Below are 144,179 nucleotides of genomic sequence, written 5' to 3' on the forward strand. Positions count from 1 at the left end.
TGCAGTTTTTTTTTTTTTTGGGGGGGGGGGGGGGTTTGCCTCAAAATGCCCCTGCCTTTAAACACCTATGTGTGCATGGACACAAGCAATGGCTAACATTGAGGAGTGTTTCGAGCAGTGGTGGCTGGTGCTGAAAAATTTGGGGGGTGCAAACAAAATGAAAAATTCTGAAAAATACTGAAAAAAAACATCAATTGCAACCACTGTGCCTATCAAATGCAGCCACTGTGCCCATCAAATGCAGCCTCTGTGCCCATCAAATGCAGCCACTGTACCCATCATATGCAGCCTCTGTGCCCATAAAATGCAGCCACTGTGCCCATCATATGCCACCTCTGTGCCCATAAAATACAGCCTCTATGCCCATAAAATACCCCCCCACCTGACCTGCACTTACCCCATCTTGGTGGCGGGTCAGACAGCAGGTGACGGCGGTGAGCTGTGGGTCATGCAGTGGGTCAGACGACGGCTCCTGTATCCTCCATGGTTCCCATGCTATGGCCATTAAACTCCGGTTGGTGTCACGTTTGGTTAATATAGCATAAGGCAGTGACGGCGAACCTTGGCACCCCAGATGTTTTGTAACTACATTTCCCATGATGCTCCTGCACTTTGCAGTGTAGTGGAGCATCATGGGAAATTTAGTTACAAAACATCCGGGGTGCCAAGGTTCCCCATCACTGGCATAAGGGGTTGGTGGAGTGGTGCCCAGGCAATCAGTCAAAGCCTCTTTGGTACCCTAGTCAAGAGAAGTAGAGGCAAAGACTAGACGGAGGGCCAACATGACTGGGTCAGAAGGGGTTTGAGACAACGTGGAGTAATTAATAGGTGGGGAATGTAAATGTGGGCACTTACCTGACTGGTGTAAGAGGAGAGCAGGAGAGACTTCAAGAATTGGTATGTGGTAAGGGTCTGGGAGGGGCTCAGTTGGAAGAGAGATCAGATGAGACATCTTCCCACTCTCCCTGCCTAAGGGTTATTAGGTTATTGGGTTATTGTATTTGTTTTGGTTTCTGTTTTCTTGCAGGTTTTGGAGCTGAGGCAACCTTGTCATAGCAGCTGGTGGGCACGAGGTCCTTGGATGGTGATAATTAGGGGCAAAAGGTACAGTTGTAGGGACCCGTCTCAGGTAGAGCTCCCATTATTCTGGCTGGTGGTACCTGTAATGTTGGGATTGTCTCCAAGCCAGTGCTTTCCGTGCCTAGAGGCCTAAAATGGTGGTTTCGCAGGTACTTGGAGTGTATGCCCACAAGGACCTCGGGGTCCTCTGGAATACTGTCTGATGTTTTATGTGTTAATGTGCTAATATGTGAATATGCTAATATAATATGTTATATTTGGTTAATAAAAAGGCTGCTATGGCCATTAAACTCCAGTTGGTGTCACGTTTGGTTAATATAGCATAAGGCGTTGGTGGAGTGGTGGCCAAGCAATGGATCAAAGCCTCTTTGGTACCCTAGTCATGTAGTATTTCAGAAATGTTTTCAAGCAAACTTACAGAGAGGTCCATTTTAAAGATCCAGTGTCACCAACAAACACAACACAAATAAGAGACACCGTTACACGTGAATGCAGTCATGTTTATTGCCATTGAAAATATACCAATACGTCATACCCGGACATATGGGTATACATACATAGTGTTTTTATGCCTGACTCCCCATTTTAGCACACGGTGCTCTGGATGTGGGACTCCTGAATTAACCCCTTGCCTTTCTACCAGAAGGTGCACTTTAGCAAATATGGCTCATGGAGGCAAGGGGCACGCATACATTTACTAGCCATGGGCTGCAGCAGACAAGCTAGCGTTGGCTCATCCTTGATATTCTCCTACTGACATCTCTCCTGGTGGTTTTAAAGGCAAGGGCTAGCTGTGTTCACTCTCAGCATATGTGCAATTTTTGTTTGATTGCTGACAAGGTGCAGTATAAACTGGTATATACAGTAGTGGCAAAATGTCACAATTTTGGTCCTTATAAAGTAAAAAAAAAAAAAAAAAAGACAGAAAGAAAGAGACGCCATAAAGGCTAAGCATTACTAATGAGACATCAGAGGAAGAATGGACAAAAAAACATACAAATTGCTAATAAGGTTGTAACACCTATAATATAGACTAGTCTGCTGTTTTACGAATGTCGCCCTCAATTATGATGTTGCCAAATAAAATCTTTAATTCAGATTTTTGCATTCTGTCATCTTAACTTGCCAAGCAAATGAATCCTCCATCACAGCAACAAGGTAACCAATCTGACAGCTCCGATCAAACCCCATTATAGGTATCTTATTTAATTCTCACCACTAGAGTAAATTTATCCCTGGCTTCAGCCCTGAGAAAGGGGGAGGCTTTTCCTCAGAAAAAGATTGGCTTATCTTAATTTGGACCACCAGGCCATTTCATGTGGCCCTCGCACCTCTCCTGCAGCTGCAACACCCCCCTCATCTTCGCCTCCCACCTTGTCCCAGCAGTCAGAAGCAGAAAGGAAGATAGAACTCCTCCCCCCAGATCCTGCGTTTCTCTGCGCAGCCATGGAGAAGCTTGTCTCTGCCCCACCGTCTCAGCAGTTGGCAACAGAGAGGTCAGAAATCCTTCTACAGATCCTGTGCCTCTCTGTGCAGCCGCAGCACCCCCTTGTCTCAGCTTCCCCTGGTTTTAGCATTCAACAGACTTTGGCAGTCTCCACTTCCCCTGGTGCTCCTCCAGACTCTGTACTTTATGCTTACCAGCTCTGCCCCATAGCTTCTTCCCGGCTGCAGCACAAGGTAAGAACTGTGATGTAAGGGAGGATGGGGGACTCTTGATTTCTGATGGTGGGGGAGGCTCTTGACATCTGAAGTAAGGAGGGTTAGGTGCACTGGACATTTGCTTAGAATTATTATGAGAATAAAACAATTTTATGCCAGTTGAAAAGGAGGGTTTGCACACCGCTGGTATCATAAATAGTAGATACATTTATATAGTCTTATAGAGACAACTGGCCCTTTGAGGGCAACCATGATGCTGATGAGGCCGACAATGTAATTTACTTTCACACCCCTGCTCTATACCCATAAACATTTGGACTAAAACTCCTGAAGTGGCATGAATGTTTTTTTCTGGGTGCTCCTCAATACCCTCCACATAGCATATAATCAATGGACTCTATCCAAAATGTTTTTTTGTTTTTGTACTGAGGGTATGTTAAGTGGACTGGGTGGATAAATAAATGAATAGCGGTCTTGTTATGACTGTAGACAAAAAGAGAAAGCAGGGGCGATGTAAACCTCAGATGAGCAGTGGACTGTGATGTTGAATCCTGTGGGATACCATCTAGAGTGGAGGCATGAACCACCATTATGAATGTCCCACACTTTGGGGGTCTATTTAAAAAAAATATGTGCAAATATCTCAAGCATTCGTACAGTTGTCACAAATAATTCCTTAATTAGTATAATATGTTTTTTTTACTTCCTATGATCATCAACACCATCTAGTGGGCATGATGCTGTATTTTTCTGATAGGGGTATTTCAGGATAATGCCCCGTACACGCGATCGGACTTTCCGACAACAAAACCATGGATTTTTGTTCGAAGGATGTTGGCTCCAACTTGACTTGCATACAGATGGTCACACAAATATTGGTCAACAATTACGAACGTAGTGACGTACAAGACGTACGTGATATCTCCATTACTAATGCTAGTTTTACAAGACCGAGTGCTTCCGGCTCGTACTTGATTCCGAGATTCCGAGGAAAGTCCGACAACAAAGTTTTGTTGGCAGAAAATTTGAGAACCTGCTAGCCAACATTTGATGGTGGAAAGTCCGCCAACAAATGTTCAATGGGGCATACACACGGTCGGACTTTCAGCCAACAAGCTCGCATCCAACATTTCCCTTCGTAAAATCCGACCGTGTGTATGCGGCATAATACCACATTATGGCCAAAAGATAAAGCTGCCAATCACAGTAAGTAAACAAATTAAGATGATTATCCTTGATGGCTGTGCGAATGCTTAAGACATTCCCATAGCATTTTCTTTATAAAATAAACACAATACTAGTCTTAATGACACACAAGAAATCCAAGCAGTATAATTTGGTCAAACTCAAACATTTAGAGTGAACACAGCTTAAGCCCAATTTATTTCCCCCAGTCTCAAAGAAAGGTTTGCTTTGGAGTTTACAATGGTAAGAAGACTGTTGGGAGTAAGATGGCGGTACCGTTATGGCTTCTTTGATGTCGGAGCAGCTCGAAAACCATTGCTCAGCAATGTACGACAGCCCCCAAATAACACTGACAGTGTAGAAATCCATTTTCAGTAAAGGGGGCATCCTGCACCCTCTGTAATAGCAACAACTACCATGGTCACCAGGTAGTGGGAAGAATTAAAAGTCTTAAACGACCCAACCCCACCCCTTGTATTTTAATATGACGTCCCTTGAACCCTCTCTTATTCCTGCTCATTCATTTCCATGTCTGACACCAGTATGTTCTTATCAGCTGATCCTCCCGGGCCGGTACTGGCGCGGCTGTATCTTGCACTTTCGAATGCTCCTTGTTCTGCCGCAAGTTTTCTGCGTCGGTACAGGTAGATGATTACAACCACTAAGATGCAAAGGGCAAAGGTAGAGAGGACCACTATTGCCACTGCCGTGCTGTGCGGTGGTAAAACTGTGGGAAAATAGATCAGTATACGAAATTAAGAGTGAAATTATCAAATATTAACATACAAATAAAGAGGAATCAGAATCAGAAATAAAAATATACAGTATCTCACATAAGTGAGTACACCCCTCACATTTTTGTAAATATTTTATTATATCTTTTCATGTGACAACACTGAAAAATGACACTTTGCTACAATGTAAAGTAGTGAGTGTACAGCTTGTATAACTGTGTAAATTTGCTGCACCCTCAAAATAACTCAACACACAGCCATTAATGTCTAAACTGCTTGCAACAAACGTGCGTACACCCCTAAGTGAAAATGTCCAAATTGGGTCCAAAGCGTTAATATTTTTTGTGACCACCATTATTTTCCAGCACTGCCTTAACTCTCTTGGGCATGGAGTTCACCAGAGCTTCACAGGTTGTCATTGGAGTCCTCTTCCACTCCTCCATGAGGACATCACGGAGATGGTGGATGTTAGAGACCTTGCGCTTCCCCACCTTCCATTTGAGAATGCCCCACAGATGCTCAATCGGATTTAGGCAGTGATGTAAGTAACTCAGTTAAAGTAAACAGAGTTACTTAACCCAGTTACTTTAGAGGGTAACGAGTAATCTAACTGATTGCTCTTCCCCTCATGGTAACTCAGTTCCCATTACTTGGGCGGCGTTACCACAATTACATCTACTGCCCGGGAGGCCCGCCGTGGCCGCGCTGCCTGGCCGTTCGTTCCACCGTGAGGAGGGGGGCTTTCGCCCGCTGAGCTGAGAAGAGGCTGAGACTCAGAGAGACTGTCTGGACCGCCCCATCCCGCCCCGCCTATCCAGAGAGAGAGAATGTAGGGAGGCGGGGCGGACACTAAAAAATGAAGTTAGCTGACACCAATCAAGTGAAGGGTAGGGCCTCTCTCTCTCCCCATGAGGAAAGTCATCCCTGGAAGCATTCAAGTAAGTGACTGTCTGACGATTCGAATTGCAGTGCAATCGATCCATCCCAAGTCCTCCGCCACCTCTGCTTCTTACTGATCCCATCCCTACCCACCCACCATCACTTCTACAACAGAAGTGATAGGGGGAAAAGATCAGTGGTGGTGAGGGGTGGGATCGGTAAGAGGCAGAGGTGGTGGTGGGAGAGGATGGCACCACCATCGCCGCCACCCCCCCAAGTACCACCGCTGCCTGCCACCCCTCCCAAGTACACCACTGCTGCCACCCCCCAAGTACCACCGCTGCCACCCCCCCAAGTACTGTACACCACCACCACTGCCACCCCCCCAAGTACGCCACCACCACTGCCACCCCCCCAAGTACCACCGCTGCCACCCCTGTCACAGTTACTTTGCTGAGTAACTAATTACCTTTCCAATGTAGTAACCGAGTTACTAACGCAATTACTTTTTGGGAGAAGTAATTTGTAACTTAACTAATTACTTTTTTTAAGTAAGATGACCAACACTGGATTTAGGTCTGGAGACATGCTTGGCCAGTCCATCACCTTTACCCTCAGCTTCTTTAGAAAGGCAGTGGTCGTCTTGGAGGTGTGTTAGGGGTTGTTATCATGATGGAATACTGCCCTGAGGCCCAGTCTCCGAAGGGAGGGGATCATGCTCTGCTTCAGTATGTCACAGTGCATGTTGGCATTCATGGTTCCCTCAATGAACTGTAGCTCCCCAGTTCCGGCAGCACTTATGCAGCCCCAAACCATGACATTCCCACCACCATGCTTCACTGTAGGCAAGACACACTTGTCTTTGTACTCCACATGCTTGACACCATCTGAACCAGATAAGTTTATCTTGGTCTCATCAGACCACAGGACATGGTTCCAGTAATCCATGTCCTTAGTCTGCCTGACTTCAGAAAACTCTTTGCAGGCTTTCTTGTGCATCATCTTTAGAAGAGGCATCCTTCTGGGACCACAGCCATGCAGACCAATTTGATGCAGGGTGCAGCATATGGTCCGAACACCGACAGGCTGACCCCCACCCCTTCAACCTCTGCAGCAATGCTGGCAGCACTCATACATCTATTTTCCAAAGACAACCTCTGAATATGACACTGAGCACGTGCTCTCAAGTTCTTTGGTCGACCATGGCAAGGCCTGTTCTGAGTCAAACCTGTCCTGGTAAACCACTGTATGGTCTCATCTTTATGTAGAGCAACAATTCTTTTTTTCAGAGTGAGAGCGATAACACCAAATTTAACACACCTGCTTCCCATTCACACCCGAGACCTTGTAACACTAATAAATCACATGACACCGAGGAGGGAAACTGGTCTATTGGGCCCAATTTGGACATGTACTCACTTGTTGCCAGCAGTTTAGACATTAATGGCTGTGTGTTGAGTTATTTTGAGGGGACAGCAAATTTACACTGTTATACAAGCTGTACACTCACTACTTTACATTGTAGCAAAGTGTAATTTCTTCAGTGTTGTCACATGAAAAGATATAATAAAATATTTACAAAAATGTGAGGGGTGTACTCACTTTTATGAGATACTGTATATAAAGTCCCACAATTGTAAAAGAGAGTGCCTATGCTCAAATTCCAAATGGACAGATTGGTGCTCCACTTCACTGGTTAGTGATCAGACCAGGTGCCCCACATGGATGTAAACTCAACCTAGATGTTGACTACCTATCTCTAGTGTGGTCACTTGCGCTTAGTGGAGAAGGAAACTCCTACACAGTGTCTTTAATGGCCGGCCACACTGCAGATACTCGTCTAATGGTAGGGAGAAAAAATGAGGGGGGAGCCCATAGTGTTAGACCGTTAAAAAAAAATTGCAATAAACGAACATAGGTACACTTACATGTTCTGATACCTATAGCCTGGCACCCGGTGTGTTCAGCATGTGTGTATCAAGTGAAATAATCTGACCTGCATCCACTGGATACCGCTTAGTTGCAGTTTTGGGTTGGTTTCCTGGATTGCTTCCTCGGGCGGATGTGATTTCGCTATAACTCGATCAAGCCTCAACGCGTTTCAGCCAATAGCAAAGGCCGTCATCAGTAAGCTCCTCAGAGCCAAAACCGAAACTGAGCACAAGTGAGTGTGGCTGGTCATTAAAAATACCATCTAGGAGTTTCCTTCCCCAGTAAGAGCAAGTGACCACACTAGAGATAGGTGGTCAACATCTAGGGGTGAGTTTACATCCATGTGGGGCACCTGGTCTGACCACTAAGCAGTGGAGCACCGATCTGTCCGTTTGATATTTGAGCGTGAGCACTCTCTTTCCCTATTGTTGTAACTGGCTGTAGTGATTTAGACGGTACAGAACAAGAGAGCGCTATCATTTGTCCTCTAGTGGATTTTCTATAGTAAAATCTACACAAACTACCTTACACTGCTGGCAAAGGTAGCTTAGTTGAAAAGCCAAGCTAAACACATCCCTGTTGGATGTGAGAAGAGACAACAGTAAAGACCAGAGGGAAACTTAACCCTGCCCACTTCACCCATAGCTTAGGAATATATCTTTCCTGGCACCAACATGGCAGCCAGAGGCATAACTAGAACCTTCAGGGCCCCGATACATAAAACCATAATGGGCCCCCCTGTCCCCCCTGTGCACCCCCCCCCATGGTGGCAGAATGCCAGGCCCCGGTCTCAGGTGGGGTATTTGCGACCCTGGTAGTTCCGCCACTGGTGTCAGTAATTTTATTTATTTTTTCCTTTATGCCATTTTATTTATTTATTTTTTTTACAATTTTATTTAAACAAATTTTAGGAGCCCCGGTGGGGAGGACTTTGGGCAAATATCAGTCTAAACAGACCTTTGATGTTTCACTTTTGAGACAGGGAAAAGAGGTGGAGGACACAGAGCTCTCAATTTCCTTCTCTGCCGCCTCCGCTGCACAGAATGAATAGACAAGAATAGCTCTGTAGAGAGCTTCCTGTGCATTCATAAACTGAAGCACAGTAAACACAGTTTACTATGCCGAAGCTATAAATGAACAGAGTCAGTGATCTGTACCAATCACTGACTCTATTCATTAAGATAAGGAAGGGGCCAATAAATGAGACACTTACCAGCCCCTTCCCCGCTCTCCATCCTGATAGATTCTCTGCAGCAGCCAGCAGGAGAGGGGAAGGACCCCCAACAGGCAGCACTGTGGGGTATGAGGGGGTTGGGCCAGGGGATTACACAGGGGCCTGATCACAGCAGGAGGTGGATAGGAGGGGTGGCAGGGCGACATGTAGAGGAACCAATCCCCTCCATTTCCATCGTGTAGCTACTGAAAGCCTGTAGGAGGAAAATTTAGAAAATGGTTACTTTTTATGCCGCCCCTCCTATCTAGGTGTACAGGGGGCAGCACAGGCCACCTGGAGCATGGGGCCAGGTTGCAATTGTGACTCCGGTACATATGCCCCTGATGTCACCATACTACCACATGTATGCTGCCATGAATTGATGCTAAAAAAGGAAAACGATGGTCAGTATTTGATACAATTTTCCACCTTTAGGGCTTGTTCACTCTAGCAGTTGACGGGCAGTAAAAATTGCAACGGAGCTGCGTTTTTACCACCCTCAATGGCTCTCCCTTTAACTGAAGAGGCATTACCTGGGACTGTACACATGCCATGACTGTGATGCTTTGCTTCATGGCCACAGCAGGAATTATATTGCGTGTCAATTTATTTTTAAAAGGCCCCCTCTCCCCCCTATTTTAAAGTATATCAAATATAGTGTATTTATAACCATAACTCATCTTTTGGGAGATTCAACTCTCTGTTTGACCAAGTACTATAAAATCCAAAATGTTAGTTATACAGAGTTTTTCAAATTTGCTCAAACTCATACTTACTAGATTTGGCAATCTTGTCTTCCTCCGCTAATAAAAAACAGGATTTTGGATAAAGAAGAGATAATTAGAACAAATTAGTTATGGATTGCAAAATAAGACATCAGTATGTGCAATAGAAAAGTTAAAGAGGGGTTCTGCCCAACCCCCTCCCCCCCCTAGCAAAAAATTAAAAGTCAGTAGCTATATATACTGTAGCTGCTGACTTTTAATATTAGGACACTTACCTGTCATCCAACGATGTCGGCGCCGCAGCTGATTTTTCCATCAGTTCTCGGGGGCTGCTGCTGCATCATTCGTAGTAAGGGAGCCCAGCAGTAAAGGCTTCTTGTTTCACATCTAGTTCCCTACTGCACATGCGCAAAGCGCGCTGCACTTTCTGAATGGCCCGGGAGAGGGTGAAGGAGGAGATATTGCCGCGGCAAGATCTCTCCGAGGAGGCGACAGGAACCTGTCAAAAACAGATACCTGCTCCCCCTTGAAAGGTGCCAAATGTGGCACCAGAGGGTGGACGTGCCAAATGTGGCATCACTTTTGGGTGGAATTCTGCTTTAAAGTGGAATTAAACTCTCTCAGTCATTGTTAACTATTTTTAATCCCCTATGCTGCTAGCGTTATAGTAAATAGATAGGAAGTTAGATTATATTTACTTATTTTAAACTTTTTTTTTTTCATTTCTTCTGTTGTCCCCTGGTTTCTGGCCTAGGCCAAGATGATGTTGTTCATCCCCAAAGTGTTCATAGGCATTTTTCCCTTTATAGGGAGCAGGAGTTTGCTCAGCTAAGCACACCCTCCTGTCTGCATTCCTGAGCTAAGGGCAGATGAATTCCAACAAGATCATCTGCCCTTACTTAGGGATGGCTGCAGCTAGAAATGCCGGGGGTGTGTTTTCCAAAGTGATTTCTCAATAAAAACAAGGCATTGAGACATAGAGGAATGGGTGGGTTTGCCTTCAATATTAAACATGAATTAATAGTGTTTTACAGTTTGTGATGATCAGATACAGTTAATTTCTATTTTCTAGCAGATATTACAATTACATATTAACACACAATTTTATAAGGATTCATCTACATTAAATCAGCAAAAGTAAAAAAAATCCCCAAAATCTACCATCTGCTGAGAGTAGGACACTACTTCCTCCAGTGCCTGGTCAAGTAACTGATGGAGTCACTTTGCATTGGTTACTTGGTTTCTATCAGTGGATCTAAAGCCCTGATGCCCAACCTTTAGTATATGATGTGTGGCCCTTGGACCTCAGCAGTCAGTAGTGGGAACATTGGTTAGGGTAATATCATTGATCTCTACTAACCACATGTTTCTAGATTGATATTATCTTTTCCAGCATATCCCCAGCCAAAAATGTAGTCCACACTGACCCTCATTTCCTCTATTAGATCTGAGGTTCCTGATAGTCCTCTCAAGAATTAGATATAGTGAACATTATGTGTAGCCCTTTCGTGATGACGGGGCTGCATTTGAGCTTTAGCTCATAAGTTGACAACTACTGATCTAGAGGGACTGATGTGCAAGCAATACTGACCCATCTCCCGATATCAGTCCTCTATTATCCTCTACATCAGCCTTTCTCAACCTTTTTACCCCTAATAAACCCATTCATTGGGGATCAGTGGGAACAATGCCCCTTACAGTGGTGGTAAGAATGGCCCTCTTACAGAGAGCTATAAAGATCATTGGTATCATACCACTGTCTCCTCCAAGTGGCATTGGCTCAGAATTATGTAGGCACCATCAAACAGGGGGTAAATCAGCCACAGCTCAAGGAACCCCTAGTCACATCTGGAGGATCCCTAGGGTTCCACGGAACCCTGGTTGAGAATGGCTGCTCTACACTGACACAGACCAGCATGTACTAACCACTTGCAGATCACACACCGTAGATATACTGCGACAGGGCAGCTTCTCTGCGCCAGATCACATACCTAGTATGTGATCCCACACCTCCATGTCTGGGGCGCACGCGCCTAGTATGTGATCCCACACCTCCAGGTCTGGGGCGCACCGATCAGCGGGAGCTGATCGGTGAGTACAGCGGAGGGAGAATCCCTCCTATGTAAACAAGGCAGATTGCCGTTCCGTCAGTACAGAAGGCATGGATCCTGCGTCTCTGCAAAGCAGGGGCACCAATCCATGCCTTCCCCTAGTACAAGCACATCTCCCACAGTAAGAAAACACCAGCTAGGCACACATTTAACCCTTTGGTCACCCCTACTGTTAACCCCTTCCCTGCCAGTGTCATTAGTACAGTGACAGTGCATATTTTTTAACACTGATCACTGTATTCGTGTCACTGGTCACTAAAAAGTGTCACAAGTGTCAGTTCATGTCCGATTTGTCCACCACAATATCGCAGTCTTGCTATAAGTCATAGATCGCCACCTTTACTAATAGAAAAATAAAAATATCCCTTGGTTTATAGACGCAATAACTTATTGCGCAAACCAATCAATATACGCTTATTGGGATTTTTTTACCAAAAATATGTAGCAGAATACATATTGGCCTAAATTGATTAAAAAATCAGATTTTTTCAATGTTTTTATTGGATATGTTTTATAGCAGCAAGTAAAGAAAATAGTTATTTTTTTCAAAATTGTCAGTGTTTTTTTATTTATAGCGTAAGAAATAAAAACCACAGCGGTGATTAAATATACACTAAAAGTAATCTCTATTTGTGGGGGGAAAAGGACATAAATTTTAGTTGGGTGCAGCGCAACTGCGCAATTGTCAGTTAAACGCAGTGCCGTATCGCAAAAAATGGCCTGGTCATGAAGCGGGGTAAATATTCTGGAGGGCAAGTGGTTAAAGAGAAAAAATGAATTTCCTTTATTATAGTTATTGCTACTCCTTTGGGGATTTTTTTTACTTTTCCTGGATATGAGGCGTGAACCATTTTAAAATAAGTTCCAATTATATGTTTTGTTTTAAAAAAAACAAAATTCAGGTTTAATACTTCCAGCCCAACCTCTGAAAGTGTGAAGGCACAGCTCACCTCTGTAGAGTTTGCATATAACTCCCTTTCTGATATTAGTACAAGACCCCAGACCCCAAACTCCATTGCTGCCTTCAATCCAGTAACAGGAATTTGGACTCAGCAAGCTGGGACCCGAATCTTGCTGACCCCAGTTTGAGTAATTGACTGGCGTGTTATCATTCCACAAAAGAGAGCCTTCTGCAAAACAAGAAGATGCTGGATGTTACATCATGTTACAATCTGACCATACAATCTCTCTACAATAAAATTTAGAGTTACCAAAACCATGCAATCTATGGACCCACCTAATCTATCCAATCAATATCAAACCAAGCAGGCCCTAAACCCAGGGCCATCTTTAAGGCAGGGCAAAAGGGGTAGCTGCCCAGGGCCCTGTCATTGTTGTGGGGCCCAAAGCAGCTGCCTCATACTTGCCAACTATCCCAGTTTACATTCCCTTGTCCATTGAAGTTTTAGTCCTGTGCTGCTACTGCCCAGCACTGCCCTATTGTTGTGTACAGATGACTCACCTGCAGACTTGTGTTTACATGTAAATACTGGCATTCATATGTAAATAGCAATGACATGCATATGTAAATAGCTGAGGCCAACTGCATTGATATGTAAATAGAGGCAGCATTCATAGGTATATCATGCCCCCCTGCAGTGAGGAGAAGATGTGCTGTAACCTATAGCAACCAGTGAGCAGTATTACTGTACAGCAATCTCTAGCAGCTAATCAACAAGCAGAAATGTGCTGTAACCTCTAGCAACTAATCAGTGAGCCTTAAGGAGTGCTGTAACCTCTAGCAACCAGTCAGTAAGCAGTAGTGATATGCGGTAACCTCTGGCAACCAATCGCTGGCTGGTCTGATACAGTAAACTGATTTTAAGTCTAACTGCTATTTATTGTATGTCTCAGAGAAGGTGGAGAGTGAAATTGCATGGGGGGAGGGGGGCCCTAAGAAAAGTTTTGCCCAGGGTCCAATCAATATTAAAGATGGCCCTGCCTAAACCTGTCAGTCACAGGTGATTGAAAAATCAGATTGGAATCTGTGACAATATTCTGTATTACCTCCTTTGATCTACCCACAACTACAGTATGTCCAATTGGATAAAAAACATATGAGTTGTTTAGAACTGTGCATATTACATAGTTTGGGCAAATCTCAAGGTGCAGAAATTGTACAATCACATATCAACACATATAGCCGGGTTTAGACATCAGATACCCTGTTTCCCCGAAAATAAGACCTAGCGTGATTGTCGTTGATGAGTGCAATATACGCCCTACCCCCCAAATAAGCCCTACTCTGTTTCCCTGAAAACAAGCCCTACCCTGAAAATAAGACCTACAAGGACTTTAACTAGGGCTTATTTGAGGGGTAGAGCTTATATTGCAGCCATCACCGACAATCACGTTAGGTCTTATTTTCGGGAAAACAGGGTATGAACATTCAATCATTTCAGTAACAGTTAGCAAGTAAATGAATTTACAAACAGCACATTAGCTTCAAACATCAAACATACACCATGCACTGTCCTCTAATTAGATTAATTACACCACAATTAAAGTCCTAGTTTGTATTGTTTTAAAGGGATGGTCTGCCAAAAATTGATGCAGTCATTTTGGTTAGGTGTCAGCAGGCTAAATCATCTGCAAACTATGGGAAGTTTTGAGTGCATATGGCTTGCAATGGCTTCCAATGCACTAACATAAGCAATTAAATTAATGATGGAAAAATACCAAGAAACAAAATTGGGAGTTTTGAGGTGCAAAAAAAATCTAATCAAATTGATAGTACAAATTTCATAATTTATTTAAAGTGGTTGTACACCCTATGCAACCACTTTTACCTACAGGTATGCCTATATTAAGGCTTACCTATAGGTGCTGGAAATATCTCCTAAACCTCCATGGTTTAGAAGATATTTACAATAAAGCTGTGCGCCGATGTCTATGGCGCATGCACACTTTAGAAAGGGCAGATCTGGCGTTTCTAAAGGGGGTCATGCTGGCGGCTCCTGTACGCATGCGCGGGAGTGACGTCACGCAACTCCGGCCAGTCACAGAGCCGAAGTTTGCAGCCCCGGAAGGAAGAGGGTTGAAGATGGATGCTCCCTGCTAGTGGGGAGAGCAGTGACATCGCAGGCTTCGGTTTCAGGTAAGTGCACATAATGGGCTACTATGTTATGCATAGTAGCCCATTATGCTTACCTTTGCAGGGAAATAAAGAGGAAGTAAAACTCATCAGGGTTTACTTCCTCTTTAACCGCTTCCCTACTCACCCATAGTCATTTCATGCCCACAGATGGGATCTCCCATCCTGGGTGGGCATCATATGACATTCTCCCATTCCCGGCCGCCTCGGGACCCGGTGTGTGTGCCGGCGGCCGCGATGTCCGCCGAGCACCAGCGATTGCCCAGGAGCACAGCGGGACCGTGGATCTGTGTATGTAAACACACAGATCCACGTCCTGTCAGAGGAGACCGATGGTGTGTTCCCAGTACAGAGGAACACCGATTGGTCTCGTCCCCTTGTGAGTCCCCTCCCCCCAGTTAGAATCACTTCCATAGGGAACATATTAACCCCTGCAGCGCCCCCTGGTGTTAACCCCTTCCCTGTCAGTCACATTTACACAGTAATCAGTGCAATTTTTTAGCACCGATCGCTGTGTAAATGCGAATGGTCCCAAAAATGTGTCTAAAGTGTCCGATATGTCCGTCACAATGTCGCAGTCACGAAAAAATTCGTAGATCGCCGCCATTACTAGTAAAAAAATAATAATAAAAATGCCATAAATATATCCCCTATTTTGTAGACGCTATAACTTTTGCGCAAACCAATCTATATACGCTTATTGCGATTTTTTTACCAAAAATATGTAGGGGAATATGTATCGGCCTAAACTGAGGGAAATTTTTATTTTTATTTTTTTAAATGGGATATTGTTTTTTTCTAAATTGTCGCTATTCTTTTGTTTATAGCGCAAAAAATAAAAGCCGCAGAGGCGATCAAATACCACCAAAAGAAAGCTCTATTTGTGGGGAAAAAATTACGTCAATTTTGTTTGGGTACAACGTCGCACGACCGTGCAATTGTCATTTAAATCGACGCTGTGCCGAATCGCAAAAAGTGCTCTGGTAAGGAAGGGGGTAAAATCGTCCGGGGGTCTGAAGTGGTTAAATATACATGGTTAAAAAATGGTAATTAATGATGACTACCTTTTATCACTTACTTCAAACAAAAATATCTTACCTTTGATACTAAAGGACATGCCAAGCCAGGCTCCTTTTGTTTGGCTTTCATATGTCTGCAGGTGTTCCCAGACAAAAAGGTTTTCTGTCTCATCTACAATGGTTAGAACATCACCACCATCTAAAACACAGTAATTAAAAGGAAAATATTGTACTATTTTATTTACAATTTTGTTTGAAAGTGCACAAGATAATCAATTGTGTGGGCTAATTTTACATTTCGGAGCTTAAAATATTTTTCTTATGAATGGATTGGCATCACTATAGCTTATTTTGGGAGTGTGCAAAGTTGAACCTAGCTCCACATTTAATGTCCCTTTATAGTTTGCTTTGGCAAGCTGACCTAGACAAGCTATTTACTGCACTAACAGTTGCACTTGTTGGGCAGGTACATACAGTTTACAGTGCTGTGTGCCTGCAGAAGGATGGGAACTTCCCCCTCCCAGAACAAAATTATGTGAATTAAAGCGGATTTCCACCCAGAAATTGAACTTCTGCTGATCGGAAAACTTTTTTGACTTGTCAGGTTTCTTTACCTGACATCTGCAGATCAAAGTTCATTCCTTTGATCTGCAGAGGAATGAACAGAATGATATAAAAGAAACAATATGTTACTTTTGTCTCTATCTGTAGCATATGAGCAAGTGTTAGGGCCAGTTCACACTGCGGGCGATGCGAGGCGACACCGACTTGCCTCGCCGCGACCTGCCGTGACCTCAGCGGCGATTTGCAAATGACTTCTGTATAGAAGTCAATGCAAGTCGCCCCGAGGTCGCCCAGAAGTAGTACAGGAACCTTTTTTCTGAGTCGGAGCGACTCGAGTCGCTCCTCTCAGAACGGTTCCATTGTACAGAACGGGGGCGACTTGTCAGATTGCGGCGAGGCAAGTCGTGTCGCCTCGCATCGCCCGCACTGTGAACCGGCCCTTATTTATAAATTGCCAACTGCCAGTTTTCTCTGTGTACACAATCATGAGGCTGGACATGCTACAAACAACCTGTGTACAACATGAGCTTATATTTGCATTTAATGTATTTTAGAAATTGTATTTATATGTTAAAACCTTTTGTAGACATCCAAACGGCTTGAGTCTGCTGCTGGGTGCTGCCATCTTGAATGTGATGTTAGCATCCCCAGAAGATTCAGAGCACTCATTCAAATGACATTCTATAGTATTCCTCTTTGTTTCACCCACAGCAGTTACATAAATGTTTATGAATGGCGGTAAGGGGAAAGGCCAGCATAGACTGTAATAGATGATCCCAGTAGGGAAGAGGGCATGACATGCAAGGAGGGAAGCGGAATTGTGGCGGAGCTTGAAAATCAATTATTCCTGGTCTACCTGTAAAGCAAGTTCAAAGGCATATTGCAATTGATTAAAAAAAGGGTCTCTTTAAAGAGAATAGCTGAATGAGAGTTGCACGCTGGTATCTGTTCATCATGGTACTTTTATTCTGCCATCAACAATATAGCTGTATCCATAATTTCTTCATCCAGAGACCACACCTCCTTAATATGTTTCACTACGAATGGCTTGATCACAAGATTCATTATCCTTATGATCAAGCCATTCATAGTCAAATGTGTTAAAAGGCGGTGGTCTGTTGGTGCAGACATTATCGATACAGCTATATCATTGCTAACTTAATAAAAGTACCTGGATGAGAAGATACTCATCATCTATTCTCTTTAATGCTTTGAGCTGGTACCCTGTCTGTCTGTAGACAAAAAGGAGGAGCAGGTCTGGAGCCACAGCGGTGCTGTGAGTTTGGGATGTTTCAACTACAGGTTCTCTTTAAGGTTTATTAGTAAATGGGTCAAAAACTTTGAGCTAAGCTTCAGATTTTGCTATCAGTGATTACCTTTCTGGCATGTTTTGGCAGCGTCCTTCTGGCTAATGTTGACCTCCATATGGAAGGAGTAGCAGTAGTCACGGAATGGTATCCAAGAGGAATCACCTATTGAATTCGGACAGCTGCTGTTAAAACTCCACTTATGAGTTTTGGTCGATTCTGTTTGGGAGAAGAGAAGAGGGGACATGTTACGGCATTGGGACATACGGGTACGTTGTTGCATAGAGCTGCATTTATTTGCGTATTTATCTGTCTGGAGTCCAGTTTTAAAAATGCCTATTTTTAACCAATGCATTCTTAAATCTAAACGTGTCAATGAAACCTTAATGATCAACTAAGAAATGGTTACATGGAAGCTTCCACGGTAGTGGGTGCCTATTTAGCCGTGCTTTGTGTTAGGCAGCAAATTGCATGCCGTGAAAAAACAAACAGTAAGATATTTATGCTATCCAGAAAACACTGTACCTGTTTTAAAATTAGTACATTTTCTGTAATCTCTTTGAATTAACTGCAGTTCTACTTTAGAAAGCACTTTTTGAGCTGGTTCACAACACACAGTAAAGCATAAGCCCTTGTACACATGGTCGGACATTCCGACAACAAAATCTGCCGGATTTTTTGAGACGGAATTTGTCAGAAACTGGTGTTGCATACACACGGTAGGACAAAGTTGTCGGAAAATCCGATCGTTCAGAACGTGATGACGTTGATTCGTTAATACGTGACTACATTCAGGCTAGTAGCCAATAGCTTTGGTCTCGTAATTTGATCTGAGCATGCGTGGTACTTTGTCCGATCAGAATTCTCTACAAACCATCGGACGAGGTCCGATTGGATCATGTTGTCGGAAAATTTTATAGCCAAGCTCTCCAACTTTGTCCGTCGGATATTCTGACGGAAACAGTCCGATGAAGCCCACACACTGTCGGATTATCCGACAACACAGTCCGATCGGACATTTGCCATCGGATTTTCCGACCGTGTGTACAAGGGCTAACACATAACGTGTGTGAACATTCGCTGCAATGCATTGTAATAACGCATTGCAGTGTTTGATTTTTTACTTCTTTTTTTTATCTTCTACAATAATTCTATGCAATGAAGTACGGTATATTGCGACGTACAACAATAAAATGATCCTTGCATACTTTTATCACAACGCAGACCAATGTACATGTTAGTGTAAACAGATTCTATACCAAGAAAAGCTTTTTGATTTGAATTTGTTTTGGAACAGCACTCGACATTACAACCCAATGCAGCCCAGTGGGACTGGTGAGAATGAACCCTAAAGAAACCCTGGAACTGTACATCCTAAAGCCTGCCCTGTGTAACTTAATATTTGTTCTTCATGCATCACCAATTACAATCAGTCTTCCATAGTAGGTACTTGTGAGAAACTTCTTAGCTGTAGTGGATGTTTTTCAGAATATTTCTCCTGCATTATCACTAGGAGTTCTCAGATCATCAGATTACCGATAAAAGGGATGGGGGAAGACTGGTAAACATGTGCAATGTCTGAATAAAAATGAATACTAAGTAAGGTAGGCTGTGTTTGTATGGATTTTAAGGCTTAATTTTCAAATGTGACTGGAGTGTCCCTTTAATATGTTTGATAAAGGGGTCTGGCGCTCTTAACTTGGATTTTAAGACCATTTTGTTTATTTAAAGTAACTCTTTTCTTTTTCTTTCACCATACATCTTACTTTTCTTACCTATGTATTGATTCCTGACTAATGTGAGACAACATATTTTGTCTTCTGTGCTGGTCATGGGGTATTGGAAAATGCTTACAGACCTGCAAGCATTTTTCCAATGTCTGTAGACACCTTACCAAATATTTCCATTTTTTTAAAATCCATTTTGGGTCTTAAAAAGGATTTCCAATCATAGAGGTTCTTAATGCGTTAAGCTCTTTCCACTTAAAGAGCTCTTCCACTCTTTCCAAGGGAGAGGCTGTTCAGAGATTTACTACCCTCATCTCATTAACTTCTAAAAGAGAGCTGAAGGTTGTTTGAAGTCTCAGCCTTTATATCTCAGCACTGCTGAGATGCATTGCATGTTCAGGGAGGTGCTGCCATAGTTAATCACAGAACTAAATAGGCATCTATGGCGGCACCTCCCCTAACAACCATCCGAGATTTTTGATAAGATTTGAGACTTCAAAAAAATCGTATTTTCTTTGAGTGTGTAAAATATCACTGAACAGCCTTTTTCTGCAAGTAGATACAGTAGTTTAAAGCTGGCCATACACCAATCTAAATGTGGCCGGTTCAGCAAGGTGTGGTCATTATGCTTTGATTGACTTCTGTCGAGAGGACATGCTAGAGAATGTTTGTCGATTAGCTCTACCCACCTTCCTTGCCCTCACTCACTGCCATGAAATACCCAGCGATTGCCTTTATGGAGTAATATATGACACCTCTTGCCTCCCAATAATGTAGTTTGGAGTGCTTGAGCAGCCAATTGCCAGTCCCGATGCTGTCACTTGTGAGAAAAGAGAGGCAAGCAGAGTCTGGTGCAGGTTTTGACTTTCAGAAAGTCGAAACTAGTATAGGGATGTTCAGGAACTCTGACTGTGAATCATGGAGACAGGGAGCATGGGGAAAGTGAGAAAAGCCTGTCTAAGATAGCCTGCTATATTTTATAGTATGGGCAAAGTTTGCGTTAAAAGATATATTCATAAACTGAGTGAAGTGGGGCAGGGCTTAAAATGGCTATAGGCTGATAGAAATTCATCTGGTTCGGCAGCAATTGGACAAATTTCAATAAGCATGTGGCTTAAACCTTGACAGAAGTTGATCAACTTCTGTCCAAGGGACATGCTGGAAATAATTTGTCGATCAATGGCTGCAATCACAGATTTGTGTATTCTGACAGCGGTGAGTCCCACTGTCAAAATACAATATTCCAGTTTGAGGGATTCCTTCATCGACCTCTTTTATGTAGATGGAGAAATCTGTTAATTTTTTTTCCTTCAGCCCTGTTGGACATGTCATGGTGAGCAAAAAAACATAATTGTGAGATATTATGAAGAAAAATCCTTCTCCAGCACACCGGATGAACTATTAAAGTAGCACATGTACAATATATATTGTGATGTGGAACAAATTATAAATCTTAATGTACATCTACACCCAATTTAGAAAATAAATACACAGTACTCTCAGTCTAACATGTTTTCGGGCACTGTAATGCCCCGTACACACGAGCGGATTTTCAGTCGGAAAAAAATAGGATGGTTTTTCCGACGGAATTCGATTCAAGCTTGGCTTGCATACACACGGTCACACAAAAATTCTCTGACCTTTTCGACCGTCAAGAACGTGGTGATGTACAACACTATGACAAGCCGAAAAAATTAAGTTCATTGTTTCCGAGCATGCGTAGGACTTTTGTGCGCCGGAATTGGTACAGACGATCGGAATTTCCGTTCTGACCTTTTTCGGTCCAAAAAATTGAGAACCTGCTCTTAATCTTTTGCTGGCTAGAATTCTGCCAGCAAAAGTCAGATGGAGCATACACGCGGTCGGAATTTCCGACCTAAAGCTCACATCAGACTTTTGCTGGCGGAATTTCCGATCGTGTGTACGAGGCATTAGACATCCATTGAGAAAGTGGAGAACATTGTTATCCCATCTGTTGTGTATTTTATAAAGACAATAAACCCTTTTGTAAAAGAGGGAGTGGAGAACAACTATGAAGACATATAATAAGAATGGAAAAATGAAAAAATAAAATGCTCACGAGTGTTGTAGCTGCAAATTGCACCAGGTAGTTTACTATCACAGTTTTCTGTGTTCCATGTTCCCTGGGCATCCATGTATACACAGCCACTCAGGCGTTGTGGCTCTCCATCCCTCCAGTTGATATATGAAGTCCCATCGTCTGTTAGCCAAGAGTAGGATCGCCCACCCTACAAAGTAAGGCAAATATTCCAATATAAATGGCAGTATTTTCTAAATTGGGATGTTTAGGATTTTCACTATGCACATTTTAGAAAACAGAAGCAGAGCTCATCTAAGAGTATTAGCAGATGGGCAAGGTAATTTGAAATCAATGTATGCAGCTCACCTTGATGAGTGGCCAAGAAAACACCAACATGTGTCCCAGCTGATAGGCTTAAAATAACCCATAGTATATTCCCAAAAGAGCTTTACAAACACATCCCAAGGCTGTGTGTACCGCACTCAACATCAGCGCTGCTAGGTATTGGGAGTCCAGGTGCTGAGTAAGGAGGTTAATTACAATAATAGATAAACAAAAGTCCCAAACTTATTAAAAACACTAAAACTCAAAATTTTCAAGCATGCATTGCTCTGAAAGGCACCGAGTTTTATTGATTTTAATAAAGTAGGGACTTTCATTTTTCTATCGTTATTATGATTCTTCTCATTACTCTGCACCTTGTGGACTCCCAATGTCCAGCAGTACTGATGTTGAGTGTGGTACACCCAAACTTGGGATGTGTTTTTAAAGATCTCTTGGGAATTTACTACTATTTAGGCCTATCAGCCGAGACACAAGTTGGTATTTTCTTGGTAACTTGTCACGTGTCTCTCCAACTACTGATACTTTATGATGTACATAACATTTGTTTTGCTTTCTAGTATATATTCCTTTGTGAAGATTTTCAGCCAGCTGCTCAAAAATGAAACATACAAAAACATGTATGCTGGAACACCAAGCCCCCCCATATTATTGTGGGGTATTTGACTTTGGAGTATGAACATTTTTTTTTGCATTTTTAGAAAGAATAGGGTACAGATCAGAGCATACCCTCCTACTATTGGAGTAGGAGCATTTTGACTAAAGCGCTGGTATTCCTTGCCATGTGAACCTCTATATGGATTAGATAGGCAAAGAACATTGCCCTGAGTGATGGAGGATGGGTATGACAGAGCTTCAAGTTTAAAATTGGAGGTAGTCATTAGAAATGAAAGACAAAAAAATTTGTGCAGATACATATTGTTAGTGTTTTGTACACTGCAAGCTTAGCCTAAAGTTTAGAGTGTATGTGTGTGGGCAAAAAAAAGTACATCTCTGCAATACTCACACAAATTGCCATATTTTATCACAAATACAAGTCGGGGAGTTTGTTTTTCACTGGTGACCTCGATGTTGGAATTCGACCGTGACTCTGATATATTGAGCATTTATGACCATTTATAATCTAATTGTCCAACTAATCTGGTAAGAGGCACATTTGACTATCTCACATGGTGGTGGATCTTCTCTGCATTGGATTGGAAGGAATTGGAAGGAATTTGTGAACATTTCAGATACTGGATCGCTTATCAGTGAAGGCTCTTTCATCGCTAAGACTTTCCTTATGGACACTTTTTACAATACATTTTTTTACATTTATTTTCACTTAGATTTTTATGTATTTATATTGTTTTAGTTAATATATTTGATATTTGATAACACTATTATTGGAACTAGCACTAATATTTTTTTGCATGCTATCTGTCTAACTGGTATCACAGTTTTAGGTGGCTTGTTTGGGAGTTCCACCCAGTGTAGCGTCTGCTCATTGTACTCCTCCCCCCTCTGGTCACATTTGCACCTTTCGGGGAGGGGGGACAGGATACCTGTCTTTTGCAGCTATCCTGTCCCCACTTCCGGGAGCCTCAGCCGCAGATATCTGCATAACAGCTTGGGCTTCTTCCTCTTCCCTCCTCCTTCCCCGGCCAGTGGGCCAATAGGAGAGAGGAATGGGGCCTCGCACATGCGCAGTAGGGTTCCCAGCATTAAGCCGCAAGGCTACACTGCTGGGTTCCCTTACTCGCAATGGAGGTGGCAGCACCCAACAGCTGATGGAAACATCAGCTGCGGTGCCGACATCACTGGACTCCAGGACAGGTAAGTGCCCCATTATTAAAAGCCAGCAGCTGCAATATTTGTAGCTAGACATGTGCAACAAACGATAACGAACATGCAGAATCCGAAAACCGAAAGATCTGACATAAACAAATGCTTTACTTTCATTTTCGTTGTGACAACAGTTCGATATAGATAGGAGATTCGACATGACACTGACAATAGCAATCTGTGTCCATCGAACCTGTGGTCAAATGTGCCTAACCTTAACTCTATTAGTTCAAGATTATTCTACATAAAGAGAAAAGATTTGACATTATAGAGACAATAGAAAAAGGTTGAATGTGCCTAACCTAACTCTATTAGTCCAAGATTATTCAAAATAGAGAGAAAAGATTTGATATGAAGATTTGACGAAGCAGTCACCGCGAGTGGACATTCATGGTCAAATGCTCCACCCATAGGCTATAGAAGAATTCTAATGTTGGTTGACTAGTAATAATAATTAATAAATATAATTATTACTAGTGTCATACAACATTAGAATTCTACTATAGCTTGTAGGCGGAACATTCGACCAGAAATGTATGATTGCAGCGTCGTACAGTTTAGCTGCTCCGTCGATTCTTCTTAGAACATTCGACAGATGCCATAAGCCTTCAATGACAGATTCGACCTTAATTATTTTGGGTTTTCAGATGAATGCATTTTTTAACTAAACAAAATAAATAAAAATGAATTTCGGGAGTAACTAAATAAATTTATTTTTTGTACGAAAACAAAATTCCCAAACAAAATATTTCAGTGTGCACATGTTTATTTGTAGCTGCTGGCTTTTGATTTTTGCAGCAGTGGGCGGACCTCTGCTTTAACTTGACCTATATATATTTATTTTATAATATATATATATATATATATATATATATATATATATATATATATATATATATATAATTTGGTGTTTGGTTATACAACACTGCTGCCTTGACTCCCACTGTGTGCAGAGGAAGGGCGTTTGGGACATGTAGTCCTGTGGGATGTGCATACTGTACATCAATAGGAACTCCTGTAGAGCACCCTGCTGATCCCCTCTTCCAGGAGCTGCCCCTGCAAGACTTATACACAGTTGGTGATGAGTAACAATAGCAGTTTCTTACTACAGACACAAGGTAAAAGAAAAAACAAATCCTGGAACATGATCCATGAATGAGAGGGAAGTTTGGGGTAAATTTGGGTCATCCAAGGAAATTACCGCTAAGGACAGGTTTATTTGCTGCTAAAAGGCAAGTTTTGTCTCATCCAAATGTACACATTTGTGCATTTTGCCTTCTTTATCATATTCATATCATATTCACAGCACTGGGAGAATGAAAGGACATTAAGAACATTTTTTAGGCCCATTAAATCATACCAATTATCAAAATAACTTGATATGTTTAAAGTAGCAATTCACATTGAATACTTTAACAGAAAACACAAAGTATGGCACCTCTTCATTCGACAGGCCAATCCAAAGAGAGGTCTTCTGCCCAGTTACTGCAAGGGTCAGATACGCCTGTTGGTAGGGGTCTGAGATGGTCGTTAAGGTGGCATTGCGAGTTTCGCACAGCAGGCGAGCTTCAGTCCAAGTCATTGGTTTTTGCAGAATGAGGTAGGAGCTGTTCCTGTACTGAAGTTTGCTGCTAGGTGGAAAAGGAAAAGGCTCGGATGCTGGACTCAAAGAGGGCACTGCCGAGAAAAGATTTTATAAAAACAATATAAACACAGAGACTTACTTCAACAAGAAATGCTAAGCAATGGTAATGAAATTACATAGCAAGCAACAATTTTAATAGATTAATTCTGATTGGCTGTTTTAGTGTCCTTCAGTTTTCAGATTTTCTTTGTTTTGTCATATTAGCAATCTAGACTAGAAATGTGGTCGCACACTCACAGCGCACCTTTGCTGATCTGGCAGATGTATCCATGCTTTTCTGTACATAGTTTGTCATCCCATCGCCCGGTGAACTGTGGTTGAGGTCCATGCCAGATCGCAGCACAACTAACCTGCAGATATCATAAAAAATGTTTTTTTTTTTTTTTTGAGAATGTTATATTCTGTTCTATATAATTATCATAAAGATTGTTATCTAGAAAAGTTCTAGAACTGATTAATGTAAATTGGCTCACCATCTTGCCATTGGAAGAGCTCTCTCTGGATGGTGCCCCTGGTGCCCAATTCACATATGCCAAAGGCTGACCCTCTTCCCATTGGAATCTCTGCTGTCTATTGTTCAGACCAATCCAGAGGTCAGAGGTGATGTTGGGAAGTATGGATGTAATAAAAGCTGAAGAAAGGGAAGTAGAAAGACAAGACTAAAAAGTAACATTTAGGCTAAAAAGTAATATTTACCCATTGGATGGAAGCCAACAGTTAAGCCTGGTACACACTACAGTTTATTTTCGTGCAACCCCAAGGGTTGCATGAAAAAAAAAATAACATCTAGTCAAGCGATCTCCCCCATTGAGCTGTTATGTTCTGACAGGGGGACACCACCCACCCCCCACCAGAACACTCAGATTAGCGCTCTATGCCATTGGTGGAGAGCACTGATTGGGAGTCAGTGGGATGCTGGTTTTCCAGCATGCACATCCAACAGTAGCCTGTCAGATAGACCGACATACACGCAAGCTGAATGTCGGCTGTTTTTTTTTGTACCGGCAAATGTCTCCCAACATTCTGCCGTGTGTATGGTCTTTAGGCTGGCCATACAACCAGTGGGTTCAACAAAAGAAAATTACTTGATTTGCCCACCCACACACATGATGTGGCTGGGGGAATCCCTCCTGCTGAACTATTGTATTCTGACAGTAGGGAGGCTTCCTCGTTATCGGAGTACATTGATCAGCATTGCTGGCTATAGCCAGTGGTGCTATCAAGAGAAAACTTTCCAACAGGAAATAAGATTGATAGATCAACTTGTGTACAACCGGCCTGCCCATACATGTATTGAAATTCAGCCGATCCCTTCTGAACTGGCCAAAATGGAATCCATGTATGCCTGGCTTTAGACCCATAGGCTTTTTGGTGATGAGATTTAGTAAAAGTCAACCGTAGTACCATGTCATGCCTAAATGCATTACCATTGCATTACCAACAACAGTGACATCACAATCCAATCCATTTTTTGTCAACATTTGTGCTGTCTCAACTAGAACAGCAAATATTCATGTACTGCAGAGGCTCAAAGCCGTTCCTAGGCCCATAAGGCCTATGCATTAATGGTTCTGTACAGTTTAAAGTGGCTTCTCTCTATCCTTTATATCTGTATTTCCATTCAGTTTTTTGCTTTCAAGACTCTGGTAGTCTTCTGGTAAATAACAAAATATGATATTTTACTACCTCGATGGCTAAACAACAACATTTTTATTTTTCCATATAAGATATAAGGAGAGGACTGATTTAACCTTTATAAAATGGCCATACAGTTTTTACAGATAGCTCTTGTGGATGTTACTTGCCAGCATCTCATTACTAGGGATGGGCTGTTTGAGTAGAACATGAACAATTTGGGGTGTTCGCAGCAAATTTCGAAAAGCCGCAGAACACCCTTTAAAAATCTATGGGAGAAATCTAAAGTACTAATTTTTAAGGTTAATATGCAAGTTATTGTCGTAAAAAGTGTTCCGGGACCCGGGTCCCCAACAGCCATTTTTTCGTGAGCAGTGATTTTAATAATGCTTAAAGTGAAACAATAAAAGTGAAATATTACTTTAAATTTCATACCTGAGGGGTGTTTATAGTATACCTGTAAAGTGGCGCATATTTCCTGTGTTTATAACAGTCCGAGAGAAACATTTAATTTCTAAAGGAAAAAAAAGTCATTTAAAAGTACTAGCGCTAGTGCCCGGCTATTAATGAATTGTCGGTCCCGACAATACACATAAAAGTCATTGAAAGTGACTGAAAATTAAAAAAAAAAAAATGTGTGGGGGTCCCCCAAAATTCCATTACTAGGCCCTTCGGGTCTGGTATGGATATTAAGGGGAACTCTGCGCCAAAATGTAATCACTTATCGGAATCTGGAAGCTGCCTTTAACAAGGGGACCCCCAGAATTCCACCCCCACCCCATGTGAATTGGTAAGAGGTACATTGTACCCCTACCATTTCACAAAAAAAAGTGTCAGAATATTAAAAAAACACACAAGAGATGGCTTGGGACAAGTCCTTTATTAAAAATAAAAAAATAAAAAATAAAAAAGATTCCAGCGATGTAATCCAATAAATCCATGCTCCTACTCCAGCGATGTAATATAATTATCGATCTCCAGCGATGGATGATCTCCAGCGACTCCAGCAAGGAACACGCACAGGATCCTGCCCCCATCGGAGGCACCCAGACAGGTCTTATGTAGCTGAGGGCGGGGCCACTCATCACGTGACCCCATCCCGCTCTGACAAGCGGAAACACAGGGATTCCCAGCGACGTGAACGGGTGACCTGCCCCCTCTGATGCAACGCAGGATTCCCATTGCATCAGAGGGGGTGGGGTCACCCGTACACGTCACTAGGAAACCCCAGTGTTTCCCCTTGTCAGAAGGGGATGGGGTCACGTGACGGGTGGCCCCGCCCTCAGCTACATAAGACCTGTCAAGCTAGCGCTGCGTCATTGGCTGGGTGCCTCCGATGGAGGCAGGATCCTATACGTGTCCCTCGCTGGAGTCGCTGGAGATCGAGAATTGGATCACATCGCTGGAGTAGGAGCATGGATTTATTGGATTACATTGCTTGAATCTCTTTTTTATTTTAAATGAAGTTCTTGTCCCAAGCCATCTCTCGTGGGGTTTTTTAACATTTTTACACTTTCTTTTTGTGAAATGGTAGGGTACCAATTCACACGGGGGGGCAGGATCTGGGTGTCCCCTTTGTTAAAGAAGGCTTCCAGATTCCGATAAGCCCCCCGCCCGCAGACCCCCACAACCACCGGGCATCCTCCCCATGTTGAGGGCATGTGGCCTGGTACGGCTCAGGAGAGGGGGCTCTCTCGTCCCCCCCTCTTTTCCTGCGGTCTGCCAGGTTGTGTGCTCAGATAAGGGTCTGGCGTGGATTTTTGGGGGAACCCATGCCATTTTTTTTTTTAATTTTGGCACGGAGTTCCCCTAAAAATGAGGTTGGTTATGGATTTTGGGGGGAACCTCACGCCATTTTTTTTTTCATTTTGGCGCGGAGTTCCCCTTAATATCCATACCAGACCTGAAGGGCCTGGTAATGGAATTTTGGGGGACCCCCACACATTTTTATTTTTTATTTTTCAATGACTTTTATGTGTATTGTTGGGAACGACAATTCATTAACAGAACAGCCGACACTAGAACTAATACTTTTAAATGACTTTTTTTACCTTTAGAAATGTAATTTTGCTGTGGGACTGTTATAAACACGGGAAACATGCGCCACTTTACAGGCATACTATAGACACCCCCCAGGTACAAAATTTAAAGGAATATTTCACTTTTATTGTTTCACTTTAAGCATTATTAAAATCACTGCTCCCAAAAAAACATCAGTTTTTTAAACTTTTTTTTGCATTGATACATGTCCCCTGGGGCAGGACCTGGGTCCCCAAACACTTTTTATGACAATACCATGCATATAAGCCTTTAAAATTAGCACTTTCTATTTTTCATGTTCATGTCCCATAGACTTTAACAGTGTTCACGTGGTCAAACAGGGAGGGTGATCGGCCCATCCCTACTCATTACTATTAAAACCCAATCAGTGTTCATGGTAGCACTTACCCTGTTCTAAGTAGTTGTCAATTGTGGCGATCTCTCCATTTAAGACTTTGCAAAACTCTCGAGCTTGTTGCCATGTCCTACTCTCGCCCTTACCATCTGCTCTCACACCAAAACACTGCATGGAGATAAAAGTTATCTTCAGTATTAAAGATAACAAATATTTGTAGGACTGAAGAAAAAACATTACATATTGCTGCATTGACCATTATTAATCTGGCCTTACACCTGTAGAATTTAGTTTGAGCATTTGGATGAGAAACTACAAAAAATGATTGTCCGACCATCGCTGGTGTCAAGATTTTCGCAGAATGAACATTCTACTTCCCGGATGAACTTTGACTAGTGCATGTGTATAAGACTAGTTAGGATTTTTTTTCTTATTGGGGAGAAAAATCAGTGTTTAGAAATTTGTTTGTTCCCATTAGATTTGTCCAACAATTTCCATCCTTGTCCTTCGATTCCTTTTGTTCTCACTGATCGAAACCAATTGTTGAATTGTTCGCTTTAACGCTTAAGTAATGAACATTCCAAAAATTACATCTTTCTGATTAAATTCTACATGTGTAAGGCCAGCTTTAGTTTAAAATTCGGCTGCAGTAATTTGCCCATAAAGATCCATCATAAATTGACATGTTTAGCTACACTTCTTTGTGTTCTGCAGTTTTAATTTTGTCAACGAAAACCTTATTTTAGTCGACTAAAATATGACTAAAATTAAAACAATCCAGATGACTAAAATATGACTAAGACCTCGTTCACATGTGGTGCGATGTGTCATGCAACTTGACAGCTGCAGCGCCGCACCGATTTACATAGGTAGTTCCTGCACTACTTTTGTCGATTTCAGCTGCGACTTTAATAGACATCTGTGCATTAAGCCACACAGATTTCTATCAAGTAGCACCTGAAATTGCACTGATCCGCTACTTTGAAATCGTACTGCTTCAAGTGAAGTAGCATGATTTCAAAGTAGCATCAATGTGAACCAGGGCTAAAACAAAATAAAATTTTAGACGAAAGCACATGCGCACTGAAGAGATGGCTCTTGCATGCCATTGCTTCCGCTGACGTGCCGTTACTGATGGCTCCCGTGCGCATGCGCGGGAGTGATGTCATCGTGGCTCCGGCCAATCACAGCGTTGGAGCCCACGATACCTGCAAATAACGCCGGGAGAGATGTTAAACATATTATTAGATTTTTACTCCAGGAGTATATAATGAGTTTGGCAATTCTAGAAAAATGCTTAAATAATGCATTACAATTTAACTAAACCCATTCGATTTTAGTCAGCCAAAATGTACTGGAGATTTTAGTCGACTAAATAGTACTGGAGATTTCAGTCTAACTAAAATAACGACGAAACGAAAACTAAAATGGCATTTTAGTCATAGGACTATGACTAAAACTACAGTAAATCAAAATTATTGATGTAAAAAATAACACTGGTGTTCTGACCTTGTTCATGAAAGGTAGCCAGGTCTTGGGGCAGCCACCCACACTGGGTGGAGAAAGCGGAGGTAAGGTGGGTGGTGGCACTGTGGTGTTGGTCCGTTTACATACATATGGCAGAGCAGTGATGCATTTCTGATCACCCCATTCTCCTGCAGACAAAAAGAGTACCATGTGTCACAATAATCAAAACGAAAATTTACAACGCTAGTAAAACAAAGACTTGGCCAAGTGACTCATTGTGGAACCAAAGACAAAAAACTGCTTCAGTATAAAACCATCAACTTCATTGAAATGACTGACTTTAAGTACAATATATATATATATATATATATATATATATATATATATATATATATATATATATATATATATATATATATACATACATATATATATATATACACACACACACATATATATATATATATATATATATATATATATACATATATATATATATATACACACACACACACATATATATATATATATATATATATATATATATATATACACTTCAAAGGACAAGTTCAGTAATTATGTAAAAAAAACACTAGTCCCCCAAACACACTAAGATGACCCCAAAACACACCAAGATGACCCTCACCCAAAGGAGCCTATTTATTTCATCTGATGGTGGCAGCCTTCCACTTTGTCTATTTCCTGGCCACTAAAAATATAGTGCCGGGCTGCCCGCACCATAAACCTAAATGAGCTGTACCTCTGACTGATCTAAGTGGCTCAGGGATATTATATGATATAAAGTCAAAAGAAAAGAAGTGTCCTTGCTAAAAAGATGGTTCAGTTGTATTCTGAGCCCAAATACGAAAGTACTACTTACCTCTAACCGCTGTCATATACACACATTTCTTCTCTCTGGAAATGCGGCCTATCCGTCCGGGAGCCCAGTTTACGAAATTAAGTACAGTCTTGTCTGACCATCTGCAAAAAGTGCAATTTACCATAAAGATGAAATAAAATCAGTATTTCATTTATTTCACCTAACAGCCAGCACTGCAGAACAAGCATAGACTCTGCCAGTCCCAACTAAACAGCGATTTATCCACTTCTGTTTTGCCTTAAATCCAGTTCTTTTTACCCAAAGGAGTTCAGTTTATTTTTCGGATTGTATCTACCTACCATTATGCAATGGGGTATATTTACTAAAGCTGGAGCTAGAGAGAGAAAAAGTCTAATTTCTACAGAAAAACCAATCAGCTTCTAACCTCAACTTGTTCAATGAAAGTGGCACAGAGGTGTAGTGGGTATCACTCTCACCTAGCAGTAAAAAGGGTCACTGGTTCAAATCCCAACCATGACACTACCTGCCTGGAGTTTGCCTGTTCTCCATGTGCCTGTGTGGGTTTCCTCCGGGTACTCTGCTGGTTTACTTCCACACTCCAAAGACATGCTGGTAGGTTAATTGGCTTCTGTCCAAAATTGGCCCTAGTATATGAATGTGAGTAGGGGACCTTGGATTTGTGGGCTCCTTGAGGGGAGAGACCACTGTGAGTGTGCGATGTACAGTATGTGTGGAGCGCTGTGTAAATTGATGGCGCCATATGGGTACCTTAAATAAATAATAATATAATAGATGAGCACCTTAATGAGACACAATGTACAGGAATAGGGACAATTGTAGACACACTTCCACACTCACTCAGACTGAACTGGATGGACAGATGTCTTTATTCAACCTTACTAACTATAGAACCACTTTTTACTGCAGACAAGCCTATAATTAGACTTACCTCTAGCTACACTGGATATCTCTTAAACCTGCACGGTTTAGGAGATATCCCTGTATTTGCATGTACACTTAAGCAAACTGAAGGAACGACACGTACGTGCCGTTGCTTGAGTTAGACTGTGCTGTTACCGGCAGCTCCCACGTGCGGGATGACACCATCGCGGCTCCGGCCAATCACAGCGCCGGAGCTGCGATACCCGGAAGTAACCCCTGGGAGCGATGTTGGCTGTGGGATCGGTGAGCGAGGACCGCTGTGGGGGCTTTGATCTCAGGTAAGTAATTCATAATGAGCTAGTATGCTATGCATTCTAGCTCATTATGGCTTTGCCTTGAAGGTTTCTTTTTGGGGGGGGGGGGGGGTTTAGGGTTTACAACCACTTTAAGCTTTGGCAATAAAACCTGAAAGGTGATTGGTTTCTATGCAGAAGTGAGACTGATTATGCACTCCCCAGCTTTAGTAAATATACCCCAATCTCTGTTGACAGCCTTTCCTTTCCTATCCAATGACATGCTGAATGGATAGGCTAACCAGTTTACAGGCAAAATGGCTGCATTTACTCTGGGGATGTAAAGAAATCTTATAACTTAATATCGTCAGCAATTGTAGAATGAAATGTTTACATACCGTGAATTTTTTAAACATAATATAAAACAGAAAGTACATAGAAAAAAGCAATTGTATAAACAAGAATTTACTCTTGAAATCTCCTATCTGCTTGGGAGTACTAATACAAAAATGGTCAAAACCAAGCAGCATTACCATTATTAGTTGTTGAGTAGAAGCCTTATACCATGTATCGCACATTATTATTTCACCCTTTGTAAGAATTTAGAAACGTATACACTATTTTACTAAAAGTATTGGGATGCCTGCCTTTATACACACACACACACATGAACTTTAATGGCATCCCAATCTTAGTCCGTAGGGTTCAATACTGAGTTGGCCACAAGGTTTAGGCATGTGTCTATGGGAATGTTTGATCATTCTTCCAAAAGTGAGGTCATCCCAAAGGTATTCTATTGGGTTGAGGTCAAGACTTTGTGCAGGCCAGTCAAGTTCCTCCACCCTAAACTCGCTCAGCCATGTCTTTATGAACCTTGCTTTGTGCACTGGTGTGCAGTCATGTTGGAACAGAAAGGAGCCATCCCCAAACTGTTCCCACAAAGAAAGCATGAAATCATCCAAAATATCTTGATATGCTGAAACCTTAAGAGTTCCCTTCACTGGATCTAAGGGGCCAAGCCCAACCGTTGAAAAGCAACCCCATGCCATAATCCCCTTGCCACCAAATGATTTGGACCAGTGCACAAAGCAAGGTCCACAAAGACATGGATGAGCGAGTTTAGGGTGGAGGAACTTGACTGTCCTGCACAGAGTCCTGACCTCAACCCAATAGGACACCTTTGAGATGATTTAGAGTGGAGACTGAGAGCCAGGCATTCTTGTTCACATCAGTGCCTGACCTCACAAATGCGCTTCTTGAAAAATGGTCAAACATTTCCATAGACACACTCCTAAACCTTGAGGAAAGCATTTCCCAATACTTTTGGTAATATAGTGTATGTCTAGATAACTGTATTTAAAGTGGTTGTAAGCCCTTACAGACCACGTTGTGCTAAAGACAAGCCTATAATAAGGCTTACCTGTAGCTACCCAGGATATCTCCTAAACCTGCACGGTTTAGGAGAGATCCTCTGTATTTGCATGTGCCAACGTCATAGGCACATGCGCACTGACACAAACTGAAGCAATGACATGTATGTGCCGTTGCTTCAGTGTGTGTGCCATCATCGTGGCTCCGGCCAATCACAGTGCCAGAGTCGCGATACCCAGAAGTAACTAACCACCGGGAGTGATGTCAGCTGCCAGAGCGGTGGGCTTCGATCTCAGGTGAGTATTACATAATGAGCTAGTATGCTATGCATACTAGCTCATTATGCCTTTGTCTTGCAGGTATTATTTTTTTTTTTGTTTTGTTTACACCCACTTTAAAGGTATTTCTGGCCTTCATTCACATACTGCAATTTATCTTTAGCATTGTATTGAAATCGGGAAGCCAACAGGTTGGTGCAGGTGTTACATGTGCACATATCAAATGTACATCTTTAATAAAAAATGTACATAGTGGAAGTCCGAAATTGACTTTCAACAATTTGTTAATGTTGGTGTCCAACTTACTTTCAAGTGCTGGCTTAGTACAATGTTGCATAGGTTACAAATAAAAAAAGGAAGTGATAATATTGTCATACATGGGGAGCACATGTTTTAGGGAAATCTATGGTCACAGTATACACTTTCATTTTTTAACATACAAACAATAGTTATATGTGACAATCCAGTATAAGATTACTTGAAAAATCTCTTTTCATGCGCTGCCTGTCTGTTGGCCATCTCTTTCAACAACTTTCTGGATGTCCTGCATGCTTTGAAGCTTTTCCTCTGCTGTTTACTTTCAATGTCTAATGACTACATATCCCATGGTATCTTGCTGCCTGAAAGCAGTGGTTCCTGGACTAATTCCATCTCCTGAGACTCCACCTGTCAGCACCTCTGTAGTACAGAAGGCAGGCTCTGGTAATTCTGTGACACATCAGTGCCCACTGTGATAGATTTACCCAGGACAAAGGCTTTTGGAGGGGACTTAATGCTAGCCTCTTGCGTACTGGCTATGGGCCCTGGCATTTGAGGGAGTAAAAAAATTTAAGAAGATATTCTGTTATGTAATGCAAAAGGACATTATTAAGGAGACCATGATGGTCTCTGCCAGCTTGGGACTCAGTGGACAGATGTATCTGAAAGGAATGCTGATTAATGAGATCTGGAAAGCCATTTAGTTTATTGTACTCATTAACACACCTTTGTCTTCGAGCAAACTATTGGGGGGGGGGGGGGGGGTTATACTAATGTGTATTGTAACTTGTGAATGAGGAGGTCATATCTAGTCACCTAGTCTGGGTAAATGATTAGATAACTAGGCTCATGATAATTAGGTTTCTGGTTACAGTTTGTATTGTCAGCCTGCTGTATATATTTGTGTGTTATTTCAAATAAATTAGTTCATGTTGAGCAACCAAACGAGTATTGCCTTGTTTTGTGGTTGACGGCAGTCGGCATATCAGATATCTATATTCACACTGGGAGGAAGTGCTATATGACGAAAGCACTCAAGCGGAGTGTGGGACGTTTCATTACACCTACTAACAGGTCATCGAAAATATGCGTCACAAAATTTAAGGAAGTAAATGTGTGGGGGTCTGCACAAAGTAAGTTTACACACTTCAAGATTGTTAAAATTAACAGAAGTAGGCTTGAAATAATTGAATAATGCAGTGTGGAATATGATTTTTTTTTTTTGTTGACCACAGATGCATTTTAAACCAAATTAGACACTATAACATAATAGTTATGCATCATTTATTTTGGAGTTAAATGCCAACTTGCTACAATCTTTTATTATTTTAACAAACACCACAGCAACTCACCTGAATCTCCCATCATTTTCATATGTGTGAAGTCCAATCCACCAGTGCTGCTCTTGTACCCGGAGAGACTTACAGGGGAATAAAGAACAGCATTAGATACATATGATAAAAAAGCAAATATAAAATAAAGTTCTCCACCTCCTAGTAAACCTTAAACATGTATGGAGAACTCTGTAGAGCTTTGCAAGGGACTTGCCCTTAGACAGTAGACATGTGCACACTGAAATATTTTGGTTTAGTTCGAAAAATACATTTATTTAATTACTCCCGAAATTAGTTTTTATTTATTTTGTTTCATTAAAAAATGCATTTGTACGAAAAATCTGAATTAAGGTTGAATCTGTCAATTGATTAGACGAAGCAGCTAAACTGTACGACGCAGCAATCGTACATTTTCGGTCGAATGCTCCGCCCACAAGCTATAGTAGAATTCTAATGTTGTTTGACTAGCAATAATTATAATTATTAATCATTATTACTAGTCAAACAACATTATCATTCTTCTATAGCCTATGGGCGGAGCATTTGAGCGTAAATGTCCGCTCGCAGTGACCGTTTGTTTTTAGCTGGTTCATTGAATCTTCATGTCGAAAGCAGCGTCCACTAACAGCTCTTTTACTATTGTCTCTATAATGTTGAATCTTTTCTCTCTATGTCGAATAATCTTGGACTAATAGAGTTAGGTTAGGCACATTCGACGGAAATATAATGGATACGAAAATAAAGCATTTTTTTTATTTCGGATCTTTCGGATTTCGGATTCTGTGCGTTCGTTGTTTTTTTAAAACAAACACGAAAATCCCAGAAATTCAGACGAAAATGCATTCGGACGATAACGAATGCACATGTCTATTAGATAGTTGGGTTGGGCAGAGGTTAAAAAACAGAAAAGCACAAGAAAACATCCAATGAAAAGGGAAGTACTGGAATTCTGGGGGAGGAGGTGTCTTCTGCCAAAATTCAGCTCTTTGGGCTTATGCTAGCAAATAAAAATATAGCTTTCAAAAATAACACGTAGCCCTACATTTGGCCCCAACATACCCATTCTCACTAATTTCCAGATGCCTTTCTTTTCAATACATTTATATTGAATATTTTGAACATACTGTATGTAGAGCAGACCCCTAACAGGTCCTGCTGCTTTGTCCCAGGTTCTCTTCCCGACCGGGTCCCCAGGCAGTTAGGCACACAAGACTCTCTCGCTCTCTCTCACACAATTACCAGTCAGTGGATGTCTTTTTATGCTTTTTTGCTGGTTAACCACAGGATTTACCTCCTTCCTGACAAGGCCTTTTTTTTGCGATATGGCACTGCGTTAATTAATGTGATAATTGCGTGGTTCTGTGACGCTGTACCCAAATAAAATTTATATAATTTTTTTCCCCACAAATAGAGCTTTCTTCTAGTGGTATTTGATCACCTCTGGGTTTTTTTTTTCTATAAATAAAAAAAGACTATCAATTTTGAAAAAACACAATATTGTTTATTTTCTGCTATAAAACATAAATTTTTCATAAAAATATAATTTCTTCATAAATTGAGGCCAATATGTATTCTGCTACAAAAAAAAACAATAAGCGTATATTGATTGGTTTGCGCAAAAGTTATAGCATGTACAAAATAGGGGATAGATTTATGGCATTCTTTTTTTTACTAGTAAAGGTGGTGATCAGTGATTTTTATCGGGACTGCGACATTGCAGCAGACAGATTGGACACCTAGCTGACATTTTTGGGAACCAGTGACATTATTACAGTGATCCGTGCTAAATATATGCACTGACATTGTACTAATGACATTGGCAGGGAAGGGGTTAACATCAGGGGCGCTCAAGAGATCAACTGTGTTCCCTCAGCGTGTTTCTAACTTTGTGGGGGGGGGGGGGGGGGTTAGGCTGTCTGGGACAACACACAGGATCCTGTGTCCTCTCCTGTCAGAATGGAGATCTGCCTTGTTTATTTCGGACAGATCCCCAATCTGTCTCTGCAGGGAATGATCGCAGGCAGCCGGTGGACATCGAGTAGGCTGGACACGCTGATTGGTTCCCTCACTCACCAAATGGCATGCACGAACCACCATACACCTACGGCGAGTCTCACAGCCGAGCCAGCTTGCCGAAGTATAACTGTAGCAGCTGGTCAGCAAGAGGTGGGGTGCAGGAAAACTTTGGGATACTCCAGAGTTTAGTGCACAAATTATTTGGAGGACACTCTCTATTCGGTCTTCAGAGCCACTCTCCTCCTTTGCAGAAGCTAGAAACATGAACACTTCTGGGACGCCCAGATGGCATATCCCACTTGAGCAACATTGACACAGTCACACAAGGGGTTAAACAGCAGACAGTCACTAGGATCCCACTTCCAAGCCTCTACTCAGTGTCTCCAGATACTTGCATACCTCCTGTCCAATACTGGATAGACACTATACCGTGAAGCTCCATGCCAGATCTTCAGTGCACCCCTTATACTTGGCTCTAAACTTCTTCCAGGAAATTAGCCCCCCCCCCCAGCTCCTACTGAGATGAGTTCTCTGTGAATTGTCTGCAACAAGAATCAGCTAATCTGCCCAAGGGGCAGCAGCCCTTAAGTCTGGCATCTTCTCCTCCTAGTCAAGAACCTGGCTGCTCTAGGCCTCAAACTATTTATGAGCTCTCTCTCCGCCTTCTGGGCACACCTCCCCAAGGATTGCCCAGAAACCCATACATATTCAAGCTCAGGGTCTGCCTCTTTGAGCCCACTACATTATAGAATCTGCTAGAAGGCAGGGGAAGAAGTAGTTGAACAGTTGTCATCAAAGCACGGGTCTCTCACCTCATGTTCTGGGGACAACTGTAACATTTTAGATCCCTAGACACTTTTGTCTCCATTGACAAATGTCAAAAGTGACAGCATTTGCAAACAGCAAACTGTTTTGGCTGGAGTTATACATTAAAAAAATATTAAAACATAGGAATTTTATGTGGCCACTCCTACTCTTTAACAAGTTATAGCTGAACAAGTCTGAACCAGGAAAACAAATGTGTTTTGTCCTTGTGATACGATGATCACATTTAGAGTTATTTTGTACCTTCTGTAGGTTCTGCACTAAGAAGTCTAGCTCTTCTGGACTATGAACAGACGTCAGCTCCGCCCCAAACCAAGTACAGATTCTCTGAGCCTGTTGCCATGTGGATCGATGCTCAAAAAATTTATACTCTGCATTCTCAAATCTGATCCACTCGGTGCTTCCTGAAAAAGAGCATAGTGAGACAATTGAGAAAAGGGTGATGGGCCAAATACAAAATAGATACTGTACATCTTCAAATAAAATTCACCAATGAATATGCAAACATTTTATGTGGGCCTAGCATCAGATATTGTATAGTTTCTCATGTTAAGGGCATGCATCCTAAGTAATATTTAACTGTAATGCCTCGTACAAATGATGAGAATATCAGACAAATGATCATTCATTTTTTTTTTCCCGCATGCTAATCTCTAATTGAAAATGAAGAGGTTACTAAAGTTACGACAATTCTTGTATGACAGAATACAACTTCGGAAATAATTTATTCTATTGTATTGTAATATATTATTTAGTTTCTTGATCACTCCATTTTTTTCGGACGAATACTGTACTGAAAGAAAATTGTTCATTCTGGTATCATACAAGAATTTTTTTTTTGCGATTATCTCTTCAGATGATTTAACATGAATGGTCATGATCGGCTCTTCAAAGCTGTGTACCAACATGCAGATTATCTTAAGATCGCTTTGACTCTGGTATTTTTGGTCTGATTTTTTTAATTCTGTGTACTAGGCCTAACTCTTACAAGTATTTATTACCACTCATGGAGGCCAGAGTACTCCCCCTGAAAATGCCTTCATCTGTTTTTCTCATCAGGACATCATCATTTTGCGTAGGTTTCATCTTGGTCAGTATCTGCTTCTTGGACTGCTATACTGGCTCAGAGTTGAGTTTGCAGTCATGCAAATCCCACATACCTACAGTATCTCACAAAAGTGAGTACACCGCTCACATTTTTGTAAATATTTTATCTTTTCATGTGACAAAACTGAAGAAATTACACTTTTCTACAATGTAAAGTAGTGAGTGCACAGCTTTTATAACAGTGTAAATTTGCTGTCCCCTCAAAATAACTCAACACACAGCCATTAATGTCTAAACCGCTGGCAACAAAAGTGAGTACACCCCTGTGAAAATGTAAAAATGTCCAAATTGGACCCAATTAGCCATTTTCTCTCCCCAATGTCATGTGACTCGTTAGTGTTACAAGGTCTCCGGTGCGAATGGGGAGCAGGTGTGTTAAATTTGGTGTTATCACTCTCACTCTCTCATACTGGTCAATAGAAGTTCAACATTGCACCTCAGGGCAAAGAACTCTCTTTGGATCTGAAAAAAAAACTTGTTGCTCTAACTAAAGATGGCCTAGGCTATAAGAAAATTGGCAAGACCCTGAAACTGAGCTGCAGCACAGTGGCCAAGACCATACAGCGCATTCCACTCAGAAAAGGCCTCGTCATGGTCGGCCAAAGGAGTTGAGTGCACATGCCCAGCGTCATATCCAGAAGTTGTCTTTGTCAAATAGATGTATGAGTGCTGCCAGCATTGCTGCAGAGCTTGAATGGGTGGGGGGGGCAGGCCTCAGGGCTCAGACCAGAAGGAAGCCCCTTCTAAAGATGATGCACAAGAAACCCTGCAAACAGTTTGCTGAAGACAAGTAGACTAAAGCCCCATACACACTATCAGTTTTTCTGATGAGTTTTTCCTTCAGATTTACCAAAACCATGTAGTAGAAGGGCCTGCCTGATTGCATACAAATTGAAACTCCTAAGGTTTGACCTCGTATTATATGGTTTTGGTAAATCTGAAGGAAAAACTCAGCAGAAAAACTGATAGTATGTATGGGGCTTAAGAGCATGGATTAGAGGAACCATGTCCTGTGGTCTTGTGAGACCAATATAAACTTATTTAGTTCAGATGGGTGTCAAGCGTGTGTGGCGGCAACCAGGTAAGGAGTACAAAGACAAGTGTGTCTTGCCTACAGTCAAGCATGGTGGTGGGAGTGTCATGGTCTGGGGGTGCATGAGTGCTGCCAGCACTGGGGAGCTACAGTTCATTGAGGGAACCATGAATGCCAACAAGTACTGTGACACACTGAAGCAGAGCATGATCACCTCGGTTTGGAGACTGGGCCACAGGGCAGTATTCCAACATGATAATGACCCCAAGCACACTTCCAAGATGACTGCTGCTTTGCTAAAGAAGTTGAGGGTAAAGGTGATGTCTCCAATAAGTCTCCAGACCTAAACCCTATTGAGCATCTGTGGGGCATTCTCAAATGGAAGGTGGAGGAGTGCAAGGTCTCTAACATCCACCAGCTCCGTGATGTCAATGACCTGTGAAGCTCTGGTGGCCACACAAAATATTGTCACTTTGTTCCCAATATGGACATTTTCACTTAGGGGTGTACTCACTTTTATTGCCAGTGGTTTAGACATTATTGGCTGTGTGTTGAGTTATTATGATGGGACAGCAAATTTACACTGTTATACAAGCTGCACACTCTCTACTTTACATTGTAGCATTGTGTCTTTTCTTCAGTGTTTTTGTCACATGAAAATATATAATAAAATATTTACAAAAATGTGAGGGGTGTGCTCTCTTTTGTGAGATACTGTATGCCTGCCACAGGTCAGCCGCTGCTGTAAGCCTTTGCTTTGTAACTTGCTGTATAGTTGCATTATCCCAGTTTGATTGATAGGAAGTTAAAGGAAGATATGTTGGTCAAGCACCAGATCAGTAGGTATTTTGATCTGTTGATATTTTAGTTAGGAGACTACTCTCTAAGATCTAAAGAGGATCTAATTGGCAGTAGTGAGTTTTTTTTTTTTTAGAGAGAACATAGTGCCAGAGGTATGGTTAAGAGTTGAACTGGATTCACTTCACTCCACCAAACTGATTATTAATGAGGGGAGGAAAGCTAGCCAAACATAGCAAAAGCAATAGATTCTTCCGTCCAGGGTAAATACTGTAGAGTGGATGGAGGAACCTGTACTGCCCACTATTGTATTCAACTAGTTACAGTTTATTGAATAGTGACTGCATTTGACTGGATGCAGTTGAACAGTGACTGCATCTGACTGTATGTAGATAATTTTTCACCCAACTAATTAGATTTTTAAGTGAAGGTTTGTCAGTCAGGTGATGCCAACATGGCCACCCACAGCTGAAATATTGGACAGTTCAGCAGGAATTGTCTAAAATTCAAGCTGCGTGTGACCTGCAGAAATGTCTTCTAATTGCAGCAGACTGGTGACATCTCCTTAGCCTAGGCAAAGTCACCTGACAGGAGATCAAGGATGGCCTTTTAAAAGGAAGGCTTATAGGCAAAATGCCACAGCCTGACTTGAAAAGATAATGAGAGGTCGACTTTCAGGTGCTGATCAAAAGGATTTTTTATCAACTGAAGGTAACATTTGAACACATAACTGATTTATTGCTCAATAGTCCCTTAGAATATCAACCAACATTTTGCTGCTTGTCTTTGCCCACTGTGGCAGATAACACTGCCCAAAAAGTGTTCTATAAATATCAAATATATTCTGTACAGATGATTTTTTTGAAAGTATTTACATGTATATAAAACATTCTTTGCATCCCAATACAAGGAACTAAAAATGTTACAAAAAACAACAAATCATTTGTTAGCTTTCATTTTCTTACCTTCACAGCAGAACTTAAATATGTAATCTTTTTGATTGTTATATGCAACGTGCTTCCATTGCTATGGCTAGGTGTAAGAGGCTTCCACAAGCTAAGGCATTACAATAAAGTACATCAAAACAGCATATAAAATATCTGAATAACTATGTATTGATACAGAGGATAAAAATCAAACTCACCCTTTGGAACTTCTGGTTCTTTGATGTCTGTTCCTGAACATTTAAAAGAAAAAAGAAAGTATTCCATCAAAAAGTAAACCAGGATACGTGATTCAAAGATGGAATATTGTAACCAGTGCTGAATTTGGACCTAAAGTAGAGCACCCACAAAAAACTTCCTTTTATTAAGTTAGGCCAGAAAATAGAACAACACTAAACACCTAAAATAAACTGTAACCCTTTCGCTCCCCAAGACCAAAAAAAGGGGGAGTGGAGTTCTACATTAATGCATGAAAATGGTCATACGCTCTGATCAGACATAACATTATGACTACCCACCATAACCCATCAGGGTATGGACTCCACTAGACCTCTGAAGGTATGCTGTGGTATCTGGCACCAAGCCATCAGTAGCACATCCTTTAAATCTTGTAAGTTATGAGTTGGGGCCTCCATGAACTTGTTTTCCAGCACATCCCACAGATGCTCATTTGGGTTAAGATCTGGAGAATTTAGAATCCAAGTCAACACCTTGAACTCGTGTTCCTGAAACCATGTTTAGAATTCATCAGACCAGGCCACCTTTTTTTTCATGGTGTTGCGTTCCAGTTCTTATGCTCACATGCCCATTGTAGCTGTTTTTTTGGCTGGGGACACAAGTCACCATAGGCACTCTGACTGGTCTGGGGCTACACAGCCCCATACACAAAATACTGCAATGCACTTTGTGATTGACACCTTTCTTTTTTCGGAACCAGCAAGAACTTTTTCAGCAATTTGAGCTACAGTAGCTCTTCTATTGGATCAGACTACACAGGGCAGCCTTCGCTCTCCATGTGTATCAGTAAAGCCTTGACCATCCATGACTCTGTCACTGATTCTCCAGTTTTTTTTTAGCTTGGACCAATTTTGGTAGGTCGTGACCACTGCAGACTGGGAAAATCCCTCAAAAGCTGCAGTTTGGAAGATGTTCTGATCCAGTTGTCTAGTCATTACAATTTTTGCCCTTGTCAAATTTGCTCAAATCCTTACCCTTGACCATTTTTTCTACTTTCAACACATCAACTTCAGGGAAAGCATGTTCACTTACTGCCTAATATATCCCACCCATTGTAATGAGATAATTAACATTATTCACTTTACCTGTCAGTGGTCATAATGTTATGGCTGATCGGTGTATATACAGTGAATCTGGAAAGTATTCAAAGAATTTCACTTTTCAACATTTTGTTATGTTACAGCCTTATTTCAAAAATTGATTAAATTCATTATTTTCCTCAAAATTCTACAAACAGTACCCCATAATGACAATGTGAAAGAAGCTTGTTTGAAATATTTGCAGATTTATTTGAAAAACAAAACAAAAAAAAAAACGTACATAAGTATTCACAGCCTTTGCTCAATACTTTATTGAAGCACCTTTGGCACCAATTACAGCCTTGTATTTTTTGAGTATGATGCTATAATCTTGTCACACCTATTTTCTGGGCAGCCACCACCTTGCTTCACCGTAGGGATGGTATTGGCCAGGTGATGAGCGTTGCCTGGTTTCCTCCAAACAAGACGACTGAATTTAATCTTTGTTTCATCAGACCAGAGAATTTTGGTCTGAGAGTCCTTCAGGTGCCTTTTGGCAAACTCCAGGTTGGCTGTCATGTGCCTTTTTACTGAGCAGTGGCTTCCCTCTGGCCACTCTACCATACAGGCCTGATTGGTGGAGTGCTACAGAGATGGTTGTTCTTCTAGAGGTTCTCCTCTCTCCGCAGAGAAACACTGGAGCTCTGTCAGAGTGACCATCGGGTCCTGGTCACCTCCCTGACTAAGGACCTTCTCCCCCAATCACTTAGTTTGGCCAGGTGGCCTGCTCTATGAAGAGTCCAGGTGGTTCCAAACTTCTTCAATTTACAGATGATGGAGGCCACTGTGCTCACTGTGATCTTCAATGCTGCAGAAATTTGTCTGTACCCTTCCCCAGATATGTGCCTTTATACAATCCTGTCTCAGAGGTCTACAGAAAATTCCTTGGACGTCATGACTTGTTTTTTGTTAACTGTGGGACCTTATATAGACAGGTGTGTGCCTTTCCAAATCATGTACAGTCAACTGAATTTACCACAGGTTAACTCCAATCATGTTGTTGAAACATCTCAAGGATGATCAGTGGAAACAGGATGCACCTGAGCTCAATATTGAGTGTCATATCAAAGGCTGGGAATACTTATGTACATGGGATTTTTTCCTTTTTTATTTTAAATACATTTGCAAAGATTTCAAACAAACTTCTTTCACGTTGTCATTATGAGGTAAATAATGAATTTAATTAATTTTGGAATAAGGCCGTAAGATAACAAAATGTTGAAATAGTGAAGTGTTGTGAATACTTTCCAGATGCATCATATAGCAATTATTAAAAATATTAGGAGACATTTTAGTTCATAGAGGCTTTCAGAAAAGAAAATGCTGCTATAAAAAGAGCAGTGAAAGATTTTTTTCAATAAAAAAATTACATTAAAAAATATTTAAAAAAAACAGTTAAGAGCCATGATTATAACATATAAAAGACATGAAGAAGGGGCCTGAAACAAGGAAAAGCTGTATGACCAGCACATTAAGAAAATAATTCATTGCTTTTGCCATGTTGTATTAAACAGACCAACTCAAACTTCTAGCAGCAGGATACTAAGCGATGTGTCCAAGGACAGAAGTTGGAAAGCAACATTCATCTCCAACCCAATTATTTACTGTAACTCCTTAGCAAAGGTTAACTGATCCAGCTATAGTTATTCTGAAATCAATATATATTCCAAGCCTAGGCTAAAGTGCACTGTTGGCTGGTGACATGAGCAAACTGTGGTGCTTGATTACACACCCACATAGTATTCCCATCAAGCTTCTAATGCTAAACTCCTGGCACCAATATTTGTAGTTGTTAGCTCCTTAACCCCTGCGTCTAGCATTTTTTTCTTCCAACAGAATCCAAATCTGACCTTTGGCTTTAAAAAACCCATATTGTGATGATGATGGGGGCATAATGACGCACGCACAGCTGCAGCGTGACAGCACTGGTATCAATCTTAGATGCAGCACTTTACGCCGACCATAGATGAAGCAATTTTTTTTTACTGCAACCAAGGATAAGGATAAGAAAATCAAAAATCGCTTGAATCCCTCCAACTGAGCCAGTGTGCTCTGCCAATGGATGGGGAAAGCCATCTTAGCTGGGAGAACACAACCATTATTGCTAGCAGCTATAATCGCATGTAAAATCCGACAGGCTGGTTGTACTGAAGGTGATTGATTAGCTTGGGTACATTAAGCTTACCCATACATGGTTTGAATCTGGGCCTGTTCCTGCTGAACCGGCCGAGATTCAAATCATCTATGGTCGACTTTAGTCAGCAGAAAACAGTAGCTCATCAGAAGTTGTACCAAAAGTCACAACTAAAAGCTGAATTTTAAAGGTACTAGACAAAAAGCAAAAATAATCTACACAGCCAATAGAACATCTAAACATAACAAAACCATGGTGCCCAGATTTAAAGTTTGATTGTGATTAATTTATTCAGCTTTATTTGATATACTGAAACAGTTGGAAGTCAGGGAGCTGTACCTTTAGGCAATTTGCATATCCAATCCATCTGAGAGTCACACTCAATAGCCACCCACTGTAAAGATGACAGGTCCAGCACCACACACCTTCTTATATCATCATTGTCTTGATAGCTGCGGTCAAAGTTGTGATAGGAATACTGAAATAAATAGGCGGCATTAATTGGATTTCCTGTGATTTCTTAGTAGAAACATTTACACCTCTTCCATTTGTAGACATTTTGAAGGCACCTCTACTACATGTAGAGATTGTGAAGGCACCTCTACTACGTGTAGAGATTGTGAAGGCACCTCTACTACGTGTAGAGATTGAGAAGGCACCTCTACTACGTGTAGAGATTGTGAAGGCACCTCTACTATGTGTAGAGATTGTGAAGGCACCTCTACTATGTGTAGACATTTTGAAGGCACCTCTACTACATGTAGACTTTTTGTATTAACTGATAACAAGCAGCCAGGGAAACATATCAATGCAATGTATATCATGTAATAGGTAGCCATAGGTAAGAGAAGACTCTTATGCCTATAGATGCCAGCATACTGTACCAGAAAACTCTAGGAAAAAATATTAACTAGATACAGTACGCTCAGCTGGCTTCTATTGTACTCCACAAGAAAACTCAGTTGGGAAGATGTCTAGCTATGCTCCTGCTTTTACTTGCAGTGTCATATATATGCACATTGTGTGTGTGTGGTCTGAGCATGTATGTTTATGTCACAATTTGCTGAATTTAAATTCATTTTAAAAATTCTTCCAGGTATTAGAACCCATCCACGTGTCTGAATACCTTCCACTATGTATATGCAATGTAAGGCTGCCAATAAATTGGAAGATCTCTTATGAACTGCTGCGTCAATAGAAAAAAAATTATTCCAGTCAATCAGGAAAAAGATGGTCGATGTCATTATATCAGGCCTGACTTTTTTTTATATAGGTATTGTAGTGAGCGTAAATGGATTTTTTAACAAGTAATATAATAGCATGTTTTGCACACTAAAGGGGATTATATTTAGAAGAGCACCATAGAACAATGGAATGGATTATAATTTCAGGTCTTTTATGACATGTACACATGACCGAATTGTCCGCCGGACCGCATTACGCCGGACAATTCGATCGTGTGTGGGCTCCAGCTGACTTTTTCATTGTAAAGTCCGGCGGACTTAGAAAGTAGTTTTGACTCAAAATTTGTCCGCCGGACTTTGCTTTCAGCGAACAATCCATTTGTCAGTGTGCTAGTTCGGCGGACTAAGAATGACGCATGCTCAGAAGCAAGTACGAGAAGGAAGCTATTGGCTACTGGCTATTGAACTTCCTTTTTCTAGTCCCGTCGTACGTGTTGTACATCACCGCTTTAGAAATCGCCGGACTTTTGGAGTGTCCGTGTGTGGCCAAGTCCGTTCGTTAGAAAGTCCGGCGGATTGTTTGCCGGACTAAGTCTGCCGGACAATTCGATCGTGTGTTATATAATTTGTGGACTGTTTTTTATTTTTTATTTTTTTTTTGCTGTGGACAATATATGATTCTTGCAATTTGGACGATTTATATGTCATTGCATTTTTTGAAGTGAAGATGTTTTTACTTACTGTTTTATATCATCACAATGCAATGTCTCAAAATTTCTATGTAGATATTACAAGTGGAGCGTGGCACCATTGATATATTTAAGTGGATGTTTACACTGCTGCTGTCTAGGGAGAGCAAGAGAGTTGTGACAGAATGAGCAATAAAGAGTTTAGAGTGGCATTCGAACTCTAGTGATGCTCAGCTCTGGATTACAGGTAGTGAAAGGATCTCTAATGCCGTGTACACACGGTCGGACTTTCGGGCAGAAAAGGTCCGACAGAATCATCCATATTCGGATCGTGTGTGGGCTTCATCAGATTTTTTCTTTCGAAAATTCTGACGAACCTAGAAATAGAACATCTTTCCAACGGAATCAATTTCTATCGAGAAAACCGTTCCTCTGTATGCTATTCTGGCGGACCAAAAACGTTGCAAGGGCAGCTATTGGCTACTGGCTATTGAACATCCTTTTTCTAGTCCCATCATACGTCATTGCGTTCTAAACGATCGGACTTTGATGTGATTGTGTGTAGGCAAGTCCGTTTCAGCAGAACTCCGTAGGAAAGACCGTCAGAGTTTATTTTGATGGGAAAAAAGGTTGTGTGTACGTGGCATTACTTTTATTGTGGCAAATGGTAATATTGTAATCACAAAGAAAATATTACACCGCTCCAAGTCCCAGGTGTATTTCTCCAGCCCCTTCCACACTGGATGCTGGCTGTGAGATCTTATCCCGCTTGGCAAAAAAACGAAGAACAAAGCCACATTCCCATAAAATCTCAACATGAAGTTTAATCAAAGCAGTTATCTTCCAACATATTCCCTGCCCTAAGCCACCCTCTAAGGCATTTAACCCTGATTGGGCTTATTAGTAGATGTCCTTGACCTTATAAATGTCTACAGATTAGCACAAACATGGAACAACGTATCACAGGGATGTGGCTTAGGGTAGGGAATATGTCAGAAGTCAATTGCTTTGAATAAATTTCATGGTCAGCCTTTATGGAAGTAAGGCTTTGTTCTTCGTTTTTTCTGTAAATGGGAACATAGATTTCAATGCTTGTGGGTGCTTATTAACGCTTATATGTTTACTGCTATACATTTATATATTGTGGTACATAATTGACTAACCCCCTGTCCATCACTCCAGACCCAACTCTGATCACCACTGGGATCTCTGCGGTTCAGACCAATCCAAAACCAGTGCTGCTCCTGACTTTCCGGTTCTGATTCACTGTGAGAAAATATAAAATCGTCAGTCTAGTTCAATCAGATGCAGGGGTTACAAAGGGAGAGTGTGTAGACGGTGATAACCAACCCAAATATTTTGTTCAGTAAATGAGCCACATAGTGTTCTTCTCCCACACTGGAGACACTGAGCAGCTGAGCCCCAATTTCTCGGCAGGACTGCTGAGCTGAAATCCAAGATTTTTTTTCTTGCAGCTTCTCCGAATGATAAACCTGAATTGGAGGACACAGAAAATAAGTCCAAAATTTGAACAGCATGACTAATAGCAATTCTGACATTAGAAAACAGCATTCTTATCTAGGCCAGGCAGTATGGCAGCCTATTGGTTTAAGCTTTTGTCTCCCAGAACTGTAGTGCTGTGTAGTGCAGGGGTCTCAAACTGGCAGTCCTACAGCTGTTGCAAAACCGCAAGTCCCATGAGGCATTGCAAGGCTGACAGTTATAAGCATGACTCCCACAGGCAGAGGCATGATGAGGCATGATGGGACTTGTAGTTTTGTAACCGCTCGAGGGCCGCCAGTTTGAGACCCCTGGTGTAGAGTATTCAAAGACATTGCCTCTGTTGGCTTTATCGGTTCTCTCTCCTGCTTAACGAGAACCTAGCATCAGATATAAGTTTTCATGTTAAGTGCATGCTGAATAAAGTGTAAGTGTGAACGTTACAGGTATTTATTACCAATCAAAGTATTACCCTGACAATGCTTTCATCAGCTTTTTTGTCACAAGGGCATAGACCTATTTATTCAAGCCCAATCCTTACTCACATGGAGTAAGTTACTTGCTCAGTGATGACACATTTATGTAAATCCTAATTCCTGGTCAGTTCTTGGCCGTGTTCACAAACATCTAACACAGTTCAGCCCTCTGGTGCAGCCTTTCACCTTGTGACTTTGTACAAGTTGCAATACAACAGTGTGATCACTGAAGAGAGGAAGGGGGCTGTAGAAATGCTCCCTCTTTCCCACAGCAAATTAATTACCTAATTTTAAATTAGGAAAAATTGACGTAACAAGATTATCTTTATATTTCTTCATTTTGACCGCTTCCTGACTGGCCGCCGTCATTGTACTGCGGCAAGATGGCTCGTTCCCGCAAATCGCCGTAGCTGTACGTCGGCATGGGAACTCTCTTTTGTGGGTGCACACGCTCCCATTGGCCAGTGGGGGAGCCAATAAGCAGGTCTGGCGGACTCGATGTCCGCCAACCACCCGCGATCATTCCAGTGACTGAACAGGGATCTGCCTGTGTAAACAAGGCAAATCTTTGTTCTGACAGGGGACATCACGCATATCCTATCTTTCTGCTATGCAGGAAGATGAATCTGTGTGTTTCCCCAGTCACACATTCCCCCATACAGTTAGAAAACACAAAACAGGGAACACATTTAATCCCTTGATCGCCCCTGATTTTTGGTTCCAAAAAAAGGGTAAAAAATGTCAGTTAGGTGTCCGATCTGTCCGCCCCAATGCCGCAGTCCTGTTAAAAATCACTGACCGCCATTACTAGTAAAATAAATAAATAAAAAAATAATAAAAATGCCATAAATCTATCACCTATTTTATAGACGCGATAACTTTTGCGCAAACCAATCAATATAAGCTTATTGCGCTTTTTTTTTTTTACCAAAAATATGTAGCAAAATACATATCTGCAGAAACTGATGAATTCAATTTGTTTTTTTACATTTTTTTATTGGAAATGTTTTATAGCAGAAATTGTTGCTTTCTTTTTGTTTATAGCGCAAAAATTAAAAAAACGCAGATTTGATCAAGTAAAGGCAAAAGAAAGCTCTATTTTTGGGGGGGAAAAATACATAAATTTTGTTTGGGTACATCGTCGCACTGCCACGCAGTGGCGTACCACAAAAAAATGGCCTGGTCAGAAAGAGGGTAAATCCTTCTGGGGCTGAAGTGGTTAAACTACTAAAACGTCTACTTTAACTGATTCGGTCTACTGCCACAGTCCAAGAAACGGCACTTGTAGGCTCACTTGTTTCTGTCAAATTTGGCCTTGGAATATATAGATGTCTGCATGTTTTAGTAGAATCATAGGGGCTCATTTACATGGGTGCTCTGGCCTGTACAATGTGAATGGATGCCTTTTTAATGTAGCTACAACCACCTGGACCACCTTGTTTCTCAATGGGGACGCAGTGGCTGTTCTGACATAGCCGCATAAACAACATGCTCGTTTACGCTGTACAGGCCACAGCACCAGTGTAAATGAAAACATATTGCTCTAAAACCAGGCATAGCTGTGTTTAAAGTTCTCTGGCTTTCTTGCAAAACATTCTTTTTAGCACTGTCAATTTTACCCATGTTTCTGTGCTCACCTTGTAGCAATGCCTTAGATTTGGTGCAGAGTTCCAGCCATCTGGGCAACTTCCGTTAAGGCTGGGTGTGGGCCGAGCTGCAGGTAACAGGGGGGTCATTGGGATCAGGCTCTGCATACAGATGTACTTTGCACTGAATGTAACGCAGTCCTTTACCTCCCAAAGACCAAGAGAGCGTCCTGTAGCCAACACAACACACCCCCCTTTATCATAGCCTGTGTAGGGAAAATAAAAAAATAAGAGCGTTATTGAAAATAGTAATAAATGGCATATGCAATATTACAAATCACAACACAAACATTACTGGAATTAATTAACATTTGCTGTGATTAAGTTTACAGTATACCGGTATGTGGAAAATAAACAGTTTAGTTGCGTCTCTTCCTCTTACGTTCAGAAGAGTTTTGCACACCTTACATTAAAGTGAATATTGAACTCTTATGCCCCGTACACACGATCGGACATTGATCAGACATTCTGACAACAAAATCCATGGATTTTTTCTGACGGATGTTGGCTCGAACTTGTCTTGCATACACACGGTCACACAAAGTTGGTCGGAAATTGCGAACATCAAGTACAACACATACGACAAGCCGAGTGCTGTTCTTCTGCATGGAACTTTGTGTGTCAAAATTGTGTACACACGTTCAGAATTTACAACAACGGATTTTGTTGTCGGAAGATTTGAGAACCAGATCTCAAATTTTGTGCGATGTAAATTCCGATGGAAAATGTCTGATGGAGCCTGCACACGGTCAGAATTTCCGACAAAAAGCTCCCATCGAACATTTTCCGTAGGAAAATCCGACCATGTTTGCAGGGCATTAGAGAGACTAAGAATTTGCCATTATGTCCTATTATGCAGGGCTCCATTAGGGAGATTTTCCTTTACTGAGGCTGGGCTCACACATGTCCGGCTGCAGTTTGCAGTCCGGAGCATTTCTGTTCACCGGTTCAGGTGTGATTCAGGTGCAAATTTTTCCCTGAATTTGCAACTGAACCGCACACAAAAATGCACAGGGCCCCTTTTTTTAAACTTCACCGTGGCTGCCCCGGACATGTGTAAACCGGCTCCATTGAGAGCCGGTCACATTCACATGTTATGCGAATTGAATGCAGTTTAAAACATATCCAATTCGCATATATATATATATATGAACCCAGCCTTACTGTTTCGATGAGTTCAGTTTCACTAGACAAGAACTGAGGAAAAATCGGCAACAAAAAGTGAAATAAAAACAATGCTTTTAGTAGAGTAGGGGAAAGCCAGAACCCTTGTCAGATTTTTCTATCTGGGTGCAAGCTGTAAATTTGTCCTCACCTCCCGCTTGGTTAAACAACTGTCCCAGTGACAGTAAGGCTTGATGCATGTTGCTTTTGAGCATTTCTGCAGTGCATTTTCAGTGCTTGCTGCATTTTTGGACACGCGTTTTTTACCACGATTTTGCCACTATTTGCGTTTTTTCTTACAATGTATATAGCTGGTTGCTAAGGAGAGGGCTGGGAAGCCGACCACCACGTCCTTAACAATTGATGAGTCATCAGCTGTCAGCCGGCTTCCCAGCTGACAGCTGAATGTAAAAAAAAAAGAATTGTTGTCTAAAAGAAAATCGGGAAAAAAAAACACTGTGGGGTCCCCCCGAGGTCCATAGCAGGCCCTTGGGTCTATTATGGATTCGAAGGGGGGGGAAAAAGGCATGGTGTCCCCCCCAAAATTCATACCAGACTCTTATCCGAGCATGCAGCCTGGCAGGTCAGGAAAGCCTTAGTGTGAATGGAGCCTAAATAGGGAAAAATCTTTCTAAGGGAGACTTGAATAGCAATAAAACCCAACAAGAGTTCTAATCTTTCCCAACACTATCCATTGACCTAACCAGTTAGTGGTAAAGAGCGCCACAAAGAGCTTCAGAAGTGCCCCCTATTTTGCATCAACGACTTTAATCTGCATGATCCTGTTGTAACCGCCTACCAGTGGTTTGTGAAAGTGGTTATTCATTATTTTGGATAATCTTTTTGTCACCAATGGTTACCTTTCCTATGTAATTGAAATATAGCACCCATTTATCATGCAAGTTGTAGGGAAGGTCATGGTTGGCCATGTCCACCCCCTCCCAAGATGTTCAGGTCAGGCCCGAGCACCTACACCCTACAAATCAAACATGAAACACAATGTGTACACCAACAACCAAAAAAAAAACATAAAGCGACAGACACAACAAACAAACATAAAGTGGTGAAAAGGGAAGTGGAGAAAGTGCAATGGTGCCATTGTTATGGTGCAATGGCCGGCCCTGAGGCCAGGAATAAAAATTCCTCTGGTCCTGGCCAAAAGGCCCAGCCCAAGAGGCAGGTGCTGAAAAAAGTGTGATGATGCAGTGACCAAGGTGCCAGTAAATCTCAACGTGCCCCTACCCACAGTGAGTAATTACGGCCCCCCTGGAGTGGCAGCACATGCACCACAGGCTTTTAGGACCCGGCCTTCGACCAGACCCAGTACCTCTCCATCCCCATCAGGCGGTGACCATTCCGGCTTTCTCTAGAGGAGACCTATTAATAGCCCTCAGTTCGTCGAGCAGTCTGGTTTCGGCTCCCCCCGATACTAACCGTCCAGGTTGCCATTACACCAAGTGGATTTACATAGCCACCCCCAACCCACCGCTGTAGGCTAGGGAACAGGTACTACACTTTATCTTAGCCAAAAGGCTGAGATGGTTGGTACTAGTGCTTCAACAATTCAAGTAAAAAAAATAAAATTGAAAAATATTAATCATTCTCATTTAAAGTCTACCCTCCTATGAACACCTATAAAGCAGATCCGTGTGACCTGGTAATTAACATGCACAACTCAAATAACATTCAGTGTAGACAAAGCTATAACAACAGTGCTCCAGGTTGGCTTACATCCTCAAACCCCAATCTATACAGTAGGTGTATGTACGGTTCACCTCCTGAAAGCAATTCAAATGCAAGTGGATCACTGCGCCTTGATACAGTAGAAAATTGGATACTTTATTCAATCTTGTAGATAAAAACATCATGGCAAACCTACAAGGAACAGGCTGGTGAAACATGAAACGTGTAAAACGCATTAATCAGCCTTTTCCTTGGATGTGTGCCATGTTGTTTTATCTTTACAAGATAGAAAAAGTATCTGACTTTATACTACATCTGTGTGCGGTGATCCACTCAAATTCAAATAAAATTGAAGTGGCTTCACACTGTATGGATACAAAAATATCTTTGTAATTCTTCAGCCTTCCATCAAAAACATGACATGAGAAATGGCTCAGGCTCCATTGATTGCTTTCAAATTAAAATTATGTTGCAACTTGCACACAGAAAAATATTCTCAGTTTTCTCTGAGAACATTGGGCATGTGGGACTTCAGCAAGACAGTGGTTGCTCACGGTGCATACCAGGTTCATCCCGGTTCCAGTGGGTATAAGTCACTTCATCACCATTGTACCAATTGAATACTCCAGTGCGGTTCAGATCCTGAAGTGCTGTCCAGTAATAGTTTCCGTCTGATCCATACAGAAGACTATTAACAAATGCTTGCTCAAACCTGCATGAGACACAGCAAAAGAATAAATATCAGCAGGAATAGAGTAAACTCAAAAAATATTAAAAACCTAAAATGTGTAGCAAATCCTTTCTGTCGAATAACAAATATTCATGACCAAATCCACAAATGCTCAGTGCTAATTTTTCATGGAACTTTGCCAACTGTTCATAGCATAAGTGATTTAGCATCAGGTGTTTGTCACTAGTTTAGGTCTGTAGATTAGCTGCAAATTTGCTCCATTTGGGACAAGCAGAACAGAGGCTCATTTAAAGTGAATATTTTTCCCATTTAGGGCAAAGCAATAAGTTCACTAAATTCCCAGCAAATATTCATCTTCCTTTTCTTCTCCACTACTCCATTCATCCGCCAAACGCAATGAAAGAAGGCACTGTATGTTACAGCACTGAACCAATCACATATACCAATGCTATCCCATGAGAAAAAACTGAATCACATGCTCTTCTATACTTGGTAAAACCTGGATAATTTTAGCCATTGAATGGTGCAACCTATTATTTTGCCTTATATTAGGACTGGGGATGAGCCGAACACCCCTGCCCGGTTCGGTTCACTCCAGAACTTGCAAACAGACAAAAAATTTGTGCGATCATGGGAACATCATTAAAGTCTATGGGACACGAACATGAAAAATCAAAAGTGCTAATTTTAAAGGCTTATATGCAAGTTATTGCCATAAGAAGTGTTTGGGGACCCGGATACTGCCCCAGGGGAGATGTATCAATGCAAAAAAGTTTTTAAAACGGCTTTTTTTTCAGGAGCAGTGATTGTAAGAATGCTTAAATTGAAACAATAAAAATCAAATATTCCTTTAAATATCGTGCCTGGGGGGTCCCCTTAGTCTGCCTGTAACGTAGCGCTTTTTTCACCATGTTTAGAAAAGTACTGTTATTACTATTACTATTATTACTATTATACACTGTGTACACCGCCTGCACTGTATTAGAAACTGTACACCGCCAAATGCACTGTATATATAGGCTACGCTGAATGCAGAGTGTATATATATATATATATATATATATATATATATACTAGTCTGACTGTTTATATCTGTTTATATATATCAAATACACTGCAACTAACTAACCTGCCTGCCTAATCTAGCTTAATCTCTCTATCTCCGTCCACTGTAACACACTGTCACTGTGTAAGCAGCCTTATATAGTGTGGGGCGTGGACTTAGTCCCCCTGAACCAATTACGGCCCTCGCTGAGGAGAGTGCTGTGATGCAGGTCAGGTGTATGCTTTGGCTAATCATCATACAGCAATGCACTGCGGTCTTGTAGTGCATTATGGGGCCTGCAAATTTGCTGCGAATGCCCCATAAAATTTGCTGTTTGGCAAACGGGCGAACACCCGATGTTCGAGTTGAACAGAACTTGAAGCTCATTGCTAATTAGGACCTGTACAGTCAAAGCATGAAGGGCAGGGCCACTGATAAAGCAGTACAACTGGTCCTGTTGTACTAGGCCCAGGCCTTATCAGCTAAACAGGGGGGCCTGGGGCAGCTTTATTGTTAATTTCTGCCAAAATGAATACATTTTTTTTATTAGACTACACCTCCACTTGCTTACCAGGACTTAAATTACATTTCCCTTGGCCCCCATCACGTCAACAGAGGGGTCCAGCAGGTGGGAGCAGAGGAGGGAGGTTTTTTTTTCAGTGTGAGCTTATAAAGTCAGTGCCGCTGTTCCACTGCACCTCGGGGGGGGGGGGGGGGTTAGAGGCGGTGTTGGGGGGGCCCATCAGGAAGGATGTACAAGGGACCCATGATTTCTAACAGCAGCCCTGATGGAGGGTGTCATTGTTGACTTATGAAAATGCTAGCTGAGAATGCTAGACTGCTAGACTTAAGCCACAGACAGCCAGGCAACTTGCATTTACTAAAGGAGGTTAGATATGGCATACTCCCTTATCCCTCTTAGTACAAGGTTAGTATGGGATTCTAAAAAACCTTAGCGTCACTACATGCTTTAATTACTATTGAAATTGAACAGATGGAAAAGTGAAGCAAGCATTCATAAGTTGATATCTGCTCTTTAGGATACCTACCTGTTCTTCACAGTGACCAGTCTAGAGCTGCGGCTAGAGCAAGACTTGATTGCTTCATTGTACGTCACTTGTTCATCACTCAACCAGTAGCAAGCAGGACTGTGCCAACTCCAGCCCTAGAGAGATTAGAAATATTGTTCAAACTATACTGTATATAGTGCTGCCAAAGTAAAATAGGAGAATTAGCCACTTTTTTGCAGGTGGTGATGATAAATGGGGAGTACGCGGAATGGTCTAGTGTGCAAAGTGGGTCCCTCTGGGATCTGTGCTGGGACCAATCCTGTTTAAATTATTCATGAACGATCTAGAGGATGAGATAAAGGGCTCAATCTCAGTATTTGCGGCTGATACAAAGATAAGCAGGGCAATAACTTCTCCGCAGGAAGTGCAAACCTTGCAAAAATACCTAAACAAAATAATGGGGTGGGCAACTACATGACAAATTAAGTTTAATGTTGAAAAATGTAAGGTAATGCATTTGGGAGTCAAAAATACAAATGCAAGTTACTGGCTGGGTGGAGAGCCTCTGGGGGAAGCTCAGATTGAAAAGGACCTAGTAAATGACAGGCTCAGAAAGCAAAGCCAACAAAATATTAGCATGTATTAATAGGGGGATTCACTCCAGAGATAAAACAATAACTCTCCCACGCTTCAAGACTCTGGTCTGGCCGCATCTTGAGTATGCCATCCAGTTCTGGGCACCAGTCCTCAGGAAGGATGTGCTGGAACTGGAGAGAATCCAGAGAAGGGCAACAAAGAAAATTAATTAGTTATGAGGAAATATTACAAGCACTGAACTTATTCTCTCTGGAGATGAGAAGCTTGACAGGGGATATGATATCAATGTACAAATACCGTACTGGTGACCCTAGCATAGGGAAAAAACTATTCAGTGAAAGGGAATTTAAAAAAACACACGGCCATTCACTAAAGCTGTAAGAAAAGCAGTTTAAACTTAAACTGCGTAGAGGGTTCTTTACTGTCAGAGCGGTAAGGATGTGGAATTCTCTTTCACAAGCAGTGGTATCAGCAGGGAGCATCGATCGTTTCAAAAAACTATTACACGGGCACCTCAACGACCACAACATACAGGGATATACAATGTACTATTGATATAAACACATACACACACACATCATAAGTTGAACTGGATGGCCTGGTGTTTTTTTTCAACCTCACTAACTATGTAACTTTGTAACTATGTCTCAAGATAATAAAAACATATTGCTCTTCCAGTGCATTGTGTCCAGCCAGTGATCTCCACTAGATGGTGACAACTATCTACTTGTCACAACAGTTTGTACTAGCGGAACATTTTGCCTGTTAGGCTTGTTTTACAGTTTCCTCCACTTACACGCATCTAATAATTTCCTGTCGGATTCTGCCTTCATTTAGTTGTAGGAGCACATTGACGGAGACAAAATGCCAAGCTTCTCACGCAGAATTGATTTACTTTGTGGGTGGACCTTGGGTACTAGGTGACAGAATGATGTTTTTTTGGAGAAGATTCAACCAGGTGCGCCGCTTAGGTTATTCCTGGAGGCTAGGGAACATAGATAGCACAGAAAACATTGGAGCTGCTTCTTGCAGGAATTTTCCACTAAATTCACAGCTAACCAACTTATTCTGTACTTAGCACTTCTGAGCGCAAAGTGAGAGGTTGCCTTTCAGAGAGACAACAGTTTCTCCTTGAGGATGCCAATGTCAATACTCAAGAAGACAGGGCTGGTTGACCAGCTGAACACACTAAGACTTAAGTGTTGTGTCACAGTAAGTGTATCACTAGGCACCATGCCGATGACTATTAACATCTGCACCCACCAGAGAGACAAAAAGTCTTATTAGCGAACACACATTTCATATCCACTTGCAATCCAGATAGGTACATCCCTTAAAGAGGAAGTAAAGGCTATTAAAAAAAAAAAAGGCAACCTGCAAGGCAAAGGCATAATGAGCTAGTATGCATAGAATACTAGCTCATTAAGAATAACTTACCTGAGAACGAAGCCCCTGAAGCGGTCCTCCGTCTTAATCCCTTGTACACATGGTCGGACATTCCAACAACAAAATCCGTCAGATTTTTTCCAACGGATTTTGTCCAAAACTGGTGTTGCATACACACGGTCGGACAAAGTTGTCGGAAAATCCGTTCGTTCATGACATGATGACGTTATTTCATTACGATGGGACTACGTTCAGGCTAGTAGCCAATAGCTTTGGTCTAGGAAAATTTTTATATCCAGGTCCATGGTCGGACATTCCGACAGAAAAAGTCTGATGAAGCCCACACACGGTCAGATTATCTGACAACACGGTCCGATTGGACATTTTCCGTCAGAATGTCCGACCGTGTGTACAAGGACTAAGACTATACTGTAGTCCTCATTATGGTGCCTCTGAATGATAAGCTAGTTATTAGAGATAAAAAGATGTAATTCAACTTTGAATCTACAATGAGCTCCTACTACATACAATGTCTAGTAAACATGATGCACGGGCAAGCTAAACAGTTATTAAGGAACTACAAATCCCAGCATACCCTGCTAGTACCTTTTGGCACCCATGATTGTCCTCAGAGCTCCCTTGTGTGACTAATCCAGGTTTCTTACAGATTGACGGCAGTGTTTGGTTGCACGGACTGTCGTTCCATTTTCCCTCCTATTAAGAACAGGTTCCATTAAAAACAGACAAACCACTATAAAACAAAACATGTCTTAAGCTGTTAAAGGAATGGATGGCCTCACAAAATGGTGTAAATTAAATAGTAGCAAATACACAGTGTAACATCATCCAGATTTGAATAGAATAGAGATTTGGGAGTCTGGTCCCCAACCAAGAGCCACCAGAAGGGAGGAGCATTTTGACTATCTCGGTACAAATAGAAATTTGTTTGTATATAAAACGAGTATATAAACAGATGCAAAATTGAAACAATTTATTAATACAAAAAAGAGAAAACAATTTCTAAAATTATAGATGGTGTGGTATTTCGACTAGTTTCGCGGTTTGACCTCTTCCTTTTATTTCCTGACGAAGCAGTCAAACCGCAAAACTAGTTGAAATACCACACCATCTGTAATTTTATAAATTGTTTTCTCTTTTTTGTATTAATAAATTGTTTAAATTTTAGGTCTGTTTATATATTCGTTTATACACAAAAAAAATTATATTTGTACCGAGATAGTCCAAATGCTCCTCCCTTCTGCTGGGTCTTGGTTGGGGACCAGACTCCCAAATCTCTATGTCTTAAGCTGTAACGCCATGTTACTTGAACATCCAGTGTCCATGGACTTACATCTAAGAAGCCTGAAAAGAAAACAGACTTCTGTTCCGAGTCCTGGAATCTGGAGACATTGTAGAGCTTTGGGTGGGATAACGCCTCCATCTCTAGGTCCACATTTTACCTGGTAGCCAGACCTCATTTTTAGCTTCAACCGTTCACAGGCCTTTATATGTGTAAGCTGACTGATGCCCAGGGCTCTCTCTCACTCTCTATATTGTGGGAGCCTGCAGCTGGGTAAAAAGGCTAACCGCTAACAGAACACTAAAAAGGTACAAGAGCCTGTTTGTTTTGGGGAACCCATTATAAGGCACCCTATTAGTCGGGGACAGATCTAAGTTTATTTAGTGGCTTTAGTGGCTCAGACAAGCAGATGATTTGTTTGTTCTATAATAATATATTTTTTATAAATAGTTGAGGCAAATTGTATAAATGTATGTTGTTTATCTAATATATGGTGACTGGCAAAACAAATTGTTATTAAAAATAACAACTTTAAATATTTAGTCCTCTCAGAATTTTAATTTGGTAGCAAAGTTTTTGGTAGATTCTGGAAGTAAACCAGTTAACAGTTGCATTTATCTCTTGGAGCCTTATTGGTGATGAGATCTCTGCAATGGTGAGATTCTGGGTCTGCGCCCCTGCTGTGCCCATTTCGAGGGGCTCCCACTCTGCTAGACATTTAATTTATTTTACATTGTGAAAGGACTGTAAAAGGAGAAGCTGGAACACACAAAGGTGGATGAGAAGACCCAAATCTCCCAGGATATATGGCAGGAATCCCTTGAGTACCATCGAGAGAAGTGGAGTGACCCTGCAATGTGGAGAAAGGCACCGAACCCCTGTCATAAGGGGTCAATTGGAGCTGGTAAGCAGTTTCTACAATTGGTGGTGGATTCTCTGTGATTTAAAATTCTATTGGTAATGGATGATGGACACTATCATGGAAACATTCCCTTTAAGTGTGGACTTTCTTTGAATTAACTCATTTGGTCACATGTATGGACTTTTATAAAATTAGCGCAATTTTATTATTTTTCTTATGTTGATTGAGATTGTGTTGCACAAAATTGCTGCTTAAGTTTTGTTTTTAGGGACAGATGTTATTTAGTGCAGTTTTTCACTTTTTACATATGGCAGGGACACCTTACCATTGGATTATCAACAACATGTTAAAAGCCAGGAGCTTCTTACAAGCCATATCACGTTTTGGTATTCTGATCCTTTGGGAACTTGGGGCCAAAAAGCATGCATGTATGAGAGGAGCTATTATAATTCTCGCTGTCAGTTTGACTGACAGTGAGCTGCTACTGTTGATTGTGGATTGGTCTAAACCAGTCAGTCTCAACCAGAATTCTGTAGAATTCTAGGACTCATGAAGCATTGTCTAGCGGTTCCTTGAGCTGTGAATTCCCATCTGATGGTGCTGCATAGTTCCTGGTCCAATGCTACTTGGCAGAGCCAGCGGCATGATTGCAAGGGTGTCATTCTGGCCCCCTTGTAAAGGGTATTTTTTCCACTTACCACCACCAATGGAAGGGGCCTTTTCCAAATGACGCCACAATGGACTGATCTTACCAGGGGGTCCCTTAGACCTGAAAATTATTTTAAGTTTTCCTCTGCGGTGCAAAGGCTAAGAAAAGCTGATCTAATCAGAGATAAAAGCTGATATCTTATGACTCACCGGTCCCCAGATAGTCACACAATCCTCCATGCTGTCCCTAAAGTTGTTGGGTTCAAAAGGATGCCAAGACGTAAAGGTAACTGCACTCCCATCTGACCATTCAAAGCTCATCTGATGCTTGATGTCATTCAGCCCAATCCACAGCTCTTCCACATCTGGAGAAATATAAACAAAATTCTTCATAGACTTCGATTTGAGAAAAATCTATATCAAGTCAAATGTTCACATGTTTAAACTTAGTGGCTGCCAGAGAAAGAAGCTGTACACCACAGAGCCATGTGATAGAAGGCTGCTGTCCTGCCCAGAAGCACTGTCAACAGCCTGCGGAATCTGTCTGGAATGGGTTGTAAAAAACTCAAACTAATGGCAAGCTAAGTGGACACAATTGCAATGCTCCCCAGAAAGCAACAGTGGTCCATTGAGTCGTTTTACTTGTGCTGTGGAGTTGATTGTTCTCAAAGAACACGTGTGACAGACATAGAAAGAAAGGGCCTTGTTTTCTATAAATTTCTAAATACGGTGCCTACGTCAGCATTAAAGCAACCCCGATCTTCAATTATTTGTACCCAAAGACATGAGATGACAGCCTTCTGGAGTGCATCCTGTAATAAATGCTTATTTGTAAACTAAAAAAAGTTTATACAAACTATTACAAATAAAAAATAAAGTTGTTTATAAACTCGCAAACTTAAATAATTGAATAAAATTGATAAAAAATACGTTTTCCAAGACTAGGGATTTTTCTATTTAATGTGTTATTAAAGCGGTATTAAACCCAAAACCAAAAATATAATACATTGCAGCTTACCAATCCTTAAATGCAGTGGCTGCATTAGCTTTCTTTTTTTTATTTATTTTTTACACATTTTTCCCTCTGTTTTACCTTGGTGATCTGGCAAGTAACACAATTCCTGTTTTAGAGTCCCTCCACTCTGGATGAAAGAGAATGGGGGCAGATTTTGACAGCAGCATTGTCAGTCTGGGGGGAGGGGAGTATTAAATGTACTAGCAAATTAAAGCCACATTCCAGCCAAAACGTTATAAGTAGATACAGCGAACTGTTTTTTTCCTTTTGGGATACAGATTTTACATATATAAATAAGAACTGATCATTGTAAGCACCTCTACCAGTGTTACAGTGCCTTGAAAAAGTATTCACTCCCCTTGCAATTTTCCACATTTTGTCATGTTACAATCAAAGATTTAAATGTATTTTATTGGGATTTTATGTGATAGACCAACAAAAAGTGGCACATATTTGTGTGGAAGGAAAATGATAAATGATTTTCCAATTTTTTTTACAAATAAATATGTGAAAAGTGTGGCGTGCATTTTGTATTGAGCCACCCGAGGTAATACTTTGTAGAAGTGTTAATTTTTCGCCACACATATCGTTTTGCTTTTAGGCCAAAAAGTTCAATTTTGGTCTCATCTAACCAGAGCACCTTCTTCCACATGTTTGCTGTGTCCCCCACATGGCTTCTCGCAAACTGTAAACAGGACTTCTTATGGCTTTCTTTCAACAATAGCTTTCTTCTTACCACTCTTCCATAAAGGCCAGGTTTGTGGAGTACATGACTAATTGTTGTCCTGTGGACAGATTCTCCCACCTGAGCTCTGAAACTCTTCAGCTCCTCCAGAGTTACTTCTTGGCTGCTTCTCCAGAGCCCCAACAAGGCATTAGCTCTCCTTGCCCAGCCTGTCAGTTTAGGTGGATGGCCATGTCTTGGTAGTTTTGCACTTGTGCCATACTCTTTAAATTTTCGAATGATGGATTGAACAGTGCTCCGTGAGATGTTCAAAGCTTGGGATATTTTTTTTTATAACTTAACCCTGCTTTAAGCTTCTCCACAACTTTATTCCTGACCTGTGTGGTGTGTTCCTTGGCCTTCATGATGCTGTTTGTTTACTAAGGTTCTCTAACAAACCTTTGAGGGCTTCACAGGACAGCTGTATTTATACTGTGATTAAATTACACACAGGTGGACTATATTTACTAATTAGGTGACTTCTAAAGGCAATTAGTTCCATTAGATTTTAGTTAGGGTTATCGGAGTAAATGGGGCTGAATACAAATACACGTCACACTTTTCACATATGCATTTGTAAAATATTTGGGAAACCATTTATCATTTTCCTTCCACTTCACAATTATTTGACACTTTGTGTTGGTCTATTACATAAAATCCCAATAAAATAAATGTACGTTTTTGGTTGTAACAAGACAAAATGTGAAAAATTGGGATATGAATACTTTTTCAAGGCACTGTAAATGGTTTGTTCCATCCCTGTAATCTCATACATCTGGAAGAAAGTATATTCTTTTGAACAACAGCAGACTTACTGGCTGAATCACCAAATGCAAATAGAATAAAAAAAGCCTGAAAAAGAAAATGAATGCAGCCATCACATCTAAGAACTGGTAAGCTGCAATATAACACGTTTGCTTTTGAGTTTAATACTGTTTAAAGAAAACTTTTCATCGTTAAAAAATGACCATAAATTGTATATAATAACTTTCCAAAAAGTATAAACTTTTATATAGGCAGCATAATGCTTTATGAAAAGATTTCTCTACGCCTCCAGGCTGGCCGCTCTGTCAAAAATGCAATAGAATGCAGAGTCAGCAGTGCACTTCTCCAATGCAAAGAACAGATGACTGAAAGAGCCCCAACAAGGTCAAAGCTACAGTCAGGCCAGACTGTGTTCAGCAATTTACAAAATTGATTACACAGGAACCAAACTGGCCTTGTTTACAGCCATGTTCTAAAGGGAATTGAAAATCTTTTTCATATGTGAATGTGCTCTTCCTATGTGCAATAAATGTATTAATACCTGGGAAAACAAAAGGAAAAGTTTGCTTCTACGTAAAGTAAAGTTTGTGTTTAAATATCGATATGATCAATATGGAGACCGCTCTATTAGTCAGGTCCATATGTTGTGTATATCTATCTATCTATCTATCTATCTATCTATCTATCTATCTATCTATCTATCTATAATCTATATAGTTAGCTCAGTGGTAGATGCATTTTTTAGTCCACATCAGTCCACATCAGTCTGAAACTCAATTTTACGGGCACGGCAGCCAACTTAAAAAAAAGCAAAAATACCATGCCCCCTGGCTCTCTTGTCAGCAGCACCTCTGTTGTCTTTGGTCTCTCAGAGCACTGGCTATTCAAGCTCTCTCAGCCTTGGTTGCGGCACCTTGTTTTATGGGCCCACTCTTGGCATCCTGTTAGGCTCCGTTCACATCTAGGCGTTTCTATTTTACAGGCGTTTTTCTGTTTTTTTTCTGGCGTTTTGCAGTTTTTTGCACAGGCATTTTGAAGTTGACAAGTCACCAAAGAAAAGCAGTAAAACGCCTGTAATTTGCCAAAAAAAGAAGCTCATGTACTTTTTTGAGCGACAGGCGTTTTGCTTAAGGCAACAAAACGCTCAGATGTGAATGGGGCCATTCAAATTAATGAGATTTTTCATGTTGGGCATTTTTAGAGCTGAGACTTAGAGCAGAAAATCGCCCAAAAATGTCTAGATGTGAACAGAGCCTTAAGGTTTTCCAGCCCCTCGCTTGCTCTCTCTAGAGACTTCCAGTTTCCCTTCAGTCCCTTGGACCCGCTACCCGCCTCAGCTTTCTTGGCCTTCCAGACCCACATAGCTGAGAAATGAATCCTCACTCACAAAGGATGCAGTCTTCAGCAGGAACTCCAAGCTCTGCTGACACATTGGTTCAGAAGTTTCATTAGATGTCATGCCATCAAATGTAAGAATACATAAAAACACATTTGACCCAAGGTGCTTTCGGCTCCTTGTCAACCTTTGCTGCTACACTTGTGGCTAAGGATGATTCCTGTCATACAGCACTAACCTTGTTTAATCTGCTTGCTAATATATTCTAGCTCCAGTAGGCTATGAACACTGGCTAGGTTCCCCTCACTCCGCACACATGCCTTCCTAGCCTCCTGCCAGCTCCTCTTCTCATTGTTTAGGCGGTAGCAGTTAGTGCCATAACTCTGCCATCCAGGATCACACTGCACAACAACATCTGGTTCAATGGGTTCTGTTGGGAACACAAGGCAAGACATTAGAAGAGGTTTGATAAAATCATCTGCTTGAAGCCAAAAATGTACTTAAGAAATTTTGGACAGTCACACCTCTAGCTTGGGTTGCATATCATATACACACAACCATTAATGCGTAAACTTAGTTAATTATGGCTCATAAGTTTAAAAATGCCCTTGCATTTTTTTGATCAACGTATCTCATTATTTATTACTAACCGACCAGGATCGGCAAGGACAAGCCAACATGGAAAGAGATTTTGCAGGTTTAAAGAATCTTTAAAGCACAGCATAGTGAAACCAGAAAGGACTGTTCCAACCCTATAATACAAATTAATAAAATGTAGTACTGTAAATGTAAAGAATTAAAAGTAGTAAAATTGGAAATGGTGCTTCACCACTATTTCCTACGTCATTAGTTAAAGACTAAGGGCTATGACATACTGTCATAGCAAACCCACAGGGAGAAGAGGCAACCTTTACTCTGTTTTCCCTGGTGAGAAACCTTTCTTTCCAGAAAGCGTAGATCTGGACAAAAATCCAGTGAGCTCCAAACTTGACCTAAGTTGGCAACACAATGCCCTTGCTGTACTGGAATTCCAAGCAGTGTTGTCTGCCCTCCCTGTGTTGTTTGCTAGAGTACAAAACACCGCCCCTTTGTGTTATGGAGATGAGGAGATGGAAAGGTGTTTTGTAATTGCAAATTTGCAACTGTGTTACAGACTCACCTACAGAAGGAAGACTTCTCTTGGAGCTTTTCTTACATACATAGGGTAGGGCATTATAGCAGTTACGGTTCTGCCAGGCACCCAAGGTCTCTGTCCGAATAACTGCACAATTTTCTTCTTCTGAATTGCTGGGCTGATCTAGGATACAAGGAAAAAGAAAAAGGAAAAGTGATGAGCAGAGAAAAAATAGATGAAAACAGGTGAAGTATACCAGTAGTAATATTGGTAAACTGGAAAACTGGACAAGGACCTAGGGAAACATCATTCATGAACAAAATACCAAAACTAGTTTATGATCCATATATTTTTTTTCTTTTCATTCAATTCTTTTTATTTTCTTTACTTGCTCTCTTATCAGTTTCCATCAAATTAACAGAGAAGGAGTTTAGAAGGTGAAAGTTAGATATAGAAGAGCACTTACCATTCACCATTGTGTTCATTTTTTAGTGCTATAATCCAGGAAGAGGTGTCTTTTAGCCATAGGCATATTTTATTCTGGTGAGGTTTATCTTTGTTTCCGTTGCTTTAGATCTCTTTAATCTCCTTTCTGACAGTGGAGATATACCGTATATACTCGAGTATAAGCCGAGATTTTCAGCCTCTTTTTTGAGGCTGAAAGTGCCCCCCTCGGCTTATACTCGAGTCATCGCTGTCTGCCCGCTCGATCAGCGTGTCGAGCAGACAGACAGCGGCCATTCTATTCAAAAGCCGCGCCTCCGGCTCCGCCTTCGCCTGTGATAGGCGGAACACTGAATTTCCCAGCAGCCTGTGTTCCGCCTATCACGGACGTCGTATCATCCTCGTACTACGGACGAGGATGATACGACGTCTGTGATAGGCGGAACACAGGCTGCTGGGAAATTCAGTGTTCCGCCTATCACAGGCGAAGGCGGCGGCGCAGCTTTTGAACTTACAATGGCCGCCGACGAAGAGGGCACGGGACGGCACGGCACGGGACGGGACGGGACGGGGGCAAGGCAAGGCACGACACGGGACGGATGCAAGGAGGCAAGGCACGGCACGGGACGGAGGCAAGGAGGCAAGGCACGGGACGGAGGCTCGGGACAAAGGTAGGCTGGACACACACACACACACACACACACACACACACACACACACACACACACACACACACACACGGATGGAGACACACACAGGGATTGATGGATGGATGGATGGAGACACACACACACAGGGATGGATGGATGGATGGATGGAGACACACACACACAGGGATGGATGGATGGATGGATGGAGACACACACACACAGGGATGGATGGATGGATGGACACACACACACACAGGGATGGATGGACGGACACACAGGGATGGACGGACACACAGGGATGGACGGACACACAGGGATGGACGGACACACAGGGATGGACGGACACACACACAGGGATGGACAGGCATGTCTCACCCTCGGCTTATACACGAGTCAATAAGTTTGCCAGTTTTTTTGGGGGTAAATTGGGGGCCTCGGCTTATATTCGGGTCGGCCTATACTCGAGTATATACGGTATATACTATATGCTGACCATCATTTTACATATTATACTGTATGTCATGTGACTCTTTCATAGTGCCACATCTGCCTGTGGGCCGGGCCAGGAATTGGGTACACAGAATTGAGGAACAGTACACAGAATCCAGGAAAGGGTTAACTGATTCTTCTATTGTTGGGTTGTAAGTGAACAGTCAACAAGCCAAAAGTAATCTGCAAGCACTAGCATTAGTACAATGTCTATAGTAACGGCACTTGCGTAAACAGTTCCAAATTCTCTTGAACTAGAACTCAGTAACACTGTCGATACAAGTACAAATACAGTAATGTTGGCGGCCCACAGTATCACTCAGTACTGTATATGTCTCACACAGCTAGCCTACATTACCGGGCGCTGCATCTGTAACAGGAGTGGCTGTCTGGTGAGGTGGCGACGCAAGCAAGTTTTGTAGAGACTTGGAATCCCTAAGTATCAAGTCTTCCTGACTAAAGACAGCAGAGATCACAGTGGTGTCCCTAACCTTTCCCTCCTCAAGCAGGAACTTCCCCCCGAGGTTAGGGCAGGCCTTAGATGATACGATTTTCTTTCCGGAAACCCTTGGAACTGCTCGATTCTCCCATTAACACAGTCAGTGTTCATGGGGGAATCCCTCATGCAGAGCTATTGTGTTCTCCTGGTGGGGAGTATCAGTCCCTGCTGGGACAACACAGTGATTATTGCTAGAGGCCATAGCTTGAACTTTGTTAGGTTTCAAGAATTTATTCCCTCATAATAAAAACTCTCAATAGAGTTTTTATTATTTTCCTTCACATGCATGGATTTCCTCCATTCCTTGATGTTTTGCCACATTTACTTACTATTAGGCTTACGGCTTTACCCAAATTTATCTTACTAAAGTGGAAGTGAACTCCCCTATCGTTTTCAGCCAAGGAAGCTGCCATCTTTGCCTCTGTTTAATCTTCAACTGCTATGGTGCTGCACGTGTGATTTGTTATGACACCAGCCATTGGATGGTTTGATAGTTTGGCTGAGAGCACAGCCAATGTGCAGTTAGCATTCCTGACATGCTTTTTTTTTAACTGTTTAAATCGATGGGTTTACTTCCACTTAAGTTTGTGTTGTGTATGATTGTGGTAGAGACATTAGACTGTAAGCTCCTCTGGGACAGGGAATGATGTAAGTTGCCTGTGCACCCTCTAAGGCTCTGTTTTGTTCTCTGTAAATCAATGTAATAAATAAAAGCAATGCCAATGCATCATCTACCCTTTACATACCATTCTCCCAGTTCAGGTATTTTAATGGAGAGCCATCTGACCACTGCCAGCCACCGTTAACATTAAGATCATTTAATCCTATCCAGAGAGTGGAGCTGTATCCGGTCAGGAGCCCTACGAGGGAATGAACAGATAAAAAATAAATAATATAAGTCATACATAACTTGATCATTAAGAGCATGTAGTTCATGCTCTTAGCATGTAGACATGTTAAGAGCATGAACCACCCTAGTCTATGTCATATGATGTACTAAAAACCATTGGCAAAGTTGAATGCATCATCATATTTCAAGTCAAGTTAGTAAAATATGATTTCTGTTAGAAGTCGTGGTTTACTGCTGAGGTAACAAGCATTTTCCTACTTTTTTGGCAAAAATATTAGCAGTTTCATGCTCTCAAAAACATCACAAGTCATTGACTTTACCATTTATGTATGTCTGCTCGTGAATCTCATTGATACTGAGGAGATTGGCATCTTGCTGAAGGCAACTGGTCCAGGCCTCGCCCCAAGAGAGTGCTGATTGGAAATTAAATTGGTAGCAGCTATGGGTAAGTGGATCCTTGTCCCAGAAAGTCTCACAGTCCGCACCTGGAACATAGTATAAAAAATAAGAATGATACAGTTATAAGAAGTCTTAGTTAATTGGTTCAGCATTTTTTCTGGCAATAATGCAACAAAACAATGTGTAAGCATTGGAAGTGCTGGGTATTGATTTTTTAACTTGTTGGAAAACTTCTGCGACAGATGCAGAGACCAAATTTAGCAACTTCAGTATGCGTCTGGTAACCTGACAATATCTCTATAACTTTTTACATTGTTTTTTTTTTTTTTTTAAATAGTACAAAAAGGAAAGACATAGGAAATGTGTCCATCATTCCAGTCATTGTTCCTCTGTAAATCAACAGCAATACATAACATGAATGTATATGCTGTATACAATGTAAGGAAGTACATTAGTAGGCAAGGCATGTTCATATACAATAGCTGCAAATGGCAATGGGATAATGGAGGCTTATCCCACTACTATATAAATAATGGAGTACAAAGAGACTTATCGTCAATAGCATAACAAAGAACAGGTTTCTGAATACATAACTTCGTATGGAAAAAGCATCATGAACTCATATAAAGATCAACTAGGGTCATGGGAGCAACCAAAGGATGGCGTAGAGGCAAGTGTCAGATGGCAAGATACTTCTCCAGGGTGAGTGCAGTCAGTTGAATAATTATGTTATCTCAAAGAGTGGCCAGTGATGGTATAATGGGCACATCAATGGCCAAAGGTGATTTTAGCTCATATTGTCGAGCTCCGGGGAACAATACAACAGGCCAGACGAGATGTCGGGAAATTTCTCTAGGTTATTCTTACCAGTAAACACCCATCTCTCTGCCTCAATTACCCTATCCACTTCTTGCTTCAAGTCTTCTAGGGTAGGACAATAGGTTTGTTTCCAAAACATCAGTATAAGGCTCTTAGATGCATTTAAAAGTTGCAGAGTGATGCTATTTTTATATGACTTTAAAGAAGATGGGGTAGCATGGAATAAGTACTGCAGGGGGTAAATTGTATACAGTAGGTTTCAGCATATTTTTGTAGATCCAGAGTGATATAAACTTCCAAAATGCTTGCATTTTGGACAATGCTACCATAAGTGGCATTGATTCAATGTAAATCCAATAGCAAAAACATATTTAACATGTAAATGTCATTTCAAAAGTAATGTCCTCTTAAAGAGCTTATTCATACCATGATGCACGTAATAACATGTTACCACAATGCATGGTAAGGCACTGTAGATGTGGAGCATTCAAACATAATGTTACCCTAATGCGCATTAACAGCAAGCAGCAATCCACATATGCACATTTATATTATTTCTGCTTACTTTTTACAGGGCAGAACCCCCACTTTTCATCTTTCCCATAGTCAACAGTGGTTGCACACCAAAGATGGCCATCTTCTCGCCCTGTGCTTGTGCAGGCATAGAACCACTGGTTGTCGTACTTGAAAGGTATAGCACAAGGCCGTCCATTGGAGTTCCCTTGTATAGTGTAAATATCTGAACAGAGAATTGAAAAGAAAAAGTAATGATGGATTTAAGTACATAAAAACAATCTTCAAATACATGGATATAATCTATCATTCAAAATAGTCTGTAAAGTCCAACCACAACAGGGATTTCAGTGTTGAGAGGTCACTTGTAAGTTGATCCACCTACTTGTTTGATACCTCCATTGAAAAAGTTTCCTATAGAGAACTTTACACCCCCTCTTATAAGACCCTTAATAGACCTGTTGCTCAGCTTTACTGGTAGAATTTCTAATTATTGTTTATTTATAGGATGAAGTGTCTATCTGGACAGCATGATACCACCCTGACATAGCAGCGGCAGCAGGACTGACTGTAGACTTCTGATGGGGGATATCATGCCACTAAATTACTCAAGCCGGCTTATAATTGAATTTGTCAGAAACTGTGCAAGTATGGAAAATCAGTGCTGAGTGGACAGCTGTGAAAGCCAGCTAACCAACCAGTTTGGAAAATTCCTCTGACACCCATAATCTTGTGCGGTATAAGCATCAGTGCCAATTACATACTCTATCAGCAATGAAATGTGCTTGAATATAAATGATGCTGAAAATAATCATGTCCAATATTTTAGCACCAAAACATCTGCACTAAAAACAAATGCACCAACATCAGTAACAAATGTACCATGCAAACAAGTAGATAACATGGAACATGCAGCTATATTGTCATAGAAAATTAATGGTTTCAATAAGTTTTGTTGGTAATTGCTTTCCTGATAAGGCAAGAGTGATCATCTCAGGACATGATTGTCCTTAGAAAAGCCTCTTGGGAGATGTTTAAAATGTTGTATGCTACTCTATTCATTCTTCCAGATAAGGCATAAGTCATTTCTCCAGATACAGCAGAGGCAGATAAAGATAACCCAGTGACCCGATTACTCCTTTGTAGTCAATGCCATGGAGATCTCCCAACTTAATGGTGGTTTTGCATGAGGGGAGAACAAAAGACAAAAGGTTGGATTATTCATTACTGAAAAGTAAGATTCTCCCATGTATGGTCACCTTATTTGATTCCAGTGTTATTGCTTTGAACACCATGTATATATATATATATATATATATATATATATATATATATATATATATCAAACAGTAGATGCCATAGTAATCTTATGCCGCGTACACACATTCAGACTTTCCGGCGGACCAGAGTCCATTGGACAATTCAGTCGTGTGTGGGCTCCAGTGGACTATTTCTTCCCAAAAGTCCGCTGGACCTAGAAATAAAACTGGCTTCAAATATTTCCGACGGACTTGAGTCAGGTTGAAAAATCCGGTCGTCTATGTGCTAGTCCGACGGATGCTAGGGCAGCTATTGGCTACTGGCTATGAACTTCCTTATTCTACGTCATCACGTTCGAATCCGTCTGACTTTTGGAGTGATCGTGTGTGGCCAAGTCTGTTAATTTGAGAGTCCGGCGGACCTCAGCTGCAAAGTCCGTCGGATTGTCCACCGGACCAAATATGTTGAAAATTATGGTTGTGTGTACGCGGCATTATGCTCATATCCACAGATCATTGTTTAGCATGGTGAGTCAAATGCTCTGTTACTTTATCTATTAGGTTTTGTTAAATTATTATTTTTTTTAACTTAAAATAATAATGTGGATTAGTAAAGCCACAAACTCTATTTATAAATGTAATTGTGAGGGTTTTTTTTTTTGTTTTTTTGTTTTATATACCAGTTCTTATAAGAAATGCTAAGCAAAAGAAAACTATAGGAAGACAAAAGTAAAAATACTCACATTATACCCTGGTTTCCAGGAAGCTCCTCTAAGAAAAGGTGACATCACTGGGCCCTTTCCAGGATCCTTGGTAGCTGAGGAGCCCAAATCTCTTCTTGTAAGGTTTGGGCTTTTTAACGCTTCTTGGAGACGACCCAGTGACATCGCTCTCACCTGTAGGAAGCACCTATAAACTGGGGTGTAAGGTAACTTTTACTTCTAATTTGTATTTTTTCCTTTCATATGGGGTCATGTTTTTAAAGCAGTGAATCTGACATTCACCGAACTTTCACTACATGGAAATCTTCCAGGTGCATGTGTTTAACATGACAGTGAGTGATTCACCACCAGTGAACGTTTGTTGACATCTTAGTCTTAGTTTTAGTGGTGGGGTCTACAAAAGAAATTAACCTTGCATTTTCATGAATGGGCTGCTGTATGAAGAGGTCCACTATAAAGGTATTTGGGAGATTCTGGTATTAAACCATCCTTACCCTGAAAAACAGCAGAACAGATACTTTTGTCTGTTCCAAATATTAACCATTGCCCAGATGTTTTGGCAGGCGGCTGCTGCAATCCAGTGGCATTGGAGGTCTGTGTAAGTAATGCAGCAGTCAGCTGCTCCAGCAAAGTCTCACAGCGGCGAATAAAGTAAAAGTTCTCATCACATTGATAGGTGGAGATGACATTGGATGTGCTGTTAGAGGCAGATGGTACCAACAGGCAACTTAGAGTGCCCAAATTGAAGAGCCGGCGGCGAGACACCCAAAGCCATTGCTGCTCCGGTTTGTTGGAGTGACACGGCCTTGCTATTCGAACCGTGCCTTCTTGAGCTTCCAGACATCCTTCAACATCAGGACTGTACACCAGGAATGATTCTGGGTCTATAAAATAGAAAAATGCAAAGTCATGTTTACATTTTCTGCAGTTTTGAATGTGCCAGCAGAATAGGTAGTGAAAGGAAAAAAGCAAAATCTCAGAAAAGAGATCACAAGTGTGATGTAAAAAATAAATAACATAATCTTTGCCAGGATGATTAAAAATTAAACCAATCTGTAACATAATAAAACTCTTCCAACTGCATTAAATAAAGTCCATAAATTGTGTGTAAGGCTGGGTTCACACGGGAACCAGGGAAGGGAAGGGAAGCCAGACATCGCATGTGATTCACACCGCGTTGCTTTGCACATCACATGCGATGTCTGTGTGATGCAAATTCAGCCATAGAGTTCACATGGGCTTTGTTGCTTAACTGCAGACAAGAAATAGGAACTTTATTACAGAGAAAAGACATTTAGTTTAACTGTGGAGCAGCTACGAACTTATAAACACTGTCATCTATTTGTTGAAGAATATACCTCTATTAAATACTAATATTGATGTAGTTGTAAAATACAAATGAACATTGTATTCCAACAATATTTAAAATAATTATCACCCCTGTCAGGGAACTCACCGTACTTATGCCCGCTCCCGTATAGCAGTAGTTCCCGTTCGTTCCAGGCGCCATGCGAGGTGTCTCCGTCAGAGGCGTACGAATTCCAGGACGAACGGACGTATGCTAATCCGAACACGTGGCTGTACGCCAATCCGAACACGCGAAAACACCCGCGCAAACTGAACGGATGTACGTCTTCACGCACGGACGGCCACTTCCACCAATCCTGGCTCACTTCCCTCTATATAAACAGGGTCCTGGCCTGACACCAATGCTGGATCGTCTTCAGCTGTTCCTGTAAGACTTGATCATTGCTCCTGTGACCTTGTTCCTGAAACCTTGCTCCTGTGACCTTGCTCCTGTGATCCTTGCTCCTTTGACCCGTTCCTGATACCCACTCTTGGATTCCTGGACCACCTCTGACCTTGGCTTGGACTTTTGACTTCGGCTTGTCTCCCGATTCGGTACCTCGTTTTGCCTGCATGTTACCAGACCCCTTGCTTGTTCCTGATTTCGCACCTGTCTCCTGTCATTGTGCCGCATTGCCTGCCAGTTGCTGATCCTACCTGTTTCAGACACGTAGTGTTCCCTGCACACCTGCTGGTCTTCTGGTGCCTACCTACGTGACCAATCTACATCTCTTCTACCGTGAGGACCCAGCATCTTCAAGGCCTTCTACTTCCATCTGCAGGCACCTGCACCCTTTCGTGTCCTCACGTTCCCTGTTCCCATCTCCAGGGGCGTGGTGACCGGAACCGTGCGAGAGGCCACCCTCAGCAGTCTGACTCCGCTGTAAGGTACGTGACAGTACGATCCAGCCAGAAACATGGAGTCAGACAGGGGGGCCTCACCTCTGGACGCTTTGTGCCAACAGATCTCTGCCCTTACCCAAGCAGTTCAAGGCTTGCAAGATGGTTACCATCAACTCGAGCAGAGGGTGGAGTCATTATCTCCAAACACTACTGCCTCCCAAGGGGCTACAGCGTCTCGGTCCGCCAGTCCGGCAACTCCAGCATCCATGCCTGCAATAGTGGTGCCATCCCCGGAGCCTCGAGTTCCTATACCAGAGCGGTTTTCCGGAGATCGCAGCAAATTCCGTGCTTTTCGTAATGCATGCCAATTATACTTCCTGCTACAGCCTCGCACCTTCTCCTTGGAAAGCACAAAAGTTGGGTTCATCGTCTCCTTGCTTCTCGGGGAACCTCAGACCTGGGCCCATCGCCTCTTGGAACAGGCCAGCTCCCTGCTTGATACCACGGACTCTTTTCTGAATGAGATGGCTAAATTATACGATGATCCTCAGCGTGCCACCACTGCTGAGGCCAGTCTCCATGCTCTACGACAGGGTCGCAGACCTGTAGAGGATTACGTGACGGACTTTAGGCGGTGGAGTTCTGACACTCAATGGAACGACGCCGCCCTACGTTACCAATTCCGCATTGGACTGTCCGAACCATTAAAAGACGAATTAGCCCGCATCGAAGTTCCCAGTTCTTTGGAAGACCTCATACAGGTATCAATCCAAATTGACCGCCGTCTTAGGGAACGGAGAGCTGAAAGAGTTGGTCAGTTTCGCCCCACCTGGATGTTACCCAAGGTTCCTAATTATCCTCCTACCTCTACACCTGCTCCCATCTCCGAAGCTCCAGAACCAATGCAACTAGGATTACTTCGCTCACCATTGTCTTCAGAGGAGAAGCTACGCCGGCGTCAGAATAACCTTTGCCTCTACTGTGGGGAAACTGGTCACTATGCGAATGCATGTCCCAATAAAAATCGTAAGTTCAAAGACTCACCTCTTGTATCCAATGCATTACCTCTGACGAAATCAATTCATATAGCTGTTCCTTTTTCCTTACAGCTGCCAGGAGGAACACTACAGGTCCAAGCTATAATTGATTCGGGCGCCTGTAGTTGCTTCATTGACCATACTCTCGTTCTGCAACACAACATTCCATTGGCACTCAAGCAACGCCAACTTTCTATACGGTTAGCAGATGGATCCAACATCAGATCAGGTCCCATTACCCATGAGACTCAACCACTGCTCGCCAACATTCTATCCGGTCACCAAGAATTAATCTGCTTGGATGTCATTTCTTCACCACTCTTTCCAATCATCTTGGGAATGCCATGGTTACAAGCCCATAATCCCCAAATAAACTGGATAACCGGTGAGGTAGTGTTTCGGTCCACTTACTGCCTCCAAAATTGTGTCAGGACCTCAAACAACCTGGTTCCGGTCATTGCCTGTTCGGGTCCTACATCTGAGCTCCAGGGGTTGGTCCCAACCACATACCACAAATTCCTGGACGTGTTTGACAAAAGAAAGGCGGACACACTACCTCCTCACCGGGTCTACGATTGCCCAATCGAGTTATTGCCTGGAGCCGAAATTCCATTCGGGAGGATATTCCCTCTATCAGAACCCGAGCTCCTGGTCCTCAAAGAATACATTGATGAGAACCTCAAGAAAGGATTTATTCGACATTCATCTTCTCCAGCCGGTGCTGGAATATTTTTCGTTGAAAAAAAAGACCATTCGCTCCGCCCATGTGTGGATTATAGGGATTTAAATAAAGTAACGATTAAAAACCGCTACCCCCTTCCATTAATTCCAGAATTATTCCAGAGACTTCGATCAGCCAAAATATTCACAAAGCTGGATTTACGAGGGGCCTATAATCTAATCAGAATCCGTAAGGGGGACGAATGGAAAACGGCTTTTCGGACACGTTTTGGCCACTTTGAGTATCTGGTCATGCCATTTGGACTTTGCAACGCCCCAGCCACTTTTCAACATTTTGTTAATGACATTTTCAGGGACTTTTTGGATTTATTTGTAATTGTTTATTTGGATGATATTTTGGTATTTTCAGACTCTCTAGAAACCCATCGTGACCATGTGAAACAAGTTCTCCTGAGATTAAGGCAACATGGGCTTTACGCCAAGGCCGAGAAGTGCGAGTTCGAACGGCAGACCATTCACTTCCTGGGTCTGGTAATATCAACTGAGGGAATAGAGATGGATCCTCAAAAGGTTTCAGCCATTTTATCCTGGCCACCTCCAACTGATAAAAAAGGGGTACAACGCTTCATTGGATTCTCTAATTTTTACAGGAAGTTTATCAAAAACTTTTCCAGTGTTATTGCCCCCATCACGCAACTGACCAGCAAACAAAACCGTTTTCGATGGTCCATCGAGGCCCAAGCTGCGTTCAATAAACTAAAAGGATTATTCACATCAGCCCCAATACTCAAACACCCTGATCCTGCTCTACCTTACACTCTGGAAGTAGACGCTTCAGAAAACGCCGTAGGTGCCATTCTGTCTCAACGCCAAGGGCCTAAATCATTAATGCATCCTGTAGCGTTCTTTTCCAAAAAACTCAATACATCAGAAAGAAACTACGATGTGGGAGACCGAGAACTCCTAGCAATCAAACTGGCTTTGGAGGAATGGCGGTACCTTCTTGAGGGGGCAACACATCCAGTATTGATTTTTACAGATCATAAAAATTTGGAATATCTCAGAACAGCTAAGCGTCTCAGGCCCCGGCAGGCAAGATGGGCTCTTTTCTTTTCCCGTTTTAATTTTCACATAACCTACAGACCAGGATCCAAGAACAGTAAACCCGACGCATTGTCCCGCATGTTCTCTGAAACTGAAGCCTCATCCCCTCCAGACACTATTTTGCAAGCTGGAAACTTCCTATTAACACAAACCAGTTTTCTATCACAGGTTCGACAGTCATCCCGAGGTGCATCAATCCCTCCAGATATGAACCTTCAAGAAAAAGATGGTCTGTTTTGGCGAGGAAGCAAATTATTCATCCCTCAAAACCTTCGCGCCTCCATTTTACAGGTTTGTCATGACTATCCTCTGGCGGGTCACTTCGGGAGTCACAAAACAACAAATTTAGTTCAAAGGCATTTCTGGTGGCCAAACCTCGCGAAAGACTGCAGGAACTATGTTAGTTCTTGTTCAACCTGCCTCCGGAATAAAAACAGCAAAAATAAAGCCTGGGGATTATTGAGGCCATTACCTATCCCTGAAAGACCATGGGATAAGATCGCAATGGACTTTATTGTTGAGCTTCCCCCCTCTGAAGGATTTTCCTCTATCTTCGTGGTGGTGGATCGCTTTTCTAAAATGGCACACTTTATTCCCATGAAGGGAACCCCATCTGCAACCGAGACAGCCAGAATATTCATTAGAGAAATTGTCAGACTCCATGGAATTCCCGGTGATATTGTCTCTGATCGTGGAGTCCAATTCACGTCAAAATTCTGGAAATCATTGTGTGAAACTCTGGGTATCAAGTTAAATTTCTCTTCAGCTTACCATCCCCAAACAAACGGGCAGACCGAACGCACTAATCAAACCTTGGAACAATATTTACGTTGTTTCACTTCTTTTTCTCAGGAGGATTGGGCTTCGTTACTACCTTTAGCAGAATTCGCATTTAATAATTCTATTCATTCCGCTACTAACCAGTCACCATTTTATTCTAACTTTGGTTTTCATCCCTCTTTCCTACCAACATCCTTACCGGATTCTCCTGTACCAGCTGTCCAGGATAGGCTGAATTTCTTTGTTACCAACAATCAGGTACTTAAAGAAACCCTCTCTAAGGCTCAGGAGGACGATAAAAAATTTTTTGACAGGAAGAGAAGGGGAGAACTGGATTTAAAGATCGGTGATCGTGTATGGCTGTCAACCGCAAATCTGAAACTGGCGTGTCCCTCTAAAAAATTGGGACCCAGATATTTGGGGCCTTTTCCAATTAAGAAGAAAATTAATTCAGTAGCCTATGAACTTGAACTTCCCGGCTCATTTAAAATTCATCCTGTATTTCACACTTCTCTACTTAAGCCTGATGTACCCAATTCCTTTCCAGATCGGGAATTATGCTCTCCAGAAGCTATTTTGATAGATGGTGAGGAGGAGTTTGAGATCGAAGCCATTCTAGGTTACAGGAAGCGCCAAGGACAAAACCAATATTTGATTAAGTGGAAAGGCTTCGGCCCCGAAGAAAATTCCTGGGAACCCGAAGCGAATCTTCATGCCCAGAGGCTTATACGGGCTTTTCATCGCTCTCAAAGGTTGGTTCAAAGGGGCACCCGGAGGCTGCCCTTAAGGGGGGGGCACTGTCAGGGAACTCACCGTACTTATGCCCGCTCCCGTATAGCAGTAGTTCCCGTTCGTTCCAGGCGCCATGCGAGGTGTCTCCGTCAGAGGCGTACGAATTCCAGGACGAACGGACGTATGCTAATCCGAACACGTGGCTGTACGCCAATCCGAACACGCGAAAACACCCGCGCAAACTGAACGGATGTACGTCTTCACGCACGGACGGCCACTTCCACCAATCCTGGCTCACTTCCCTCTATATAAACAGGGTCCTGGCCTGACACCAATGCTGGATCGTCTTCAGCTGTTCCTGTAAGACTTGATCATTGCTCCTGTGACCTTGTTCCTGAAACCTTGCTCCTGTGACCTTGCTCCTGTGATCCTTGCTCCTTTGACCCGTTCCTGATACCCACTCTTGGATTCCTGGACCACCTCTGACCTTGGCTTGGACTTTTGACTTCGGCTTGTCTCCCGATTCGGTACCTCGTTTTGCCTGCATGTTACCAGACCCCTTGCTTGTTCCTGATTTCGCACCTGTCTCCTGTCATTGTGCCGCATTGCCTGCCAGTTGCTGATCCTACCTGTTTCAGACACGTAGTGTTCCCTGCACACCTGCTGGTCTTCTGGTGCCTACCTACGTGACCAATCTACATCTCTTCTACCGTGAGGACCCAGCATCTTCAAGGCCTTCTACTTCCATCTGCAGGCACCTGCACCCTTTCGTGTCCTCACGTTCCCTGTTCCCAACCCCCATCTTCTCTGTACACAAGTCCTCCTTATCGCTCTGTGCTGTCAGCTGTGTCCTTAATCTTTGACCCCATCTCCTGTAGTAGACCTGCAGTCTCCTGTACCATGCCCACACCCTCTCTAACAGTCTCTTGTAACATAAAGCTAAAGATTTGGAAGAGCCCATAGGCCAGAGATATGCAATTAGCGGACCTCCAGTCCCATAATGCCTCTGCCTCTGGGTGTCATCCTTGTGGCTGTTGGAGTCTTGCTATGCCTCATGGGAATTGTAGTTCGGCAACAGCTGGAGGTCCACTAATTGCATATCCCTGCCATAGGCGTTCTGAAGGAGGAGGGGAATGAGGCAAACCACAGTTGCCTCATTCTCCTCCTCCTTCTTTAGAACTCCTATGGGCAGTGATGCCTGGTGATTTTTTTTTTAGGAGGCGGGGGCGGAAAACTACCATCCCCCCCAAGTGGCCAGCAGAACCTCCCCCCTTGCTGTCTGCTGGTCAATCTGGCACTTACCCCATCTTGGTGGTGGGTGGCAGGCAACAGCTCCTTCACAGCCGCTTCCGCCGTGCAGCTCCTTTCCTCTTCCTAGGCATCCAATAGGATCGCCTGTCCTTTCAGCCAATCAGGTGATGGGTCTCAAGACAATTTTCTATTATAACACACCTGGGTGGGCTCAGTTCGCATTCTCTGTACCCCGAGCCCACCCTATTTTGAAGCCTATTAGAGCCTCTGGCTCTAATCAGGTGCCTAAACCCCCCCCCCTATTGGAATCCATGAATCTGGCCCCCTGCAAGGGGCCAGGCACATTAAATAAGGGGAAGTGGTGTCTGTGCACCCTTAATGGACGGGCCGCCCCTGCCTACGGGCATTCCCAAACCTTTTGCTTTATAGTTCCTTTGTGTTCGAGAGTTGAAGGCATAGGTGCCACCCAATTCTTGGTAAGTCGGTACCACATATGGTGCTGGCATATAGACTTATCCAGCATTTGGATACATCCGGTACTTACCTTCCTTTCTATATTTAGAGTCTCTTGTACCATGTCCACACCCTCTTTGACAGTCTCTTGCACCATGTCCGCATCCTTTCTGTGACACAGACTCTTATACCATGTCTGCATACTCTCTGACCATCTGTTGTACCATGTTCGCACCCTCTCTCACAGTCCTTTGTATCATGTCCGCACCCTCTCTGACAGTCTTTTTGTATCATGTCCACACCCTCTCTGACAGTCTCTTGTACCATGTCCGCACACTCTCTTACAGTCTCTTGTACCATGTCCGCACGCTCTCTGACAGTCTCTTGTACCATGTCCACACACTCTCTTACAGTCTCTTGTATAATGTCCGCACCCTCTCTGACAGTCTCTTGTACCATGTTTGCACCCTCTCTGCCATTCTCTTGTACCATGTCCGGACCCTCTCTGCCAGTCTTTTGTACCATGTCCGCACACTCTCTGACCATCTCTTGTACCATGACCGCACCCTCTCTGACAGTCTCTTGTAATATGACCACACCCTCTCTGACAGTCTCTTGTATCATGTCTGCACCCTCTCTGACAGTCTCTTGTACCATGTTCACACCCTCTCTGATAGTCTCTTGTACCATGTCCGCAAACTCTCTGACCGTCTCTTGAACCATGTCCGCACAATCTCTGACCATCTCCCGTAGTATGTCCACACACTCTCTAACCATCTCATGTAGCATGTCCGCACACTCTCTGACTGTCTCTTGGAGCATGTCTGCACCCTCTCTGACTGTCTCCTGTAGCATGTCTGCACACTCCCTGACCGTATCCTATAGCATGACCACACACTCACTGACCATCTCCTGTAGCATTTCCGCACACTCTCTGGCTGTCTCCTGTGGCATGTCCGCACACTCTCTAACTGTCTCTTGTAGAATGTCCACACACTCTCTGACTTTCTCCTGTAGCATGTCCGCACACACTCTGACCTTCTCCTGTAGCATGTCCGCACACTCTCTGACCATCTCTTGTATCAAGTCTGTAGGCTCTGACCATCTCTTGTATCTGTTTGATGGGATCTGCCTGGGGGGGTGGTGTTTGGAGTATCTTTATCTTCTTATTGTTAAACTTTCTGGCATACACATATTGCTATTGTGGTGTAGGATCTGGGCTTGCTGTCCCTCCATCCCTCTCTTTCTTTCTTTCTTTCCTTCTTTCTTTCCTTCCTTCTCTCTCCTTCCCTCTCTTTCTCCTTTTCTCTCTCCCTCTCTCTTTCTCTCTCCCTCCATACCTCTCTTCCTTTTCCCTCTATCCCTCTTTTGTCTTAGACTCTATTTAACCACACCCCTTTTAAGCCATGACCAATATTTCATTTAAACCTCGCTCGTTTTCCCACTCTGGCTAGACCACGCCTATAAATGAATACCACGCCCTAATTAAAATAATGCTTCACCTACAGATGAAAAAAGTGCACCTATAAATTTTTTGAGAATGTTGGCAACTATGCAAATGGTGCTGTTTAGTGAGACTGGGTACGCTTGGTATACAGCCCTATTCAAGCCTATGGGGCCGGCATGGACAGCAAAGATGTAATTTTCATCAGATCAGGCAGTAAACCCCAAAGAAGGTCACAGCGCATTAACAAATGTAAGTAAGTAGGTGAGGAGTGGGAGTTAGCATAGATTAAGTTGGGGTGGAAGGTATTTAGCAAAAGTTTATATAAAGGTACAGCCACACTTTAAAAGAGCACACAATTCACTGTTCTGATTAAACCAAGAATGGTTTACTTGGTGCTTAGGAGATCCACTTAACTGCAAGAAAAGAAAAATGTTTTAAGAGAGATTTATTAGCTGTGTAGCAATTGTTCCAGTTCTGTAGCTCTCTATTCATACAGACAGCAGCATCTTAGGGGCTCCTAACATGAGGAAAAATAACTATTGAGTACATCTCAATAGTCTGTGGCAATCCCATATTACATGTCTGAAGGCAGTTCACATCATTTTGGCATCTGGAACCACGTGGATGAGTCTGGAAGACCAGCTCTGTGTAGTCTGATGGAAGTAATATATGCTTGGAGAATGATAAACAGTTGAGTAGGACAATTGTTCTCTGCTGGGGATACAGCCAGGGGAGTTCTTGGACCCCTTCCCATAACTCTTCATCAATAGGCAAGATAATGTTCTTACCATGGAGCTAGTGCTTTTTTTTCCCCTTTTCTTTTTTGAAACGTATGCTTTATTAAACAAAACTTGGCATAAGAGGCTACCATCCATGACCTCTACTTCTAAGAATGCTAATTGCCTTGCTGTATTGCTGTCATTGTCAGTCCAATGACCTGGCACAACTATGCAGATAAGAATGCCTGACTTTTCTGCCTTTCTTTGGTGAGCTGTTATTACTGATATGAAGACGCGATCAGGTACTTACTCTAGCTCTATGTAGAAATACATTTGATTTTATTGTAGTAAATACATAATTGGATTAAACTGTGTTTTATAGCTGCCTGGAGTTCAGCTTGAACATGAGCCTCAAGAGTATAACTTGTATTTTGTAACTGTTTATATTACAGTTGTGCTCAAAAGTTAGCAAGCCATGGCAGAAGTTTTGTTTAACCCAATGGCGCCGGCTGCCGCTAGTCCTTTAAATAGTTTGCTATGATGGGAGGCGGGCGAGGCTTTTTGCCATGTGACCACCGTGATTGGCTGTCATGGCAGTCACATGATCGGAAAATTCCTGAAGCAAGCAAATATACGGCCGCTCGGCGCCAAGGCCCAACTGCAGAGAGGCCGCATATTTGCGTGCGTTCTGTGCCAAGAGGTTAATAAAGAAATGCGCCAATGCCACAAAAAAGCCTGGTTACAATATGCCCTACAACACCTTCACATGCCTTTACAGGTTTTCTTGTGGCATTGGCGCAGTAGAGGCTTCTTTCTGGCAACTCGACAATGCAGCTCATTTTTGTGTGTCGTATTGTGCTCCTTAAAAGCAACCACACCGTCTTTTTTCCAGAGCAGCCTGTATATCTGCTGAAGCTACCTGTGGGTTGTTCTTGAACGATTCCTCCGCCAGTCATGGCTGCAATCTCTCTTGGTCTACCTGACCTTGGCTTGGTATCAAGAGTTCCCTGAATTTTCTACTTCTTAATAAGTCATTGAACAGTACTAACTGGAAAATGTAAGACTTTTGATATCTTTTTATATCCTTTTCCAGCTTTACAAAAGTCTATTACCTTCTTACGCAGGTCTTTTGACATTTCAGGATATGTAAACTTTTGATCATCGCCATTTGGGTTATTTCTGCTATTATGATTTAAAAAATCAGCCAAACAACTATGCGATAATAAATGACTTTATATGATCACTATCCTTAAATAAAAGAGAGGGTTTTTTTTACATGATCAGTCAAATTTTCAATTTTAATGTCAAAATGTCATGATCTCTGCCAGGGTCTATAAATGTTTGAGCAAAATTGTAAATAAAAAATGTCTGCTATATGTCTGGTCACTCCTTCTCCTTGGCCTCACATAGCTGGCAATAGCTAGGGGTGAATGTGGTCATGGCATGGCATCTACTGACTCCCAATTATGGTAAAATGGGATGGAACCAGGCAACAAATTATTTTGGGTGTCTGGGCTAGATGTGTTAATTTGCATAAAAACAGCCTTACAACCTCAAGAAACAAATACAATGGTTAACAGTTTATATTTAGAGAGCTAAACAACTCCAACATTAGGGCCTCTGGGCATGCTTTCATTCTATTTCAATCGTTCTTTCCTGTTCCTATGAATTGTGAGCTGGCACCAAGTTTCTCACAGAGATTCTGCAATGAGAATGCATACCAATTGTACACATGTGTGAGTTCATATGGGTTACGGTGATTTAATTTAAGGCACAACGGGAAACCAAAAACCAAAGAGGAGGTAGAACAGCAGGGTTTAAATATACTCCTACAGGAAATGGTTCTCTGTGACATTTCTGGATGGCCAGCGGGCAATCAAGTCCTGGAAATGACATATGGATGATGAAAAGTACTTGCATATAGTCTAGGTGAAGCACTAATTTTGCTTTAGATACTAACTAAATATACATTTCAGCAAAGATTTTGCCTGTTGATTTTCCTTCCTGTTTTTATTGCGGTAATTATGGGTTAATGAAATTCTTAAAAATTAGGCAAACTGTGGTTTCTCATAGAGGATATGTCATCAGTTACACAGATCTGTATTTGAACACAGAACAATATTATAGGTACATTAGCTCTAGTCCCACAAACTGCACTGTACCATTTGAGCGTGGAAACCTACCCTCAAACTTGCACAGTGAGCTTGATTTACTAAAACTGAAGAGTGCAAAATCTGGTGCAGCTCTGCATAGAAACCAATCAGTTTCCATTTTTTGTCAAAGCTTAATTGAGCAAGCAGAGGTTAGAAGCTGATTAGCTACCATGCACAGCTGCACCAGATTTTGCACTCTCCAGTTTTAGTAAATCAACCTCAGTGCTTTTGATTCAGGAAGACAGGAACCCAACCTGAGGCTTGGTTCACATATGAGCCCACAGCAGCTCACCACAGGACTCCGGTGCATCCTCATTCACCATTTCAGGTCGGATTTCAGCCCAAATTTTTGACTGAATTTGGACCTGAAATGGACCATAAGACACACAGGGCTCCTGCGCAAATCACTCCAGAGCTGCTGCGGAGATATATGAACCGGCTCCATAGAGAGCCAGTCACGATCTCCTGCTGTGCGAATTGGATGCGGGAACCCAGCGGGAACCCAGCCTAAATCTCAGGCAATACATTTCCTGGGGACCTACCCTCAGATCTGGTACTGCACTATTCATTACCCATCCTAAAAGCCAACCTTGCTCTTGGCAATGTTTGGTGCCAAGAGCAAACCATTTCAGTGTACAAATCATGGCCCCAAAAATCTATCCCTAACTAGGGTTGCCACCTCATCCCTTTAAAACTAAACACATATTAATTACACATGTCCTGTGGCTAATTGAGGTGGTAATTAAACTCACTTGGTGCCTTATCTGCATTAAATTTGCCTCAGAACCTATGTAATTCATATGTGTTTTGGTTTAAGAGGATGAGGTGGCAACCCTATCCCCAACACTTATCTTCACACTGACAATTAAGCATTTCTTCCCCCTTATCCCAACACATAAAGTGGAACTTTACTGAAAAGTGAAAGTACTGCTCATCCTCCTCACCACCCTTAACACACTCTCCACCCACACCCCTAACACAATTTAGGTACCTGCTCCCATTTCCTCGATTATCACCCAAGCAAGAATGACATCACACATCCCAGAAGGCTTTAGGATTGGTTTTAGCTGCATCGCTTGATCGGCACAATGGGGAGCCAGCTGTGATTCCTCAAGATGTCTCAGCCGGCTCCCAAATCCAAAATGGTGGCACCAAGGACCCACAGTGAAGAGTTAGTAGTGGGAAGACAGCATTGGACTTGGACTGGTATTTACCAGTTTTTTAAATGTCAGCAGCTACAGTCTTCATCGCTGCTTAAATTTTTTTTTTTAATAGATGAAGTTCCTCTATAAAGAGACCTGGTCACTAATTTTTAACAAAAATCTTCATATAGGATTATATGTGCATTTAAAGAGGAAGTAAACAAACCCTACTTTTACTTCCTCTTTTGCTCCCTGCACGTTTAGGAGATATTTTCACTACCTATAGGTAAGCCTTATTCTAGGCTTACCTATAGTTAAAAGTCACTAGGGAGGGTTTACGACCACTTTAATATATATTATGCAAGTTATTTAGCTGTAAACACCTCCATTGTGTAGACATCCAAAAGCCTTTAAACAACTGCTGGGTGCCACAATTGTGGATGTTATGTCAGCAGTCCCGGCAGACCCAGAGCTGTCACTCAAGTGACACTGTAGTATTCCCCTTGTTTCCTTTCAGAGCAGCTACATAAAAACTTATGTAGGGAGGAGAAGATTAGCACAGAGGAGCTGGGCCAGCACATAAAGTAATTAGACACTCACAGAAGAGGAGAGGGCTATGATGTGCACAGAGGGAGGAGGCTGTGCTAATTCATTGAATCTCCTTGAGTAGTCAAGTTTTCATGCAAATTCAAAGGTGCAGTGCAAGTGAAAAAAAAAAAATTATGGAAATGAAAACTCTGCAAGTAAGGATTTAAAATACTTGATTTTTCTATTCTCTTGTTTGCAATTTTTGCAAAGTTCATAGCAGGGTTTTTTTTGCCATCTTCCCACTGCAGGAGTCCACCCTGGATAACATTACTGCCCTGCCCCCCCCCCCCCCACACCACATGACAGTGTTGAGGCATGGCAATTGGCTGCTTATTCTGGAGCTCCCCCATACCCAGAAGCCCTGCTCCACTCAAGCAGTGAACCACCTCAACTAAGACCATGCAGAAGCTGAGAACTGTACACATGCCATGACCATGAAGCAAAGCATCATGCATACCTCTCAACATTTTGTGATGGGAATGATGGACAACCTACTAGCAAACGTATGTAGGTATAGGACATGCCTCCTGCCACACCCCCTTAAAGGAGAATTAACCATAAAAAAACTATTTTTACCACTACTATTCTTTTATATTGGCTTTTAAAATGTACAAATGCAGCAATTTAGAATTTAGATGACAGGTTTAGCACTGGAGAGGAGAAAAAAAGGGTATTCAAAGAGTAGCCTTGAGTCAGTCTTTAGAGGCATTGAAACAATGGAGAAGTAGAGAAAATAGGTATTATTTATTGAACAAAATTAATTACATAATATATACACAGTGTTCACAGGTGTTAAAAATCATATAAAATGATACAGTTTGTACAATGAGCCCTTGTGCGTCTCCGCGTTTCGGCATAAGGCTTCTTCAGGACACGATCAAGGTTCAAAAAGATGACACAAAGAGAGAGAGAACAAGTCTCACTGTCTTGTTAATCAATTGAGCCTCATGTACAAATATCCGGAATGTTTTCACCAATAACCAGTATATGAATTATTTTCAAAGGGTTGCGAAAAATCCCCAGAATGCCACTAATTCTATTAGCAGCAAAAGTGGAATACTATTTGAACAGGGGCATAAGGTGTCTTGCAAAGAAAAAAATCATGTTCAGAGATCCAAAATCCAACAGAGGAAAACACAGATGCAACTCATAGATGCTTATGGGGTATCACACATCCCATCTGCACATCAAACCCGCAGAGGGGTAGTAGATGCATTCAAATGACGAGAGATAGCCGCTGGGAGACAGCCTGTTTTTTCTTTGCAAGACTCTGTATGCCCCTGTTCAAATAGTATTCCACTTTTGCTACTAATTGTGGGTGTCCGGGCTAGATATGTTCATTTGCATAAAAGCAGTGTTGCAACTTTGAGGCCTGGTTCACACCTATGCATTTTTTTGTTTTGTTTTTTCGTTTTGCAGAAACACACTACAGTCCATTTAACATGGTTTCCTATGGGTCTCATTTACATCTGTGCATTTATGGAATGGCCCAGGAACTTTTTTCTGGTTTTTGATTCCATAGATATAATGGATCAAAAATATGTATTGAAATACACAACATGTAACTGAAATATGCAAACTGCAACCTGCATAGGTGTGAACCAGGCCTAAAGAAACAGATACAATGGTTAAGGCTGGATTCACACCTATGCATTTTTGGTGCTTTTTGCATTTTGCAGATTTGCAGTACAGTCGTTTTAACATGGTTTCCTATGGAACCCATTCTGTAGTGCAAAATGCAAAAGGGACTAAAAATGCATAGGTGTGAATCCAGCCTTACAGTTTATATGAAATGAAACTCTATGTCGGTACTGCTGCCGAACGCAGCCCATTTAATTATATGGGGCTGCTCCGCATCAGCCCTGCAACCTTGGGGTTCAGCCTTTTAATGGTTAAAACAGGCAGCAAGAAGAAATATAAGCATTTCTGTCTTGCCAGTTCTCACAGCACAATCCTGTCTGAACGTGAAAGAAACATTACTATTCTCTGCCGCACTTCAATAACACAGGTAAAGTTCCTCCCTCAGCCTGTGATTGGACGGTGAATGGGGAAGCAATAAACTGATCAGCTCATCCCTCTGTCACTCTGCTCTCTCCTCCAATCAGCATGCCCATTGCACTGCAGCACAAGTTATTGGCTCCTTGTGCTGCTCCCCCCACTCCAAGTCTGAGCTGTAGTGTACAGGGAAAGCAAGAGGCGTATATAAAGTAAAATTCAGGTAAAAAAAAAAAAAAAATGCATGTGATTATATACTATATATTTGTGTGTTTTAAACCTACCTGGGGTTCAGTTTTAATAAAGTTTCTATACTGTGGCATGCAAAAAAAAAAAACATCAGGTTTGTCCTTATTGGACTAGAAGACATTGTACTTTATTAGACATGAGGAGGAGAGGAGATTGTCATCTTGGGAGGGAGGCAGAGGTCACATACTTCTGCCTTTTTGTTTTCATCATGTTTTCCTACACTGTATGTGTTTACCAGAACCACAAAAAGGAAAATCCTGAGCTATTTAAAGGGACAAAAGGCTTAATGAGCTTCCCCAACTGGAAATAAGAACAGTAGCAAGGCTAATTTTTTTGCCATAAAACAAGAAAAACAATTATTGAAGTTCAGTTTGATATTTGTATTTTAAAGGTTTAGTCTAACTCAAACTCAAGACTATGTTTGGCTTCTGGTATAATACATTGCAGCTTATCGGACCTTTGATGTGATCACTATATTCGTTTACTCTTTTTTCTTTCTTTTTTTATTTTATTTTCACCCGGTGATGCTGCCAGTAACTCACTTTCTATCCTAGGGTGACAACGCTCACTCACTGTACCGTATCTATGGAGCAGTGACAATGTCACCCAAGGACAGGAAGTGTGTTGGGAACACAGTACACCTCCCCTTCTGCTTTTCTCAATAACATAGGAGGCAGGAGTCCTGTAGTACACAGAGAGAACAAATGGAGAAGATAGGATGGGACTTTGGAGGCACCAAAAGACACTTGTAATTGGAACAATGAGGCTGAATTAAAGAATTTATTAATGCAAACATTTAAAATCCATAAAAAATAGAAACAGGATGCAAACAAGTAGTAAACCATACATGTCAACAACAAGAATTATACATGATGTCATTCAGCAAAAAACAATAATCTTACTCGTTGTAACTAAAGCAGTCTTCTTCAGGGAGTCCTTGAAGAAGACTGCTTTGAAACGCGTAACACTATTGTTCTGTTATAGCACTTATTTTTTGAGGAATGACATCATGTATAATTCTTGTTGTTGACATGTATGGCTTACTACTTGTATGCATCGTGTTTCTATTTTTTATGGATTTTAAATGTTTATATCAATAAATTCTTTAATTCAACCTCATTGTTACAATTTCAAGTGTCTTTTGGTGCCTCCAAAGTCCCGTCCTATCTTCTCCATTTTTTCCAGCAATTATTGGGATGTGCCACCTTACTGACACATGGATAGATTAGGCCAGTGATGGTGAACTTTGGCACTCCAGATGTTTTTGAACTACTATTTCCCATGAAGCTCTTGCACTCTTCAGTGTAGTTGAGCATCATGGGAAATGTAGTTCCAAAACATCTGGAGTGCCAAGGTTCGCCATCACTGGTTTAGGCCTTTCTGATAAATATTTTTTTCACATAGAGAACAAAGTGAAACAATGGAGGAGATTTACTTAAACTTAAGCACACAGAATGAGGTGCATAATAACCAATCAGCTTCTAACTTCAGCTTGTTCAATTAAGCTTTGACAATAAAACCTAGAAGCTGACTGGTTACTATGCACAGCTTCACCTGATTCATTGTACTCCAGTTTTAGTAAGTCTTCTCTATTGTCAGCTCACTACAGGAAGTTAAACACTCACAAGGATTCCGGCATGATCAAGAGAATTGTTTTGTTACTTATCAGTTAAAGCGGTTAAAAGGGCATTTTTTTCTCTTAAAATAATAAACATGGTGTACTTATCAACTCTGTGCCTCAACCCTCTTATTATGGGTCCCCCACCGACGATCTTAACTCTTCCTCTTCTGTGTCTGCCCAATAGAAAGTCGCTTACTATGAGGGGCAGATGTGTGGGCTTGGTCTTCGGTCTGGCTATCTGCGTCTATAGAGACACACAGCCCGTCTCCACCCCTACACTTTCCTACAATGTAAAGTAGTGAGTGTACAGCTTGTATAACAGTGTAAATTTGCTGTCCCCTTAAAAATAACTCAACACACAGCCATTAATGTCTAAACCTCTGGCAACAAAAGCGGGTACACCCCTAAGTGAAAATGTCCAAAGTGTGCCCAAAGTGTCAATATTTTGTGTGGCCACCATTATTTTCCAGCACTGCCTTAACCCTCTTGGGCTTGGAGTTCACCAGAGCTTCACAGGTTGCCACTGGAGTCTTCTTCCACTCCTCCATGAGGACATCATACAGATGTTGGATGTTAGAGACCTTGCGCTCCTCCATCTTCCGTTTGATTATGCCCCACAGATGCTCAATAGGTTTTAGGTCTGGAGACATACGTGGCCAGTCCATCACCTTTATCCTCAGCTTCTTTAGCAAGGCAGTGCTCGTCTTGGAAGTGTTTTTGGGGTCGTTATCATGTTGGAATACTGCCCCATGCTCTGCTTCAGTATGTCACAGTACATGTTGGAATTCATGGTTCTCTCAATAAACTGTAGCTCTCCCGTGGTGGTAACACTCATGTAGCCCCAGACCATGACACTCTCACCACCATGCTTGACTGTAGGCAAGACACACCCCTTGTCTTTGTACTCCTCACCTGGTTGCCGCCACACATGCTTGACACCATCTGAACCAAATACGTTTATCTTGGTCTTATTATACCACAATGACATGGCTCCAGTAATCTATGTCCTTAGTCTGCTTGTCTTCAACAAACTGTTTGCGGGCTTTCTTGTGCATCATCTTTAGAAGAGGCTTCCTTCTGGGATGACAGCCAAGTAGACCAATTTGATGCAGTGTGTGGCGTCTGAACACTGGCAGGCTGGCCCCCCACCCCTTCAACCTCTGCAGAAATGCTGGCAGTACTCATACATCTATTTCCCAAAGACAACCTCTGGATATGATGTTGAGCACATGCACTCAACTTCTTTGGTTGATCATGGCGAGGCCTGTTCTGAGTGGAACCTGTCTTGTTAAACTGCTGCATGGTCTTGGCCACCGTGCTGCAGCTGAGTTTCAGGGTTTTGGCAATCTTCTTATAGCCTAGGCCATCTTTATGTAGAGCAACAATTCTTTTTTTCAGATCCTCAGAGAGTTCTTAGCCATGAGGTGCCATGTTGAACTTTCACTGACCAGTATGAGAGAGTGAGAGCGATAACACCATATTTAACACACCTGCTCCCCATTCAAACCTGAGACATTGTAAGACTAACGAGTCACATGACACCGGGGAGGGAAAATATCTAATTGGGCCCAATCTGGACATTTTCACTAAGTGGTGTACTAACTTTTGTTGCCAGTGGTTTAGACATTAATGGCTGTGTGTTGAGTTATTTTGAGGGGACAGCAAATTTACTGTTATACAAGCTGTACACTCACTACTTTACATTGTAGCAAAGTGTCATTTCTTCAGTGTTGTCCAATAAAAAGATAGAATAAAATATTTACAAAGATGTGAGGGGTGTACTCACTTTTGTGAGATACTGTACAATTTAATAGTAGCAGTCAGGTTAAATGTTAGGGTTCGGGTAGGAGGTTTATAGAGGGTGTCATAGGTTAGAAGCACTCAAAGGAATATTTATTATAACTTATTTATAAGCTACAGCAGCAAAAACAAAACTTATATCACCAGCCCTGCACATCATAGACAAAGAGGAGGGTTAAAATGTAAAAAATTATTTCAGAGCTATTCATCTTGTGAAAATGAATGTACATTCGTTCTGTCGGAGATGGGGGGCAAAAGCAAATGTTATTGGGCTATTTTCTCTGCAGGTCAAAGTTTTCTATTCATGCAGAATATGTGAATCATGAAAATACCACCTTATGAGCAATAGATGGAACCGATGACCAAAGGAAATAAATATTTTTCGTCAGCTCCATCTAGTGTCCATACTGCACTATACAATAAATCTCCCCCATACCAACCCCCTTGCTTGCATACAATGGGGGTTATTTACTATAGGCAAATCCACTTTGCACTACAAAAAACAGCATTTTAGCTTGCACATGATTGGATAAAAAAATCAGCAGAGCTTCCCTTCATTTCAGATCTACCCCTCAGATTTACAGCGACTGCACTTCCAAGTGCACTTTCAGTGCAATTTTAAGTGTAGTTCACTTGTAGTTTGCACTTGTAATGAAAAGTGGAAATGCCTTTCGTAAATAACCCCCAATGGGTCAATAATCTAGAGCAGGGATATGCAATTAGCGGACCTCCAGCTGTTGCAAAACTACAAGTCCCATCATGCCTCTGCCTCTGGGTGCCATGCTTGTGGCTGTCAGAGTCTTGCTATGCCTCATGGGACTTGTAGTTCTGCAACAGCTGGAGGTCCACTAATTGCATATCCCTGACCTAGAACACAGCAACCCAAAAGGCAGATAAGGACCTTCTATGTATATTTGCTTCAGGTTAACGACTGAGAAGAAAAGGATCAGCATAACAGCCAGACAAGTGGCATTTTCATATATATCTTAGCCACAGAAGCCCCATATTATAAAAGGCTCTACTTGAATGTACAGTGGTGTGAAAAAGTGTTTGCCCCTTCCTCATTTCCTGTTCCTTTGCATGTTTGTCACACTTAAGTGTTTCGGAACATCAAACCAATTTAAACAATAGTCAAGGACAACACAAGTAAACACAAAATGCAATTTGTAAATGAAGGTGTTTATTATTAAAGGTGAAAAAAAATCCAAACCATCATGGCCCTGTGTGAAAAAGTAATTGCCCCCCTTGTTAAAACATACTATAACTGTGGTTGTCCACACCTGAGTTCAATTTCTCTAGCCACACCCAGGCCTGATTATTGCCACACCTGTTCACAATCAAGGCATCACTTAAATAGGAGCTGCTTGACCCAGTAAGGTCCACCAGAAGATCCTTAAGGCTGGGTTCACACTGCTGCGGGGGGAGATCCGGATGTGATTCGCACAGCAAATCACATCCGATCTCCGTAGCACTGCGAGTTCAGCCATACAGATAGTATGGCTGAACTCGCAGCTGTCCCGCAGCAAACTCGCACAGGACCCTTTTTTGGGTCCGCAACGGAATCGGATCGCATGGGGGTTCACACCATGCGATCCGATTCCTGTGCGAGTCGGCAGATCGCACTGCGATATGCCGACGGATCTGGGGGTGTCATTAACATAACATTGACACCCCCAGCCGTCCGCATAGGGCAGTGTGAACTGCCGGCGGGAGGTGAGCGATGCGGGAAAACGCCGCGGATTCGCGGCGTTCCCGCATCGCAATAGTGTGAACCTAGCCTAAAAGCTACACATCATGCCGAGACCCAAAGAAATTCAGGAACAATTGAGAAAGAAAGTAATTGAGATCTATCAGTCTGGAAAGGGTTATAAAGCCATTTCCAAAGCTTTGGGAATCCAGCGAACCACAGTGAGAGCCATTATCCACAAATGGCGAAGACATGGAACAGTGGTGAACCTTCCCAGGAGTGGCCGGCCGCCCAAAATTACCCCAAGAGCGCAGCGACGACTCATCCAAGAGGTCACAAAAGACCCCACAACAACGTCCAAGGAACTGCAGGCCTCACTTGCCTCAGTTAAGGTCAGCGTTCATGCCTCCACCATCAGGAAAAGTCTGGGCAAAAATGGCCTGCATGGCAGAGTTCCAAGGAGAAAACCACTGCTGAGCAAAAAGAACATCAAAGCTCGTCTCAATTTCTCCACAACTCATCTTGATGATCCCCAAGACTTTTGGGACAACATTCTGTGGACCGATGAGACAAAAGTGGAACTCTTTGGAAGGTGTGTGTCCAAGTATATCTGGCGTAGAAGGAACACTGCATTTCATAAAAAGAACATTATACCAACAGTAAAATATGGTGGTGGTAGTGTGATGGTCTGGGGCTGTTTTGCTGCTTCAGGACCTGGAAGACTTGCCGTGATAAAAGGAACTATGAATTCTGCTGTCTACCAAGAGATCCTGAAGGAGAATGTCCGACCATCTGTTCGTGTACTCAAGCTGAAACAAACTTGGGTTCTGCAGCAGGACAATGATCCTAAACACACCAGCAAGTCCACCACCGAATGGCTGAAGAAAAACAAAATGAAGACTTTGGAGTGGCCTAGCCAAAGTCCTGACCTGAATCCTATTGAGATGTTGTGGTATGACCTTAAAAAGGCAGTTCATGCTCGAAAACCCTCTAATGTAACTGAATTAGGACAATTCTGCAAAGATGAGTGGGCCAAAATTCCTCCAGGACGCTGTAAAAGCCTCATTGCACGTTATCGCAAACGCTTGGTTGCAGTTGTTGCTGCTAAGGGTGGCCCAACCAGTTATTAGGTTTAGGGGGCAATCACTTTTTCACACAGGGCCATGATGGTTTGGATTTTTTTTCACCTTTAATAATAAACACCTTCATTTACAAATTGCATTTTGTGTTTACTTGTGTTGTCCTTGACTATTGTTTAAATTGGTTTGATGTTCCGAAACACTTAAGTGTGACAAACATGCAAAGGAACAGGAAATGAGGAAGGGGGCAAACACTTTTTCACACCACTGTACTTAGTTATGATACTAAAGCAGAAAAAAAAAAATGGTGATGTATGAAATTCCAAATATTTTAACATTTAAGCAGAAACCTCAAGCAAACTGCTAAATGCACAACTGAAATCCACACATATGTGATGTTTTACCTTCTGAAGGATTTGTGATCCTGTTCAGCCAGTCATTTGATTCACACCGCCCTCCCTTATATCTAAAAATAATTCCAAAAAGTATTTTTATTTCCCATTCAATTTCGTCAAAATTGGGCCACTGTTATCACAAAGCGTTAAAAAGTACGACGGAGCTCAGTCCCAAAGATAACTGCAGTGAAGGATTTAAAAAAGCCTGTCCCTCGGACAAAGTCACACCCAGCTTGAAGAGAAGTACAGAACACAGCCACTATTATATCATGACTGACCACAGAGCTGACCCTCCAGGGAGCTTTCAAAAACCTTGGCTGTGTTTAGCAGGGCCTGAGGGCGGAGATAGAAGAAGGTCAAGAGCCTTATGTGTTGCTGAACATGGGAGCTGCCTATTAAATAGCTCGGCGGTTAACTCGTTCGGTGCCATTCATCACATTTTACCACAATGAGACAAAAAAGAAATATTCTTCGGGGCAAATGCACATAGTTGGTTTCAGTGGCTACTGTGTGTATTTATACAGTAAAACCTTGGTTTGAGAGTAGCTTGGTTTGACAGCGTTTTGCAAGACAACCAACATTTTTAAATACATTATGACTTATGGGATGTCTTGATATACAAGTAGTGTTATGTCACAACTGAGTATAAAAGAGAAGAGAGGCGCCTCTAAGGCCGCGTACACAAGGGCGGACTGTTCGCCCAACTTTGTTCGTCAAACAATCCGACAAACAGTCCGCTCAAAATTTGCATGAACGGACTTGACCACACACGATGAACGAACAGTCCGCTGAAAGCGTGCGCGATGACGTGAATGGCACGTACGACGGGACGAAAAATTCGACGTCCAATACACTGCAATGCAACCTTCGCCGTGTAAATCCTTTCTGAGCATGCGCGAAACTTAGTTTGTCGAACAAGCCTACACACGAGCGGACTGTCCGCTGAAACCAAGTTTCAGCGGACTGTCTTACGGGAATTCCGAAAAACTTTGTTCGTCAGACTGTCCGCTGAAACTGTCCGCTGAAGCCCACACACGAGCGGATTGTCCGCTGAAACACTGTTCAGCGGACAAAGTTGGGCGAACAGTCCGCCCGTGTGTACGCGGCCTAAGTGTAGCAATATGGTTACATTTAATGAAGGTGCAACATATTGCTACACTTAGAGGCGCCTCTCTTCTCTTTGGCTCCTGCTGAATTTTGCTTCTAATCCCCTTGTGGAGGCTGACAGCTGACATTTGTGGATGGACATTTTATGTTTACACAACCGATCACACTGCTATAATCTTTTTATATGGACTATAAACTGAAGGACCTATGAATAAATGGTTGTGCAACAAATCATTCGAGTCTCCATTATTTATTATGGGGAAATTTGCTTTGATATAAGGGTGCTTTGGATTACAAGCATGTTTCTGAAACGAATTATACTCACAATCCAAGGTTTTACTTTATATACATAGTATGTGTATCAGGCCACTGCACCTAAGATATACTACCTACCAGCGGTTTCACTATTGGCAGAAAGTCAGTTTTTGAATTTCTAGGAATGGACCTTAAAGGGACCATGTTATTTTGTCCATAGGGCCAAAAGACATACAAGCCCACCTCTACTTGACCTATACGAACCTTCTCACTCCCTCAAAGCCATCTCAGACACATGGTACGTGGGTAGGGTTGCTACCTGTCTGGGATTCCCCCGGACAGTTCGGGTTTGGAATCATGCATCCATTTTTCAGACTGCCTGAAACCCGGACACATTATTCAGACTGGTCTATGGCTTAGACTCTAAGCCGAGACTGTCTGTTACACTCTTTCACACTGCCCAAAGTTAGCACTAACCTAACAATCCCCCCCCAAACACAAACACACACACAGACGGGAGAGGAGAGAGGGCTCAATCTGCTCCTCTTCCTCCCACCCCTACCCCTCTGTGTCTGCTCCCAATTCACTCTCTGGCGCTTTTCCTCAAAAAGTGTTCCCCCTTAAATCAGGGTTCCCAGAGCATCCCTTATGGTAGAGTCTCCAGAGTTCTCCCTTACATCAGAGTCTGCAGAGTCCCCCCTTACAGTGTAAGGGAACTCTGTGACTTACGATGTAAAAGGGAAATTCTGCATATTCAGGTGCAAAAGGGGAACTCTGTGGACTTTGATGTAAAGGGGGACTCTTGTTATTAACCTCATATGATCAGAAATGTTATTTAATAGCAAAATATATCTATAGTTTATACTCTAAAACAAAAAATTGCTGTGCGCCGCTAAATTTTTCGGGTTTGACTTGAAGAAAAGGTGGCAACCCTTTACGTGGGCATGGTAGAGCATATGCCTTCATCCCAGCATGCAGCGCCCAATATTAGTTTTGCAACAATAGGGTTGCGAAGGTTTTAAGAGAGCTCTTTGCTTTTACCCATCATGAGATGTTTCTTGTGTGGCACCTTGGTAATGAGACACCATTTTATAGGCCATCACCAGCTGCTATTAATTTGCACTGACAAGGGATAGGATTGCTTTCTAATTACTGATAGATTTCAGCTGGTGTCTTGGCTTCCCTGACCTTTCTTAATGTGTTAAATACTTATCCCTGTGTCATTCCATTTTATTACATATAACTTAATTACTGAACTGATATGTTTAGGTTTCTTTGTATGTATGAATTGCATGGGTTGTTACCGACATGTGGTGAAAATGTCATGTCAATAGCACCTTTATAAATATATTTACCTAGAAAAATGGTGACATGCTCAGTATTTGTTTACCCGTTGTATACCCAGTGAAGTGACTGGCCTCAGGGGATACACAGAGAGGAAACAAATCCTCCTATATAAGTTGTATCTGTATTTCTGCAGTATTCTTTTCTTTACAGCCATTAAATGTGCTGAATTTAAAAGTTTGTCTGAGAGTTCAGGAAAAAGAGGGTGTAGAGCTGAAATTACACTCTGCAGAACTCAGTGAGGAGAGCTCTGAAAGCTGATTGGAGGGAAGAGACACATTCCCCACCACGCAGCACACAGGGTTGAATCTGTTGATCAGATAGAGATCCCTCCCTTGTCACCATTTTTCTCTTGGTGTCAGGAAAACTTGGCAGAAGTGACTCATGCTGATAGCAGAGGAATAAAGCAGCAGACAGAAATTACACTTATGCCCCGTACACACGAGCGGACTTTTCGACATCCAAACTCCGACGGACTGAGTCCGGCGGACTATCCGATCGTGTGTGGGCTGCAACGGACTTTAGCGAAGCTAAAGTCTGACGGACTTTAGAAATGAAGCATGCTTTAAATTTTCCCGACGGAACTCCGCCGGACCCGGTCCCCTTTGAAAAATCCGCTCGTGTGTGTGCTACTCCGACGGACTAAAACCGACGCTAGGGCAGCTATTGGCTACTGTCTAGGAACTTCCTACGTCGAATCCAGTCGTACGTCATCACGTTCGACTCCGTCGGAGTTTGGTGTGATGGTGTGTGGTCAAGTCCGTTCGGTCGAAAAGTCCGCCAGAACTCCGTCGGAACTCCGGCGGAACTCCGGCGGAACTCCTTTGGAGGTCTGTCAGACTTAATCCCTCTCGTGTGTACGGGGCATTAGTGCTTTTAATTGAGACAAGTACACCACAGCTGCTAGCAATAATTGCATGTAAAATCCAACAGGCTGGTTGTACACATGAATCCAATCTCAGCTGGTTCCTGCTGAACTGCCTGAGATTCGAACCGTCTATGGCCGGCTTAAAAGGATTTGATTTACTAAAACTGCAGAGTGCAAAATTTGGTTCGGCTGTGCATGGTAGCCAATCAGCTTCTAACTTTAGCTTGTTCAGTTAAGCTTTGACGAAAAAACCTGGAAGCTGATTGGTTTCTATGCAGAGCTGCACCAGAGTTTGCACTCTCCAGTTTTAGTAAAACAACCCCTAAGTCGCTTGGTTTGGCTCTTCCAAAGACCACTCATAGGGCTATACCACACTTTCATGGTCCCATCTCTTGACTGTATGTTCTTGTAGAGTATGCCAACCTAACTGGGAGACTCTAAAATATTTACAGCTTCACATTTAATAATAGCGGACACCTACCTGGTGAGCTACAACCTAAAACATGCGTGGGATAGATGATGTGCACGTACTTTAGTGACTTATTAAGCAGAGAAGCCATGATGACAATTCCAGCTCTGGAACACGTTCCTTCACAAACAAGACATCAAGGGTATCCCGTATACTTCTTACTTGTCAGGTTCCTTTTAACCACTTCCCAACCAGCGCACGCCGATGTACGTCGGCAGAATGGCACGGGCAGGCATATTGGGGTACAGGTACGTCCAATCTTAAATGGCGCTCCCTGCCATTGCGAGCGTGCCGCCGGCAGCGTGCTTGCGTGCTGGTCGGGACCCCGTGGACCCGATCGCAGGTCCCGTGAACTTGATCGCCACGGGCATACCCACGATCGTCTCAGGGGGCGGCTGAACTGAGAGACGTTGTAAACAGCATCTCCCTGTTCTGCCTAGCAACAAGTGACACTGATCTCTGCTCCATGTGATTGGAGCAGAGATCAGTGTTCACTAAAAGAATGCCCAACCCCCCCACAGTTAGTAACACACCTCTAGGAACACTTAACCCCTACACTGCCACCCACTGGTTAACCCCTTCACTGCCAGTGTCATTTACACAGGAATCACTGCATTTATATAGCAGTGATTGCTGTATAAATGGCAATGGTCCCAAAAATGTGTCAAAAATATCCGATGTGTCTGCCATAATGTCGCAGTCACAATAAAAATCGCTGATCGCCGCCATTACTAGTAAAAAAAAAATTATTAATAAAAATGCCATAAAACTATCCCCTATTTTGTAAACGCTATAACTTTTGCGCAAACCAATCAATAATCGCTTATTGTGATTTTTTTTTACCAAAAATATATAGAAGAATACGTATCGGCCTAAACTGAGGGAAAATTTTTTTTTTTAAATATTTTTGGGGGATATTTATTATAACAAAAAGTAAAAAATAATGCATTTTTTTCAAAATTGTCGCTCTATTTTTGTTTATAGCGCAAAAAATAAAAACCACAGGGGTGATCAAATACCACCAAAAGAAAGCTCTATGTGTGGGAAAAAAAGATGTCAATTTTGTTTTGGAGCTACGTCGTACAACCGCGCAATTGTCAGTTAAAGCGACGCAGTGCCGAATCGCAGAAAGTGGTCTGGTCTTTCGCCAGCAAAATGGTCCGGGGCTGAAGTGGTTAAAGTGCACCTGTGCTTTTCCCTTGCTGGGCAAAAAAGACCAGGCTGACAAGGATTGTAAATAGCTTCAAAAAAGTGAATAAAACCCCAGTAGAACCTTGTCTACATTGGACAATATGCCAAAAGCACAGGGAAGGCAAACGGGTATAAAGGCCCTAATGGAAAGCAACCATCACATCCTAATTGTGTCACCCAAAAATTCTGTAATTAATGAGTACCTAGAACAGCTTTTTTCAACCTTTTCAACACGCAGTAACCCTTGAAATAGTTTTCCAGGTTGATGGTCAGTGGGAAGAATGGTCCTTACACTTGTGGTTATTGGGAAGAATTACCTCCTTACAGATAGCTAAAAAGGTCTTTGGTCTCGGTGGGAACTTATCTGAGAGGCAGAAATTGCCCAATGCTGAAGGAACCTCTAGCAACCTCTGGAGGAACCCTGGTTGAGAATCACTGACCTAGAACATGCCTGAACAGCAGTATAGGCCGACTGGTTGTTTTAGTGGAGGATCAAAGTGCTGTACCCTTAGCACCCAACCTGTAGTCATCACTCATTATTCTCACTACGCTGCATCTGATTGGTTTGCTTTGAGTGACTATACTTCGGTCCCCATGTTTGCTCCTTTTGCTGTCTTTTATATTTAGGTTTGGTGAGAAGCTTTGTGTGGGTCATTGTTTAATTTTTATTATTAGACACGTCCCACAAAAAATGACTAAGAAAAGCTGACTGCAGGAATTTTCAGCAGAATCCCAGACAGGAAGCAAACTGTGTTTAGGAAAATATCTCCCTCACAAATTGTATCACAAATGTCTTCTGTGCTACAAAACTCATAAATCTGTCCTGTATTTACGAACCCTACACACAGTGGACTCAATCACTCCGTGGGCTGAACCTTGAATACTCAGAACACTTCTGCCCTAGGATTTAGCAGTATTTTCTTTGTGTTTATTTATATAGTGCCAACATGTTCTGCAGCGCATTACAGAGAACATTGAACCATTCACATGAACATCCTCTGCACAAGTTTACAATCCACACTCCCTACCACAGTCATACAGCCACACTGCGGGCCAGTTTGGGGTCAGTTCTGAGTAGAAAACAGTTAGGCCCCTTTCACACTAACGTCCCGTTCAGGCCCGCCTGTCAGTTTTTCAGGCGGACCTGAACGGGTGCTCCATAGAGCTCTATGGAGCGTCGGATGTCAGCGGTGACATGTCCGCTGACATCCGACCCGCTCCGATCCGAAAAAGTGTGACGGAGGAAAAAGCTATTTTTCCATCCGTCTGCGGATCGGATCGGGTGACGACGGGCACTGCGGTCCGTCGTCATCCGATCTCCCATAGGGGAGAGCGGCGCTGTGACAGGTCCGTCCCTGCGCAGTGTGCAGAGACGGAGCTGTCATCTCCCTGCTCAGCGGGGATCGGCGGAGTGATCCCCGCTGAGCAAACTGATATCCACGGGGCGGATCAGAACTGATCCGCCCCGTGTGAAAGGACCCTAAGGCCGCGTACACACGGGCGGACTGTTCGCCCAACCTTGTCCGCTGAACAGTGTTTGGGCGGACAGTCCGCTCGTGTGTGGGGCTTCAGCGGACAGTTTCAGCGGACAGTTGGCCGAACAAGGTCTTACGGAAATTCCGAAAAACTGTCCGCTGAAACAAGGTTTCAGCGGACTGTTCGCTCGTGTGTAGGCTTGTTCGGCCAACTAAGTCTCGCGCATGCTCAGAAAGGATTTCCACGTCGGAAGGTTGCATTGCAGTGTATTGGACGTCGAAATTTTCGATCCGTCGTGCGTGCCGAAACGTCATCGCGCACGGTTTCAGCAAACTGTTCGTCCGTCGTGTGTGGCCATGTCCGTCCATGCTAAGTTTGAGCGGACTGTTTGCCGAAACTGTTGGACGGACAAAGTTGGGCGAACAGTCCGCGCGTGTGTACGCGGCCTTAATCAATCAGCATGGATTGTGCAAGGATACGAGAGTCAACAATATATAAACTCCATGACAATATACAAACTCTGCAACAATATACAAACCCCATGCCGATTGCCTGTAGTAGGAGCTGATCCCAGGTCTCCATCACTGCAGAAAAAAAATTCTAAAGCCCCATACACACGGTCAGACATTCCGACGACAAAATCCCTCAGATTTTTTTGGGACGGATTTTGGCCCAAACCTGTCTTGCTTACACATGGTCGCACAAAGTTGTCGGAAAATCCAATAGTTCAGAACGCGGTGACGTAGAACGCGTACGACGGGACTATAAAGAGGGCAGTAGCCAATAGATTTTGTCTCATCATTTATTCTGAGCATGCGTGGCACTTTGTCCGTCGGAATTGTCTACACACGATCGGAATTTAAACTGATTTTGTTGTCGGAAAATTTTAGATCCTGCTCGCAAACTTTGTGTGTCGGAAATTTCGACAGAAAAAGGCAGATGGAGCCAACACAGGATCGGATTTTCCGACAAAAAGATCCGATCGCACATTTTCCATCGGAGAATCCGACCGTGTTACAGGGCATTTTGCACCATACACACGGTCGGACATACAAACTCCATGCCGATTGCCTGTAGTAGAAGCTAATCCCAGGTCTCTATCACTGCAGACACTCTAATGCCCCATACACACGGTCAGACATTCCGACGACAAAATCTGTCCGATTTTTTCCAATGGATTTTGGCCCACACTTGTCTTGCATACACATGGTCGCACAAAGTTGTCAGAAAATCCGATCGTTTGGAACGAGGTGACGTCAAACACGTACAACGGGACTATGTAGAGGCCAGTAGCCAATCTTTAAATTTTTTCTGAGCATGCGTGGCACTTTGTGCGTCGGAATTCTCTACACACGATCGGATTTTGTTGTCGAAAAATTTTAGATCCAGCTCTCAAACTTTTTCCGAGGGAAAAAGTCCGATAGAGCCCACACACGATCGGATTTAAGACAATATAATCCAATCAGACTTTTTCTGTCTGAATTTTTGACCATGTGTACGGGGCATAAGGATCAAAGGTATGTTCCAAAAGTATAGCTACACCCCCCAAAACAAAAATGCCATAAATATTGCAGCTTGTCAGTCTTGAGATGTAGGTTTTCTTTTCATAAGCCTTTTTTTCCTTTATTTTCACCCGGTGATCCTGCACACAGTCCTTGGGTGACAACGCTCACTCAATATATTGTATCTATGGAGGAGTAGCGCTGTCACACTAGGCTGTTCTCCTGATTTGGACTACAAACATCCTCCCCTCTCCTAATCTCCATTACATAGGAAAAAGGTGTTGTGCAGTTTATATATTTTGTAACTTCTGTCCATACTATTCAATACTATTCAACAGACAGAGGTTGCATATTACTCTATTCTTACTATTGTATTATGGGAATACAATGTTTTTCTTTTACTCTGTGCCTGTAGCTTTATAAACTCTTCTTTTGAGCTCTTTCACACTGTCCGACTCTGCCAGCGCATCTGTCTGCTGATCGGGCAGATAAAAGGTCCGTGTCCGCTCCTCTTCTGCAGAGCGGACACAGAAACAGACCGCTTTCCTTTATGGGCAGTCTTATGTAAACGAACAACCTGTCTGTTTACATCCATCATCCAATCTGATCCCCCATCCCTCTGTTTCTAGCAGATAGGATTGGATGTTGGCAGGTGTTAAGGGACACATTTCCGTTTACATCTGCCATTCCATAGAGGGCAATGTATGGTCTAATTGGTTCTGCCTAATAATTGACAGGTGGACCCGATTGGTCCACTCCTGTGAAAGAGCCCCTTGGCACAATAAAAAAAAAAGAATATTGCTGGAGAAGCTGATAACATTTTTTGAGATTTAGGTTTTATTCAGGAATTTACAAGGATTTCTAAAAGGATTAATGGGTATGAGAGGAGCTCTGGACACTATGACATGAGTGAGGTGACTCTGAGGACTCTGGTGTAAGGGGGGGGGCGCTGAGTACTCTGAAATGTGGTGGCTCTGTTGACTCTGGTTTAGGGGGGCTCTGATGTGAAGGGGGTTCAGGAGTAGTTAAAGTACTGGACTAAAACTAGTTGGATTTAGATCTGTTTTGCTAAACCTGGCATCAGACATGAGAGAACAAAAGCCAAATCCAGACTTGCTTTTACGGCTATAGCAGACATTTGCTATTTAATTGTGCTTAGGGTTAATATTAATATTGTTCCCCCTGAGAAAAGTCTAGCAGCACCCTCTCCTCCTAATGGCACGAGGCCTCTCAGAAGTGTAGCAGGTCCCTGAGTTTCTGAGTAGTCCAGCGTAAGCCAATGTCCCTCCTCTCAGCAACACTGCAGCCAGAGAGCTCTTCCAGAAACCTGGAAGGCCTGGCTCTCTGGCTCTGGAACAACAGTCCTGCACAGTCAAAGTTCAGGTGGGCAAACTGATTTTTCCAGTCAGATGGCAGCACAGTTCAGATTACAGCAGTTTCAGCACAACCAAGAATGGTAAGAAAAAAGTCTCTCCCAGGATCACTGCAGCAGCAACCACAGCTCTGGCAACACCACACACAAGTAGGAGATCATGGGGATGGTCTCCGAGCGTTCCATACACAGGCTCCTGACAGTCCGCTCTCCTAAGCAATAATGACAGCCCCTCAGTCCACACACCAGGCAGCACACAGCAGTTGGTTGGGACAGCACAGGCCTCAGTACTCCTCTCAGCACAACAGCAGACAGGTCAGGTAGGAGCTCAGTCCACACAGGTAGGGGTGCAGTCTGCGGCCTTATCCAAGCTCACACCTCAACCCTCTTAGTAACAGCATCTAGTCAGATATCCTCTCCTGCTTCTCTACTCCTCAGGGGTGTGTCTTCCAGCTTGGTCTCTAGCCCTCTCTTCTTTTCTCCTTTGCTCTCTGCTGGGAGCTGTAGTTCTGTTCTCCCTTATCTCCTCTGCTGTGTCTGTGTGGAGACTACATTTCCCATTAATCTTTGCAGCCCCTCTGGAGTCTGGTGGACAGGGCTCTTCACACAAACTATCTGCAGCCAACCAGAGCCCTTCTTCCATCCCTCCTCTTTGTCTCCCGGCCACATGTCCTACCATACAGTGGAAGAGGAGTGAGCTGCTTCCTCAGCCTTGTGGCCACCCACCCTGTAAGACTCCAAAACATCCCAAATCCTATGTATTTCAATGATGGCTGTTCTAAAAACTAGAAAAGTAAATGGGATACACGCTGTTTATGTACACTTGTTGATTTTTGTGAATATTTGCATAAAAAGGCTCAGTCGTCTGCCATTCATTTAGGCCTGCACACTTTACTGATTTAGGCTCCATTTACATCTAAGCAGTGGCGGCTGGTGGCATATTTTTTGGGAGGGCCACAAACAATCCAAGGTCGTTCAGTCGGTCACCAGCCCTGCACTTACCCCATCTAGGTCTCCGGCAGCGCTTCCTTTGGGCAGCGTCTCCTCCTCCTGGTGCTTCATTGAGGCCTTCCCTGCGTCTCCTCCCTCCTCCTCAGCAGCCAATAGGATCTCTTCTCCTCTCGGCCAATCTGGTGACAGGTCTCAGGACCTGCTTCCTGATTGGCTGAGAGGAGAATCAGGAAGACAATAGCGAATATTATGTCAACTGGGTGGGCCCGGGGTGCAGTGCTCTGTGACCCAATCCCACCCTCCCAGCCTACTATGTATCTATTAGAGCCTCTGGCTCTAATCATGTGCATCTAAAAAAAAAAAAAAAAGAAAAGAAAGAAAACTCCACTGGAATCCATGCATCCGGCGCCCAGAATGTAGACTAGGGGGCTGTAGGCAGGGATTAGGGGGACGGTGACCCTGCGCCCCATATGGACGGGCTGCCACTGCACCTAAGCATTCCATAAACATGTGAAGAATGCACCTAGTGCTTGTGGTGATATTCATTGTTAATGTTACCCCAAAAGCATCCAGCGGAAGTGCGTTTGTGCATCACAAATGATCCAAAACTTGCGGTAAAAAAAACACACGCCGCTCAATGCCCAAAAAGTTGAGGAGCTTCTTTGGTGTGTTTGTCACAGGTAGGGCAGCCTATTCAAATAAATGGACTGCCCTATGCGTGTACCATGAAATTGTTCCAAAAAAAGCATGTTTGCACTAAGCGGAGATGAATGGAGCCTTAATGGCAACAGGACGTGCATAGCACACAAATTTGAAGACATGCTTGGGTTCTTCTGACTTTAGTGTGCCATTATTGACAAAGCACATATCTTAACACATACTTAATTTTTCTGTTCAAAAGGGGCAGGACCTGCAATTTTTGCAGCTGAAGTAGTTCACAGCACATGGGAGGGGTCCCATTTTAGGAATGCATCAGCTTGACCACCGCCTAAATGAATATTGCGTTGATGGCATCAATAATTTAATTATTTGTAGCGCTAGTCTGAGGTACTCCCTGCACTACAGCTGCACAGTGACACACATGTTGATGCAGCTCACTCACAGCCAGTGCTGCAGTTCTTCTCCTTCTCCTTGCCTGCCAGTGAATGCTGAAGATTTGCTGCCACAGAGAGAGCAGGGGAAAGCCCCACCCACCACCCGGGAAAACAAAGGAAGCAGTAATGCTGTTGCTGTGCAGCCTGGAAAATGACCAAGCCCGCTGGAAGGTGCAAGGAGCTCTGGGAGATATAGTCCTCTGGTGCTATAGAGTGTTTTGGAACTACAGATCCCAGCATTACCAGAGCTCTGCAGAGAAAGAAAAAGAAGGACTGTTCCTGATCTCAAGGCAGTTGTTGGGAGGACATTATAGAGGAGACACCATGCAGCAGTTAGCGGACAAGACAATTTGCTGCAGTACCTTGGATGTAGAGTGGCAGGGTCACTGACATCTTCTGGTCTGTGGGAACGCCACTATCAAGTCAAATATTTTCCCTTAAGTCTTGGTGTGTCAGAGGGTGTGCATTGTCGGCAAAGTAGTTGACATTCGGAGTCAGGAGACCCAAATGTCTGCGGCTCCTTTGGGGGTAAGCATTATATATCAGGGATGTGCGGTGAGGTCAGCGGCTGGTGAGGCACTGGCTAGTATCAGAGCCAGATACACACAGGTTACATAAACCGAGAACGTTAGAACGAGAGTAACAATTCTAGCACTAGACCTCTGTAACGCTAAACATGTAACCTGTAAAAAAAAATTAAAGCGTTGCCTATGGAGATTTTTAAATACTGATGTTTGTCGCCATTCCACAAGTGTAGTACATATACAATAACCACATACTGAAGGTGTATACACAGTTATCATATATGTCTTCTTTTGTTGCCTGAACTCTCCTCAGAGATCCATGGTAGACTGATCTCTTGTCGACACTGACCATCAATGTAAGGGGGCAAAAACAATGCTCACGGTCTCTTTTCTGGCTATTATGAAAAACATACTGATCACGCTAATGTACCATGAGCTGTAGATCTAATCATTTTAGTTGAGGTTCCCTGCGGCCTAAACTCTTTCAGGGGTTCCTTCATGATAAAAATATTGGGAATGGCTGCTTTAGATTGTCACTCTAAGAGTTACAATGGATCCATGTCTGTGCAATGTGTGTCAGCAAAGCCCCTTGTATTTTAACCACTTGTCTACTGGGCACTTTTACCCCCTTCCTGCCCATGCCAATTTTTAGCTTTCAACGCTGTTGCACTTTGAATGACAATTGCACTGTCATGCAACACTGTACCCAAACACAATTTTTATCATTTTATTTTACACAAATAGAGTTTTCTTTTTTTCTTTTTCACTGATGGCTGCACTGATAGGGGACACTGATGAGGAGGCACTGATGGGCACTGATTGGCAGCACTGGTTGGTACAGATTTGCAGCATTGGTGGACACAGGTTTGTAGCACTGTTGGCACTGGTGGGAGTCCACTAATAATCAGGTGGTCGCGATCAGAGGACGTCATCATATGACAACATCCCAGAACTAGACAACCACGCTGTAGGCGCCATTTGGCCATAGCGCAGTCAGAAAGTGGTTAAGCCAATGTGTGTATGTGACAATGTGACAATATGGCAGTACAGTTAAACAAGACGTGACTGAACAAAAGCCTTCATGGTAGGATCACCAAGTATTATTTAAAAACTGAAATCAACTATTAAAGTTACATTAATATGTTAAAGCTTATATGATATTTCAGTATCTAGGTTTGGATCCACTTTCAGGCAGGCAATAGATTATGCAATTTTTTTATGCAATTTTTTTTCCTTCAACCATGGGTTAAAGGAAAGAAAAATTGCTCGACTCCACCATCAACACAAGCAGTGTTGATGGGGGAATCCCTCCCACAGCACTATTGTGTTCTGCCAACGAGGAGCATGGGGAGTCCTCCTCACTGGCAGAGTTTAATGATCAGCGCTAGTGGCTATAGCCACCAACAGTGATTGGTGAAAAAAAACCTAACAAGCTGAAGTCGATCGATAAATTGACTTCTGTACAACCAGCCTTCCCATAGATGAATCAAAATTCATCCAGCTTCTTCTGAACCTGGACACATTTCAATCCATCTATGTCCAGGTTAAGTGCTGTAACAATAAACTTATCTTTTATGATAATTGTGTTTAACTACAATCAAGTTTGGTTGTGGAGAAACACATGGTGAGTTGACATGGTAAACAATGGCTGGAGCTTTAACTAACCCTTTGATCATTTTGTTGACAGAAGTAAACAACCATAACTTGTCTAAGCAGTTAGGATTGTTTTAGGATGAATAATAAAACCTTGGTCATCAATGGTGATGATAAACCGTGAGTGTGTGTGAAAACAGCCTGTGGGCTAGTAAGATAATACATGGCTGCCAAGAGTTTACAAGGACTTCCTGTGACATCTGTGGCTGACTATGTACATAAAAGAACATAAAAAAGGGCCTAAGGTTTAGGTAGACTTTAACAGTATATCATAACATTTGCTTAAATATGTGATTATAATTCAATTCTTTAGCTGTATTTTCTTGGTGCTACACATAACCAAACCCCGGCCTATGAAAGACACTAACCCCTATCTGCATATTTTCTGCGAATATAACTAGGACTTGTTAAGCTCAGCAGAGCAATCACATTTATTTATTGAATATACATTGGGGTCTAAGAGGGCTTGAGTATATTATTTTGTTTTAGAATGGACAATTGTCACTAGAACAGGAGAAGAGACACTTATGAAGGTACCTTTTAAAGTTGGGATTCTCCCTTACTTTCCTGACACTTCCTCTTGCGTCCCTAGTGAAGGAAAGGGAAAGAAATCTCCCTGATGGGGAAAAAGACAGCAATACATTTCTAGAAGAAGTTATAACACTTCCCTCCTCTGTTCAAAACTAGAAAAAAAGGATGCGGTGGCAGTTCTAATTTAAAGCGGAGGACCACCCTCAAAAAAAAATTGCATTAATAATCTTAAAAAAAAATTTAAAATAATAATTTTTCAGTCTGGACTGCTCCTTGGGCCACCACAACACACCAGACTCTCTGTGCTGGCCTAAGTGTGCTGTGCTCATTTGCCTCCTCCTCAGGTGAGGTGCACTCCTTTGCAGCAGCCTATTGCCCCTCCCCCTGCCTCGGGAATCCTCTGGCCTGTTGCGTGAGAATGGCGGAGTGGGAGGTGCGGAGCATGGTGCCGATGGCAGAGCGTAGCGGAACAGTGGTTGTTGCTGAACCAGCGGAGGATCCCGAGGGGTGGTTGGGTGGCAAGACGCCAAAAGGAGTACTTTGTCTGGGGCTGGGAGAGCCTGACAATGGAGCTTGCAGGCCATGGAGAGGTGAAAAGGATCCACCGATATACATTGTACGGGGGGTGTTCTGTGAGCGGTGCAGGGCTGTACCAATGGCTGGAGATGTATAGGACTTTCCATCCAGAGTTAGTAGGAATCTGGTAGGCCCGTGCATTGGTCAGGTAGGTCATTGTATTGGTCAGGTAGGTCAGTGTAGTGGTCAGGTAGGTCACGGTATTGGTCAAGTAGGTCAGTGTATGTGGTCAGGTAGGTCAGTGTAATGGTCAGGTAGGTCAGTGTAGTGGTCAGTTTATTGGTCAGGTAGGTCAGTGTAGGGGTCAAGTAGGTCTGCCTATTGGTCAGGTAGGTCAGTGTAGAGGTCAGGTAGGTCAGTGTAGTGGTCAGGTAGGTGAGTGTATTGGTCGGGTAGGTCAGTGTATTGGCCAGGCAGGTCAGTGTAATGGTCAGGGAAGTCAGTGTGTGTGGTCATGTAGGTCAGTGTATGTGGTCATGTAGGTCAGTGTATGTGGTCAGGTAGGTTAGTGCAGTGGTCAGTAGTGTTCAGGTAGGTCAGTGTATGTGGTCAGGTAGGTTAGTGCAGTGGTCAGTAGTGGTCAGTTAGGTCAGTGTAGTTGTCACATAGGTCAGTGTAGTGGTCAGGTAGGTTGGTGCAGTGGTCAGGTAGGTTGGCGCAGTGGTCAGGTAGGTCAGTGGAGTGATTAGGTAGGTAAGTGTAGGAATCAAGTAGGTGTATATATTCTCCACCCCGTGACCTCCACTGTATACATGGGCAGGACTAAGGGGGTGGAGTTGGGGGTGGGGCCAATGGGGGCAGCAAAATGAGGTTTTGCCTAGGGTGTCAGAAATCCTTGCACCAGGCCTCCATGTACTGTGTATACGTTAAAGTGGTTCTGCACCTAAAAAAAAAATATTAAAAGCCAGCAGCTACTAATATTGCAGCCACTGACTTTTAATAAAATCACACTTACCTGTCCCAGGGTCCAGCGATGTCGGCGGCAGATGACGAGCGATCGCTCGTCTCGCTGCTGCCACCGCCGCCATCCTCTGTCAGGGAATCGGGAAGTGAAGCATGGCGGCTTCACTGCCCGGTTCCCTACTGCGCATGCGCGAGCCGCCCTGCGCGTCTCTTCAGATCCCCCGCTGTCCTGGGAACTGTGTGTTTCCCAGAACACAACGGGGGGGGGCGGGGCATCTGCGGGGGTCTGCGGCGGTCTGCCCGGAGGTGGGTGAAGATACCTGGATTATCCAGGTAACTGCACCCCCCTCCCCCCTGAAAGGTGCCGATTGTGGCACCGGAGGGGGGGAGGGATCAGATTAGCGGAACTTCCCCTTTAGGGTGAAGAACCGCTTTAATGTCTTTTTTTCCCTGTAAGGCCCACTCACACTGTATGTGTTGTCTGCTCCGAGCAGCCCACGCAGTCCCAATGCATTGACAGGGGAATTTACTTTAAGTCCTGCTGTGAACAAGCCATAGATGTCCTCTGGAAACAAAGACACAATATTCATGACAGAAGCATGTCAGTCTTTGCAGATGCAAATGAAGATATTCTACCCCAATAGGAGAGAGATGATTAAAGGGTGACAATTTAAAACCATTCTGTTTGCAAACACCGGACTTCCTGCCCCAGTCAGTGACATGTAAACGCGTGTCACTGGAGAAGGGAAGTTATACCAGCTGCCAAATATTTTGAAGTTCTGCTCATGTCATCTGTCTCTGATTTTTAATGTCTGCATTTTATCAAGTCCAGCTGAACGCCTCTCACCACCACGGCACAGCTATCCAGTACATGGGCCAAAGTACAGGGGACTTTGAACAAAGTTAGACTCAAATTTCGCGTGACAAAGAATTTCATAACATTATAAAAGGAGCAGTATAATTATGAATACATGTTGGAACCCCAACCTCTGCTGCAGAATATGCGTCTTGGTTCCTTTGCATTGATGATGTCACTATAATGTAAAAGTCTGGACTGCAACATCTGACACATGTACTCCAACAATGGCTAAAAGGCATTTCTCAGGGCAGGATGGTGACATCAGTGGTCCATGCTTGTGCAATGCACATTAAAATGGCCACTTATACTGTCCATCGGAAGCCCATATGACAAGGTAACAATGCAGAAGCACAGTTGGAAGACAGGGACAGATCGTCGTCCCACAATAATAGGAAGTATCGTATTATCCGGCGTATAAGATGACCGTTGATACTTAAAAAATAAATCTGTTGGGTACATGTCGCCTACATTGCGGGTAAGGGAACCCAGCATTGTAGCCTTTCGGCTTCATGCAGAGAACCCTACTGCGCATGCGCGAGGCCCTGCTCCTCTCTCCTACTGACCCAGCGACAGGGGGAGGAGGAAGAAGGAGGAGGAGGGAGCCCCAGTCGTGATGTCAATACCCACGGCTGAGGCTCCTGGAAGTGGGGAAAGCATACCTGTGAAAGACAGGTATGCTGTCCCCCCCCCCCCCTGAAAGGTGCCAAATGTGGCACCAGAGGGGGGAGGAGTACAATGAGCAGAAGTTCCACTTTTGGGTGGAACTCCACTTTAAGCTTGTTATATATATTGACTTTTGCATTTTTTTTGTATGTTTTTTTGCATAGTCACATTGGACCAGCTTTGGCCGATGTACGTTTAAATGTGCCATAGCTCTGGAGATCAAAACCACTTTAGTAGGAATCACTGCTACAGTGATCCTCACTGTCCCTCAGGTCCCTTGTTGAGCAACTGGCACAGTTGGCATGGGCACCATTCAGAGAACATTGCATTTTTTCATGCATGCAAAGCATTCTCCAATTAAATGAGGTGAGGAGTAGGGCGACCACATTTCCAATCTGCCACTCAGTGTGTGAGTTTCATTCCAGGACACTGTATTGTCCTAGAATGAAGGTGCCTGAGACCCAGGACAGGCCTGTAAAATGTAAGACTGTCTTAGCCCCTGTACACACGGTCGGAGATTTCGACAACCAAATCCGTCAGATTTTCTCAGTCGGATTTTGTCCGTCGGATTTTGTCCGAAACTGTTGCATACACACGGTCGGACTAAGTTGTCGAAAAATCCGATCTTTCAGAACGTGATGACGTAGATGGGACTACATTCAGGCTAGTAGCCAATAGCTTTGATGTAGGAATTTGATTTGAGCATGCGTGGCACTTGGTCCGATCAAAATTCGCTACACATGATCGGAGTATGTCCGACCGGCCCAGTTGGTCGGGAAATATTTCCAACATGTTGGAAAATTGGGTCCGACGGATATTCCGACGGAATCAGTCCGATGCATACCACACACAGTCGGATTATCCGTAGACACGGTCCGATAGGACACATTCTGACGGATTCTCCGACCATGTGTACAAGGGCTTAGGCAATCCGGGACACATCATCCTAGTGAGGAGGAAGAGTGGACACATCATAATCTTCACTTTGTCCAATCAGAGAATGCTTAGCATTCACCGAGAAAATGAAAAGTGTTCTCTGAATGGCCATTGGCAATCACTGTAGTAACAGTGCCTACTACAGTGACATTCGAGGTCTCAGTACAATGGTACACTGACCCTGAGAGCTCCAAAATAATGAAAAACTAATCTTAGTGCAATGGATGCCTTTAGTGCAAGGCCGCGTACACACGCGGGGACTGTTCGCTGAAACTTTGTTCGTCAAACAGTTGCCGCAACAGTCCGCTCAAAATTTGCATGAGCGGACTTGCCCACACACGGCACTTTTTGAGCGGACTGTTTCAGCGAACTGTTTGCTAAACAGTTCGCTCAACTTTTGAAATGAACGGACTCGCCCACGTAAGGCGGAAGCAAGTCCGCCCATTTCGAGCGCGTGTACAGGTAGGCGGGACCCGCGAAGGAGACGTCGCGGGCACCGCCGCCTGGAATGGACTTAAAGGGACACCCAACGCCGAAAAAAATCGGCGTGGGGGTTCCCCCAAAGTCCACAACAGACCCTTGTCCGAGCACGCTACCCTGCCGGCCAGGAAAGGGGGGGCGAGCGAGCGCGCCCCCCCCCCTGAGCCGTACCAGGCCGCGTGCCCTCAACATGGGGGGTGCCTTGGGGAAGGGGGGGCCGCGCGGCCCCCCCACCCCAAAGCACCTTGTCCTCATGTTGATGAGGACAAGGGCCTCTTCCCGACAACCCTGGCCGTTGGTTGTCGGGGTCTGCGGGCGGGGGGCTTATCGGAATCCGGGAGCCCCCTTTAAGAAGGGGGCCCCCGGATACCGGCCCCCCACCCTATGTGAATGAGTATGGGGTACAATGTACCCCTACCCATTCACCTGTGAAAAAAAGTACAAAAAAAAACACAACACAGGGTTAAAATATTTTATTGCACAGCTCCGGGGGTCTTCCGTCTTCGGGGGTCTTCTCCGGACTCCTCCGCTATCTTCTTGTAGCTCTTTTGCTAGCGGAGGAGTCCGGCTTTCTTCCTCCCCGCCGCCGGCCTCTTCTTCCGACTTCGGGGGTCTTGTCCCCCTCTTCGGTTCTTCTGCCGGGCCACCGCGCCTTCTTGTAGCTCTTTTAGAGGCGGTGGCCCGGTCTTCTGTCGCCGCCTTCCGTTCTTCTTCTTCTTCTTCTTCTTCTTCTTCTTCTTCTTCTCCAGGAGATGTTGACACGTCGCTCTCTCCGGCCGGAATGCCAGAGCCGCGCTGTGCTGCCACTTATATAGTGCCAATGGGGCGGTGTCACATGGTATATGTCACATGGGTTGGTCACATGGGTTGATGTCACATGGGGACTATGACATCGTAAGGGGGCGGGGTCACCATGTGACATCAACCCATGTGACCAACCCATGTGACATATACCATGTGACACCGCCCCATTGTCACTATATAAGTGGCAGCGCAGGGCGGCTCTGGCATTCCGGCCGGAGAGAGCGTCGTGTCAACATCTCCTGGAGAAGAAGAAGAACAAGAAGAAGAAGAAGAAGAAGAACGGAAGGCGGCGACGGCGACAGCGGCGACAGAAGACCGGGCCACCGCCTGCAAAAGAGCTACAAGAAGGCGCGGTGGCCCGGCAGAAGAACCGAAGAGGGGGACAAGACCCCCGAAGTCGGGAGAAGAGGCCGGCGGCGGGGAGGAAGAAAGCCGGACTCCTCCGCTAGCAAAAGAGCTACACGAAGATAGCGGAGGAGTCCGGCGAGAAGACCCCCGAAGACGGAAGACCCCCGGAGCTGTGCAATAAAATATTTTATCTCGTGTGTTGTGTTTTTTTTTTGGGTACTTTTATTTTACAGGTGAATGGGTAGGGGTACATTGTACCCCATACTCATTCACATAGGGTGGGGGGCCGGTATCCGGGGGCCCCCTTATTAAAGGGGGCTCCCGGATTCCGATAAGCCCCCCGACAACCAACGGCCAGGGTTGTCGGGAAGAGGCCCTTGTCCTCATCAACATGGGGACAAGGTGCTTTGGGGTGGGGGGGCCGCGCGGCCCCCCCTTCCCCAAGGCACCCCCCATGTTGAGGGCACGCGGCCTGGTACGGCTCAGGAGGGGGGGCGCGCTCGCTCGCCCCCCTTTCCTGGCCGGCGGGGTAGCGTGCTCGGACAAGGGTCTGTTGTGGACTTTGGGGGGACCCCCACGCCGATTTTTTTCGGCGTTGGGGTTCCCCTTTAAGTCTCCGTCGCGGGCCCCGCCTACCTTCACACGCGCTCGAAATGAGCAGACTTTCCTCCGAGCGGGAACAGTTTGCTCATTTCGAAAGTAGCCTACACACGGGCGGACTGTTCACTCAAACAAAGTTTCAGCGGACAGTTTTTCGGAATTTCAGAAAAACTTTGTCCGTCAAACTGTCCGCTGAAACTGTCCGCTGAAAGCCCACACACGGGCGGACTGTCCGCTGAAACACTGTTCAGCGGACAAAGTTGAGCGAACAGTCCGCCCGTGTGTACGCGGCCCAAGAGTTACCAAATCTGAGCATTAGTGGAGGAATCTCCTATAGCGGTCAGTCAGGTTTAATATTTTGAGCAAAGCAAGGAATTATTTGGTTGCTACAGGTAACTTCCTCAATTTTTCTCCAGTTTCACAAATCAGATCAGCAGTCTAATGCCCTGTACACGCGGTTGGACATTCCGACAACAAAATCTGTCTGATTTTTTCCGATGGATTTTGGCCCAAACTTATCTTGCATACACACAGTCGCACAAAATTGTCGGAAAATCTGATTGTTCAGAACGAGGTGACGTAGAACACGTACGATGGGACTATAAACGGGCCAGTAGCCAATAGCCAATAGCTTTTGTCTTGTAATTTATTCTGAGCATGCATGGCACTTGTGGACATGGTACATGTCCGTTGCGATTGTCTACACGCGATCCGAATTTAAACAATCAGATTTTGTTGTCGGAAAATTTTATATCCTGCTCTCAAACTTTGTGTGTCGGAAATTCCGATGGAAAAAGTCCAATGGAGCCCACACATGATTGGATTTTCCGACAACAAGATCCGGTCGCACATTTTCCGTCAGAAAGTATGACCGTTTGTACAGGGCATAAGAATGTCAATGCCCTAAAATGTTTACTCCTAAAAGAGTATTAATTATTATTATACAGAATTTATATAGCGCCCACAGTTTACGCAGCACTTTATAAACTTCTGTTCTATTTCCAAGACAACAGTTAAAGTAGATCTAAACCCGATCAGTAAACGCTCACATACGCTCTAACAGGTTAATGTATTTTCTAAAGTTGTTTTCATATTTAAAATACACAGTTTTCATTACCATAATACTTGGTGATCTTGCCACAAAGGTCCTTGTTTAGTCTGTTCCTGTTACGGGATGACAACGGTCTCCCAACTGTGCTCCCGCATTGTCAATGTGTCACACACAGCCCTGGTGAAGGCTACAAGTGGCTCATGTGCGGGCATGGACCATCATGGTCACTATCAAGAAGCTGGTCCTGAGCAACGATGAGCGGCCAACACTGAAGCAAGACCATCCAGGGAGGAAGATGCTGAAAGGGTCAAAAGAGATCAGCAGTACTGAGATGTAAAAAAAGAAGATTTTTAAGTTCTAAAAAAAAATGGTAGTATTTATTTTTATGGGTCCTGGTGACATAGATAACATTTGTGGTTTCCCAAATATAGCACACCCTTAATTTATGGTTTTAGTACAAAACTCACATTTGGGTCTCATAGAGTGAGTGCAAACAAACATCTTAGGGTCTCATAGACAAAGTAACTCACAGTTGGGGCTTCAGCACAAAGGGTCTCCCATACTTAAGACATTTTTATACTTTATGTCCCAAAAAAATGGCTCACTGACACTGTATATAGAGAAAGAGCAGGCTGGCAGAGTGCCAACACTATGACATGTACGGTTCTATAACAGTGACCTACTCATATTTGAGGCTTTATAGCAAAGGCTCATTAATAGGCAGTCTTGTGCAATTTGTGCTGCATCCATCGGTTTTTGCAGAACTAGAGGACCTTGGGACAGCGGAGGTGGAGCTTGGGGTCACAGGGGTAAAGGAAGATGGGGACTTACAAGAGGCTTGGGCCTTGTTTAACAACCATTGGAAACAATCTGTCAAAGTCACTGATTTCATCTGCTAGTGCCATTGCAGGTTAGAATGCGGAAATTACACTGGGCTTCATCTCTCAACACCACCAAAAGAGGTGGCAACCTAATAGGGTAAAAGTGATTGAAGTGGAACATTGGTTGGCCCTATAAAAAAAATTCATGGGGTCCTCTGTATTCCACATCAATTATTGAACCCAGTAAAACTTACATAATAATGGCCCACTTTTACTTGCAATATTAAATTATTATTATTATTATAGAGGATTTATATAGCGCCAACAGTTTACGCAGTGCTTTTCAATTTGAGGGTAGACCGTAGAAATACAATACACTTTAATACAGGAGGAATCAGAGGGCCCTGCTCGTTAAAGCTTACAATCTAAATGAATGAAATACTGACACATGAACTATAAATCAAGGATATGCTAATACTTGAGTTCCCACAGTAATGACAGTTGGAGCCACATTGTGATTGCTCTTACTGACTACTTACTGCTAACTGCTCATTGTTTATAGACCACGCAAATGATCCCAACCCACCAACAGCTTACCTTAATTTCTCACATGCAAAAAAGATCTATTATAAAATAAATAACTACATATTTATACTTTGCATTGGCAAGGAAGTTTGGCCAACAGATATGACATTGCAAGAAGGTATACCAAAACAAATTTCTGAATATATGTACGTAACATAAAGAACACTGTTCATGCAGAATAAAAATAATAGTCACATAGGTTGAAAAAAAGACACAAGTCCATCTAGTTCAACCAATAAACCAACCGTTAATGTGAAATTAGTATCAGACATTCAAACGGATTAGTTAATTACATTTCCTCAGCTTTCTGATGACTTGGCAGATCCAGAATTTGGGCCCAGCCTTGTGCATAGAACATTCTAAACACATGAGGGGAAAAAAAAAAAAAAGACAAACTTTCTGCTTACTTTAGAAAATTGCTTGTCCGCACACATACACACGCACCCAAACAAAAGCTGTTTAGGGATTATAGCTGGCCACGTTATTAAAGAGACATTTAATTGTTTAGGTCTTATGTGATGTCATTAAGACCCATTGTGCACAGAGCAGAAGCTCTTACTTGTTTAGTACCAGGTTATAACTTGAAGTAGTATCCAAAAGTTTGTTCTCCACCTCCCCCATTGTAAGGACCTTTATATTGCACATCTGCTTTCACTCAGTTCTTCCCTCTTCTTACCCCTGTTATTCTCCCCCTTGCTAGGCCACCTCAATCCCCCAAAGTCCCCTTCAACTAACTAACAACTCCTCAACAGACTTGATTCAAGAGAATTCTTCTAAAAGCCAACACATTCACAACACATTCCCAAAGTGGAACAGTGAAAGCAGTTCCAGAATTCATGAACAATGAGCAGGGCAGCAAAGTTATGCAGGCGCTAGGCAAGCATCAGGGTGCATCCCCTTACCTGTGTTGGCAATGGCAAGCCTCAGATCAGTGATAAAGACCAAGAAGGTGCATTTTATAAAGAGAGAGATAACTAAATTCCGGCAGCAGAGATACATTCTAATACTAATCTCCAGCTCTCCTGCAGAAGGATGCAGGGGTAAGTGAGAGAGAGAGAGAGAGAGACAGAAAGGGAGGGAGGAGGAGGAAAATGGGGAGGGCTAGGAGGACAGATGTAAAAAAAAAAAAAAAAAAAAGTCTCAGCTTGTGAGTGTTAAGTCAATGGGCTGGACCAGACATTACGTAAGGAAGTGTGAAAAACTGGGGGAAGATCTTAAAAAGAGAGCAAAAACGTTCAGTAACTTTTTTGCTTTTACTTTGTTTTCACTCGATTGCAGAACAATAGAACATTTTAGTTCCCTTAAAAAATAAAAAATAAAATCCTATTCCTAGTTTCGCAAGGAGCCGAAATGCATTAAGTTTGTTCCATCTTTCTTGGTATCTCCTCTTTCTCTCTAACCACAGAATTCTAATACAAGTTCACTGTGCACTGAGGCACAGAACAGGGATATGCTAAGGAAAATATTCCACTCAATGTATGCCAGAATGGACACCGATATGCAAAACTTTATTCCAGCCTTTCTTCACCATTCTACCCCACATTTCAGGTCTTACACATTGGTGGTCATTGGAACAAATGCCCCGTACTTTGGTGGCTAGTGGGAAGAATGTCCACTTTACAGTGGTGGTGAGAATAAGACCCTTACAGACAGCTAAAAAGTTAATGGGTGCCACTCAGCTCCCCCTGCCATGTGGCAGTGTCCCCGTAACTATGCAGGCATCATTTATTGGGATGCCAATCCATCACAGTCAAGGAACCCCAAGCAACATCTATAAAAACATACCCTTACAGACAGCTAAAAAGATCATTGGTGCCAGGCTCTGCCATATGGTGTTGATCACAAAACTATGCAGACACCATTTGATGGAAGGTCAATCGGCCACAACTCAAGGAAACCCTAGCAACCTCTGGAGTAACCTTGTTTGAGAACGGCCGTTTTAGCTGATAAGATGCTCATAAGTAGGGATGAGCCGAACACCCCCCGGTTCGGTTCGCACCAGAACTTGCGAACGACCCCCGCGTTCGTTACGAACGGTCGAACCCCATTGAAGTCTATGGGACTCGAACGTTCGAAATGGAAAGTGCTAATTTTAACGGCTAATATGCAAGATAGTGTCCTAAAAAGGGTTTGGGGACCTGCCTCCTGCCTCAGGGGACATGGGTCACTGCAAAAAAAAGTTTTAAAAACTGCCGTTTTGGCAGAAGCACTGATTTTAATGACGATTAAAGTGAAAAAAAAAGTGAAATATTCCTTTAAATATGGTGCCTGGGGGGTGTCTGTAGTATGCCTGTGAAGTGCCACGTGTTTCCTGTGTTTAGAACAGTCCCTGCACAAAATGACATTAAACGGAAATAACACCATTTAAAACTGCTTGCGGTTTTAATGTTATATCTGGTTCCTGCAATGTGGTTGAAAATCATTGAGAAAAATGGCATGGGTAGCCCTCCCTGCCCATTACCAGCCTATTTGGGTCTTGTACGCATATTAAGGGGAACCCCGTACCCATATTAAAAAAAGGAAATGCGTGTGGCCCCCAGGCCCTATATACTCAGAACAGCAGTATACAGGCGGTGCAAACAAGACAGGGACTGTGTAGGTTTGTTGTGTTAAGTTGAATCTGTTTGTAATTTTCAACCGGTACATTTTTAAAGTGTAGCTCCAGTCAAAAAAACTATTTTTAAGCTTTTTGGAAAACATAGGGAAGGGTTATCACCCCTGTATAATTTGTTTTGTCGTACATCTTTTTTCATCTCACTTGCTGCTGTCTCCTTGCGTTTGCAAGTAGGAGATGTTTGTAAGTTGGATGTTTGAAAGTAGGGGCCTGCCCTATATTATAGCGGTATGTACTGGGTACAGAGCACGCAGACAGCACGCACTATCTCCTAACACTACTGACTGCAAGCTCTATTATTAACCACTTGACCACTGGGCACTTAAACACCCTTAATAACCAGACCAATTTTCAGCTTTCGGTGCCCTCACATTTTGAATGACAATTACTCAGTCATGCAACACTGGACCTATAGGAAATGTTTGTCCTTTTTTTCACACAAATAGAGCTTTCTTTTGGTGGTATTTAATCACCTCTCAGTTTTTAATTTTTTGTGCTATAAAAGAAAAAAGACCGAAAATTCTGCGAAAAAATGAATTTTTCTTCGTTTCTGTTATAAAATTTAGCAGATTAGTAATTTTTTCTTCATAAATTTTGGCCAAAATTCATACTACTACATATCTTTGGTAAAAATAAGTACAAATTGGTGGATATTATTTGGTCTTTGTGAAAGTTATAGAGTCCACAAGCTATGGTGCCAACATCTGAAAATTGATCACACCTGAAGTACTGACGGCCTATTTCCTTTTTTTTTTTTTTTCCACAAAATTGTCATATTATCAGGTTATTTCACACACACAGCATATGCATACCAAAAGACCCTGGAGAATACAATGGTGGTCGTTGCAAATTTTTATCTCACACGGTATTTGCACAGCAATTTTTCAAACGTGTTTTTTTGGGGGAAAAAACAGTTTTGTGCTTAAAAAACAAACAAAAAAAACAGTAAAGTTAGCCCAATGTTTGCATAAAGTGAAAGATGAAGTTATGCTGAGTAAATAGATATCAAACATGTCACTCTTCAAAATTGCACATGCCCGTGGAATGGCGCCAAACGTCGCTACTTAAAAAATCCCCATAGGCGACGCTTAAATTTTTTTTTACTGGTTACATGTTTTGAGTTGCAGAGGAGGTCTAGGACTAGAATTATTGCTCTCGCTCTAACGTTCTCGGCGATACCTCACATGTGTGGTTTGAACACCGTTTTCATATGTGGGCGGGGCTTACGCATGCGTTCGCTTCTGCATGCGAGCACATGGGGACATGGGCGCTTTAAATTTTTTTTTTTTTTTTATTGTTCATTTTACTTTATTTATTTTAGTTTGACATTTTTTTCCCCAAAAATATATTTTTGATCACTTTTATTCCTATTACAAGGAATGTAAACATCCCTTGTAATAGGAATATGGGGTGACAGGTCCTCTTTACAGTGAAATCTGGGGGTCAATATGACCCCACATCTCACCTCTAGGCTGGGAAGCCTGAAATAAAAAATAAAAAAAAGATTCTGGCTTTGATCGTACTGGCGAGTTGGTAGAAGCACCGGAGGGCGGTGAGGGGTGGGGGGCGTCTATGGCTGGGTATTTCAGGGTATCACCGAGTATGGCTGGGTATCTCCGAGTATGGCTGGGTATGGCAATTTATGGCAGGGTATTGCAGAGTATTGGCGGGGTATTGGCGGGGTACTACAGAGTAATAGCAGGGTACTGCAGAGTATTGGGGGGTACTCCAGAGTAATGGCAGGGTACTGCAGAGTAATGGGGGTTACTGCAGAGTAATGGGGGGTACTGCAGAGTAATGGCAGGGTACTGCAGAGTAATGGCAGGGTACTGCACTGCAGAGTAATGGCGGGGTACTGCAGAGTAATGGCGGGTACTGCAGAGTATTGGGGGGTACTGCAGAGTATTGGGGGGTACTGCAGAGTAATGGGGGGTACTGCAGAGTAATGGCAGGGTACTGCAGAGTAATGGGGGGTACTGCAGAGTAATGGCAGGGTACTGCAGAGTAATGGCAGGGTACTGCACTGCAGAGTAATGGTGGGGTACTGCAGAGTAATGGCGGGTACTGCAGAGTAATGGCAGGGTACTGCAGAGTATGCACTGGTATTGCAGAGTATTGGCAGGGAATTGAGGGGTTAAATTCGGTGAGCAGCGATGTGGGCACTGCAGATGCAGCCCACATCGCTGCTGACACCGATCTCTTTCCCCTCCGCTGTACCGATCGGTACAGAGAGGGGAGGGAGGAACCGGCGTCATAACATGATGCCGGTTTGTTTACAAGTGATCACTCCGTCATTTGACGGAGCGATCACGTGGTAAACGGGCGCGACGAGCGGCCGTTTACCGTGATCCGTGATGCGCCGGGTCCTGTGGACCCGGCGGTCACGGATGCTCTCGAGTGCGCGCCCCAGGGGGCGCGCGAGAGCAGAATTCTGGCAGGCCGTTAATTAACGGCCTCTCAGAGTTAAACAACCGCCCTGAAGCCGTTAATCGGCAATGGGCAGTTGTTAAGTGGTTAAAGCTAGATCACTAGCTATATAGGTGAGGTGAATATAGTGGTGTATACTGCGGTCAGGGCACAGACAACAACCACTACACAGCAGCAAGATAGGAAATCAGCCAAAAACGATCGGTGTGTACTGTGTTGAAGGTACACAGAACACCCACTGCTTCAGATGCTAACACACTACACGAGGCCGCCTCAAAGGCGGCCTTATATAGTGTGGGGCGTGCACTACACAGCCTGAGCTATGATTGGCCACAGGCAGGATGCCTGTGGCCAATCATGGCTCTCCTCGCTGCTGGCGCTACGATTGGCCAAGCATGCGGGGTCACAGTGCATGCTTGGCCAATCATGAGCCAGCAATGCACTGCGCCACCGCAGTGCATTGTGGTCCGCGCGCGCCACTCGAATTTTGACGCGAACGGCCCAAACGTTCGGAATTCGCCGAACGGCCGAACAGCCAATGTTCGAGTCGAACGTACGTTCGACTCGAACACGAAGCTCATCCCTACTCATAAGCATCTAAATTGTGGGACATCCTTGCAACCAGGGCCGTCTTTAATATTGATTGGACCCTGGGCAAAACCTTTCTTGGGTCCCCCAGCTAGCCTCAAAATCTGTTTACTGAATCAGAGGCAGGTATTGAGATTGGTTGCCAGAGGTTACATTGTATCATTACCGCTCACTGACTGGTTGCTAGAGGTTACAGCACACATTACAGCTCACTAATTAGTTGCTAGAGGTTACAGCACAGGATTTCTGCTTGTTGATTGGTTGCTAGAGATTACTGTGGATATGACCTCAGGGGGGCATGATATCCCATATTTACATATGAATGTTGCCACTATTTACATATGAATGCTGGTAATTTACATGTAAATACAGGGTCTGCATGTGAGTCCTCTTTACACAACAATAAGGCAGAGCTGGGCAGCATTAATTGCAGCACTTCACACTGAGATATTGGGACACAGCACAGGACTAAAACCTCAAGGGACGAGGGGAATTTAAACCAGGATAGTTGGCAAGTATGAGGCGGCCACTTTGGGCCCCACAACAATGACAGGGCCCAGGGCAGCTGCCCCTTTTGCCCTGCCTTAAAAACGGCCCTGCTTGCAACCAGTATGATTTGTTATACAGGTTAAATCTGTGAATTGTATGTTTCCCTACTTACTAGGAGTAAGTCCCCTCATTTTCTATCCCATTTATGAGGATCACTGAGCTGGGACAGGAAATTGAGGCAAATCTTTGCAATGGATGCACAGACAACAAGTCAACAACATATATATTTATACTTTTATCCCAGTCCTTATAACAAATGTTAAAAAAACTGTATTTAAATAGCCTCTGTCTAACTAATTTTAGTTGTAATAGGACATTCCTGTTCTCAGTCTGCCAAGAGGTTATGTCAAATATGAGAATAATTGGCCTAGTAAGGTGGTAATGTATGTATCTTTGGGAGGGAGATTTAAAGTTCCTCTGCCAACAATAGCTAATGTAGCACCCTTTACCTAGGTAGGTAGGTTGCTAGAGTGGTGTTTTGTTGGTACAACCAGTGCTTTTAGGCAGGCCTAGCTATCAGCTAGGCCTGTTTGTTTTTGATCTGGGGGCTGGGGAGTGGTTTAGTGTAGCAGCAGGTGACTGACATGTACTTTATCTCTCTGGCACCTCCTTTATTTCCAGAGGGTTCTGGAAAAGAGGCAGGGCAGAGGGTGAGAGTGACATGGAGTGTATCTGGGAGCCCTGACCAATCCCCAACTAGGATTGGCAGGAGGCATGTCTCCTATATATATTCATGGTCAGCCTGCTGGGAGAGGAGTTGTCGGGTGGAAGAACTAAATGATGGAGTGCTAGACTGTCGTGGCTCTTGAGGGAACCTCCTGGGGAGGTGAACTTGGGTCTAGAGCTCTGGAGCTGGGAGGAAGCCTCTCTCTACATGGTCATTGAGAGGTGTCCTGGAACAGGAGCAAGAAGAAGACAGTGGAGAGTATTGCCAGGCAAGTCATTCAGGAGGGATCCATGCCGAGGTTGGTGAGTGAGAAGCACAGTGAGAAGCTCTGGAAGAGACATGCCAAGATTGGATGTGGAGCCAGAGGCAGAGACTGTGGTGTTGTTGGAGTCAAGTTACTGCAGCCAGGAGGGTTAGCAGGATTTGCATTGGACTTTCTGGGATCAGCAGTCCACCAAGTTTCAGTTAGTACATTGTCCTTTTTTCATCAATAATGGTTGCTACCCAAAGAGGGGACTGCAGACCCTTGCCAGCAAATGGCTATTAGTAAGATGATGGGACTTATTCAGAGTGAGGCCTAACTATGTGCTAACGGTGACAGGAATCTAAGATTGTACAGTGGAGAAAGCAAAGTGATCTTAAGCAGTGTGCTGGAGGAGTGTGAAGTTTGGGAGACTGTCAGTTTAGATTCAACCATCTTCAGTTAACCAAGCAAAATTCATTATCTGGGCATCCCATGTCCCCATCCGATTTCCCCATCCAAGTTCAATCCCCGAAATAAAACAACAACAACAAGCTAAAGACTGCTCAATGACTGGCAAAGTGTTGCTGAGTTGAATGTCTGCCCAAGCAGGGTGATGTGTGGAACCAAAACATGCAGCGACCCCATGGGGTACCGCTAAATTTTGGAGGTACCAACAAGATCCACCGTCACGGTTAACGGCCATGTTGCTGGCCATCATCCCTAGCAACGCAGAAGAGGGGGGACTTTGCTTGTCCTGTTGCATAGAGAATTCAACTAAGGGAAAAGACTTGTGGGTTTGCCTGCAATTCAGCTTTAATGAGTGCTATTGTCAATAGCAACCATCCAGGATTTTCAGTATTGCTGTTCCTGCTGCCCAGTCACCCCACCAGTGCTGGGGCGAACACTTGTATCTATCCTGCAATTCAGTGACTTTAAAATATGTGCCGCCACCCGTTGCAACCGTGGTGGGCAATCGCGCCAATGGATTACAAATATGTCCAGCGATCTATATGGTGTGGACATTTGCCACTGGATTACAGGAAACTTGAACTTTTCTACAAAGTCCTGATTAAAGCAGAGTTCCACCCAAAAATGGAACTTCCGCTTTAAGTGAAGGTGACCCCTTGACATGCCACATTTGGCATGTAATTTTTTTAGGGGGGGGATACCCTCTTTTTAGGGGCATCCAGCTCCACTTTCTCCTTGGACTCCTCGGAGCCGCAAGGAAGTTCACCTCTCTCCCCTCCCTCCGTTCAATCTTCTGGGACAGGTCACATGTCTAAGAAGATTGCCCGGCCAGTCACAGCGCGCAGTATGGCTCGCACATGCGCAGTGTGTGCCCGGCTGTGAAGCCACAGCTGAGCGCCCACAGTCACAATGCCAGCACCGGGGAGAGGAGAGGGAGAGAAGCGGGGCTTCGTTATCTAATCGGCACTTGTGGAAAGACACAGGAGACTTTGGATGCTGGGAACCATTTTATTTCCTCTAGCAGACTGCAGTCAGCAATTCTGCCAAATTTTTTCTAGCTCCATATTTCAGAAAAACCTCTTTAAAAATCACCTTCTTGGAGGATATAAAGACATGACATACTTCGTTTTCCTAACCTACACTCTAATAAAGACAGCAGGAGTGTTTAGTTACTGTAAGGAACACCTATTTGATTTATTTTGGTAAGCCTTGCACACATTGTAGTTGCATACATCCATGTGAGTTGAGACATGCTACTTTTGTGCAAGAGAAGTATTTAGCAATATGTGAAGGACAGCACCTGTACACACATGAGGGGCTTGATCAAAGCTTAAGTCAGAAGAAACAGAGTATAAAACACTGTATATTGCTGACTTCCCTTTTCACCTCTGTTTGACTACTGTTCCTCCTGCTTGAGTAAATGTAGCAAGCAGCAAGCATTGTGTACCTAAATATTCTTGCATGCTAAAATTTTTAGTTATATACTAACTGTCACATATTTGTAGAGCCTGAGATTACGAGGGTGCCCTCTTGCACAGTTCCCATCGGAGCAACCCTGGTTGTTGAGACAGGGACTGCAGGAAAGGCACAAGTGCCAAGGTGTAGACATTGAGAGCAGGAACTTGGGAGCGCTGGTATATGACAAGCATAGGTAAAGCTGGTGATGCACTGTGGAAACACCAAGTCCCACAAATGGTGGTGTCAGGTACCACAGCTGGTAAAGTAGCAGCTGAGTGGTAAAACACCAGGACGTAAGCAGAATCAGAGTCAGGAACAGGCAGAAGTTGGCAACAATCGGGCAGTGATGTATAGAGTCACTAGGTACAAGCGGGGTAAGTAGTTGGTAGCAGAGGCAGATAGCAAACATGAGCAGGCAAGGGTAATCTGGGAGCAAGGTCAGAGAGGAAGCATGGTCAGTAACATGATCAGGGATGCACATCAAGGCTAGATCACAGGAACAACGCTAAAGACCATACTGTAATGGTTGTACATACTGGGCACACAAAAAGCTGTGTGTGTGGCAGCTATTTTGCCAGATCTGAAGTCATCCATGTCATTTGGTCATATAGCTGCAGTGACCTTCCCCCTCCCTCCTCATTTCAGTTTACACAATCCACAACCTCTTAGTTGCATGCCAGACACCCCTTATCAATCTGTTAACCACTTGCCTACTGGGCACCTTCGCCCCCTTCTTGCCCAGGCCAGTTTTCAGCTTTCAGCACTGTTGTACTTTGAATGACAATTGCACGGTCATGCAGCACTGTACCTATATGAAATTTTGTATTCTATTTATCACACATAGAGCTTTCTTGTGGTGGTATTTAATAACCACTGGGTCTTTTATTTGTTGCTAAACAAACGAAAAAAGTCCAAACATTTTGAAAAAAAACAAAAAATTTTCTTCGTTTCTGCATTAAAATTTTGCAGACACGTAATTTTTCTCCTTCACTGATGTGCGCTGATGAGGCTACACTGATGGGCACTAATAGGCAGCACTGATGGGCACGGATTGGCAGCACTTATTGGCAGCACTGGTGGGCACTGTTGGGGTTGCACTGATAATCAGAAATTCCAGCACACTATTCATAATGCACACATTCCTGTAGAGATGGCTGTATTTGTAAGTGGGTGCTGAAACGACCCCCAGCTGGAACCGTGTATAGTCAGAGAGAGTGATGACACCAGCACACGCCTGGTGAAGGGGTCCTGTGTGGCTCCGAAACTTTGCTTTCTGCTGTAACGATGCTGATTAATGCTTTGGACCCATTTTTAGAAATCTTGGTGTGCTGTGATATTACCCTCTTGCACTGATCATCAGGACACTGATGATCAGTGCCCTGATTAACAGTGTGGATGTCCCCTTTTACACCTGCCAGTTACTGGCTCTCTCTTCTTCTAATGCTGTCACAGCGTGAGGAAAGGAATGCAGATATCCGGCAACTGTATTTACATCATGATCGGCTGTGATTGGACACAGCTGATCACACGGTAAACAGCCACTTTGATTTGCTCTTTACCAAAGGACACAGCGATCACAGAGCGCACTGCAGTGGGTGTGCAGAGGGCTTGGTTCTGGGAGGATGTTAATAGACAACCTCCCAGAACTGTCAGAACTGGATGACTGGCTGTAGCCGTCATTCGGTGATAGCGTGGTCGGCAAGTGGTTAAAGGGTTAATTGCTTAGTCAACCACACCCAGTGACAATCACTCTCAGGCTGCTGAGACTTAGATTGTGGTCCAGAGAGCTGAAGAATCTTTGTGCAGGGTGAGGCTGAGAGTGTCATTGTTGCGTATTAGTGAGAGCTTGATGTGAGGTCAACCAGTCATATGTCACGAGTTGGTGATATGGGCAGTGGTCTGACACTCTATTCATCACACATACAGTAAAGAATTAGTGCAGTTCAGGTTTAAATAGGTCACTTGGCAGCAGTGGATGTGCGCACACATCTGCGAATGCGCGTATGGGCAATGACAAACATGTAGTATTTTTTTTTGCACATAGCAATGTGTACACCTATGCACATTAGACAAATAGCCCAACAGCATGTTCCTGACACTACAGAACTGTAGAATTGCTTTGAAAAATCTAAAATATACAAAATTTGAGAATAGCAATAATAAATGTACCCATGTCAAGTTTTACTTGAAATTTGGTGGCCTACATCAGCGGTTCTCAGCATTGGTTTTTATAAAGATGTACACCACCAGCTATACTGACTGTACACCATCAGCCTATAAAATAAGCCTATGCAAAAAAACAATTAGAATGTAAAAAAAAAACTTTAATCTAACCAGCAAAGTGGAATGAATCTCTGCAGTAAATTAAAATCTAATTGGTTATCATGAATTTTTACAATTTGTAATAGTGTCTCACATTGCTGGCCTGTTCATTAGTGCAAACAATGGTATTAGTTTGCACACTACTAGAAAGAGCTGCCAGCATGATTGACTCCGATCTTAGATCCTATCAAAATTATTATGTTATTCATCTTTACCTTTTTTTTTCACAATAATTTTATTGTTTTCCCAATAAACAAATGTACAAAGTTTTGTTTGGATCAAAGGTCAGAAAGTAAGCTGGAACAAGTAATGAACTGACATTACAATACATGCCCCAAATAGACAGTGACAAATCTTTTATTTTTCAAATATTTTATTAAAGAAGAAAATAATACAATACATGTGAAGTATGCACATTTTGTAATATATCAAGATAAACATATTTAGACATTACATTTTCTCTACAATCTGTAGAACTAATAAAAATTTAAATAAAACTGAAAATGAATATTTTGATTGAATACTTTTCCAATTCTGTAAATTGTCATGGAAGAACGGATGGGGTGAGAATGAGGTTGATTGTAGCAATAATCAAAAGACATTTGGGAACATTTTAAATCTTAACAAGGGCCAAGTTCCTGCTATATGGCTTGGCTCATCCTGTGTATGAGACATACCATACCAATTTTACAATATTTTATTAACTGTGTCTACAATTGGGGCCTTTATTACTTTAGTATTCTATTTTAATAGGAAGATAAAAAAAATTAAAAAAATAAAATAAAACAGAAATGTTTTAGGTTACACATAGATGTGTGCCTATGTCGTCGCATCCTCTAAAGCATTGAGCAGGATATTGTGGTAGATATTTGTATATGCTCGCTAGGCTAGATACCACCTTGTAAGTATCTTATAATTGGTTTCCGGGGCTGCAATATTTGGAGTTGCTGAATTAGTTGCTTGCCAGATTGGTGATCAATCTAAGCCCTTGTACACACGGTCGGAAATTCCGGCCACAAAATCCGTCTGATTTTTTCCGACCACAAAATCCGTCTGATTTTTTCAGACGGATTTTGTCCGAAACTGGTGTTGCATACACACGGTTGGACAAAGTTGTCAGAAAATCTGATCATTCGGCACATGATGACGTTAGTTCGTTACGACGGGACTATGTTCAGGCTAGTACCCAATAGCTTTGGTCTCGTAATTTGATCTGAGCATGTGTGGCACTGTGTCCGATTGGAATTCTCTACAAACGATCGGACAAAGTCCGATCGGATCACGTCGGAAAGTTTTATATCAAGCTCTCAAACTTTGTTGGTGGGACATTCCGACAGAAAAATTCCGATGGAGCCCACACATTTTGGAATACCCTACAACATGGTCTGATCGGACATTTTCCGTCGGAATGTCCGACCGTGTGTACAAGGGCTAAGTCTTCTGGTTGGAGGTTCAAGTCAGATTCCCATTTGGATGTATAAGAATGAAAAATCTACATTGCGCAATGTCACCTGGCATCCAGCCTAATTTGGTCCTCCAACATCCTAGGCTCTAAGCAGATAGGTCCACTGGCCAGTGGTCATCATACAACAGTTTTTAATAAACCAAAACATTGAAAAGATAAACTATAATTCTCAATGGTTTAAAGACTATAATTCACAATAATAAAAAAAAAAGAAAAAGAAGAGAAGGGAAATAGAAGAAGAAAATATGTGAACAAGGAAAAGAAAAAGAAATGAGTGGAATATAGAGGGTTGCTCCCCTTTGTCTGGGTCATGGCTCCCTGTCCAAGCTCTGGTTTTATGCAAGCGATTGTAGATATAACTGGGGATTGCCATTTTTTTTTTCAAATCTGGTTTGCTTGTCCCGAAGATGCTAGCTAAAGTTTCATAGAGTATTGTCCAAGAGATTTTGCTCCAACTATGTTGACGACAGGCGATTTCCAAGGTTTCACAATGAACATTTTAGCCTCTATGATGATTTAGAATATGAGAGACTGGGTGTGCCTGGGAATATTTGCAGTCAATTCATTCAAAGGCACTGTTTTAGCATTTTTGGGAACATTTATAATGGTTACCGAGTGATTCAAAGTAAACACCCTAGTCCAGAATCTCTTGACTTTGAGACAAGTCCACCAGATATGATACATGGTACCTTTCTGTCCACAACCTCTAAAGCAGAGAGAGGATGTGTCTGGATAGATCTAAGCAATCCTAGATAGTACTAAATACCAACAGACCTTATACTTTGCTTCTGTTAGGGTCATGTTAAGTGTCTGTTAGTATATCTTGGCTGTTCATCGGGACCAGTCTTTGTTGGCTATCTCTTTACCCATGCCAGCTAATGGAGTAGGTTGTGAAATGTTGTAGGGAAAATCTGGTATAGCACCTTAGGCCTGTATCCTGCACGCATCTATTTTTGAACCTGGAAAAAGTCTTCCTCCTTATTGTGGTGGAGACTCATTTGGTGATCAAGCCCCAAAGGCCAAAGCAGTATTCTCCTTAGGTTGGTTCTGGTTCAGCTCAGCAGCTATCTGTTGGGGTCTCATGTGTCTCAGAAGTACACCTAGCAACCGTTGTTCTGTCATTAAAAAATAAGCATCTATTTTCAGAGTTTGGATTTACATTATTTATCTTGTGGTTTAGTTAACACATATACAGTATGTCAACGGTGTAGACATATGTTTAGCATATATGTGCTGTCTGAGATCACTTTCCTCCTAACCCTGCAACTTTTAATGGTTTGAATAATAGCATATGTGCTTTTCTAGGAAAATAGATATCTTGATTGTAACTATAGGAAGGGCAGGATTAGGACAGACTGAGTTCATACTCTAATTATATGAATTATCACTGTGCCCTGTTTATATTTTACTCTGTACAGTGCTCTCTGCATTGTGTTTATTTATGGTCAAAGTACATCTTTCTTAAAGCTGAACTTTGGAATTAGACAAAATATACTCTTACAGTGCAGCCCACTCCACCAAACCTGCAAGGGTAAAATGCATGTTTAGTCTAGGGGTGCAGGGATAAGGTGTAATGTTTACTTTATTCCTAGTTTCACAGGCTTCCTCCATGCATACATCCAGTCCAGTGTTGCTGCCTCCCTAAGAGGCTCTCAGCTAGGGTTGCATGCTCACCTCCTTCACCTACAATGCAGGGTTAATAGTCCTGCACTGTATGTAATGACACCAAGGGACTGCCCACGACCCAGAGCTTTAGGTAGATGAGAACAGCACTGGAGCCTGCCAAACCAAGTTCAGCCAGTCCAGGCCCTGGAAAGATTCCGACTTTAATATCAGGATCCACACAGATTCTTGACCAGCAGCTGTCTCAACCTCTTGACACCCCTCTGAGAGCCTGAGCCGCTGCTACCACCCCTGCACAGCCCAGTACTCCAGTAAATGCTGGAGAGGCAGAGAGCTGGTGGCTGACAGTCTGTGTGTAATGTGCAGGGGCCCCGAGCTGGGGAGGTCACCTCCCTGAATAAAGGCCCCTCTCCCCCGATCACTCATTTTGGCCAGCAGCCTGCTCTGGGATAAGTCCTGGGGGCTCCAAACTTCTGGTGGCTCCAGACTTCTTCCATTTATGGATGATGGAGGCCACTGCACTCATTGGGACCTTTAATGCTACAGACATTTTTCTGAACCCTTACCCAGATCTGTGCCTTAATACAATCCTCTCCTGGAGGTCTACAGATAATTCCTTGGACTCTGTGGCTTGATTTATGCTTGATTTGTGCTCTGCAATGCATTGTTAACTGTGGGACCTTATTTATACAAGAATGTGGCTTTACAAATTATGCTCAATCAACTGAATTTACCACAGGTGGACTCCAATCAAGTTGTAGAAATATCTCAAAGATGATCAGTGGAAACAGGATGCACCTGAGCTCAATTTTGAGTGTCATGGCATGTACATGGGATTTTTTTCATTTTTTATTTTTAATAAATTTGCAAAGATTTCAAACAGACTTCTTTCATGTTGTCAGTATGGGTTATTGTTTGTAGAATTATGAGGAAAATAATGAATTAAATGCATTTTGGAATAAGGCTGTAACATATCAAAATGTGGAAAAAGTGAAGTGCTGTGAATACATTCTGGATGCACTGTATGTAATGTATTGAACGATGTGGTGTAACATTGTGTCTCCATTGTTGGCAAACCCTTTGGTACTGAAAAGTTTAAATAAGAAACTGATGTCCCTCTCTTATTTGGGAATCTGACTAACCTCTAATATAGCCTCACTATATAAAGCCAACTACCTACCCTTGTTTGCTAATTTACTAGAGGACATGAAGACGTGGTCTGATATGAATCTATCATGGATTGGCAGAATTGCGTCTGTGAGTGTTCTACGTAAACAAAAAATATGAAATTTGGTGCCCTTGACTTGCTTACTTGCAGGTCCCTAATGCATAGAAATATTTATTAAGTCAACTGGCAGAAGGTTGCTGGATGGATGTGTAGCCCCTTTTTGTAACCCAGACTCTTCTGGGCATATTTATGGGATATTTGCAATGGTGATAGTTACAAGTGCCTTAATTATCACACAATTTCAGTAAGAGCCATTATTGCCACTAATACTATTTAATTAGGATTAAGTTATAGCAATGCTAGGCTCCCAAGTCCATGATCTTTCGTATGTATATATGCCTTCATCAAGGGGTTAACAAAATGGTGCCTCTCCTGCATTTATGTTACTCGAACGCTCTAGTAGTAATATATATAGAAAGTTGATGTCTTCCTTAACCACTAGCCGACCAGCTGTTGTCATTCTATGGCGGCAGGTTGGCCCTTTACACGGTTCAGTACCAGCCGCCACAGTTATACTGCAGCAGGTTGGCCCGGCTGGTTGTAGCGATACGTCGCGCGTGCCCCCTAGGTGGCTGCGACGATTGGCTTTGCTTCAGAACTGATCAATCCCCAGGCCCAGGCCAATGGTATCTGGCCTGGACCTGGTGATCAGTGCCAGCAAATTAAATCCTTCCTCTGCAAGTGTAAACAAAGCAGGGGAAGTGATGTCATCCCCCCTCGTGGAACTCTTTTCCATTCCAGAGAGAGACGAGAGGAGACATCGCACAGTAAGTGACACCAACACTACACTGACACCAGTTCAGGTAGGTACACTTGCCACCCCCCCCAGTCGCCCCCCCCCCCCCTCGTTAACCCCTTCACCCCCTGTCACTGTGTCACCCAGTGCAGTGTTAATTTTTTATTTTTTCGATCACTGTACTGGTGTCATAAGTGACAAAAATCAGTGTTAGGGTACTTAGTGGTAGGCCCAGATAGGTCAAGGGAACCCTCCTAATAAAGGTTTAACCCCTTAATCATCCCCTGTCACCAGTGATCACTGTATTAGTGTCACGGGTGACGCTGGTTAGCTAGGGTTTTTTTAATAGCATCAGGGCACCAGCCTAAATAATGGTTTAACCCCCTGATCACCTGGCGGGTGATATCAGTTAGGTTTTAGTGTCAGATAGGGTCTGCGTTGTTCCAGGCAGTGCCAGATTAGTGCCAGTAGCGCTAACACCCATGCATGCACCATACACCTCCCTTAGTAGTATAGTGTCTGAATGGATTGATATCTGAAGTGATCAGATCTATACTAGCGTCCCCAGAAGTTTAGGGTTCCCAAAAATGCAGTGTTAGCGGGATCAGCCCAGATACCTGTTAACACCTGCGTTTAGCCCCTCCACCCCACCACGCCCAGCCCAGCCCACCCAAGTGCAGTATCAATCGATCACTGTCACTTACAAATAGCGTTTGAAGCAGTCACTGACAGTCAGAAGCTCTTTTTCCTGTGAGTCTCACTACTGTAAATTCAGAGACCAAAATGTCAAATCAAAGGTACAGTAGTGAAGAAGCCTACACAATTCTGAGCATGATAGATAGTGAAGAGGAAGCCAATCATCTGTCAGAGTCAGGCTCAGAATATGAACTAGTAGACAGCAGCGGCACCCTGACAAATAGCACTGACGATTAGGTAGTGGTCCCTGCCAAGGTCAGGCGTACCCGACCCGTTCTTCTGCTGTCATTGAGGTGCAAGAACCACAGGCCTCTCGTATGGTGCAGAGAGCCAGTACTAGTGCCCCTCATCCTTCTGGTGAACTGGCAAGCACCAGCAGCCTAGTACATCCTGGTCATACATCCAGCACTGCAGTAACACTCGGTGATCCGACGAGTCCCATAAGTGCAGTTCAAGCTGGTGAGGTAGCTAGCATGAGTAGTGTCCCACAGTCACCATGAAGAAGACAAACACAGGCCCGTCGAGTAATCACCTGCTGGTTAACAAGTTAAGTTCCTGCTGCATTTGCCAATCCTAATTGGGAGCCCACCACTTCTGCAGCACCCGTACTTCCTCCATTCACTGGCCAACCTGGAATTCAGGTTCGTTGTTTTTAACAGAAGATCTCTATTGATCTATTGGGGACCAAAGGAATTTGTATGCTGGTCAATTCATCACTGCTAATCCCCAGTTGACCATTGCCAGAGATTGGAGACCAATTACGCTTTCTGAATTTAAGATCTTCCTTGGCCTATCCCTCCTCATGGGCATAACTAAAAAGAGTGAGTTGCGGTCATATTGGTCCACTGGCCCAATTCACCATATGCCCGTGTTCTCTGTCTCCATGACCAGGACATGATACGAGCAGATTTTGTGGTTCATGCACTTCAATGACAATGAACTCTGTCGTCCTTGGGGTGACCCTGGATTTGATCGGCTCTACAAAATTCGGCCCCTCGTAAACCACTTTAACCAACAGTTTGCAGCCTTATTTACTCCCGATCAAGTTGTCTGTGTTGATGAGTCCCTGATTAAGTTTTCTGTCCACTTGTCATTTAAAAAGTATCTTCCCAGCAAGCGTGCCAGATATGGGGTTAAGATGTATAAGCTCTGTGACAGGGCAACAGGCTATACATACATATAGTTTTATGGTTTAGGAGGGAAAAGATCACGTAAAAAGTCACGTAGAGCCGGAGAACTGCCCAAACTACATAGGGAGCACTGGTAAGATTGTGTGGGACTTGGTGTTACCCTTATTCAGAAATTGGTACCACTTGTAGGTGTAAATTATAAACACATATATACCACGCTGTCAAAAAACCAAACAAAGCAAAAAATAATAAAAGATGTGTAGCAGTCAGCACAGCAATATATAAAATTGAGATAAAAGTAGCAAAATTAGTGAAATGTTCAGCGCTTAAACAAACAATATGAATAAAATGAATGATGTGCACAAGTGAGTCCAAAGAGTCCAATAATAGGACATATGGTGTCTGTAAAAAAAAAAAAAAGAAACTTCAACGTGCAATATCCAAAAAAAAGGTCAGTGACAATCCTCAACTTCATATATAAAATATGATGATAATCCTAAACAGGGGCAGCCTGTCCATAGGTGGCGCCCCCCCCCCCCCTTCCAGGCAGTCAAAAAAAATGTAAAAAAAAAATTATATATTTTTTTTTTAAAGCTGGCCCTTTAAAAAAAAAAAAGTCCTTAGTGCACTGTGTTCGGACGTCGGACACAGTCCAATGCCGGACACATTGTACCTATGGGAAGTGCCACATCTATGCAATCACGAGATTGCAGATGTGGCGCTTCATTTGCGGGCATTTAGCCCGCCTTGTGGCGCTTTCTGAAGCGTCGAGTAGCTTCCGCCCATTCGTAGTATATATTACTATGACCGGACGGTTTAATTGACATCTGAGATGATGTTACTTCCTGTTTTCTCTCTCCAATTGCGCCCAGGAGAGAGAAACCAGGAAGTATGGAGAGGACAACGCACTGCAAGGTAAGTAAGGGAGCTTTGATGTGAGGCTGCTGCAACTTGGTGACACATGCTGCTCTAACTTGGTGACACATTCTGCTCTAACTTGGTGACACATGCTACTCTAACTTTGTGACACATTCGACTGCAACTTGGTGACACATGCTGCTGCAACTTGATGACACATGATGCTCTAACTTGGTGACACATTCTGCTGCAACTTGGTGACACAATCACGAGATTGCAGACGTGGCGCTTCATTTGTGGGCATTTAGCCCTCCTTATGGCACTTTATGAAGCGCCGAGTAGCTTCCGCCCGTTCCTAGTATATATTACTATGGCCGGGAGGTTTGATTGACATCTGAGATGATGTCACTTCCTGTTTTATCTCTCCAATTGCACCCAGGAGAGAGGAACCAGGAAGTATGAGGAGACATCACTGGAGAGGACAACACACTGCAAGGTAAGTAAGGGGGGTTTGATGTGAGGCTGCTGCAACTTGGTGACACATGCTGCTCTAAATTGGTGACACAGGCTGCTGCAACTTGGTGACACATGCTGCTCTAACTTGGTGACACCTGCTGCTGCAACTTGGTGACACCTGCTGCTGCAACTTGGTGACACCTGCTGCTGCAACTTGGTGACACATTCTGCTGCAACTTGGTGACACATGCTGCTCTAACTTGGTGACACATGCTGCTCTAACTTGGTGACACAGGCTGCTGCAACTTGGTGACACCTGCTGCTGCAACTTGGTGACACCTGCTGCTGCAACTTGGTGACACATGCTGCTCTAACTTGGTGACACATGCTGGTCTAACTTGGTGACACATTCTGCTCTAACTTGGTGACACATGCTGCCCTAACTTTGTGACACCTGCTGCTGCAACTTAGTGACGCCTGCTGCTCTAACTTGGTGACACATGCTGCTGCAACTTGGTGACACATGCTGCTCTAACTTGGTGACACATGCTGCTCTAACTTGGCGACACATTCTGCTGCAACTTGGTGACACATTCTGCTGCAACTTGGTGACACCTGCTACTCTAACTTGGTGACACATTCTGCTGCAACTTGGAGACACATTCTGCTGTAACTTGATGACACATGCTGCTCTAACTTGGTGACACATTCTGCTGCAACTTGGTGACACATTCTGCTGCAACTTGGCGACACATGCTGCTGTAACTTGGTGACACATTCTGCTGCAACTTGGTGGTAAACATGCTGCTGCAACTTGGTGGGAAACATGCTGCTGCAACTTGGTGGGAAACATGCTGCTGCAACTTGGTGGGACTCATGCTGCTGCAACTTGGTGGGACTCATGCTGCTGCAACTTGGTGGGACTCATGCTGCTGCAACTTGGTGGGACACATAATGCTGCAACTTGGTGACACATGCTGCTGCAACTTGGTGGGACACATGCTGCTGCAACTTGGTGAAAGAAGATGCTGCAACTTGGTGGGACACATGCTGCTGCAACTTGGTGGGACGCATGCTGCTGCGACTTGGTGGGACGCATGCTGCTGCGACTTGGTGGCACGCATGCTGCTGCAATTGGTGGTGACGCATACTGCTGCAATTTGATGGTGACACATGCTGTTGCTGCAATTTGGTGGTGACACATGCTGCTGCAATTGATGGGGACACATGCTGCTGCAATTTGGTGGTGACACATGCTGCTGCAATTTGGTGGGACACATGCTGCTGCAACTTGGTGAAAGAAGATGCTGCAACTTGGTGGGACACATGCTGCTGCAACTTGGTGGGACACATGCTGCTGCGACTTGGTGGGACACATGCTGCTGCAACTTGGTGGGACGCATGCTGCTGCAATTGATGGTGACGCATGCTGCTGCAATTGGTGGTGACGCATGCTGCTGCAATTTGATGGCGACACATGATGCTGCAATTTGGTGGTGACACATGCTGTTGCTGCAATTTGGTGGTGACACATGCAGCTGCAATTTGGTGGTGACACATGCTGCTGCAATTGATGGGGACACATGCTGCTGCAATTTGGTGGTGACACATGCTGCTGCAATTGATGGGGACACATGCTGCTTCAATTTGGTGGTGACACATGCTGCTGCAATTTGGTGGTGACACATGCTGCTGCAATTTGGTGGTGACACATGCTGCTGCAATTGATGGTGACACATGTTGCTGCAATTGATGGCGACACATGTTGCTGCAATTGACGGCGACACATGCTGCTGCAATTTGATGGCGACACATGCTGCTGCAATTTGATGGCGACACATGCTGCTGCAATTTGATGGCGACACATTCGCTGCAATTTGATGGCGACACATGCTGCTGCAATTTGATGGTGACACATGCTGCTGCAATTGATGGTGACACATGCTGCTGCAATTGATGGTGACACATGCTGCTGCAATTTGGTGATTACACATACTGCTTCAATTGATGGTGACACAGGCTGCATTTGGTGGGACAGGCTGGGGACACCTGATGGCATCTGGTGGCAGGTGACGTGGCTAGGCACACGCTCAGGGCTCCCACTGATTCTGCATTATGGTGAGTTGAATGATTTCATTTTATATTACAATGTTATAATAGAAATAATGCGCTTCAATTATTCTGACACCATAATAACCATGGTGCCGGGATGATTGAAGTGCTAACACCAGGTGTTTGAAATATCTTTATCTGTTGATTGTTAAACTTTCTAGAATACACATATTTCTATTGTTGTGTAGAATCTGTCCCTGCTGTTCCTCCATCCCTCTCTCCCTCTCCCTCTGTCCCTCGTTAATCTCAGACACTAACCACACAACCTTAGAGCCACGCCCACTATTTTGCTGAAACCATGCCCATTTTCACCAAGTGGGAGGGGTCAAAAAGGAAGGGTGGGGTCTGGCGCCCTCCCCATCCTAAAACTTCACCAGCCGCCACTGATCCTAAACCACATATATGTGCATATGATATGGTGACAGTCTTTAACTTCAAATGTATGCATAGGGTGTGATAACAATTGATAGTAGATCCACCACCAGAAACACCAGAAGCTGCTTACCAGAGGGATTGAACTCAAATAGGTGTACACCTAGTGGGTCAATCAAGCTTTGTGATATAATGTACCAAGGGGATCAGGTTCACAATCCAGGTATGACCTCCAGATGGACCTCCAGATAAATATGGGATGTGAGTGGGGTCAGTAGATATGGGCAATCAGCCCCACCATTAAAAGAAGAAGGAAGGCATATATAGCGTAATTCCGTATGGAACACATTTAATATATAAAAAAAAAAACTAAAATAAAAAAACCTACTACTTGTAGGTGGACAATTATTACACGAGCGTGCCACTTTTTAGTCACCTTTTGGATCATGGAATTGGTGCATTTATGGCACCGTGGGCTCTAATCACCAGGGCTTCCCCCAAAGGCTTGGAGTTTCCCGACTTAGACGGGGGGAGAGAGCCTGCTTGAAGTGTAATAATTTGTTTGCAGTGAAGTGGAGGGATTCACGGAATGTTTTGGTTCTGTCCTCCCTTCATGCAGATACTTTTTACCAAAAATATGTAGAATATATATGTGCCTAAATTGAGGAAGAAATTCGTTTTTTATATCTTTTTTGGGGATATTTATTATAGCAAAAAGTAAAATAATATTGCTTTTTTTTCAAAATTGGCACTCTTTTTTTGTTTATAGTGCAAGAAATAAAAACTGCAGAGGTAATCAAATACCACCAAAAAAAAAAGCTCTATTTATGGGAAAAAAAGGACATCAATTTTGTTTGGGTACAGCTTTGCATGACCATGCTATTTTCATTTAAAAGATGCAGTGCCTTATCGCAAAAAATGGCCTGGTCATTAAGGGGACAAATTCTTCTGGGTGTGAAGTGGTTAAACCTAATTTTATTTACATTAGAGGACCCTATGGCAGCTCTTATCAAGGTGCTGTGGCCCTCATTGGTTTCTACCTAACTGTATTTGTATGTTTCCCTGATACATGCTTTGAGCAGATGAGGATTGTTTGCTGCCCCATCATATTATCTTCTTTTTTTTTTTTTTTTTTATCTTACTTGTTTTCTAAAAACAATAAAAACGATTGAAACATAAATTGAAGGACAAAAAAATAGACTTGTCATTTAATCAACAAGGTACCTTATTATGTTCTGAAATAAAATAAATAAGTAAATCCAGCTAAGCAGTAAGCTGAAAATTATATTTTTTACTGATTTTCTTCTTTTTCTCTGTAACATTTTAAGTTTCAAAAATAGAATCACCAAATCTTGTGTATGTTAATAAATTTAAAATAAATAAATAAAATTAAATGAAAAAATTTAAGAAATAAAAGGAAGGCTTCTAAGTTTTTTTTTTTTGTTTTTTAATACACAGAAGCCTACTAGAGACTTCAGCTTCCACTTGTTATTTCAGCAGAAATCTGTGACCAGACTGAACTCGAGCTGTGACACGGCCACCTACAAATTCCACACAAAGCTCCCGAGGTGTGACAAGCACCATTTCTTTACAAAGTTCTAAAACCAATCTTCTTTCCTGACAGGAGCAGCTCTGTACAAACCGATAAAAAAAAAAAAGTTGTCAATTCCTATTTCTGAAACAGCTGCAGATTATAAATTCTTTGTATTTTTGGAATGTCCCTGCTTTTCACTCCTAACCTTCTGGCACTTAGTACTCAAATACACATGTGGTTTTCCTGTCACAATTAGCATATAGCTAGGCTCCATTCTGAATGAGGCCTAATGCCGCGTACACACATATCAGACTATCCGGCGAACTTAGTCTGGTGGACAAACCGCCGGGCTGTCCGCCGGCCTTTCCGAACGAGCTACCTGCCCACACACGGCACTTTTGCGGGGGACTAGGTACGGCGGAACTAAGTCCGCCAGACAATCCGCCGTACTTTTGAAATGAACGGACTCGCCCACACACGGAGGAAAGTCTGTTCATTTTGAGCGCGGCTCCAGGTAGCCGGGACCAGTGAAGGAGGCGTCGCTGGCCCTGTCACCTGGTATGGACTTAAAGGGGCATCCCAGAGGAGGCTGGGACTGTGACATCATAATGAGCGGGGACATCATCCGGCGATGTCCCTATATAAGTCGCTGCACGCCGCGTCCCTGTCATTGTGACCAGAGACAGCGATGGGGCAACAGCTCAAGAAGAGAAGAAGAGGAGAGAAGAACAGAGGGCCAGAAGACAGCGGCGACAGAAGACCGGGCCACCGCTTGTAAAAGAGCTAGAAGAAGGCGCGGTGGCCCGACAAGAAGAACCGAAGAGGGGGACAAGACCCCCGAAGTCGGAAGAAGAGGGCAGCGGTGAAGAAGAAAGCCGGGCTCCTCCGCTAGTAAAAGAGCTAGCAGAAGATAGCGGAGGAGTCCGGCGAGAAGACCCCCGAAGACGGAAGAAGACCACCGGAGCTGTGCAATAAACTATTTTAACCCTTGTGTGTTGTGTTTTTTTTACATTTTTTCACAGGTGAATGGGTAGGGGTACATTGTACCCCATATTTATTCACATAGGGTGGGGGGC

At 43.1% G+C, this 144,179-nt stretch overlaps 1 protein-coding gene across 1 annotated transcript; it reads right to left on the reverse strand.

Moving 5' to 3' along the window:
• Positions 1 to 1,559: 1,559 nt before the first annotated feature.
• MRC2 (mannose receptor C-type 2) lies at positions 1,560 to 120,626 on the reverse strand. The gene is made up of 30 exons (XM_077460139.1): positions 120,459 to 120,626; positions 73,985 to 74,374; positions 71,562 to 71,735; positions 70,099 to 70,263; positions 69,675 to 69,788; positions 66,892 to 67,029; positions 65,971 to 66,162; positions 62,103 to 62,257; positions 59,689 to 59,796; positions 57,139 to 57,254; positions 54,917 to 55,065; positions 51,498 to 51,712; positions 49,235 to 49,377; positions 49,048 to 49,150; positions 46,351 to 46,489; positions 42,762 to 42,794; positions 38,923 to 39,083; positions 35,857 to 35,924; positions 31,462 to 31,562; positions 30,624 to 30,769; positions 29,168 to 29,282; positions 25,558 to 25,715; positions 25,329 to 25,434; positions 24,878 to 25,116; positions 21,313 to 21,481; positions 17,575 to 17,724; positions 15,714 to 15,833; positions 12,472 to 12,651; positions 9,462 to 9,488; positions 1,560 to 4,654 (listed from the first exon to the last, which is right to left on the reverse strand). The coding sequence occupies exons 1-30, from the start codon at positions 120,553 to 120,555 to the stop codon at positions 4,434 to 4,436; spliced, it is 4,392 nt and encodes a 1,463-aa protein (XP_077316265.1). The 5' UTR covers positions 120,556 to 120,626; the 3' UTR covers positions 1,560 to 4,433.
• Positions 120,627 to 144,179: the final 23,553 nt, after the last annotated feature.

This window comes from Lithobates pipiens, unplaced genomic scaffold, assembly GCF_037356315.1.
Source record: "Lithobates pipiens isolate NorthernLeopardFrog02 unplaced genomic scaffold, aLitPip1_a1.2 Scaffold_28, whole genome shotgun sequence".
In the NCBI taxonomy this organism is placed as follows: Eukaryota; Metazoa; Chordata; class Amphibia; order Anura; family Ranidae; genus Lithobates; species Lithobates pipiens.

Excerpts from the sequence above, each read along its gene's own strand:
- MRC2 (XM_077460139.1), bottom strand. The coding sequence starts at position 120,555 with ATGTATCTCTGCTGCCGGAATTTAGTTATCTCTCTCTTTATAAAATGC. Across the intron at positions 42,795-46,350 it reads GATATGCAAATTGCCTAAAG|GAACAGACATCAAAGAACCA; the intron begins GTACAGCTCCCT and ends TTAAATGTTCAG. Across the intron at positions 35,925-38,922 it reads TAGTGCAGAACCTACAGAAG|TCTCTCCGGGTACAAGAGCA; the intron begins GTACAAAATAAC and ends TTCCCCTGTAAG.